This window comes from Macaca nemestrina, chromosome 8 (assembly GCF_043159975.1).
Source record: "Macaca nemestrina isolate mMacNem1 chromosome 8, mMacNem.hap1, whole genome shotgun sequence".
Taxonomy (NCBI): domain Eukaryota; kingdom Metazoa; phylum Chordata; class Mammalia; order Primates; family Cercopithecidae; genus Macaca; species Macaca nemestrina.
The window spans coordinates 146,701,967-146,809,403 of record NC_092132.1 but is presented as its reverse complement, the minus strand read 5'-3'; the positions used below and the strand labels follow the sequence as shown (position 1 = coordinate 146,809,403).

Here is a 107,437-nt window from a genome sequence, read left to right as displayed (position 1 = left end):
TGAATGAAGGAGGACGACAACTTGGGGTCAAGAGACTGAGGCTGGAACATGTAAGAGCCCACTGGCCTTTTAAAGGACCTAAGCAAAGAAACTTCCCTTTTGGAATCTGGGAAAAGCATAAACGTTCCAGACTTTGATTTGTCGCCCTTTGATAAAATCTCCAGAAACTTTGGTAAAATGTTCTGTTTGTACTGCATAGGTCTCGTACAAAAGTGTGAGGGAGTTTGAGGGAACTTGTGGTCAGGGGAGGGTCACTGTGGTCCACTGCAACCCTCCCGTGTGCTCCTGGAAAGAGGGCATCACCTTTTACATGGAGGTGACCACAGCAGAAAACCGTGACCCACACAGCAGAGCCTCGGCTCTGGGGGATGCTCAGTGCTCACAACACATAGGAGGACCCAGAAACACTTTGTTCAGGAAGAACAACTCTGTGCTTCCAGCAATGGTTCTGAGCTCTGGACGCAGAAGCAGCACAGTGAGGTAGCTTAATAAAAACAGTAAAGATCTGCCCCAGACAAGGAAGTCAGGTCACTGTAGGAGGTGCCTTAGCACAATATTTAATTTTCAAAAGCGGCCAAGATGGGACCGAGAGCCACAAGATTAGAGGAAGATGACTCCTTAAGGATGAGGACACTCATCTGGCTTAGAGACACAACCCGGCCTGTAGCTGGTACCGTCTGCACCTCAGGCTTCTCCCTGTAACAACTCAGTGACAACAGCAAACTCAGATGTGAAGCTTTTCCAGTTCCTTTGGTTTTGCTCACCTATGACATGCACCACACCTAGCATCAGACATTGCAGCTGAATATTCAGTCCTGTGAGTCACCGTGACTCTCTGCCATCAGCTGGTCAGGCAGACGTGAGTTCCAGGAAGCCCGAGGCTGGCACATCCCCCTGCCGGGAACAGACCCAGTCCCTGTCCTGTCCTGCGGTGTGAATGTGCATTCCTGGTGCTGAGACTGTCCGGCCACCTTTACTCCTAGTCATGCTAGAGTCTGCCAGGCTTTCCTCACCTGGAGGAGGACACATGAGTCTTGTGGGAGGAACTGTATAGACGGACACCCAGCTTTAGAGGAAGGAGGATGGGGAAGCACAATGATGCCAAAATCCTGCCTTCCAAGACTTCTTCAGCTGTAGCAACTTTCCCCACTTCCAGGCACTACCACACGCCTGGTCAATCCTACAGAGAGGCTGAGAGTCTCTTTGTCACCTGGTCCCCCCATTGATGTCCCTCTACCCGGCCTTGCAGCTGATGATTCTCTCCATGGGCTCCCCCACCCAGAATCCAGGCGCTGAGTCAACTGGGAAGCAGGAAGGGAGGACAGAGTCCCTTTGATTCTCCCCACATTCTGGTGGGGCTAATCTGTCACTGTTCCGGGTGCCAGCCACTAGGCTAGTCCTTAACTTCCTTCCTTCATTTCTTCCTTCCTTCCTCCCACTATCATTCCTCCCTCCCTTTCCTCCTTCTTTCCACAAACATAGGCATCCAGCTAAATATTCAGGAAAACAAATGGTGCACAGGTCACAGGCCCTGGGTGGCACAGGGGTCTGCCGTAGAGGACAGCAGACACAGGAGTCTGCCGTAGAGGACAGCAGACACAGGAGGCAGTTGCATGGTGACAGACTCCAGCTCCAGGTGGGTCCGGCAGTGGAGGAGTCACAGGAGGGGCAGCTAGCCACACTCAGTCCTGAGCGTTAGCTTCCCAGGAAAGTGTAGCCAGAGCTGCCACCTAAAGGGTGCATAGGGGAAAATGTGAGCAACGCCCCAGGTGTAGGAACCAGAGGGGGTGCAAAACTGGAAAATAAAAAAAGCATGTGAGTTCAGGAATTTAAAATACCTTGGGGCTGGAAGTGGTGGCTTAACACCTAAAAAAAACTAGCAGTGTGCAATGGTGCATGCCTGTGGTCCCAGGTATTTGGGAGGCTAAGGTGGGAGGATCACTTGAGCCCAGGAGGTGGAGGCTGCAATGAGCTGTAATAGTGCCACTGCACTCCAGCCTGGGCAACAGAGTGAGACCCTGTTTCAAAAAACAATGGCAACAAAAACAATACTTTGGGCTGGTTGGAGGTGAACAAGGTAGCGTTTCTGGCTGGAGAGTTTAGCAGGGGCTTCTGTACAAGGGGTCTTGGGGACCCTATCGGGAAGTTTGGGGCTAACCAGGAGGACAGCGAGCAGCTTGTGATGAGGTTTAGGCAGTCAGTGTGGGAGTCAGACTAGGCTTCAGGACAGTCAGCCTGATACCCAGGGAGGCCTGGGAGCACCAGGCCCAGCGCCAGGGAGGCCCCTCAGCTCCTTTCTCTCTGGTGCTCATCGCCCCTTTACGGGCCACCTGGCTTTGGTTTTGATGTCTTCGTCTTCCTTTTAGACCAAAACCGGTTGCTGGATCCATGCCCAGGGCCTGGGACCTGGCTTTGCTCTCTGCCAGCCTCCCCCCGGCTTTGCTCTCTGCCGGCCTCCCCGTGCTTTCTCCCCGAGCCTTTCCCACTTGCCATTTTCAGCTTCCACGCTGTACCCAGGATCCCAGCGTAGGAAGGAAGCCAGCTCGCTCTGCTACATCGAGTTTTTGCATCTCTCTTGATTTTCTGCACCGTGCAGACCCACTCGGGGACTGGGGGAGCCTACTGTAGTGAGGGGTCTCATGCCTGACCCTTCTCTCTCCCTGCAGCCCTGCATTGGAGTCCTGGAACATGAGAAGCTGCCAATTCAAGGCCTGACAGCAGGCTTAAGCCAGTGTCTAGAGGCATGGAACTGTGCCTCCAGTTCCATTATTTTTTGAGTAGGAAATATGAACAATGAATTCAAACTTCTCCTTGGAAGTTCAGATGGCAGGAGGAGAGGCCTGCTGTGCTAACATGGATCAAAGGGATGGAGACTTTCGAGTGTAAAATCATTCACCAGCTTCTCCCGATACCCACTGCTTGCACAGACACAAATCTCCCTCCGTCCAGGACCATCTTGCCAGGCTCCTGTCTGCTTCCTTTCTCCCGAGACAGGGCAGCGGTCCCTTATCTCTTAATCTTGAGGTGAGCTCTGAAATACCTTGAGATGGCTTCCCAGAGCAGCATGGAGCAAAGCCCACACGTCGTTTTCCACCTTGCCCAGATCCAGTAATACACACATTTGGCAGAAACCCCAAACTCCTTTCACACATTCCCACCAAAGCGAGAATAGGAGACTCCGCTCCTTTCTTCCACTTTACCAGCTGTGTGCCCTTGGGCAAGTTTCTTAACTTGGGTGAGTTTCCATTTCTTCATGTCCAAGTAATAATAACCACTTCACCGCAGATCAAGTGTACAACATGAAAAGCAATTCTTAATGCTTGGTCTTCTGTTCACCTTGTTGTGACCACAGTGGTTGTCGCAAGCACTATTTATTAAGAGAAGGAGAGCTAGAAGTGACATTGTGGGTGAACAGCATGTCTCCTATATTTGATGGCATAGGAACCATGTGGCATAAGGGAAAGTGCACCAGGTTGGGTGCCCATCTGGGTCCACCGTTGACTTGCTCTGTGCAGACATGCCTCTTGAACCTTAAAATAGACATAGTAAAAGTCGGCTGGCTCCTGGCTATGTGGCTCTGGGTAAGTGACTTCACATCTCTGAGCCTTAGGTATCTCATCTGCAGTGTAGGCATATTCATGCCACTCCATAGATGACCATGATCAAGGCATGGTCAGTGCTTGGCATAGAAGCTGGAGTGGAGAAAGCATTCAGTAAGCTCCAAGGAGCTGGGAGAGGTGGTGTTGCTAGGTTTACCTGCAGGAGGGCCCCTGGGAGTTTAGCAGCAGAGTTCTTCTATACCTGTATGCTGGACAGATCTGGTCTGAGCTCTGCATCTGCCTAGGCCTTGTCTATGCTGGTGCTTGTGTCCCGTCCCAGGGGCCTCCCTCTGGGTAACCACGGTGACCATGAAGCCCTTGCTTGCCTGTCTATGGGGTGGGCTACTCCTTTGTGTGCATTCTCAGATTTAGGCAGAACAGGCACATGTTTCCCTGCAGGTGAGAACTATGACTAAGCTTCCAGTGGAGTCACCTGCAGAACAACCTGCAGTGATCTCACGCACACGTGGCATCCCACGGGGAGGAATCCTGGAAACAGCTTGAACCTCTGGCATCCCGCCATCCCGAGGACCATCAGGATTTTAGAGACGCTGTTTATGGTCTTCTGAGTGTGGCGGACCCTTGCTTCTCCCCAGAGTGAGGGAGGAAGCAGAGGACCTTGGGTGAATTTCTTTTAGAATTTTGGGTGAATTTCTTAATGTTCAGGTGTCCTTGGCTGAGAAATGGTAGACTAGGTTCATTCCAAGCAGATGACATTATTTGTGTGCATAGAGGGGGATGCGGAAGGCAATTCCAAAAGAGGAATTTTAGTATTCTGAGCTATTGCAGTGTTATTGTTAAAGCACATACATAGCCTATGGTCCTGCAAGAGTAGTATTTTGAAAGGTTTCCTTGTTTTGTTAAAAATCCGTCTTACCTCTTTATTGTTGCAGTATCTTAGCAGAGAGCCATTTTCAGGTGGTCGATAATCAGCCCGGGAGAGCTACGCTGCCCGTCTCTGCCTCATGTGAGGAAATAAAGGGGCTTGGAGGAGTTTCGGTGGGATGGACCTGCTCATCTCCCCCAGCACAGAATTGTGATGTGGGTGGGATTTGGTGGTAATAAATCACCTTCAGAGATGGGTGGCAGGACAAGCGCCTCACCTTTCTGTGACAATTATTCGCATTCAAGGGTTCCAAGAGGTGGCGGGACAGGCCTGACTGCCTTGATCTGAAGAGCCCAGACCAACTCTAAAATGTTTAGACATTGAGTTTATGTGGGAGATTGGCTCATGCATGGGTGGTTTAAAACTCCATTCTGGGCCGGGTGCGGTGGGTGACGCCTGTAATCCCAGCACTTTGGGAGGCCAAGGAGGGTGGATCACCTGAAGTCAGGAGTTCAAGACCAGCTGGCCAACATGGCAAAACCCTGTCTCTACTAAAAACATAAAAATTAGCCAGGGGAAGTGGTGCACACCTATAATTCCAGCTACTTGGGAAGCTGAGGCAGGAGTATTGCTTGAACCTGGGAGGTGGAGGTTGTGGTGAGCTGAGATCACACCATTGCACTCCAGCCTGGGTGACAGAGTGAGACTCAGTCTCAAAAAAAAAAAAAAAAAAAAAATCCATTCTGGCTATAATTGTATAGTGAGACACTATGTGTACATGATACATGTATCTGCATGTGTGTAGTTTAGTCACTAAATTACTCCACCTGTGTGATGTTAAAATGCAATGTGCACTCTTTCCAGCTTGACAACAATCTCAAATCACATTTGCTGTATCTTATTTGAATCAAGAAGATCCAATTATTAGTTAATAAAATGAATCACCTGTATAGTCCCAATACTGTATGGTTCACAAGGAATTTTATGTATCCTTTGTTTTCAAAATCAAAGAGCACATGTGTGTTCAAATTACCAAGGAAGGGCCAAAGCTCAGTGAGGTCAAGGACGGCAGACATAGGACAAGGATGCAGGCATTTTTATTCCTAGTTCAGGGCTTTTTCCAGGACGCCATGAGGCCCATCGGGGGATGGCTTTGTTTAATGACATCCTGGGTCCCTTTTCTGTCTGTGATTCCATGAGGGAGGGACAGAGGGTGCACACGTCACGCTGTCAGAGGCAGATGCTCAGTGTGGAGGCTCAGGGGCCAGGGGCTCTTCACTTCTCCAGACCCCACATGTCCAGCCTGCCTGTTAGTTCTGCCGCCTCCCATGGTGTAAGTGTTAAGCCCCTGAAAATGAAGGGGCTACAAGTTCTGTTGTGAGACCCTGTAATAAAGTAATAAAGGAGAGTTAATAAAGGCTTTGCCCCACCTTCTGACCGGATTTTTAGAGACGAGTACCCCAATGGGAGGGGGAATGGCTGGAAGAGAAAAGGAAGAAGGTGGTGAAACCAGGGGGCTTGTGAGAGATAAGACAGGGATGTGGGCTTCAGGCTGTGAATAGGATGTGGCCACAGCCACAGTGGGATTTCCCAACATCCCCTGGTGAAACCTGCCCCAGCGCTTGGGACAGTAGTGGCGCACTGAAGAAGACCCTTGTTTGAGGCTTAGATTACTTCCCTCATTCCTTCCTCTATTTCATATTTATTGTTCTTCACTGGTTACTAAAGGTGTAAATAGGATGGTTTATGAGTACCAGGCCCTGTCCTTGAGGAGCTCAAGGTCTATTGGGAGGACTATAAATACGTAAGTAAATTATGGCAACAGAGTGACAAGACCCTATGATAGGGTGCACCAAAGTGTCTGAGGGGCACAGACGTAGGGCAATTGATAATGCCAGGCAGGAAGGTGGGGACAGGGCCAGCAAGGCTTCAGAGTGGGGTTGAAATTCAAGCCGATTTGAGTCTGAGGAGGGAACAGCTTTGTCATTCTGGGTTACTGTGTTATCTCAGGAAGCCGATTCCTTAGCGATACAGTGGAGATGATCATACTTATCTCAGAAGAAACAGCTATGTGGAAAGTATGAGGACTTGCCAAGAAAAACATCCTGGGCCCCCACTGGACCAGGCCTGGTCCTTCTGCCCCTGTCTGCTGGCTGGAACTCCAGCCCACCACCAGGCACCCTCCTTTCCCTTCCTGGGGTTGGCAGAGGGTTCACGTACCTCTGAGTGCCAGCCAGAGAAGCAACTTGCAATGTCCTGGGTCTCCCAGCACCTGTTCCCAGTTTCCCCTGACCACAGGCTGAAGGTGTTTTAGCAAAGACAAGGCAGGTGAATCCTCAAGTTGAAAACAGATCTGGACTGAGGGCAGAATGGGGTGGACACAATCACTACTTTTGTTTGTCCTCCCACTGAGGATCATACTCCGGTCTCTCACATGGATGCGGGGGAAGCCAGTCCAGGGAGCACAGCGGAGAGGCAGCCCAGGCTTAGTCAGAGCCACCGACTGTGGGCGAGGCTCCCGCTCTTCAGGGAGCTGGCTTCTGGCCTCTGAGGCCGATCCGCCTGGGCCACCCTGCGGTCACAACTCCAGAAGACAGGAGGCAGGAAGAGGACGGCTCTACTCTCCTTATCCACAGGGTTGTCTGTGCTGCTGACCTGTCCCTGTTCCCAAATAAGAGCAGATGCACGACAATACCTCAATAAATATCCCTGCAGATTCAGTCTGAACTTAATTCATTTCCACACACCTGGCGTGAATGGTACCCCGGGCAGGGCAGAGACAAATGAGGCACTGTAATCAGTGCCACGACATTCAGGCCAGAAGCGTTGGTAACCTGGGTCCCCTGGCTGTCCCCTGCGGTGACCCGAGCTGCTCCTGTCCTTAGCCCAGTGCCCACCTTCAGAACAGGTGGTCAAAAAAAAATCCCATCTGCAGGCTCTGGAGGGGCAGCGCGCCCCCGCGTGGTAGGTATTGGTATTACCGGGATGCCTGCCTGGCCCAGGCCTTTCAGGCTTTGAAAAAGAGCGTTTTGGGGACTCTGTCTTAGAGCCACGCCAGCACTTTTTAGGACTGAGTTCAATCCTGTACAGACGGGGACAGGATGCTATGGAGATCTGCCCAATATCCCAGAGGAGCGGAACAAGAATGTGAGCCCCAGTTTTGGGGGCTCACTTCGTCTCTGGGCTGATCCAGTCAGATTCATTCTCAGGCCTCACAGAGACACTTTACATTGAAAAAAAGAAAAAGAAAAAACAGTCAAAAAGTAAACAAAAATTAAAAAGGGAACAGAGCAACTCTGGAGCTCGACACTGAGGACTCCAGGAGCCTGCGCCGCCTTCCCTCCCCTCCCCCCCTCCCCTCCCCTCCCCTCCGCTCCCCTCCCCTCCCCTCCTCCCCTCCCCTCCCCTCCTCCCCTCCCCTCCTCCCCTCCCCTCCTCCCCTCCCCTCCCCTCCCCTCCCCTCCCCTTCCCTTCCCTTCCCTTCCCTCCCCTCCTCCCCTCCCCTCCCCTCCCCTCCCTTCCCCTTCCCTTCCCTTCCCTTCTTGCCTTCCCTTCATGTTTACTTCCCGGAAGCCTTAGCAAACACTCCCAGGCAGCCTGTTTTGTGCTGGGCAATGCCATAGGTACCAGTTTTTTGCCATTCCTGACAGGTGGACACACACTTCCTTTGGAGAAGTTTTACTTAAGAAGGAGATAACATTTTCCACAATTTAGATCAGCCCAGGCCCAGGGTCCACCTTAAAAATATTCAATAATACAGCCCAGGGCCCATGCGAGTGCCCTGCTGGCCGGCCCTGGACTCTGCGGAGGACTCCCTGGGGGTTCTCACCTGTACCACCCTGGCAGGGAGGAACGGGGTTCCCATCCTCCCCACCTCACCTGGTGGAGACCCCGTAGGTCCTTGGGTGAGGCTTTGCTTCCACACCCACAGGCTGCTGTGCTCTGATGGGGTCTGAGATTGAGCCCACCTCCTTCATTTCATTTCTGAGGAAGATGAGGCCAAGAGAAGGGGCTGCTGTCTAACAGCACCTGCCCAGAAGTCCCATCCTCATGGAACCAGGCTCCAGCCCCCCAGTGCCCCTTCATGCTATTTTGTGTTTCTGGTACACAGATCTGCTGGTGTGGGTTGGTGGCACTCCTGCCTGAGAATGTGTCTGCCTGTTCTGAGGCATGGACGTTTGCTGCGTTTCACTCTGAGTCAAGGCTAATAGGGGCCAATGCCCTTCAGGAAGTCATTCCCTTCAGGGATGGAACAATGGCTCTTCCCTCTAGAGGCATGACAGAGGGCCCTGCAGAGGTGCCTGTGCCTAAGAGAGACTTACTGTGTGCACTTCCAGGGGTCTGTCTGATTGTATTTAGAAAAGAGGAAAAGCAAGAGTGAGTTTAGAAGAGGCTGCGAGAGGCCAAAGGCATGATGCCAAATATTCATTGCAACCTGAGCTGGGAATTGAGACTGGGCCCCAAAGTGTACATTCTAGGGGGCTCTTTGGAGCAGCTCGGCTCATTCAGAAGCACACTGGACTCAGGCAGCAACACAAACAGGGACACAGAGCATCTTCCCAAGCCCCCTGTCAGTCAGGAGAAAGCTTGTCATGTGGTCTCTACCCCTCAGCACGTTTGTTTTTATTATGTTTTGCATTCCTTACCTGTAATTAGTATGCACTACTCTTGGAATTAGTATTCAACAAATTCAAGCAGGATCCAGAGAAAGGCAAAAGGCAGCTAAGCATTCAGGAATCTCCATGAGCAGGGGCCCTGCCTTGCTCCAATTGCACAGAAATATGTTTTTTAGAAGGAACATAGAAGAATGAATGCTGGCTGATAGGCATACCGAGAATGCCATTTATGAATTGCTAGCCTGGGGGAAATGTGCTTCACCTGATGATTTTCATTTTTCTTTCATTCCTAAAATGGACCTGCTTGCACCTCATTATACACACTATCAGCTTGTCGTATTCATCAATTGAAATAGCCTAAGAGTAAATGCTGGAAAACAATACTATCCTACCAAAATGTGACCTATTGGTGTTATTGCTTGAGGAGGCATAAAGGGAAAAGGGATAAGGTGCTTTACCATCTGGGTGAATAAGCAGAAGTCTAGTGCTGGGTGTGGCAAGAAAGATGTCATCAGATGGAAAACAGAGCAGCAGATTGGTTGCACTTACGTCCCTCTGAAAATCAGTTTGGAGCTTGGTTTCTAGTCTATTCCTATCTCCAGGTAATTAAGAGATATTCCCTTGACTAGGAAAGGAAAGTGGAATATCACGAAATTCTGAGACCCCTTTGAAAAGGCAGTACATGGAGAAGTAAGGAAGTTAAAAAAATTATTTTATCAGCTCTTCACCTTTGGTGCTAAATTCATTCAACAAATATTTATTGAACACCTACTACAAGCCACACATTCCTTTAAGCCCTTGGGATACTTCAAGATCCCTGCCTTCCAGGAGCTTATATTTTAGATTCCAGATCTGCCATCGGTCTTTGGCTTCTCTTTTCCTTCTTCATCTCTATTTGATACGCAACACCTATTCCAGGGGTCAGAGCAAATGTCACGCTTTTTCTCACCAGAATGGCAGAAAAAAAAGTCTGCAGGTCCCTTGCTGCATAAGGCAGATGGTATTTCTAATTCCCGGTGGAACATCCCCTATGGATACAACAGAAGAGAGTTGACATTTAACTCATATAGTGCAGAGAATAGCAGATGACCCCAGCCCACAGCCAAGGGTTGCTATATTCTGACAATGCTGAGTACTTTTGGAAAAGTCCCAATTTAACCGAACTTTGGCTTCTTAGCTTTAAACCAGGAACGATAATTTATATCTGACATGTTGCCAGGAGGATGATAGGGTGTGTCGTATGCGTGCTCACCTGGCCCATCTGGGCCCTAAAAAGCCCATGCAGCTCTTAAATCAGGGTCCTCGAGCCTCCTGGGGAGAGATGTGCACTAGAAGGAAGCAAAGGGAGTTTTGGAAAACGGAAGTAGTCCAGAATGGGACAGGTCTTGGTCTCTAAGGAAATTAGAAGTATTAACCCATTCTCAGCTTATGGCCCAATTTTTAGTTTTATGTCCTACAGTGAAAAGGAGGAAATAAAACCTGTCTCCTCACCAGGACCTGTGGGCTTGTAAGTCACGAATGACCACCTGAATTTTGTTATAACAACAGGACATTGTGCAAGAGATGGTTGGAAGAAAGATCTTACTTATGTCAGATCTGCAAATGCCACGTGCAATGACTTTAAACAGCAGCAGCAGCAGCAGCAGCAACAACAACAACAACAACACAGTGTTGGTCTTGCGTGATTATGAAAACACTCTTGCACAACATCCAACCTCCAAACGGGGTCTAATCTCTGATTCTGTATCATTGCAGCCCTGTCACAGCTTGGAGGAGACAGCAAAGTGAAGAAGGTGGGGGGTCCATCTTTAGTCAAAACAGAAGAGCCCCCAGACTGGAAGCGTGGAGACCTGGATTCTGGTCTTATGTCTTCCAATATCTCATTATGTCTCCCTAGACAACTCATTTAACTGGTTACACTTCAGCTTGCCCATCTGTAAAATGAGTCATATGAGCAAGCAGGGGGACTATTAAAAGTTTGAAGACCTACTATGCCCATAATTATTCATTGCACAGTGGTAAATTAACACTTTCTCTGGACTTTGGTTTTCTTTTTGTAGAATATGCGGCTGCTATGGATGATCTCTGATTCCCTTCCAGCTCTGATATTTGTATGACTGTAACTTCCTTCTGAAAACTTTTCTCAGACTGCAGTGAGTGCTTCTCACTTGTATCACAGCAAACATACCCATTTGTCTTGTGTCAAGATCCTTGTAACACTTATTTAGCTTTTAAAAAACCTTCACAGGGGAGATCAAAATTGTCCAAGGCTGAGCCCCACTATGGCCCACCTGCACCCACTAACCACATACAGACACACCTCCACACTGTCCACACAGACACACACATAAATGGAATTCCTGCGTGACCTTCCCCAGGGCCAACCAGGAGACATTTACCTGAGTTTGTTTGGACCAAACAGAAGAGAACAGCAAATAGAAAAAAGACCTTCATGTTTTAAGGTCCGTTGAACCTCCCTGCCCTCCCGTGAAGGAGAGCAAATATGATGAATGACGGAATGAAATGGAGCGGAGAAGGCATAAAGTGGGACATTTATAGGTTTTTGGGAATACTGATCAGTATGAGCGTATTTATCTGCTCTACTGAGTAAGGCTGTGGGCAGAAGGTAACTGACTACTCTTCCCTTTCTGCCTAAAAATAGACTGGCTTCCTGATATTCAGAGAAGCAGGGATCAACCAAGAATTCCATATACGGATGTTGAAGAGGAAAGTGAACCAACGTTGAGGTGTGGCTACTGAGTGCCAAGCGCTGTGCTAGATGCTAGAGACATGGTTGTGTAAAGATATATTTTCTGCCTTCAGAAAGCTGCGATGTCCGCCACAGTTGAGCCGATAAATAGTTTATTTCCCAGCAACATGACTCCCACCTACCAACAGAAACATAGGCCCATGTGCATCAGGAGACATGTGCATGAACGTTCACTGTAGCACAGTTCCTTGCAGCCAAGAGAATGCAACCAAATAGTGTATTATGACAACAATAAAACACATAATGTATTTCCACACCACAACAAGAATAGAAAAACAAGAAGATGCGTACAACAACATGAATGCACCTCACAAACGCTATGCTGAAAGAAAAAACAAACCAGAGACAATGTACCACATTATTCCAAAAATTTGGCAAAATTCATCGATTTGTGAAAAGCCAGGACGTTGTCTACTCTGGGGGAAGACGACAGGGTCTTCTCTCATTTGATGAAGTTATCCCCTGTTGGAGGTGACAGTCTAGTGAGGAATGCAGAGAGCCCCCGGGGGCTGCAGGGCTGTGCCATCCTGGGCTGGATGCCGGGGGTTGTGAAAACAGAGTCTGCAAGGACACGATTTTTTGTGTGGGTTTGTATAATATGTGGTATTAAAACACACAGTTGATGAAGCTGCGCATTTTGCCCCTATTTGATTTTAGTCCCAGGGTCACTTAGATTTATTTTCTTTAAAATTCTCTTAAGCATAAGGGGAAAGTGAAAAGGGTGTCGTCTATCTCCCTGGGCTTCATAACAATTGCTATTAGCTTCTTATTAATCCTTCCAGAGGTGTCCCACATATATGGAAGCAGAGATGAATCCATACCCCATTTTTATGTAGGCGATAACAGACTCTAGATATTATTCTGGCCTTGCCTATATTAATATCTTGCAGAGCTTTGTTATTCTTCAGAGCATCTTCCTCATATTTCTGCAAGCTGCCTTCTGCCTTCGTTAACCTGTCTACAACAACCATATCTCACCATGAGTCTTACCTAGACATGGATTTCGAAAAAGAGACATCAAGCAGTGGCCTTGGACTTTCTGCATGGGTGAACAGTGCGAGCATGCCAAAGAGGCAGAGGCTCGGTGTTCATTTTGAACTTTCCATCTCTGGAGAGATTAAGCAGGACAGCGTGCCTTGGCAGGGACTGTGTGATTCACAGACCTTTCTGTACCTTGCAAAAGCACCTTTGAAGTTAGGACTTTAGGGGAAATTGGGCACTCCAAGCTGCTTTTGACCCTCTGCCAAAAAAAAAAAAAAAAAAAGGTTACCTTAAATGTTAGCCATGTACTAAGTAATTGTAAAATAGTTATGAATATTTGTGAGGGTCCAACTCAGTACATTAAAAAATTGATTAAAATGTGAAATTCTTTCTCTGTGGAGCATTTGTTCTGAAGACATCTCTGAAATCTCTCATTAAAAAAAAAAGAAAAGAAAAGAAAAGAAAAACAGTTTCATTTGCCCCTTACGGAAATTGGCTTCCACACCAAAATGATACCCTAACTTCAAGGACCCCAAGGAATAATGATAATTCTGAATGTATCCTGTGCACGGACAAAGTGGCTGCACGATACATGAATAATTGTTTGATAAAAACACTGAGTGTGTATATTCAAAAATTTGAGGCATTTTTTAAAAGTCACTAAGATGACTTATAGATAAAACAATAAAATGCATATTTTATACTTTATATTCATTCTTTCTATTTATACTACACCTTATTTGGGAAGGATCTAAGGTAAAGCTGGATGGCATATTTTTTCTAGCAGTACAGTCACTAATCAAATCATTGTGAAATTATAGTTTAAAAAATTTCTGTATAGTTTGGAAACAATAGACTATGTTGGAAAATAAACTCATTTGAGGGAGAAATAAATTAATAGTGTCAAATTTTATCACATACCTTCTCCTCCAGACTTGAATCCATTTTCAAATCACAGATCCAGAAAGCAATCCCCAAGGAACTATTTCGTGGATAATTCTGAATAATAAGGCATATCATTTCAAAGAAATCAAAATAGAAAATCAACCTTATTGGCTAATTTTGTTAATATCTGGTCATAGGCTCATAGGTTCATCTAACTGCAGAGTCGAAAGGAAATAGAGTTCAATTTGTCTCTACATACAAGATAATTATTCTGATGTGCATCATACTCAGGAATGGAAAAGAAGAGTGTAAGGAGAAGAGAGGAAAAATACATCTGGGTTTGCAAACATTTGAAAGTAGAAAAAATGCTTTTGTATTTTAAAAAATCTTGATACAATTCAACAACAAAAAGGCAAACAACACATTTAAAAATGGACAAAGGACTTAAATAGATTTTTCCAAAGAAGAAATTCAAATGGCCAGCAAGCACACGAAAGATGCTCAATGTCATTAGTCATTAGAAAAATGCAAATCAAAACCATAATGAGCTATCACTTCAGATCTACTAGGATGGTCATAAAAAAAAAAAAAATAAAACTTCAGAAGCAGTGGCTCACACCTGTAATCCCAGCACTTTGAGAGGCCAAGGCGGGTGGATCACAAGGTCAGGAGTTCCAGACCAGCATAGCCAATATGGTGAAACCCTGTCTCTACTAAAAATACAAAAATTAGCGAGGCAATTAGCCGGGCGTGATGGTGGGCACCTGTAGTCCCAGCTATTCGGGAGACTGAGGCAGGAGAATCGCTTGAACCCCGGAGGCAGAAGTTGCAGTGCGCTGAGATGGCGCCACTGCACTCTAGCCTGGGCGACAGAGCGAGATTCTGTCTGAAAACGAAACAAAACAAAACAAAATTTCCGAAAACAGCAAGTGTTGGTGAGGATGTGGAGCAATTGTGACCTTCATATGTTGCTGGTGGGAATGTACAGTGGTGCAGCTGCTGTGGAAGTCTGGCATTTCCTCAGGAAGTGAAACAACAGGAGTTCCAAATATGGCATAGCAGTTCGACTCCTAGGCGTATACATACAAGCAGTGAGAATAGGTGTTCAAACCACAACTTGTACATGAGTGTAGTGTTCATAGTAGAATTAGTCACAACTGTCAATGGTGGAAGCAATGCAAATGTGCATCAGTTGATGAATGCATAAGCAAAGTGTGGCACATCCATACAATGCAATATTTTTCGGTCACAAAAGGAAAAGAAGTACTGCCACATTCTCCTATATGGAGGAACATTGAAAATCTCAGATTAAGTAAAATAAGCTAGGCACAAAATACCACATATTGTATAATTTCATATATGTGAAATGTGTACAGCTGGCAAATCCAGTGGCTGCTTACTGGTGTCTCCTTTCAGGATGATAAAAAAGCTAGCTGGGGGTTCTCCCCACTTGTTTATCCTCATGGACAATGCTAATGTTACTCCTCTTGCTCCAGAGATTTTTTTTTTTTTTTTTTTTTTTTTTTTTTTTGTCTTTCAAGAAAGAGGCAGGGTTTGTGTTAATGAATTTAATCTCTCTTTATGAAGGCAGACTAACTTTCCATTTTGGTCTTATTATTTGTTTCCATTTTGGTCTTACCAACTAAGGGAGATTCCCTGGGTGCAGAAGGTCATTTTCCATGACCCAGAGAGGTAAGAATAAGCCAAGTGAGAGCAGGTCAACCCTGCAGGGTTGCAGTGACCACCACACGTAGGGACAGTAAGCAAAGACTAGAAGTGACCATTATTTATGTCATGCGAGGTGCAATGGGGTAGAATTGACTGAACCTGCCCACCTGTCCCTTGCCCCGCAGACCTCAGGCATTGAGGAGAAGACAGGCTTTCTGATGACAGGGACGCTCTGGGCAATGGATGAGTCAGAAGGATCAAATCCCAGGGAAAGCTACTGGGGTGCAGGGGAGGGAAAGACACTGGGCGGAAGGTGGGCGTACAGATCTGAATACAAGGCAGTCAGGTGTGCTGCAGTGGGTTCTGAGACAGCCTCCAGCAAGCTCCTAAGGACCTCTTCCCACTGCGGTACAGCTGGTGGCCATAAAACGTCAGCAGGGCTCCGGGGCCTGTACTAAAAAGCTGCCGTGAGAAGAACAAAGAATGCATAACTAATGGAATTGCTGACTCAGGACTGACCTTGAGAACCCATTATATTTATTCAGTTGTCTCCAAGCAGGATGGCAAATTATTTTTTTAATGACTGTAATTTTTATTTATTTTTATTTTATTTTACTTTAAATTCTGGGATACATGTGCAGAACGTGCAAGTTTGTTACATAGATATGCACGTGCCATGGTGGTTTGCTGCATCTATCAACCTGTCATCTATGTTCTAATCCCCGCATGCATTAGGTATTTATCCTAATGCTCTCCCTCCCCTTGTTCCCAACCCAGCACTGCAAATATTATAATACCAAAGAATGAGAGGAAAATAAAATCAGTTTCTACCTGTTTTTTATGAATCCCAGATAGGCTCCAAAATCTCTCTGGGTAACATGCTTTAATGTCATATCATCTTTTAAAAATTTTTTAATTTATTTTTTACTCACCACTATACAAACAAGGAGTCTTATCATCTTACTGCCCAGGAAGTGCTTTCTTCTGTTAAATCTGTGAGTTTCTGGGTGCAACTTGAGTCTACAACAGAATGTCTTTGCCTATAATTAAGGGATATATTTGTAAATACATATATATTTATTTTTAGGCACATTAATTTTGTTCTTACAAATGTATATTTAAATTTTAGGAGTAATTCAATAACTTGATGGTATTTTTAAAGGTATAAATGTCTAAAAGTCGCCAACAATTTTAAGATTAGAAACTTTATTGTTTTTGAACATACTTCTTACAGTTAATTTTATATTGAATATGTGAATATTGGTATCATAATTTTTAGGACAGATACGTATTTTGAAAATGTTATGAATTTTCATGGTTTTTCACTGTGTTATATTTATGATACCTAAGGAATATGTAATATCTCTGAGTAGATGTATTATAGTTTGCTGATACAGTGCTCTATTTGGAATATTTTAGAGTTTTTTAGGTTTCTCATTTTTTTTTATTTCCTAGGATAATTTCTGAGCAGAATAACTGAAACAATGGGAATAAGTATTTTATGTCTTACATATATATTAAGATTGCTTTACGAAGAGGTTATTTAAATTACCACTGCTTCTGGTTTTGTATGTAAGTACTAGTTTCACATACCTTCATTATTGCCAGGTGTCAGCCCTATGTGAGTGTGCCCGTATGTAAGTTGATTAAGGAACAGCTTTGTTCAGAAAAGAAGCCTGGAAAGGTGGCATTCTTTAAAGGGCTCTGTGTGCCTTGCTTTTTCCTATGCTGAGCCCCGGGATCCTGATTGTTACCCAGATACTTGTATTTAGGTTGGTGCAAAACTAATTGCGGTTTTTGACCATTATTTTCAATGGCAAAAACTGCAATTAGTTTTGTAGCAACCTCATAAATAACAATATTTGCAGGAATTTTTAATTTATGGGATTTAAAGAAAGCTGCAAAGAGAATAATGAGCTCAAAGTTTTGTGATATGCAGTTTATTATTAATTAACTTGAGTTTAAAGTAATTACCACTGATGAAGATTTTACGGACAGGTTAGGCAAATATCATTATTTCTTCCCTATGTATTTATTAAAGATATCCATGAAACTTCTTTTAAGTAGAGATACTCTACAGAAAATTTTAAGACAAACAGCAGATTCTACCCACATTGATTCTTTGCCACCTCTCAAGCCTACCCTACCAAAGTAATCCTCCACAGCTGGTCTGCTTGAGCAAGTAGATGTTAGCAGTCAGTGTAAAACTAGCAGAAGTGAAATCAGCACTTTTAAAAACTGGAAGAGACTTAACTGAACTGGAATATGTGCTATGTCAATGGAAAAATGCAGTTTTAAAAAAATCAATGTGTATTCCTAATGAGATTTGAGAAACTATGGTCAGCAAAATGAGAATTAGGTCCCATGAGAAAGCCACACGTTGAGAAAGGAAAAGACTATTTGCAAATGTAAGACTCTTTAACAATAAATAAAAATCTAATAACTGAACCTCAAAATCCAAAAATAGTAAAAAAAATAGAAGGGCTCTACAGGAAGAGAAACTGATATAAAAATAAATATCTGCAAAGTAGAGAACAAAAGGGAAAAACATGAAAATTATGGTTGAAAGATAATGAGAGGATATTTCAAGGATAACTGGGGTTTAAACAGGAGGCATTCCAGAGAAAAGGAAGATAATTGATGGAGGAAATAATATGTAAGGTTAGATATAAAAGGAGCACATATACATGGATAAGAATAAAGTAGTAACCGGGCCGGGCACAGTGGTTCACGCCTGTAATCCCAGCATTTTGGGAGGCTGAGGTGGGCGGATCACCTGAGGTCAGGAGTTCAAGACCCGCCTGCAACATAGAGAAACCCCATCTCTACTAGAAATACAAAATTAGCTGGGTGTGGTGGTGCACACCTGTAATCCCAGCCACTTAGGTAGGCTGAGGCAGGAGAATTGCTTGAACCCAGGAGGCGGAGGTTGCGGTGAGCTGAAATAGTGCCATTGCACTCCAGCCTGGGCAATAAGAGTGAAACTCCATCCAAAAATAAAAAATAAATAAAAAATAAATAAAGTGTAACCCAATAAATTATTAAATTTTACAGAAGAGAAAAAATGATCAATAAAGAAATGAAAAAATGCTCAACTACACAGTAATCAAGGGTGTGCCAGACTGACATCTGCAAGATGGTGGAATCAGAGGCTCCAGCCTTTCCTTCCTTCCACAGATACACCAAAGAAATAGCAACACACAGATCAGTTCTTTCTGAGAGAAAGCCAAAGACTAGTTGAAAGACTACTACACATCAAGCAACTGAGAAAATATTCATGTGAAAAGAGGTGGGAAGAGCTGAGGCACACTCCCAGCACAATCCCTATCCCAGGCATAGCACCTTACAATCAACCGGTAAGGAAGTCCCAACTCCTAGCTTCTCCCTGAAGAGTGAAGGCTTTGGACCACACATACAGTACCCTGACCTTTATGCTTCCCACCCAGGGATTTGGCTCCTAAATCGCCCAGCCTGGGGTTGATAGATCTGGCATCTGCAGGTCTCCCTAAACCACAGATGCCAAAGAGATGGTTGGACACAGATTTGCAAGCACTTTTGGCAGCTGTCTCCCTGGGCTCGGGCCAGAGCAGGCAGGCAAATGCCCACCTCCCGGTTTCTACCGGCAAGGGCTTTATCTACCCATTTTCCCATCTGCTGCCTGAGGGTTGACTTTTGGGTCTGCATCTGGGAGCCAAAGGGGCAGGGTAAACAGTAGACCTGTGGGAGCCTGAACAGAGATATAGATAGGCACTGTGCCTGCTCTTCCCCACTAGCTCCAGCAAAAAATCCAGGTCTCCAACTTCTCCCTAGAAGGAGAATACATCAAGCATAGTTTTATAGCTGCCATCTGGGGGACTGGCTCCTAAATCACTTATCTCTGGAAGTGAATGTGAGGCAGGAGAATTGCAGAGGAAACTGGAAGTTGGATAAAGGGCAGAATGAATAAAAGCAGAAACAGAAGCAAGGTGAAGGGGTGGGTGAGCAAGAAGCAATATAAGAGGCAGAAGTGAAGCAGCCAAAACAAAAAGTAAGATAAAGAAGAGAGCAAAGACCCCATGGCCAGCAAGATCCAGACCAAACCAGGAAGTGGCAGCTCTTCAGAGACAGGCATGCGCATTAAAGAGAAAAAGTATCCTTAACAGGACCCCGTATGATAATCAGCTCATTAAAGCGCATGCATATGGATTGCATATCATGCATGTACTTAAAATTATAGGCTGGAGACAACACACAAGCCCGCAGAGGCTAAAGTAACTAAGCAACACACCTATCAATCAAAAGGCAAACACTGCCTAAAGATAAGGCAGCCTTGGGAACAGAAGGAAAAAAAACACAAAAAAAGACCCAAGTACACCGAAGTCATGCTGATCCCATTTGGCAGAAGTCAGCCCACTCTCCCCTCTCCGGGAGTGTAATACTGGGCTTCACACACTTTTGCTTCTTGCTTTGCTCTTTGAGTATCACATCCAGTTCTTTGTTCAGGACACCAAAAGCCTGGAAATGCACAGCACCATCGGTTCATAGATGGGGCTCTGCGTTTTGTGTCTTCTAAGGCCACGAAAAACAAACGGGTAGTTTTAAAGGAGCACAAGAGGACTTCCAGTGGGTATTCTTCCAGCTTTAGCACAAAGAGAACAGGCCGTAACTCCCAGCTCCCAGTCTCTCCCCAGAAGGCATTTGCCTGCACGCTCTCAGCCGCTGCTAGAGAACAGGGCTTTGAACCGGCCTGCGCGTAGTTGCTGATGGGGCTGACGGAGAATGGGTTTGACCACACACCTAACATCCTGACTACATTCCACAGTACTTAGAACAGAATGGACTCCATTGCACAGAACCTAGAATAGAAGTAGGTATTCAAAAAATAGTTTTTAAAATAAAAGAACAAATTATTTGAATTCTTTCCAATGAAAGTTTATTATATCCACATTTACTAGCACAAATTGACAACTTGTGTGATTTTGAAAATTCTGTTTGTGTCAAGCTATATCATCTTCTTTAAGATCACGGGTAGCATTTTTGCCATTTATTTTGCCACAATAAAATACTTGAACTGTCTGGCACAAGTGGCAATACTTCCGCTCCCCGCTGCTCAGGCACTTCCGCAAAAAACCTGCACCTGATTGGACAACGTGGCCCAGGAGAACCGGTAAGTGGCAGAGCTTTGTTTCTATACCAGCGACATCGGTTTTAATGTAAACAGCACGCGTCTTTCTTTTTCGAACAGTAGCCTACTTGCGTTTCCAGATAATTACAGTATTCTTGACAGAAGCCTTCACTTCTCTTGCAGTCGACAATTCTTAAATCTGATTCAACTTCTGCATTAAAAAAAAAAAAAAATCCAACATTAGCTTCTTAAGACCATCTCCAGAATCAAACTGTGGTCATTACAGCCCTGAGGGACAGGGCGGGGTGGCATGGATATGAAACAGCTGTCCATAGTTAATAGCTTCAAGTTCCAAACTAAAACATCAGCTCCAGATGTATAGCTCTTCCCTGCTAAATCTCCTCTAACCAAAGGAAGGAATAATCCTGTCTCATAGGAATACCGTTAGACTAAATAACACATGCCTACTATTGCACCTGTTTATATTTGTTGTGCAACAATTGAGTTTTCTTTTTCCCTTCCCTTGGGAGGAGATCCAGATGAATGAGTCCTTTGGAACTGAGGGCCAATTAGAAAGGGATGGGAGGTTAGGTAGGATACTGCAGGTGTCAATATTAGCAGGACATTATTTGCTGGATGTCACAGCAATTTGCCGACACACTCCTGTCTTTCTTACTCTTGCTCACTGAGCTGCTAACCTAGTTCTCCCTGTCTTACGATCAGCAATGAGCTTGGGATTAAAGAAGCATCTTGGAAACTACAGGCTCCTCCAGGCCCTTCTGGATTTGTAGCTGGTCCTGTCCAGGGGTTTGGGGGTTGACCAGAAGCCTGGCCCTTCTGGAAGAGTCCAGATGGGTGGCTGTGGACTCAATTGCCCCTTGAAATTTCCTGCTACTTCCTCGCCTAAGTAGACTGATAATACAGTCTATTCTCTGCCCCCATCCTCGGGAAGCATTTTCCAGACTGCAATGGACACCTGGCACTTAGCAGGTATTCAGTAACTTCCTGTAGGGTGGAACGACCTCCAAAGCTAACGGCATGGGGTTGCAACCTGGCAGGAAGCCACGTTTCCACCAGCGTCTCCTCTGGCTCCTGTTCTTGGAGGAAGTCAGCAATTAGACGTGGCCTCAGATAATTTGCCTTTTGGACCCTCAAAACTTCCATGTTCCACGAGGCCCTCAGTGATCCAGCCCCAGGGGAAGCTGTGAGACCCCAGGGCCTCCCTGACAGGCAGGGCAGCCCAACGCACCCACACCATGTCTTCCTCAAACAATGACTGCTCACCCACCTGACCAGCACAGACACCTTCCCATCTATTTTTTCCCTTTACATCTCCCCAGTGGATGCACTTGTTTCCCGTGTTGGTCCCCGACTCACCTGGGTAATAGGGGATGCGCCGTATTATGGGGGCCCGTTTCACTGGGTGGCGTAGCAGCTGAGACCCGTTTGTGCCTTGCCCAGTGGCTCCTTCCCGGAGTTCTCTGAGAGCCTCGGTGGCTGAGTGGTTAACATGTCTGGCTTGGGACAATCCTGTGCAAGTGGAAACACATGGCTGAGGATGCTCTGAGGCCTCCTCCTGGAAGACCCGTCAGCATGAGGTACCTACGCTCTACCAGGTGAGTGAGTGTGGGTGACTGGGTGGGGGAGTTGGGAGGGATGCTAGTATTCCATGTGTGTGCACATTTGTGCACATGTGTTGTATGCGCCTGTGTGTAGAGAGAGAAGGTGAATGATGTGTAAGAAATGTATGCCATGAACAGTGAGTCTGAGCACCTCAAAGCCAGTGCAGCCAGAGAATGTATTTCAAGCGTCACTAATGCAGCTGTTAAGATTCCCTAAAATTAATATTCTTCTCTGTAAGGGAAAGGGGAATGTTAAAAGGATAAGAAAATGGAGTCGGGGTGGGACCCTCTCCCCTGGGAAGCAAGTGCCATCAGCCAATTCAGAGTGCCATTGATGAACCCAGTTCAGAGACCCGAAGCTCCACCAGGAATGTGTGCTCCCAGGACTGCATCTCTCCCTGCCCAGCCTGAACTCCCATACCCCAGATGACCATTGCAGAGAGATTCTAGCACCCATGCCTGGGTCACCTTTCCATTTTACCTGGAAACAGCAGAGCCACAAGGAGAAGGCTGGTGAAGAACGGGAGCAATCGTTGCCTCATGTCTGCCAAGAGGACTGCAAGCCAGAAAGCACCCCGGGTGGGTGGGCAGGCAGCGGGGCTCCTTTGATGGAGTGGAGCTGTGTGTGTGGGCCCGGAGCGTGGGAAGAGCGGTGCCCCAGAATGACTTATCATTCTCAAAGGACAATGTGGACGTGCTACTATCCCACTGCTGGTGGAACAAACACTTGAGTCACGTATTTCAGGAAGTAATTAATATGCCTGAATGCCTTGGATGGGTTTGGTGAATAAGGAAGAACAGAGAGAGAGTAATGAAGAACAGAGAGAGAGTAAGGAAGAACAGAGAGAGAGTAACAGAAAGATTAAGGCATGGAGGGGCAGAACAAACATGAATTAACATAAAATTGCCAGTGTTCTCAAATGCTTCTCAAAAGCCCCCTGATGTTCATGAGAACAGGGACATAAATAAACTGCCATGTTGATTCTATCCTGTCTGCCAAACGTTTTTATTTTAGTATTAAAAATCATGCATAAGACATACAACAAAACCAGTAGGACCTGGTTTTACAAACTCTCCCTTCCTGAAGTTATACAGAGAGTTCCAAGGCTGCTCAAAATGTTATTTTCTTGTTCTTCTCCTCCCTGAGTCTGTCTCCCGTTTCTTGGTCCCCTCCACTTCTCCTTCCTCGCTTTGGACCCCCTTCCTTTCTATTTTAACTTAAATTTGAGTTGTCTTGATTTTTTTCTCCCCTTTCCATTCTCTTTACCCCCAGACACCTCCTGTTGATGTCACTGGGTCCAATTCAATTCTTTAAAAAAAAATCTGTGTTTGAGCCTTGGTTTTCTCCTCTTGTAATATCCAAGCAGAGGGCTTGTCTTCCCTTCTCCTTCATCTCTTTAAACATTTTAACCAAGTGTGTGTTTCTTATTTGGCTGCATGAGCTCAGACATACATGTAACCCAGACAGGCTGCTCTGGACTTAACTAAAGGGATGAAGGCTTTGGTTGAAGAGTTTTGTATTCACCTAATATCCAATATAACATCAGCGATATCTGGAAAAGGTAGTACTTTTCTCATATGTCTCATTTGCATGTGCATTTTAATCCAGACAGAGAAAACAACTTAGGTCATTTGTGTAAATAAAAATACTTATTCTCTACCTGGAGAAAGCTGGAAGCAAATGGAGAAAGAGGCAGCAATGACAATAGAGACCTGGGCATCCAGGGAAGCACCAACGAAGGACAGAAGGTTTGCAGCTGCGGACAAGTGCGCACAGCAGCTGCCCTGGCAGCACAATGCGGAGGCCACTATCTTTTGGGTCTCAGGACAGATTCTCCACTGCAAAGCACGAGGTGCTGGTCAGGGAGAGCAGGAGCATCATTCACATCCTTTCACTTTAAGGAATTAGGAAGTCTTCCAATTCCAGGAGCACAAGGGGACATTGCGGAGACCGGGGACAACTGGCCCATGATAAGTTTCTTTAATCACTTACTGCATCAAATTCTGACAATTGGATGTTGGAAGAACATAGATGGTCAAGAAACGAGGTAGACAGCTGCTGCTACCTCAACCCTAAACAAAGATTTATTCGCTCATCTATGTACTCTGGGTATTTTTTATACTCTAGTTCAATAGCAATTTCTTACAGTTGTATTTGTAATTATTTAAACTTGGAATGTGGATCTTTTATAAAAGTGATCGAAATTTTGGAGTATATTGGTAATTTATTTCTACATATTTTTATCTTCTCTATAAAAGGAAAGGAAAAAAAAGAGCCTAGTCCACTATTCAGATATTAATAGTAATGAATCATTAATCAAAATCATGACTTAAAATATAACAGCATTTGAGTAATTACCACCCAGGTAATGGAATCTTCTTCTAAGTCATTAAAATTATTTGATCTGATTTAAATGAAGAAACTGAGCCAAAAATAGTTAGATCTCACTTCCTTTGTCTAGGTCTTGAGATAAAATAAGCTCCCTCTCCCATGTTTCTAAAAAGAACAATTTTAAAAAGAGCAGCAGGGGAAAACCTACTTCTGCTCTTTGACAGGCAAAAGCTGGTGAAATTGTAACAATGGTAATTAATGTTACATCTCTCCTAACACAACAGTGCTCTCAGCTCCTGTCCTCTTCTGCCATATTTCTGTGTCCTAAAAAAATCTTTGAATAATTCTCCTGCTAAAAGCCACATCCATCCTGAGGGGGAGGATGGCAGAACCCATTATAGAGTATTCTAATAATTGTTTCAAGATTTTTTCCAGTCAATTCAAATAATAAATAGTATTCTTTTTTTTTTTTTTTTTTTTGAGATGGGGTCTCATTCTGTTGCCCAGGCTGGAGTGCAGTGGCGTGATCTCGGCTCACTGCAACCTCCGCCTCCTGGGTTCAAGTTACTCTCCTGCCTCAGCCTCCTGAGTAGCTGGGGCTACAGGTGCCTGCCACCGCGCCCAGCTAATTTTTGTATTTTTAGTAGAGATCCGGGTTTCACCATGTTGGCCAGGCTGGTCTTGAACTCATGACTTCAAGTGATCCTCCCGCCTCTGACTCCCAAAGTGCTGGGATTACAGGCGTGAGCCACCCCACCGGGCTGAGGTTGCCAATTCTGACAAAACAATCGTAACATTTTAGAACTGAAAACTGTCTGAGATACCTAACCAATATTTTAAGAGGAGGAAATGGGGGATGAGTGAAAAAGCAATGTGTCTATATGTGTGAATTAAAGACTAACGATCTGGAGCAGGCTATGCACTGCAGACACTATTAACAGAATGGAGTCCACATAAATAAACAAAGGTGTGCTCAAGGTTAAAGGGAAAGGCAGCAAATTTGTTTGGGGAAGAGCAGGAGTTCATGGTGGTCACAGACATAAGAAGAAATGTAGTTTTTCACTGGAATGGTATCTTTTCTCCATGATGCTTTTATTTTTTTGTGTGTAATTTCTCACAACTGGAAAGCATTTCAGCCCCTTCCCAGTCCTCAGAGGTTGACAATTTTTTCTCTCGGATTCAGGCACAAAGGCAGCTCTGCCACTCACCATGTGTCTGCCTTTGACTTTGTCATGTTGGGAAGACTCAGGACCCCACCTTCTTTTACCCACAGGGCCCTCTGTGCCTATGAAACTGAGGTGGTCCCAGCAGTCCTTGTGGACGTATCACAATCTAAAATTCAGGAATAAGAAAATCTACATAGGAATCTCTGCTTCACTCATCTGTGAGACTCCTCCAGGCTAATTTTCTTTGGGTCATGTGGTAATGCAAGAGAAGGTTGATTCTATAGCAACTTCTGAGCACAAACTTGGCTGCAATATGTTTCCCCTTTTCATAGTCATATTTCCCAGGATTTAATGGGATGTCTCTTGGGAGGCAAGAAAGAGAATGTGCCACTGTTGAAAATCTTAACTACTGAATGTTGAAAATTTCAAGTTCTGCACTTTTGGATATTTTAATAAGGACCTGGCTGGTGGATTTGCTCACCCAGAGATTTTCTCTGTCAGTCTCTGTCTCTCTCTCAACTTCAAATAATAAAAAATGCATAAATTATAAAGTGAAAAATATCCAAACAATCCTTTCTTCTGTAGATTTTCATTAGGCACATTTCAAAGGGTTACTGATCATTCATTGTGAACTACAGACTTCAGATCTGTATCCATCCTTTGGAGATAGAAGATAAGTAGCGATGTTATTGGGTTTCTGGTTGTGTTTGTGGTGCATCAAGTCCAAATTATTAAATATTTCCTGCCAATTCTGGAAACAATAAAATAGAACAATCTATCTTTGTCCTTTCACTGTAAAGCCCTGAAATTAAAGTAGTGTGACTTTGTGATGTCCTTAAGTGCTGAGGATAGTAGTTCATTAATACGACTATGTGAATTACACTTGGGGGTGGGAGGGGGCGCTGTTTCAGAATCCAGCCTCTTTAGAAAGCAAAACAACAGGACACCAGGACGGCAAGCCAAACCCAGGGCTCTTCAGAGAAGACCACGATACAAGTCATCAATGACAATGAGATAGCCTTGCTTTCTGCTTGTTATTGTCTCTCTGGCCACCACGGCTGGTGGCGCTGATTAAAGTCTGTAGAAGTCCCTTGCTTTGCTCTATATTTACACTGGGAAGTGCAAGATGGCCTCTCTTGGCAAGGCATCAAATTAAATTCTAAAAGGAGGCAAAAAATAATTTTAGCACAGGGTCAGCAGTTGGGTCTGTGTTTGTAAGTGTTGTTGGGCAAAATGGCCATATGGCAGGAGGGGAAATCAAGGTACAAGTCAGATAAGTCACCTTCCCAAGGTGACCTGCTGAGCAGTAGAGCTGGGATTCCAGGCTTTGTGTATTTGCACATGTCATGCTGTGCTGCCTCTGAATTGCACTTGAGATGTGGTGTCTAGGCCTGGTCTTGCATAATATCCTGGCCAATGTTAGGAAAACACTAGTCCCTCTGAACCGTGGTAACAATGCCTAAAAGGTGAGGATGATGACACTTACCATGCCTAATTCAAGAGTTTATGGTGAGGATCAAAGGAGATTATGTGTTAGAAGTATTTTATAAAATATGAAATATGAGAATAATGAAAAGGGTCTAAAACAATATAAGAATAAAATAAATGTCACATTGTCTTATAGCGTGTTCTGTATGTTGCATTTGGAATGTGGCATCCTTAGTGGTGGTTCAGTAGTTTCTTCTTTTCCTGTAATTGCAGTGATGAGATCTAGGGGCTTGCCCAGATATACACTCAATTTTCAGCACAATATTTTATAGATGGAATAGAAGCACACATCACCATCTATGCAAGAGGCCTTGGAGGTAAACAACCTGAGGCAGTATGTGGACCTTCCCGGATCCAGATTCTAATAGAGCAATTCTTAAAAAGGCACTTATGACATGCTCAGGGTCATTTGAATACAGATTGACTATTAAATTGTATTAAGGAACAAGTGTTGATTTTTTTCCCGGGGTGATAATAGTGTTGGGGTTCTATTTTACAAAATGAGTTGTTTCCCCCCTGAGTTGCACCTTCTGAAGTATTTTCAAAAGGGCATCTTTGAAATAATTTATTTTTATTTGAGATAATCTAGGAGAGGGTCTTATTCAGGAATGAAATAAGACTAACCACATGTTGAGGCCGAGAGATGGCTATGCGAAGGACCATTACACGGTTTTGGCAGAAAGGGCACAATCCAGCCTCAGTTTCCACCCTGAAAAGGTGAGGATGATGCCGCTTACCATGACTAGCAGCTCATACATGGCAGTATGTCCTTCTATTAGGAAGCCCAGGGTAGCAGGTTGTCTTTCTGGCTTATTTTAATTGCTGTTGACATTCCTTGGCTAGATCCCTGTCTCCCTATGTGTTTGCAAAATGGTGACACTCTTCATTTGTTAGCTGAACTACTTTTGAGGAGAGAAGCTTTTGACTACCTTAAAATTTGGTTTGGACAAGAAAGGCAGGCAGGCCAAATGTTCATCAGTCCCGTTTCTTTACCAGTTTTCAGGATCAAGAATCCACAGCTCAGCGCAGGGCTGCTCTCTGCTGCCCTCTGCTGCATGGGACTCTCCACAGACACCCACTTGATGAATCCCTTAAGTTCCAGTGGGTTTCCAAGCTTGTCATCACACGTCACTTCTTTTGTTTTTCTCCTCAGAGGTCTATGTTTTGAAATACAGTGTATTCTAAACAAGGCACACTTAACAACGATTTACTTTCCATTTTAATTAACAAAAGACATATACAACTTCTGAGCAAAACTTTTGATCAGAAAAGAAAACCAGCATTATCAGAATAAAAAGGATGTTTTTCTTCAGTTTATAGCTGATTAGGTAGACATATTTTTGGTTCAACTTATGCAGTGTTGAAACTCATGATTAACCTCCATTACTATTCTCCATTATCACAACCAGAGGGGCTTTCCAGGCTGTATTCTTCTTCAATCTCCTATATTGGCTTTGCATTGAGTGGAAGCTCAGCAAACCTTGTTTGATAACTGAATCTGTGGTTGCAATGGGGATGCCCTTGCTGCAAGGCCACAGGAAGGAAAGCCACTGAGGTCCTGCTTCCAGCGACTCTAGGGACCAGCACTACTGCGTTTCAGGGTTTTGTACGATTCAGTAAGCTCTCATCCCATTTTCTCAAACAGCATGCATAGGAGTTGGGACATCTTCCAATTTTGTATTCTTGGCTTCGACATTTGTTCCGGCAGCGGGCAGTCCCATAACCACATATTCTGTCCAATTCAAATTCACTTCTCACTAGATAACAGGATATGGCACTGTGATTAATTGCGCACTGGCACCAAAAGGCAAGGCTTTGGCAGAAGGTGTTTTCGGAGGGGGATAGAGAATGTTAGTGCATGGTGGTGGAGGTTTTCCTGCACCCCCATCCTCCTCCACTTTTCTACACGATCGACTTGACCCTCTGATTCCCAATGTATTTGAAAATACACATCAGTCCATGCCACACCTATTTTCAAAATCCCTACAACAGTTTACTATTGTTTTTTGATTAAATCTCACCAAGCCTCTTACTGGGTCTCCAAAGCAATCATGATCTGATCTTGGGCCACTTTTTCAAACTCATGCTATTCCACTGTGGCCCTCACTCTGTCCATGATACCCTCGCCAGCCTCCCTTCTGTTCCGTGTGAGCTAACTCTTTGCTATCCTAGTACCTTCACGTGCACTGTCCCCTCTGCCTGGAAGGTTTTTCTTCCCATACGTGGATTCTTTGAACTTTTATATCTCAACCTTAAGATCCCAATATTGGGCATATCTTTCTCTGTCTTTTCATGTATTTAAATGCCCCAAAACTATTTTTCTCCCTATGTATTTGTTAGTCTTTTATATTACTTATCACAAGTTGTAGCTATATATCTATGTATCTATATATATAGAGAGAGATAGATACATATATAGAGAGGGAAAGAGAGAGATACATACATACCTAAATATAGATATAGATATGTGTATATGTATGTATATTTTATTATTTGATATTCCCAATGGAACTACGACCTCCCGACAATGAGTCCCATGTTTATTTATGTTGCTTACCATTGTGTAACTGGTACCGGGAACATAGCCTGTTTTCAGTAAGGACCTGGTGAGTGAATGATTGGATAGACTAGACAGGAGGAAACTAGAGTGGATGCAAGTAGAGTGGAGGAAACTAGAAAGCAGCAGAATCCGGATTGTTTGGCCCTTGGCCCAGAGCAGTTTTCAGGAGACATGGATTTAGTTTCTCAGTCTCAGGGTGTGCTCTCTGAGGCTAAAAGCAGCTTTGTAAAGCTCATTATCTCACATGCCACACTGATAGGATCTCACAGAGATATCAGGAAAAGCCAGAAGCAAGGCTGATGGTAGGGAGGACAGTGTAAGGTGGACGGAGAGAGCCTCGCTGGAGAGGGCTTTGCATGAGGTTCTCTAGCAAACTCAGCAGGAGCCAGGCTTGGGGGAGGGTGTCAGAGGAACCCTGGGGAGAGGAGAGTCAGAACTGCAAGTGGACCTCTTTGTAGAAGTCGGGGCCCGAGGGCCCTAATTTCACTTGAGCCCTGAGTCCTTCTCCCCTGTTGCATCTGTTCATTTTCCACAAAGCAGCGGGGCAGGAGAACTGAAACGGGCTGCTAATCCTCACACCAGGGTTTTATGTCTTTCCCTCGTTCCAGTAAAGAGAAGCCTCCTGTTTCTGATGCTTAGGTGTCAAGATTCTTTGTCCAGGATGTGGGTGAGGACTAAAAGGAAGTTCGACCAATTCTTGTGTTTGATAGGATATTGAACGGGTTTATATTTGGAATGGCCCCACAGTGGGTGACGAGGAAAGACTGTTTTGCTGTAACCTTCATTCAAAAGCAAGCCCTTGTGGTCACAGTACAAGGCAATGAAGAAAGGAGTGAGGTGGGCTGCGATGTGTATCATGCTGAGCGAGTGTGGAGGTTGGGCAGCAGATATGTGCCTTCTGACCTATCTGTGGCAGGCCACTTTACAACCTGTAGTTATAGGAGGAAAAGAAGGACAACATGCTTGCTCAGGGAAAACAAAGCTTAGCATTAAGGGAGAAGAAGAATAGACTAGGAAGAGAATACAACCTTTAAAATGTTAGACTGTCAGTTTCAAGCGAGCCCTCACAGGCCATCTATTCAGAGATGGGAATTAAGGCTCAGAGAAGAAAAGTGACTAAACTGAGGTCACACAGCAACTTATATGTCAAAGCTGGAACAAAAACCCAGTTGGTGTGTCTTATAGTCTGAGTAAACAGAATGCGAAAGGGAGAATACAGTCCATACACTGAGGCTGAAAAATAAATACATCCTAAGCAATAAATACATTCCAGGGTAGTCTACACTACACTAGTTTCTTTCTTGCATAAGCAATTTTCCTTCTCTGCTCTATAGATCCAGAAACTCCTAGACAGGTCTCAGATCTTAGTTAATGTAGAAGTTTATTTTGTCAAGGTTGAGAGCACACCTGTGACACAACCTCAGGAGGTCCTGAGGACATGTGCCCAAGGTGGTTTTGATATAGTTTGCTTGCTTTTATACATTTTAGGGAGACATAATACATCAACCAATACATGTAAGATTTAATTTTTTTTTTTTTTTTTGAGACAGAGTCTCGCTCTGTCTTCCAGGGTAAAGTGCAATGGCATGATCTCAGCTCACCGCAACCTCCACCTCTCGGATTCAAGCGATTCTCCTGCCTCAGCCTCCCAAGTAGCTGGAATTACAGACATGCGCCACCATACCCAGCTAATTTTTGTATTTTTAGTAGAGACAGGGTTTCACTGTGTTGGCCAGGCCAGTCTCGAACTCCTGACCTTAAGAGATCCGCAGACCTCAGCCTCACGAAATGCTGAGATTATAGGCATGAGCCACTACACCTGGCTGATTTACATTGGTTTGGTCCAGAAAGGTGGGAATTCAAAGTGGGGGGTGGTTAGGGGGGCCTGCAGCGGTACAGTGGGAGGGTGTGGCAGGGGGCATTCCAGGCTATAGGTAAATTTAAACATTTTCTGGTTGACGATTGAGTTTGTCTAAAGACCTGGGATCAATAGACAGGAATGTTTGGGTTGCGACAAGAGATTGTGTTGTGGAGACCAAAGTTGTATCATGCAGTTGAAGCTTTTAGCTAGCAGGCTTCAGAGAGAACAGGCTATAAAATGTTTCTTATCAAACTTAAAGTCTGTGTTGATGTTCATGCTGGAAAGTATCATGAGGCATGTCTGACCCCCACTTCCTTTCATGGCCTGAACCAGATTAAATTTAACCAGATTAAATTAACCAGATAAAATTTTAAGAGCCCTGGCTGAGGAGGGAGTCCATTTGGATGGTTGGGAAGTGGGGTTAGAATTTTATTTTTGGTTTACAGCCCCCATCCCCAGTCCTTGTGGGTATCTGAGGGGTTGACAGTGTGTGACAGCCAAACTTACCCAAAGTAGGGGTGGCAGGAGAGGAGGCGGGCAGCGCATGTCATTCAACCTCACCCACTTCTGCCACTTCCCTCCCAAATCCTCTTCCTGCTAAGGGTCTTTCTCAGAATTAGACTACAGAGACCAGTCTGACCCAGTCCTCAGCAGTTAAGTGCAGGTAATGGCAGCCAGCTCTGTGGTGCATTCTTGGGGATCTGGAGGGATCTCTGACCCAGGCTTTCCATCCCAAGATGTTCTTTGTCTTGGGATCACAGGTTGAAGAAAACCTGTTCTTTGATAAATTGCTACCATATTTTGACAGACCTGGAACATGCTCATAGCAGAATTTCACAGAAGTGTCTTTGGGAAATGACACGGGAAGAAAGAACAAGGAAGAGTTAACCTAAACAGGTACCCTCTGAAAAAAATCATTAACCCATCTGAATCACAGCAGAGGCACAGCCTGGAAGGGGAAAAAGATGGGTGCTGAGTGTCTGTCAAAGCCCCACAAAATTGACTGAGCAGCTTGGAAGAGAAGATCCGATGGCCTTTATGAGTCAAAACAATTGGTTTCGTCCCAGCACTGCTAGTCTTATTAAGCAACTCTAAAAATCTTATTTTCTCTCACTGTACTATACAGAATATTGCTCAGCTTGTAAAAGAAACTGAGCAACATTTTGAGACTCTGTCTCAAAAGAAAAAAAAAAAAGAATGTTGCTCAGCTTGTAAGATTAGATTATGTGCTCTCTCATATCCATTCCAAATAGATAAGAAATATATGCTTCTAGGGACATAGAATAACGTAGGAGTCAGAAGATTTCTGACCTCTTAGTCTAACTTTAAAATTTGCTTAGCAGAGTTCAAAGGCACCTGCTATTTGTGTTGTCAGTAATTTATATTCTTGCCTACTAAAATCACTGCATTCCCTTTAATCCTAATCATCTGACTTCATATGAAAAGTTGCAAAATTTAGGAGGATGAGTAGGCATCCATTCTGTGCAGAGTAAAGCTGTTCAGAAGGAAGAGGATGGGGGAAGGCATCTTATTCTACAAAATCAACAATGAATAATTACCTCTGACCTGCAATGGAACAAGCATGGCTAGTAAGTCCTCATTGCTGAGGACTCCATGAGGAATTGTTACCGTGTGTGGCCAGGGGGCCAATGACATCCAGGACTCCTGATCCCTACGTTTCTTTTTTCCTCCTTGAGCTAGTAAGCCTTGTGGCTGTAAGGTGCATACAAGGACTGCCACGTACTGCATTTTACTAATGGACCCAATGAAAACAAAGAGAAAAGGGCTGGGATTGAATAAGGTTATTCCATCCTTCAGGATTTATTTTCTAAATCAAATGTTTTTCTTCTCCACCTGTCATCCCCAGCAACTGTATACATTTCCAGCTGAGAGTCTCTTTTTACCTGGAAGATCTTGATAGAATAGAAGAGAAATGGCTAACAGCAGCACAAGTCTCTGCATAATGCTGGGGCCGCTGGCAAGAAGCAGACGGAAGTTGGAGGGAATCACCCCAGGCAGGAGCGGGGCAGGTGTATTTATGGGCAGAGGCTGTACCTGCTCCTGATTACTGAGGCTTATCAAAAGGCAGCGTTCCTTGGTGAACACTCACCAAGGCACAGTGTGTGTGTTTGGCGGGGGCGCGGGGTGTTGGGGCTACAGAAATGTCAGCAGGGCAGTGTTGAGGGTGGGGAGACAGGATTAGCATAGGTCAAGTCCAAGTCACTTCACTTGCTTCCTTGAATCATTTCTGAAGCAAGAATTGGATTAGATGATTTCTAAGATACCTTCCAGCCTTGACATCCCTCGATTCTGGTGAGACGACTTTCTCTTCCGTTTCAGTAAGTTTCAGTCAGGAGATTCTTGTTAAAACGGTGGTGTGGGTGATGGAATCGAAGTCCATCACCCCCAAGACCTCTCCGAAGTAAACATTCAAAGAAACATACAATGTCAAGGAGAAGAATGGCATGGAGCATGGGGAGGCCATAAATGCGTAAGGGTCCCAGCACATTTCTGTGATAGAAAGCGTGTAGGATGAGGATGACAAGTGACAACAAGGAATACTTGATGGTGGGCATTGTCCAAGGGTGGGATGTGTAACCACAGAGCATCAGGCTGACTTAGGGCTTGGGTGAAAAGGAGGACAAGAGTGAGAAGAGAGGTTAAAAGGAGACGATTTATAGGAATGCTGTGTTTCTAACAATGGCTCCAAATACAACATAACCTTCCTCTTTAACCTTCCAGAGAGCATATGCCCTGCCCTCAACCCCGGGTATATGCTCCCTGGATTTAACCCCAACCCCACCCCAGGCAAAATATAATTCTTAAAAGAAAATAAAACGTTTTAGAGAAAGCAAAAATATCCAATCTTGGAAGCTGACATTCTTGAATAAGCTCTCCTCATTCTAGAGCACAGATTAAGCAAAACCTGACAGACATACGTTGCTTGTACATCCTAAGCAAAATCTAGCAGTCAGTGTGTCTTCCCCAGAGTTCTCACTTAGGGGAGAATGTGATAGAAAACCAGGTCTCCTTACAGGGTGATAGAATAGAATAGAAGATCAGAAATCACAAACTGTGCCAGTTTGGGTGCTCCATGAAGCATATATCAACAGGAATTAGAAAGGAAATAAATTTACTGGGAAATGCCTGTGAAAAATAAAGGTGGGCCAGGTGCAGTGCCTCATACCTGTAAATCCCAGCACTCTGGGAGGCTGAGCGAGGGAGGAGGATCATTTGAGCTCAGGGGTTTGAGTCCATCATGGACAGCATAGACAGACCCCATCTCTACACAACAAGAAAATTAGCCAGGGATGGTGGTGTGTCCCTGTAGTCCCAGCTATTCGGGAGGCTGAGGCAGGAGGGTCTCTTGAGCCCAGAAGTTCGAGGTTGCAGTAAGCTATGATGGCACTACTGCACTCCAGTGTATGCAATAGAGCAAAACCCTGTCTCTGAAAAAAAAATAAAATAAAAATTCAAAATGAAAAGATGGAGCGGGGAGGGAGTAAGATTGAGTAGGGAAAATCTTCAGAAGGTGATGTCAGTTAACACCTGTGAAAAGGTTTGGAGTCGGGGGAGCCTCAGACTGCAGTGCAGAAAATTTCAGCATTGCCAGTGGGGAACCCCAGTGCAAGACTGTCCTACACCAGCAGACATGGCCCAGCTCTAGTCCACAGTGTGCTCATTCACTGACTGGAAGCAGTCAGGGCGAGAGTGGTAGCCATGGGAATCCTGCCGCAGGTTACATATATGCAGCAGGTGGAGGCCGTCGGATACTCTCCCTACAGCAGACACACAGCAAGCACAAACGTGCAGGAGCCATGGGACCCTCCTAGCCTGCCACATGTTAGGCTTTAGTAATTTTTGATGTTGGGCCTCAAGGGGAAAAAATCAGCTAATATTCAAGGTCATCTATGTGACCAGGATTCTGAAGAAAATTAAAAAATTCTGATGATAATAAATATTCAGTAGCTCTCCAAAAAAAAAAAAAAAAAAAAGGAATTCATATACAGGGACTGAATAACCAAACTTCAAAAGAAATCCTATATCTTCTTAGGAGAAAAAAAAAAAGCTTTTTTGCTGAGTCCGTATAAAGTATTTCAGAGTTCTGGTTTCGGTAACTACAAGTAAAAAGACTGAAAGTCACTACTTTAATTCTTAAAAAAAGAAAAAAGAAAGCCAAATAAAAGGAGAAATCAATGACTTTTCTTGAACCCACTAGGCCACTGAGGTCTCAGGGCAAACCCATCGCCTGGAAATCTGGAGTCACAGCTGAGATGAGCTAACCCGGAATGGAAGCTCTGAAACCATAAACTAGCAGGGACACATACGGTAACTTTGACAACTTGCTGGAGGCTGAACGTGGACATTTAGGAGAGTGAAAAACTACTAGAGACCATGGTCAAAGCTCTCCCTTCTCAACCCCTGCTATCCTGGGTTTTAAATCCAGGAAGCCCCCAAGGTTATCATGGTGAAGAGCCAGAATGGAAGCCCTGGTTGCTCTGAAAGACGTGAAGAGTGATATTGTGAAACACGTCCAGAGGATTCCCCATAACAAAAGCCTCCTCCTCTGCAGGAAAAACGGTTTTACTAGAGCCGTATCCCACCTGGAAGGGAAGACGTTTCCCTACTCCAGCCCCATCTGACCTTCCTGTCTCACTTGAGGGATGGGGGTAGCTAAGAAGTTCTTGTGAGCCGGGCATGGGGACTCACGCTTGTAACCCCAGCACTTTGGGTGGCCGAGGGGGGCGGATCACAAGGTCAGAAGTTCAAGACCAGCCTGCCCAATATGGTGAATCCCCATCTCCACTAAAAAAAATTAAAAATCAGCCAGATGTGGTGGTATGCGCCTGTAGTCCCAGCTACTTGGGAGGCTGAGGCAGAAGAATCATGAATCCAGGAGGAGGAGGTTGCAGTGAGCCTAGATCCTGCCACTATACTCCAGCCTGGTGATAGAGATTAAAAAAAAAAAAAAAAAAAAAGTTCTCTTGGCAGTCACAGTGCAGGAACACAGGCCCAGGTAAAGATGAGATTTACTTATAAGACTATAGAATGCTTCCTTTTCCCCTGCCTCTTTTTTGTTTGTCCCTTGCAGCTGTCTGAGACATAAGATCCTTAATATCATCCTCAGGTTAGTTCCATTCAGCCATCGCCTCCATTTGCAGGCTGGACCAGGTCCCAGTATCATGTGGATAAATTGACAAAGATCAGGAAGTCATGGATTATATGCTTAAATGAAGATTCTAAATTCCTCAGCAAATTCCTGGTGGTTTTCCTTTGAGTTGGAGAAGTCTTTCACGATTTCCGTCAGTTCGGATTTTGACCAAGACATAAAGGTAATTAAAGAAGGCAGACACAGTTGATCTGAGGACCTAACTTTAGAAGGCATTTTCCTAACTTTCTTCTCATCTTCAGAGTAGAAAGGCAGCTGAGTGAAGAGGTTGGTGGAATCAGAGTAATTAGGCAGAGGAAGAAGAGAGAGAGGAGGAAAAGAAGGAGTATTCAGAGTTGAGTGAGTCCATGTACAATTTTTTTATCATCACTGATTAAGTGCTTAAGCTTTTAATTTGCCTTTTGCAAAGAGTCTTTAAGAAAGGCAAGTTTTGATTTGCTTAGTCTTTTAGAAGCCTCTGCATGCCAATTAAAAACATATGTCATTTTTTTCTGAGGCATTTAAGATCACTTCTCTTTCAATGTAGCTTATAGATGAATAACTGTTTAGGTTAAAATTTCTTCACTGTGACCACCGTAATTCTAAGTTGTCATTAGGAAAGTTTACACATTTATTTAGAAAAACACAGCTTCTGGGTTCACAATTTTTATACATGAACGTAGCTAGAGTCCCAGATGGAGAGGTTCCAGACTACTTGGATAAGGACGAACTCATGATTCTTTGTCTTCCCCAAACCCTACCTTCTTAAGACCTTCTGTTGAACCTAGTTGAGCTTCTGTTGGATCCAGACACAGAGAGAAAGCAGTGAGTATAATGGGCTCAGCTGGTAACTCCATCTGGTTACTCATTGTCCCAGGAACCACCATCAGGGCTTCCTTGGGTCCCTCTTCTGACAATAGAACTGTTAAAAAATAAACTTAGGCACACAAACATCTTAAAGTTTTCTTTTGAGCAGGTATCAATTTAAGAATAGGGCAGGCTCCAAGTCACAAGTCTTCTGGGGCTCAGGCAAAGAGGCATGAGGAAAAAAAAGGCTTTTATAGGGTGAAAATAGAAGAACAGCAAATAAAACATTTAATTGGTTAAAGTGGAGTAAAAGCCTTATTCGAATCATTCCAGTTGACAGTCCCTTGTCAGAGGTTAGTTGGTGGTTTCCGATTGGTTAAAGTTTTATTTTACTATTCTAACTAAGTTGGGTTTTAGTTTGTTTATGTAGAAACCAAGCGCACTGAAGCTCCCTCAGTCTCAATGCCTCTCATTTAATTATTTTAACAAGAGAAATATTCTGTGTTCATATATTGGAGAATTTAACGTTAAGGTGTCAATTATTTACAACTTGATCTATAGATTAAATATAATCCCAATCAAACTTTTAGCAAGATATGTTGTCGATATTTCCAGACTGATTCAAAAGATCTAGGATCGTCAGTACAATACTGAAAAGAACAAGGTTGGTAGGTTGGTGGATGATACGGTTTGGTTGTGTCCCTACCCAAATCTCATCTTGGATTGTTGCCCTCATAATCCCTACGAGTCATAGGAGGGACCTGGTGGGAGGTAATTGAATCATTAGGGTGGGTTTTTTTCTGTGCTGTTGTCATGATAATGAGGAAGTCTCACAAGATCTGATGGTTTTATAAAGGGCAATTCCCCTGCACACGCTGTCTTGCCTGTCACCATGTAAGACATACCTTGCTCCTCCTTTGCCTTTTGCCATGATCGTGAGGCCTTCCCAGCTGTGTGGAACTCTGAGTCCATTAAACTTCTTTTTCTCTATAAATTACCCCATCTCAGATATTTCTTTATAGCAGTGTGAAAATGGATGAATACACTGAACTTACACTATGTTATATCAAGACTCACTATAAAACTGCAATGATGAAGGCAGTGTGGGAGGGGTGAAGCAATAAATAAATAGATCAAAGAGATCAATAGAACAGAATGGATAGCTCAGAAAAGACCAAAGCAGCTGCTGTCTATCAAAGAAGCAAAGGTAATGTAATGGAGGAAGAACAGTCTTCTCAACAAATGATGCTTGAACAATTAGATTTCCCTATGCAAAAGAGAAGGAGAGGGAAAGAGGAGAAGAGGAAGTGATGAAGTGGGGGAAGAGAGAGAGAGAGGGAGGGGGGAGAAAGAGAGAGAGAGAGAGAGAGAGAGATGCCCTACGATGGGGGAGTGATTAAACAAACTGTGGTTCATCCATATCCTGGAATACTGCCCAGCAATGAGAAGGAAAGAGCTATTGACACATGCAGCAACCTGGATGAATCCTCAGAAAGTGATGCTGACTGAAAAAAATCAATCTAATACATTCCATTTATATGGTATTCCTAAAAGGATAAAATTGTAGAAATGGAGAACAAATCACTTATACAAGGGTTAAGAAGGAGGTGGAGGTGTGAGGGAAGGCAGAGTGGCTCTGAAAGAGTAACATGAGAAGTCCTCCTGATAATGGAAATGTTGTGCATCAGTGTCAAAATCCTGGTTGTGATATTGCACTATGGTTTTACAAAGATGTTACTGTTGAGGAAAATAGAGTAAAAGATCTGGGTACCTTTCTGTATTATTCTTATTTTTTCGGAACTATATAGGAATCTACAATTATCTCAAAATACAAAGTGTAACTAAAACATCCTTTCCATAAAAGGGTTATTGATTATAATAGAATTAAATCTATCGACTTTGAAAAATTAAAGGGGAGGTAAGGCAAGATTTCTGAGCCAGCAGGAAACCAAAACTAACTCTTAAGCATTGGAAACATGACAGGAAATTCTTACTCAAACTGAGTAATTGTCTCAGTCCATTCATGCTGTTATAATAAGATCTCTTATACCGGGTGATTTGTAAACAATAGAAATTTATTACTTAGTTTTAGGGGCTGGAAGACCCCTAAAAGATTTGTTATATCCTGAGGACCCAGTTTCTGCTTCCAAGATAGCATCTGGTTGCTCAGCCTTCACGTGGCTGAAGAGACAAACTCTGTGTCCTCCCATGGTGGAAGGAGCAAGGCAGCTTCTTTCAACCTCTTTTATAAGGGTGCTAATTCCATTCATGAGGGTAGGGCCCTCCAGGCCTCTCAAAGGCCTCACCTCTTAATCACCACAGTGGGAATTAGGCTTCAGCATTAATTTTGGAAGAACACATTCCCACCGTAACAGTAATTTTGAGGCTTAGAATCAGAAGGTAAATTGTCAGCCAGTTCCTAGGAAAATAGTAGGTAGTGATTTGGGGAAGAGGATCTAAATCACTGGAGTTACTGAGAATCATAGAGGTATTTACAACCCCCCTGCCTGTCAGTAAATTTTATCTCAGATTTACGTGGAGAGAACAAGTCTACAGGAAATATTTAATCAGTCCCAATTAAAGACATGGAGTCATGACGATTAATTTAGACAGGTGAGTGTGTGACACATAAAAGTCCTTGATAAATGGACTGCCTATCCATCAATTTGTCGTTCATGTAGCTATTCATGTAAATGTGTGCTCATCTATGTGGGCATATGGCACGATGGTAAAAAATTTTTTAAAGTGTGCTCATTACCTATTCATCTTCTTTCTACCTCACTTTCTCCCTTTTTTTTCCTTTACTTTTGTTTACTTCTTTCATCTCAATAGGTTAGTAAGGCCCAACTGGCTGAGTACAGGCTAGAGATTTGTTGATTTCTAGTCTCTTCTAGTCCTCTTTTAAGGAAAATATCATATGGCTTTGGGAAAATTTCTTTATCCCAGAATGATAGAAAAACAAACCAGGATGGAGGGAGCATCAAGGTCAGGCAGTGTTGTTCTTCTTTCTAAATGAAACACTTGACAAACCGAGCAAAGACAGTCATTTATATTTATTAAAGTGTCTGCTTACAGTAGAGGCAAGAGTAAAATGAAGCTAGGTTATGTGTGCGTCTCTGGAAACCTAAATCTTCTGCATCAGTCTGTAGTGTTCCCACATGTCTGGATGGTCCGACAGCATTTCAGAGACTTCTGGCAGAAAGAAGTAAGTTCTTCATTTTTCTCACAACTGTTCTTGCATGTCCCTCTAAGTTTGTCGCATTTGTCATCAAAAAATGCATTCTTGGCTACACGAGGGAAGGAGCCATTTGGATTAATTCCCTTTTCAGACCCGCGTGTTTACCAGATACAGTTGTATGACTAGTTGGTGAAGATTTTTTCACAAGCTGTCCTAGTGCCATATTCTACCGGTCGATGAGATGGTAGGGGACCTGATTTTTATCTGATATTTCAGTCTTGTAGTCACACAGGGTAAAATACTAGAAAGAATACATTTGTCTTTCAGCATTTGAGACCAAGCTGTGTAGGAGCTTTGGGAAACCTAAGCTATGGTTCTAGGATCGAAATCTGTTGGGGATAATTATCAACTGGTTCCCATAAACACTCGCAGAGGTGGCTCCTTTTCCCAGTGCACTCTTAGAGGCTGCTACCTGGTGAGAGTAGAGCAGGAGCTGAGACTGAGGAGATAGCTCCAGACCAGAGCAAAGGAAGGGATAAAGATACAAAAAGAAAATGAGTTTACTGTGCTAGATAGAAACTTGCTTGGAAGGCTCAGCCTGATTTCTCCTCCATATTCCACCAAAGCATCGACTGTGAAAAACTTGTCCTTTAGAGAAGGAGGGTGCAGCATGTTCGGAATGCTTTTCTAAGATTTTCTCTGTTCAGTTTGCATAGAATTCCAGTTCCCACCTTAGGGCTTTATCAGTAGCAGTCTCAAGAGCAACCTGCTTCAAGTTAAGGACAGACAGCACGTCTTACCAGGATCAACATTTTAGAGTTGCCCAATTTGTGTATACATAATGAAGGCATCAGATGTACAGAGATTGCATTTAATGTCTATACTATAATGTACATATATTTAATGTCAACATATAAAGGTGCCTAATTCACATCTACGTAAAACTTACAGCCAGATGGATGAGTGCCAGCATTATCCAGGATGAGCACATCAGTTCCTAAGTGAAAATACTCCACTATTTCAAAGCTCGATGAACTCTCGCTCTCACTGCCAGGGGTCTATGTTCTCTCTGCCTTACTGTAAGGCAGATACTAATATACTATACTATAGACTACAGTGTGGCATTCAGATAAAATCTTTTGGTTTAGTATAGTATTATAGTATAGCTTAATATATACTATAAAAATACTAGTATTATAGCATATACTAGTATAAAAGTGTATACTATAGTATTATACTAGTATATATACTATACTATATACTAGTATATAATACTACTAGTAATAATATACTAGTATAATATAGTATCTGGCCGGGTGCAGTGGCTCACACTTGTAATCCCAGCACTTTGGGAGACTGAGGCGGGTGGATCACAAGGTCAGGAGTTTGAGACCAGCCTGACCAACATGGTGAAATCCCATCTCTACTAAAATTACAAAAAATTAGCCGGGCATGGTGGCACGTGCCTGTAATCCCAGCTACTCAGGAGGCTGAGGCAGGAGAATTGCGTGAACCTGGGAGGCAGAGGTTGCAGTGCAGTGAGCCAAGATTGTGCCACTGCACTCCAGCCCAGGCAACAGAGTCTCAAAAAAAAATATATATATATATATATAGAGAGAGAGAGAGAGTATATATACTAGTATAATACTATATAGTATATAATACTAGTATAATATTATACTATAATATAATATTACATTATACTATATTATACTATACTATACTATAATAATATTATAGTATAATACCATATTATAATACTAGTAAATAATTATAGTATATACTATGCTATACTATAATACTATACTAAACCAAAAAGATTTTCTCTAAATTCGATTATAGTATAGTATTATACTATCGTATATCTAATAGATAATTATTAGGTTATCTAATAATTATATAACAAGTGTTATGTAATGGTAGATATAAGAATCTATAATTATATAATAATTATAGTAAATAATTATCTATAATTTTATAATTATAGTATTATCTAATAGATAATTTTATAGTTTTAAACATCTTTTTTTGACTAATTATATAATAAGTATGAGTGATCTGAAAAAGATACCTCTGGCCAGTTTCCAACGTGCACATCAAAGCCAGTGGCCTGAATACAGCATAGGTCACTGTGGGTCCTATATCCTCGTGTCCTGACACAGAATCTCCTCTCACAGGCTTGTCACAAAACAGACCAGAGCTATGAGCAGCTGATGTGAAAAGTTGAGCATTACACATGGGATCGTATATCACTGGCATCTGGCACAAACTGGGACTTACTGTGGGCTCTGAGAATCCCTTTCTTTAGGTCTCTGGAGGCTCACATGAGCCTAGTCTTACGCCTTCATTTTGGAGAGGATACAATTGGAGCCATTGGAGATTCTCGGGAGCAGGAGAAAGTGAAGAGAGTTTTGATATGGGAAGGGCGTCTTTAATGCCTCTTACTGTGGCAAGAGAGTTGGGCTCCTGCCCTGGCTTTGTTTTGGTTATCTATATGACTCTGAGAAGCAGCCCATCTGAGGCACAATTTCTGCATCTGTAATAAAATTTGTAAAATGGACCTTCAAACCCAAAAAGATTTTCTCTAACTGCCATTAAATTAGAGGTAGGATAGAGTTTTCCTTAAAGGCACTGGCATTGGAAGACTAGATGCATTTTATGTGAAACTCTCATCACAGTACGTGGCTTGATGATATGTGATTAAGAAATGGCAGTCCAAGTTATGCTGCTTTACCTGTTGCCATGACTGGCATGCATGCATAGGTGTCTCTAAGCTCAGATCTTTACCTCTCTCTCCTCCTTACCTGTCTCAATCTCTACCATAACTATATTTTAAAAGGTTCATAGACTGCTATCCTTGTTTTTAATTTTTTTTCAATTTTTGTTTTTGTTAGTGAGCATGAGACTGGATGCCAAAAGACATGTTTCCTGGCCTTCCTTTACTCTTTCAAACCTGTGACAGCCCCTCCTAGATAAGAATGTAAAATGCAAAGGAATTACAGAAGAGGCGTTGGGGGATATCACCTCTTGTAGTAGATGGGTTGATCACACCCAGGCGTTCACTGAAGGGGACCCTCTCTCTGGGACACCGCCTCCGATCACCTTCCCTGTAAAGATGCCCATTTTACCTGGGGTCAGAAAGAAGAGCACAACAAAGAGAAAGAGGAAAGTCCTCATGTCTGGGAGCGTCTTGAGAGATCAGCGCCGTGTTCATGAGGAAAGAGCAGCAAACATCCGCATTTATACATTTCTCCAGACCAAGTAACATCTTGATCAGTGAGGCTTATCAGAAACGAGAAGATTTTCATGCTCTGCTGCGCAGAGCCCAGCCAACCTCAGTGGGTGTCACTCAGTCTACAGCTCATCATTTTTTCTGATTCTGGAAAGTTTTCAAGAAGGAAAGTGGGGATGAAGGGAGGACAGAGTAAGGCAGACACAGAAAAAGTAAAAAAATCTGGAGTCCAGCAGTTTGATTTCTAATCCTGGCTGTGCTTCTGAACAGCTTTTGGTTTACTCATATGTAAAATGAGAGTAATTATACAATATCTCAATGCTTCAGTTAAGAGCTGATGAACCATAGTGAGGTGGAATCTGAATTCCAGATTCAGTCTTTTTCAGCTTTGCAAACTTGGCAAAGGGCTTGAACTAAGCATATATTTGTTAAAAAGTTTGAATCTTGCTGTATGCTGCACGCTTTTTGTGCTGGGTCCTGCCATGCTGCCCACCTGTATAATGGCGCCGTTGGCATAGCAAGGGGCTGGTAACCATCATGCCTTGCCCTAGACACTCAGGGCTTAGACACTCAACTCCAGTCCTTTGCATATTCACAGCCAGGCCACTGTGGGGTGGATGGTTGCTGGAAGAGGATAGTAAGGGGGAGGCCAGGTGGGGCCCAGGGTGCCAAAAGTGAGGGACGAGTGGCTAAGAATACTCCCAGGAAGGTGAAAAGGGAAAGGTAGTCTGGAGTGCACATAAGCCATGCTTCCAAAGTCCCAGAGCATGCTCCACAGTCCCATCAGACTTATTTACAATGCATATATTCAAAGGTAAAGTTCTTAAGACTTTCAAAACAGTGACTGCAGAGCATTAAACCCCAAGTTAAGGCAGAGAGCTGTGACTGCACTGGGCATTTACCTAGGAGGTTGGTCCTGATGCAGGCTATACAAAATGCCTAAAAGCTGAACGCCCGGAGAGTCGGCCCTAGCCCCTATGTATCCAGGCATTAGCTTGGATTCTGAATCTGAATTGTTTGCAAGTCACAGCAGCAACATAAAAATGAGTGCCTTCCTGCATAGGTCAGAAAAGGTTCATGGTGAATTAATGAACTTGAAAAAGTGTTTACAGAAAACTTAGGTTCAAGGCTGAATAGAGAGAAATGTGCAGGTAGTACTAGTGATAGTAGCCAGGAACTCTGCTAAGTACTCTATATACCTTATCTCAGCAAGCCTCTTAAATGCTCTGTGACTAAGTACCATAATTATATATTCATTTTAAGGGTTAGGAAACTTGAGGTTCATCAAATTAAGCAACCTATCCAAGGTCATATACTTTGTAAGTCGTATACTTTGTAGTCTATATTTAAAATTTTTTCTACTTTACATTACAGAAATGAAGAACAGAACATCACGTAAATATAGGCAACAGGGTAGGAATAAGCAGAACTTATTTGAGGGGAAGATGGTATAAATCTTGCTTTTCATTCCACTTTTTTTGTGTGTTTTTTTGGTGTTTGTTGTTGTTGTTGTTGTTTTGAAACAGGATCTCGCTCCGTTGCCCAGACTGGAGTGCAGTGGCATGCTTATGGCTCACTGCAGCCTTAAACTGCTGGCTCAGGCGATCCTCCCACATCAGCCTCCCAAGTAGCTGTGACTCCAGGTACATACCACTGTGCCTAGCAAATTAAAAACATTTATTTATTTATTTATTTATTTATTTATTTATTTTTGTGGAGACAAGGTCTCACTGTGTTGCTCTGGCCGGTCTCAGAACTCCTGGTCTCAAGCAATCCACCTGCCTTAGCTTCCCCAAAAGCTATGATAATAGACATAAGCCACACATCTGGGCCAATACCCATTTCCTTAATGAATTTAAAATATGCAGTAATTATGGCTTTGGTGTGTGAAGTGGTATCTTACAGGAAAGGGGACTCAGAACTAACTGGACAAAATGATTGCTGCCCCTCCTTTTCTCCCTGTGATACTTGTAGACAATAAAAATGAAAGCTAGAAAAGTGAGAGTTCACATTTACTGAGTTCTTACATGGTACCAGGCCTCCTTCTAAGCATTCCACATGTTCAAAACACTTCTGCGTTATAATCATACTAGATTCTTACAAAACCTTGAGAGGCAAGCAGAATTTGTGAGTGGGTTCTTATCTTCTCCCAGAAAACAGAAGCTGGAAGAGATGAAAGGAGTCACTAGCTTCCAGCCCCTGCATTAGTATGGCAGAAACTAGCATGGCCTCTGCTCTTTCAACCTCTAGCCTGGTGTTCTTTCCACTACACCAGTTAGGCTACCCAAAATAAAAGGCTTTCTGGATGCCAAGGGTTGTTATCCATGGTATCATCCCTTGATCCTGGGAAATGGAGCATATAATTGTGCTTTTATTGATTCGCTTCACTGATCAAGAGCATCTCCCCATTACTTTTAAATAAAAATGAGCCTCTCGTTTGGGTCTTCTCAAGGAAATCCCAATCTCTATTCTGAAGAGTCTTCCCTAAAAGATGGCCCTGATCAGGAAGACATTTTATTTTGTATTTGCCGTGTTCTTCATTTTGGTTCAACAGCCATCAGGTAAATAAAAATGGATGGGATTTCGATTGGGCAGATTATAAAGCCTGATGATTCTTCGATGTTTGACCTTAATGGTCAAGCTCTCATGGTGCCTGTCATGGGAATTTCTTAGACCTACAGTGACATTTTCTAAGAGCAAACTGCATATAGTATATGTTTTTTGTGATTTGTTTTTGCTGGTTACCTGAATGCTGGCCTTGAGAAATAGAATAAAGATTGCAACTCTGTGATCTACTGCCTCCTGATATACCATGTCACACGTGGAGTTGGGAATGTTTTATACAGTGTTAATTCCTGTGTTGATTTTAATCTTCAAAATGTATTTTGTTTTGAATTTAGGGTGCCAGGCAGGACTTGAGTTTTCTGAACCATTTCCATCAGGTAAGTTAAAGATCTTCTATATAATTATTTTTTCTCTTAGGAACTCTGGCTCTGTTGGCTCTCTCTGATGTCTGGAGACAAAGAGGGGACAGAGATAGTGGTGGAAACAGAATTGTCTGAAAAACCAGTTCACTAACTTGTCTTCTTCTCTTTTTCTTGTTCCAAGGATAATATTTGGATATTTTTGATTTCATAGAAAAATATCTTTGTGACTGGACTGTAATTTGGCCATAGAGATTTGGACTCAGTGGCTTTTCCCACTAGCTGTTGGTGTTCACTAAACCAAGTTCTTAGATTTAGTCTTGTACCAGCCAATTAGCACTGCTCTGTGAACATGCCTGCCCATCTCTTGCAAGCTCTGCTTCTAAGTCTGGTAATAATATATGTCACAAATGCATGAGGTTAGTTGACGGAAGCTCAAATTAAAGAGTGAGGTTGCTTCAATGAAAACTCAGCACCATTGCAGAAAAGCTATTCATAACGAATAGACCCCAGATCTTTTCTTCTTCTTTGAAGTCATCTTACACAGAAAGAAAGCACATTGTAAACAAAACTAAAAGAAATATTGTAGACAAAGTTGAAAAGGTTTTAGACAGAATTTCAAAGTGAGAAATATTAAGGTTGCTACTAGTACTTGAGTGTTTGCTCTGTACTAGGCATCCTGTTAAAAACTTTTCACGGAGTTTGTCATGTAATCCTCAAAACACTCCTATGTGGTAGGTATTATTATAACAAAAATATTTGCATATAATATTCCATTTGATCCCTAAACTGATTTAAAAATGTAGTCAGGTGCTTCTCGAATGGCCACTGGACAAATGAGAATGTGGACCTTAAGAACCTGGCGATTACTAGGCCCAAACAAGAGTTGAACCTAAGTTTCTTAACTTCATCTTCGAGGATCTTTTCAAAACCACAATATACCCCTCCCATTTTTGTCTAGCAAACTTCACAGTCATATCAGGTATGTATTTTTATAGTTCTGTAATACGTGTGTCTCTTTGTCTGCCTGTGGTTTACTTTTGATCCCTGCAAGATGACAAACACTTGGAGAGTAGGAATTGTGATGATCTGTTGCTTAAAAATTAACTCTCCCCAACTCCCTACTGCAAAAGGCAGGAGCTCTTTTTGAAAACTCTGGGCTCGTTCTTGAAAATATTCCTTGTAATCATACACACGAACTCTCCCTTTTTTTGGTGGTGTTTCACATGTTCCCCATTTCTAGACATTTCCTGGAAAGCTCCCTCAGCAGCTGTTTCTTGGCACAGGGAGGTTTGCTGTCTGTGAGTCGTGCAAGCTCGGTCGGGGAAAATGCAGGAAGGAGTGCTTGGAGAATGAGAGACCCGATGGAAGCTGCAGGCTGAACTTCCTCTGCTGCAGACCGAGGATGTGACAAACCAGACCAGCACACTTATGGCCGTAGAAGCAGGCCTGGATATTCAAAGAAGTTCAAGAGAAGTTATGTGGTTTATCCAAATCACACAGTGAGTGAGTCTCAGAATCAGTCTCATTTCTTTCTCTCTTTGTTTTATTATTTTTTTTATTGCTTATTTTTAAAAGATGACTTTTTTATTATTTTTTTTTTTTGAGATAGAGTCTCACTCTGTCACCCAGGCTGGAGTGCAGTGGCTCGATCTTGGCTCACTGCAACCTCTACCTCCCGGGTTCAAGCGATTCTCCTGCTTCAGCCTCCCAAGTAGCTGGGACTACAGGCTTATGCTGCCATGCCCTGCTAATTTTTCTATTTTTACTAGAGACGGGGTTTCACCATGTTGGCAAGGCTGGTCTCGATCTCCTGACCTTAGGTCATCTGCCCGCCTTGGCTTCCCAAAGTGCTGGGATTATAGGCATAAGCCACCACACTGGGCGAGATGACCTTTTAAAAAAACGTGTACCTAGTATCTGCTCAGTCAGATACCACTACTATATATTTGTAGAGTACCTTATAATTTATGAAATATTTTCCATACTTCTCTCATATGACTCATGATTACCTTACGAGGTAGGTTTTATTACTCCTTTTTATATTTGAAAATATTGAGGCTCAAGAGGCTGTCAGTTCTTCAGAGCCACATTTAGGATCCAGTAACTGGTGTGCACATTGCTGTCTTGTTCTGTGTATCCATCTGTATGTACTAACTATGTTAATGGAGTAATAACTCTATCAAATACATTATTTTTATATTCACATTGTTTCTTGGTTTGCCTAAATACTGTCATTCATTGATTCTAGTACTTATGGTGTATGTACCTGTGAAAGAAAATGATTAGAGATTAACTTAAAATGTTCAACACAGAACATACATAAATGGTTGACTGTATAACTTTTGCCTTGTGAAATAAAATCCAGCTTCACAAAATAAAGGTCAAAATTACCAGCCCTATGACCAGTGACTTGAACTTGGTTACTTAGTTTTAACGTATGAGACTAAACAATGTTTTGTTTAACATTTGGGCCTATTATTTGTCTCTTTGTGCTCAAATCTGTTCCTTGTTTTTTTCTGCGTTGCTGAGTAAAATGGGAACTGTTAAATGCAAACGACATTTTCTAGGCTTCCTGACTTCTGGCTGGTTTTGGTCAATGTAAGTGTCTCCTAGGAGAATGGGAGACTGAAGAAGGGAGGGCAGTGTGTATCTCTCCCCGACCCCCTCTCTTCTCCAGCAGCGGCTCTTCCCGCTCAGCCAAGCCCCTGCTTTTCTGCCTTCTGCTCTCACTTGGCAGTCCCACCGCAAGTTTAGCTTCTGCCAGCCAGTGCTCCTCCCAGGCTCACACAAATCCTTCCGTTTCTCCTCAAACCTTAGGGCAGTGGGAGATTTCAGCTGTGACTATCAGTAAGTTTGCCTCATTGCTCCCGCTTTGCATTGTCATCTTTTCCAACACTTTATCCGTACGTATTAAATTCTTTCTTTGGAACTATCCATTGGGGGAAACCTTTTAATGCTTGATTGATTCAATTTTTAGATTCATTCTATTTACATATGAACCACTGTTCTCCAAAAGAGATTTGAAACACAGCCCTCAAGAAGCCTAGAGTGTTTCCTACATTTATACAAGAATTACCCCAGGGCAGTGGGAAGTAGGGTATTTGGTCTTAAGAGTCCAGTTCACAGTAATTATCTGCTCGCAGATGCTCCTCCTCCCCAGGTCTCCACAGTGCAAATGCAGCTGCTAGCTTACAGAACACCAGGAAACTGGAATACTACTTAACTGCATTGCTTTATCGTAAAAAAATGCTCTGGAACCTAGTTGAAGTTTCTTCTAATGAAAGATTCATGTGAGTGTCTCAAAGTCATACAACGTGGTAGACCAGTAGCTGTGCCCTGATAATGACCTCATGTAGCATCCAGATGGCAGCTTCAGGGGACACTTCCCACAGGTGCTCACCTAGTCACAAATTATCCCCTTTTGTGGCAGGCCAGGTCTACTAATCCAAGCCTCCATAACAACTGTTTTAGTACTCACTAAGTGGTTAAGTTAAATATTAAAAGCTTAAAAAGCCAGTGCCCTCATATAAAGGCTGGAATGTAACAAAATCCCACCAAGAGTTTTGCTTAGGCCTTTCCTGGGCCTTAAAGCATGACAAAATAACGAAGGAGTTCTTAATAGGACTCGTTTAGGATTAAACAAGTTTGTGGGAGGTCTGAAGAACTCCCTAAACATCAGTGATTTAGCAGGAGACAAGATAAGGGTAATAACCCCAGCACCTGGACCCATTTTGATTAAGTACATTTACTGAGGCTCTAGAGGAAGGTGTTCGGAACTCAGACCTTAGTTATAGATTAAAAGAAGTTAATGACTTATGTCTTTAGATGAATGCACACTTACACATAGACATATAGTTTAGAAGGTATATAAGCTCTGGAAAACTTTGTAATTTTAAGTTGGTCTGGTGATAATTTCCAGGCCTTCTCCCTGTAACTGGTTGCAGAAATAAAAGCTCTCTTCCTCCCCAGTTTATTTGCATCTCGTTATTGGGCTGTGAGAAATAGCAGCCCGACCCTCAGTTTGGTCCAGGAACACTTTTTCTTTACACTTTAGATTCATGGAAACAAAGAAGCTGAAAGTAAAAGGATGGAAAGAGATTTGCTATACAAACAATAACCAAAAGAGAGCTGTAGTGGCTATACTAATAGTGCACAAAACAAACTTCAAGACACAATTGGTACTAAAGATGAAGAAGGGCATTTTATAATGTTAATGACTTAACCCATCAAGATAATATAACAAGTATAAACACATGCCCCTAAGAACAGAGTGCCAAAATACATGAAGGGAAAATGGACAGAATTGAAGAGAGAAATAGAGAATTCAACAGTAATAGCAGTAGACTTTAATATACCACTTTTAATAATAGACAAAACAACTAGAAAAAAGATTAGCAAGGAAATATAAGATTTGAGCAGCACTGTAAAACAATTAGACCTCAAATTCATCTGTGGAACACTGTACCAGTTACAGCAAAATACACATTCTTCTTCTGTTCACATGAAATATCCTTTAGAATAAATTGTATGTTAGATTTAAAAACAAGCTCCCTCAATACATTTAAAAGGATAGGAATCATACAAAGTATGTTCTCTGAACACAATGGGATAATAGAAAGAAATTTGGGAAAGTCACAACTACGTGGAAATTAAACAACACAAGTGTAAAAAAATGATGGGTCAAAGCAGAAAACATAAGGAAACATAGAAAATATTTTAAAGGGAATCCCCAAAACACTTTAAAATACACAACACAACAACTTACCAAAACTCTGAGATACAGCTAAAACAATGCTTAAAGGGAAATTTATAGTTGCAAATGCGTATATTTATAAAGAAGATAGATTTAAAATCAGATAGATTTAAAATTCCATCTTGAGATGGAAGATGGAATTATTTTCCATCTCAAGAAAATTAAGGAAGAGCCAACTAAACCCAAAGCAAGCAGAAGGAAGAAAATAATAAATATTAGAGTGAAAATAAATGACATAGAAACTAAGAAAACAATAGAACAAATCAACAAAAAAAAATTCATTTTTTGAAATGATCAACAAAATTGACAAGCCTCTAACTAGACTGACTAAGAAAAAAAGAGAATACTCATATTACCAAAATCATGAATGAAAGAGAATTTTTACAAATGATCTTAGGAAAATTTTTTTAAAAGTATTATAAAGGAATACTGTAAACAATTGTATGGCAACAATTTTGATAACCTAGATGAATAAATGCCTAGAAATGCATACATATCAAACCTAATTCAAGAAGATATAGAAAGTCTAAAATGAACCAATAACAAATAAAGTACATGAACTGATAATAATAACACTAACAAAACTCCCACATAGTAAAACCCAGGACCAAATGACTTCACTGGTACATTGTGAAGATGTTATTCCATTTTCTCCTGCCTCGATTTTTTTTTTTTTTTTCAGACAGGGTCTCACTCTGATGCTCAGTGCAGTGGCATGATCTCGGCTCACTGCATTCTCTGCCTCTGGAGCTCAAATGATCCTCCCACCTCAGCCTCCTGAGGTGACAGATCACAGGTGCCTGCCACCATGTCCAGTTAATTTTTGTATGTTTTGTAGAGATGGGGTCTCATTATTTTGCCCAGACTAGTCACAAACTAAACTCCTGGCTCAAGTGATCTGCCCACCTTGGCCTCTCAAAGTGCTGGGATTACAGGTGTGAATCACCACACCTGGCCTGGCTTGCGTATTTTTTGATGAGAAGTTTGCTGCAGTTATTCTGTCATCTTTCTACCGGCAGGAGGCATATATGCCTTCTCTGTTGACAAAGTAGAGAATGTTTTTTGTTTTTGTTTTTTAATGTGCTCCCTTCTCCTAGTTCTCCTAGCTTTAATATTTTGTTTTGCATTTTTTAGATTGTTTATTGCACCAGTGCTGTACAAACAAGTGTTGTTCTTCCTCTGGTTTCTTAATTAAGAAATTAAGACTTTCTTTTCCATATAAGAGAAAGATTCTTGCAAGCTTTCGTTCTTTCTCACAGTGGCTGCTCTTCCCCTCACCCAACTTACATCATGAAATACTCTGATCTTTTCTGTAAGCACCCACTGAGTCTATGGAGAAGACATTAGACGTTGGTGTGAATTTCTCTTTTGTCTGTGACTCCAGAAGTTTATATTGTTTCTCTAGTTTATACTTGCTCTTAGCAATTCTTTACAGACTTTACTTGAAATCTTTTAAATCATATTCTGGGGGTAATCCGCTTCAGTGAGCAAGCGCTCATGTTCTTCATTTTTTGGAGGTTCCTGTCTTTTCTTATATTTGTAGGTAGGTGGCTGACTTGTGACCTTAGCTTTCCAATGAGTTCAAGAAACGGAATATTTGCAGTTTGCCATGTGTTTTTCTGTGTATTTGTTTTGTGTGGGATGATTTTCTTTACATATTTCTACACCTTAAGCAGAAGCCATTCTTCTTTTAATAACATATTTAATTTCTTTAAGAGATATAGAAATACTTATATTTTCTGCTAATTCTTGTGTCAATTTTGGTAAGTTAAATTTTTGAGAGAATTTTTCCATTTTATGTAAGTTGTGAAATGTTTTGGCATATACATGTTGACAAAATTTTTATATTATTTTAACGTTTCTTGGATCTGTAGTGACAACTTCTTTTTCATTTATTCTGTATAATTGGGCTTACATTGTTCCCTTTTCTAAGGTTCTTTTTTTTTTTTTTTTTTTTTTTTTTTGAGACGGAGTCTCGCTCTGTCGCCCAGGCTGGAGTGCAGTGGCGCAATCTCGGCTCACTGCAAGCTCCGCCTCCCGGGTTCACGCCATTCTCCTGCCTCAGCCTCCCGAGTAGCTGGGACTACAGGCGCCCGCCCCTGCGCCCGGCTAATTTTTTCTATTTTTAGTAAAGATGGGGTTTCACCATGGTCTCGATCTCCTGACCTTGTGATCCGCCCACCTCGGCCTCCCAAAGTGCTGGGATTACAGGCGTGAGCCACCACGCCCGGCCCCTTTTCTAAGGTTCTTAGAGCATAATTTTAAGTCATAGATTTAAACATTTCTTCTTTTCTACAATAAGTATTTGGATACAAATTTCTTTCAAAGTCATTGTTTTGTTGTGTTCCACAAAATTTGATATATAGAAATGATTTCCAATTATTCTTATTGTTCATTCTTTGATGCATACACAATCTAGAATTATGTTGCTTTATTTCCACATATTTGGAAATATCCTAAATAGCTTATTTTATAGATTTCCAGTTTAATCACCTTGTGGTGAGAAATATACTCTGAAGAATATAAGTGTTTTTAAACACATCAATATTTGTTTTATGGCCTAGCATATGGTTTATATGTATGAATGTATCATATATACTTGAAAAAATGTGTATTTTTCAGTTATCTTATGACGTGTTCTATAAATATCAATTTAGTCGATGGAATGGTGGTATTGTTCAGATCATGTATGACTTTGCTAATTTTTCCCTGTGTTCTATCAGTTGCTGACAGACTGGTGTAAAAACGTTCTCCTCAAAAAAAAGCAGGGGTTGCAATACTAGTCTCTGATAAAACAGACTTTAAACCATCAAAGATCAAAAGAGACAAAGAAGGCCATTACATAATGGTAAAGGGATCAATTCAACAGGAAGAGCTAACTATCCTAAATATATATGCACCCAATACAGGAGCACCCAGATTCATAAAGCAAGTCCTTAGAGACTTACAAAGAGACATAGACTCCCATACAATAATAATGGGAGACTTTAACACTCCACTGTCAACCTTAGACAGATCAACGAGACAGAAAGTTAACAAGGATATCCAGGAATTGAACTCATCTCTGCAGCAAGCAGACCTAATAGACATCTATAGAACTCTCCACCCCAAATCAACAGAATATACATTCTTCTCAGCACCACATCGCACTTACTCCAAAATTGACCACATAATTGGAAGTAAAGCACTCCTCAGCAAATGTACAAGAACAGAGATTATAACAAACTGTCTCTCAGACCACAGTGCAATCAAACTAGAACTCAGGACTAAGAAACTCAGTCAAAACCGCTCAACTACATGGAAACTGAACAACCTGCTCCTGAATGACTACTGGGTACATAACGAAATGAAGGCAGAAATAAAGATGTTCTTTGAAACCAATGAGAACAAAGATACAACATACCAGAATCTCTGGGACACATTTAAAGCAGTGTGTAGAGGGAAATTTATAGCACTAAATGCCCACAAGAGAAAGCAGGAAAGATCTAAAATTGACACTCTAACATCGCAATTAAAAGAACTAGAGAAGCAAGAGCAAACACATTCGAAAGATAGCAGAAGGCAAGAAATAACTAAGATCAGAGCAGAACTGAAGGAGATAGAGACACAAAAAACCCTCCAAAAAATCAATGAATCCAGGAGTTGGTTTTTTGAAAAGATCAACAAAATTGACAGACTGCTAGCAAGACTAATAAAGAAGAAAAGAGAGAAGAATCAAATTGACGCAATTAAAAATGACAAAGGGGATATCACCACCGACCCCACAGAAATACAAACTACCATCAGAGAATACTATAAACACCTCTTCGCAAATAAACTGGAAAATCTAGAAGAAATGGATAATTTCCTGGACACTTACACTCTTCCAAGACTAAACCAGGAAGAAGTTGAATCCCTGAATAGACCAATAGCAGGCTCTGAAATTGAGGCAATAATTAATAGCCTACCAACCAAAAAAAGTCCAGGACCAGATGGATTCACAGCCGAATTCTACCAGAGGTACAAGGAGGAGCTGGTACCATTCCTTCTGAAACTATTCCAATCAATAGAAAAAGAGGGAATGCTCCCTAACTCATTTTATGAGGCCAACATCATCCTGATACCAAAGCCTGGCAGAGACACAACAAAAAAAGAGAATTTTAGACCAATATCCCTGATGAACATCGATGCAAAAATCCTCAATAAAATACTGGCAAACCGGATTCAGCAACACATCAAAAAGCTTATCCACCATGATCAAGTAGGCTTCATCCCTGGGATGCAAGGCTGGTTCAACATTCGCAAATCAATAAACATAATCCAGCATATAAACAGAACCAAAGACAAGAACCACATGATTATCTCAATAGATGCAGAAAAGGCTTTTGACAAAATTCAACAGCCCTTCATGCTAAAAACGCTCAAGAAATTCGGTGTTGATGGAACGTACCTCAAAATAATAAGAGCTATTTATGACAAACCCACAGCCAATATCATCCTGAATGGGCAAAAACTGGAAAAATTCCCTTTGAAAACTGGCACAAGACAGGGATGCCCTCTCTCACCACTCCTATTCAACATAGTGTTGGAAGTTCTGGCTAGGGCAATCAGGCAAGAGAAAGAAATCAAGGGTATTCAGTAAGGAAAAGAAGAAGTCAAATTGTCCCTGTTTGCAGATGACATGATTGTATATTTAGAAAACCCCATTGTCTCAGCCCAAAATCTCCTTAAGCTGATAAGCAACTTCAGCAAAGTCTCAGGATACAAAATTAATGTGCAAAAATCACAAGCATTCTTATACACCAGTAACAGACAAAGAGAGAGCCAAATCATGAATGAACTTCCATTCACAATTGCTTCAAAGAGAATAAAATACCTAGGAATCCAACTTACAAGGGATGTAAAGGACCTCTTCAAGGAGAACTACAAATCACTGCTCAGTGAAATAAAAGAGGACACAAACAAATGGAAGAACATACCATGCTCATGGATAGGAAGAATCAATATCGTGAAAATGGCCATACTGCCCAAAGTTATTTATAGATTCAATGCCATCCCCATCAAGCTACCAATGAGTTTCTTCACAGAATTGGAAAAAACTGCTTTAAAGTTCATATGGAACCAAAAAAGAGCCCGCATCTCCAAGACAATCCTAAGTCAAAAGAACAAAGCTGGAGGCATCATGCTACCTGACTTCAAACTATACTACAAGGCTACAGTAACCAAAACAGCATGGTACTGGTACCAAAACAGAGATATAGACCTATGGAACAGAACAGAGTCCTCAGAAATAATACCACACATCTACAGCCATCTGATCTTTGACAAACGTGAGAGAAACAAGAAATGGGGAAAGGATTCCCTATTTAATAAATGGTGCTGGGAAAATTGGCTAGCCATAAGTAGAAAGCTGAAACTGGATCCTTTCCTTACTCCTTATATGAAAATTAATTCAAGATGGATTAGAGACTTAAATGTTAGACCTAATACCATAAAAATCCTAGAAGAAAACCATTCAGGACATAGGCATGGGCAAAGACTTCATGTCTAAAACACCAAAAGCAACGGCAGCAAAAGCCAAAATTGACAAATGGGATCTAATTAAACTAAAGAGCTTCTGCACAGCAAAAGAAACTACCATCAGAGTAAACAGGCAACCTACAGAATGGGAGAAAATGTTTGCAATCTACTCATCTGACAAAGGGCTAATTTCCAGAACCTACAAAGAACTCCAACAAATTTACAAGAAAAAAACAAACAACCCCATCAAAAAGTGGGCAAAGGATATGAACAGACATTTCGCAAAAGAAGACATTCATACAGCCAACAGACACATGAAAAAATGCTCATCATCACTGGCCATCAGAGAAATGCAAATCAAAACCACAGTGAGATACCATCTCACGCCAGTTAGAATGGCAATCATTAAAAAGTCAGGAAATAACAGCTGCTGGAGAGGATGTGGAGAAATAGGAACACTTTTACACTGTTGGTGGGATTGTAAACTAGTTCAACCATTATGGAAAACAGTATGGCGATTCCTCAAGGATCTAGAACTAGATGTACCATATGACCCAGCCATCCCATTACTGGGTATATACCCAAAGGATTATAATTCATGCTGCTATAAAGACACATGCACACGTATGTTTATTGCGGCACTATTCACAAGAGCAAAGACTTGGAATCAACCCAAATGTCCATCAGTGACAGATTGGATTAAGAAAATGTGGCACATATACACCATGGAATACTATGCAGCCATAAAAAAGGATGAGTTTGTGTCCTTTGTAGGGACATGGATGCAGCTGGAAACCATCATTCTTAGCAAACTATCACAAGAACAGAAAACCAAACACCGCATGTTCTCACTCATAGGTGGGAACTGAACAATGAGATCACTTGGACTCGGGAAGGGGAACATCACACACCGGGGCCTATCATGGGGAGTGGGGAGGGAGGAGGGATTGCATTGGGAGTTATACCTGATGTAAATGACGAGTTGATGGGTGCAGCACACCAACATGGTACAAGTATACATATGTAACAAACCTGCACGTTATGCACATGTACCCTAGAACTCAAAGTATAATAAAAAAAAAAAAAGTTCTCCTATAAATATAGAAATGTCTATTTCTCCCTTTAATTAAATCAAATCATATAAAAACATATTAACGGTTTTTATGTATTTTTGATGGTTAACCCTTTTCTCCTTAAGCAACAGCACTCCACGCAATAGAGTGTCAAAACAAAACAAAACAAAACAAAAACAAAACAAAAACTTGCCCATGTACTCCTGAACTTAAAATTAAAGGTTTTTGTTTGTTTAATTTTTTTTAAGAATAGGTTTTACGTAAAATCATGTACTAGGAAAAGGATGGTGGCTATGTATCTTATTGACATGGTAATACTTGAGATAAGACTTGAAGGAAAAATGAGAGAAGTCTAAACAAAGACACAGAATAGAATATTCCAGGCAGAAAGGCAGGGTTCTCTGCGTTTCTCTCCCATAAATGTGATTTAGATAAAATCTGATCCATCAGCCCACGCTTGAATCAGTGGAGCATGGAAAATAGTTATGCTCCCAACGAACATTACAAAGCAAAGTTGACTTCCAGCCCCTTCAGGGCAGTAGAACATATTTTAATCAATGCCCCTTGATAAAAGAGCTTGATTCCAGCTACTGCACTTCCTTCATCAGCTCTCCCCTGATGCCTGGAGCCATGAAAATATTTTTCTTTATTTTTGCTGCTCTCATTCTTCTTGCTCAAATTTTCCAAGGTAAGAGGGAAATTCTTTTAGAGGTAGAGATGATAGTCTGCTCAGGATGTCTTTTGAGAAGAAAGCTTAACTTTTACAAAGTTGAAGGTTCCAAGGCAAACCAGTCACTGAAAATCTTTTCCTGAGCTCAGACACAAAACAACGGGAGCACATTGACCGGGACGTCTCCAACCTTAACAGTATCTGGTCAACTTCCCTCAACAGCTCTGCTAAGGAATTCAGACTTCTTTGTACTTTTAGATCTCTTTCCTCCTTTTATAATCTGCAACACAGGTTCAGCACTTTTTTTTTTTTGAGATGGAATCTCACTCTGTGGCCCAGGCTGGAGTGCAGTGGCGCGATCTCGGCTCACTGCAAGCTTCGCCTCCCGGGTTCAGGCCATTCTCCTGCCTCAGCCTCCCGAGTACCTGGGACTACACACACCCGCCACCACGTCCGGCTAATTTTTTTTGTATTTTTAGTAGAGGCGGGGTTTCACCGTGTTAGCCAGGATGGTCTCGATCTCCTGACCTCACGATCCGCCCCTCCTCTGCCTCCCAGAGCCCTGGGATTACAGGCATGAGCCACACGCCGGGCCAGGTTCAGCCTATTCCAAAGTGAAAAAAAAAAAAAAAATCTCCAAGGCATGCCAAACATATTTGTTAAGTTAGGGAAGTACAGCCTTTGTAGTCTAAATTAAACCGAAGTTGTGTTACTAGATCCTCAGACAGCTAATTTTTTTTCAGGTCTGAGTCGTGGGTCCAAATATCTTATCCATAAATTATTTTAGACTTTTTGGCTTTCACACACTGGTTGAAAATTACACTATTAAAACCACTAAACTAACATCTTGCTTACTAATCTCTTAAGTCTTTGCATCTTTGAGATTCTCTGCTTGATACAACCACGACTGTGTTCCTAAGAAATGCTTATGTCCATACCTCCTCAACTATCCTTCGTTCCTTCTGTTGTGAAGCTTTTCCTATTAGAGGTTCTCCATGCATCACGAAGCCCCCTGTCTTCTCCTTCATGGCTCCTGAATTTCTACATTTCTTTAATATACATTCTGTCCTCAGTAGTCCTAGGAAACCAATAGATATTGAATGTGTGCTAACCACTTACAAGAAATCGTTCTGTCCACTACGATAAAGGTAGGTAAAATAAAAAGGTAAAAATATAATTAAAGCATAGACATTGACCTTAATTTGCTTGAAGTTATTAGTCTATTCTTTCTGTGTTGTTCAAAAAGACATTGCCTGTAGTGGTAAATAAGCTTTCAATACATTTAACATGAGTATATCAATGAGACAGGAAAATACACAAATAACTTTAATATGAAACAGTTTTCACAAGTGCCGTAAAAGATGCAAAGTATAAAGAGAAGCCATAGATGTGGAAACTTGGTTCTAACTAGGAAATACAGAAAGGTTTCCTGGTAGTACTGTACTTCTGTAGTACAAATGCTACAGAAGTAGTATTTGTATTGCACATTTGGAAATAGACAAGACTAGAACTAAAGAAAAGAGCCAAAGAACAATTTCCCCATGAAAGTTTCAGTGACTCCATTATTTCAGTGACCTCCTTGACCCCATGAAAGTTTCAGTGACTCCATGAAAGTCTCAGTTGTAAAATCAGTTCCTTATTTTCTGCCCTCAGCATCTTTTCATAAATGTCAGACAATGCTCCGGGATAGATAAACTCCTTTTAAATTGTCTTCCCCACCCACTTTAATCAGTACTCCAATTTATTCAGATCGGTCTATAGATGTGGAGGCATAATAGCTCCCTGTCCACAAAACTCATCTCAGATGTATTTGCATTACAATAATAAGCATAGTTTGGGCACAAATTAGAACCACTACCATCACCATAATCACATAGAATCTCAGAGTTAGAAGTGAATTTAATGGTCAATATAAAAGGCAATAAACATAGGCTGTTAGGCCAAACTGTATGAGTTTGGATCTCAGTGCTAATGTTTATAAGCTGTATGTACCCTCTGTTTTACTTTCCATTCTATAAATGATAATAATAATAGCATTGTTTTGAAGATGAATAAAATTGTTATGCTAATTAGAAACTAACTTGTTATAATCAAGAATCTTAATAATAGAGTGACTGAAGAAAGACAAAACCTTATTTCTCTTTCATGTAAAAGTCCAAAAATAGCTAAGTTGGCTAGGTGAAGGTAGAGGGTTCTCTTTCACCGAGTTTTGTTGTGATTTGGGCTGAAGGTCAACCCTGCCATCCTAAACAGTTGACTGTTTTATTTGGTTCCAAGGATGTTCTAACAGGCAGGGTTAGAAAATATAGAACATGATTAAGATTACATAGAAGCAGTTCACATCATTCCACTCCTTTTTCATTTTTCCAGATTTGTTCATGTGGACATATAGAAATAGAAAGCTAGGAGCTGATGTGATTAGCTAAATATTCATGTGTCCAGAGAAACTCAGAGGTTCTATGACTAAAAGTCTGAAGGTAAAAATAACTGCTTTGGGACAGTTTAACAATCTTTCTATATAACTGCTTGGGCAGTGGCAGGCACATACTCTATGCTATGTTAGAGTTTACCATTGTTTAACTGTCATTTGTTCTTCTACTTATTTTTTTGTTCTCTGCCATGATGCAGTATTCAACACCCTATACATGATTATATATATGTGTGTGTGTGTGTGTGTGTCTGTGTGTGTGTGTGTGTCAATTGATTGTCCAGATGCCTGATAAATTTCAGTGATCTATAGCTCACAGTATCCCAAGTTCAACTTTGGACTATTTAAACATTTCTCCTTAATTGGAGCAGAAATCTAAGTCCCTGAAATTTCTTTCCATTAGTCTTTGCCTTAACTTGGCACTAACAAAATATATTCCACATGATAATATTTCAGATATATGGCAGCTAATATGTACTGTTCTTCCCCCAAAGTTGTTTTTTCCAGGAATAAACGTTACTCCTTTTGAGAATAACTGCTACTTCTTCCACTATTTTTTCCTAAGAATGTATCTTACCAATTAAAAAAGTTCCTGTTTTGACATATTTTTTTTCTCTTCAACCTAATCTCTGTTATGAATGAATACACATTGCCTATGTCCCTCCAAATTTGCTTGCCAGAACTAAATACATGATTCCATTGGTATTCTTTGCACAGTAAATTGAGAAGGACTAGCATCATGTTGTTTATCTTTCTACCTAAAACTGTGAGACTCCAAAACCATACGCCAGGGCATATGATCTACTATTGGTCTGCCTGTAATGTAACAGAACAATCTTTAACTTTTGCTGTAAATCAGAGACTATTTGGAGACACGAAAAAAAAATCTGTTGATAAGGATGGTTCATTGGAATTAGAAAGTGCTTTGTCACCTTCCTTGGAAGAAACATTCTGTTTCTGTACAAGCTAGATATGATTTTGACATATGAAAATCTTTTCTGTTTTTTTCCAATTAGCTATTTAATAAGGACATTGATTATATTGTACCAGGGGTGTGAGCTCAGACATGACTATTCAGATAACATTTGATTTTTCTAATTTCTAGGTTTATAGTCTGTGTCTCTAGGAGTTATGGTAATGAGGAAGTCTGAATTTGGCCTGGGCAATGTAATTTTATCTTATAGTTACTAATTAATAGATAACTAAAGACAAATTGCTTTCTTTACTTAGCCAGGACAGCAATTCATAGAGCACTAATTTGTAAGAGAATGGAAGGTCACTGTGAAGCTGAATGTCTTACCTTTGAAGTAAAGATTGGGGGCTGTAGAGCTGAATTAACACCATATTGCTGCAAAAAGAGAAAGAAAGATTAAAAACTAAGCACCAGCTGCAAGAATGAAAGAGGTGAAGATTCTCTGGCTGCGATATCAGTGGGACAAATCTCTCTGCACCGTCTCTCTTTGATCTGCAAAGTTTGGATTATCTGAAACCATGTCAGTCCAGCTTCCAATGCTATAAGGAGATACCCTTCCTAGGCTGTGAACTTCTTCCAGGCAGACACTATATCTTGTTGACCTCTGCACTGTCAATTCCTGACACAGGGCCTATTCATGATTTTTTTCACTTTATAAAAAAGTGAGCCATTGAATAAATAGATAAAACAGATGGAATGGAATGGTTGGACTGGCACTCAGGTGAATTGAGTTCTAAAGTTATAGCTCTGGCTTTAAACAGTTGTAGGACACTGGGCCCTCTGTGCCAAGATTCTGATATCTATAATGTGAGCAGATTGAACCTCTCAGTAAAGGGAATACCTGCCAGATGCTAATTGTGGCTGCTTCAGCAGTATCACTGTCATGTACTCCTTTCTCTCTTTTATAGGTAGGAATTGTTTAGAGTCTTGTTCATTTACCTGTTAGATCTAAAACATCAAGTTTTAGAATGAAATGCACCCATATCAAAATTCAAGTTGACTGCAAGTGGAGCAATATCTTCATTCTGGCCATTTGCAGTGAGAATGGATCAAATCATGGGTTTCTGAAGCAGTAAGTTCCCTAAAGGTCATCGAATTCAATGCCCTTATTACAAATGAGGAGAGTGAGACTCAGGAAGGTTATGCAGTTACTGACTTAGTCACATTTCTATTCCAACTTTGGGCTTTCTGGACTTGCCTGCTTAGCATGTCCACAAAATAGCATGCTGGAGGGTAACAGAACAACAAAAGGCAATCCTAAAGATGGAACGTTTCTCAGCGTGTTCAGGTGAACAGTTAAATGGAGGAAGAAATGGAAACAAACTGAAAAAAAAAAATAGAAAGAAAAAATAAAAAGACACTTTCTAAAATCTCTGTTGTGATCCTGCAATCCCTGCCCTTTCAGATGATAACAATGATAACAATGGCAAACCGAGGCTTGCCTTTTCCCTAATTTGCCAACATTTGGAGTCCCAGCTTTCGAGGAGAGGAAAGCATATATCACAGACTATTTCATCATAGAAGTCTTATAGCACATCCTCCCAGAACAGAAGCAGCAAAATCCCTCTGCGCTGCTCCAGAAAATTCTCTTCTCTATTCAATTAAGCTGGCTTCTTATAGAGATGCAAATAAAAGAGAAAAAATATCTGGAATAAGACAATGTGTAAAATGTTTTAAAATAAGAAATAAAATGTATTTTTGAAAGATCTTCTGGTATTGCCACTCGTCTTCATGGTGCTAATTTTATTATTCTTAAAACTATGCTGGAGGAAATTATGTAAAGTTATCTGTTTCAATCAGAGGATTTTTCTGTTTCTGCATTTTCCCTAGAAATTCCTTATCCATTGTCTCACATAAAACTAACTGCCTTTGAGAATCTAAGTGTGTTTAGGCTTTCTCATTTCTTCTTTTTTTCTTTTTCCTCTTCTTTCTCTGTCAATGTCAAATGACTTGAAATACAGCATACATTTCCTGTCTCCAGTGTTTTCATACCCTATTTCCTTCTCAACCTATAGAAATGTCTTAAAGCCAGGCATGGAGGCTCATGCCTGCAATTTCAGCACATTGGGAGGCCAAGACAGGAGGATCCTTTGAGCTCAGAAGTTCAAGACCAGCCTGGACAACAGAGGGAGACCCCATCTCTACAAAAAATTTTAAAAATTTAAGCTGCGTACAGTGGCTCATGCCTGTAATCTCAGCACTTTGTGGGGCCGAGGTGGGCAAATCATGAGATCAGGAGCTCGAGCCCAGCTTGGCCAACCTAGTGAAACCCTGTCTCTACTAAAAATATAAAAATTAGCCAGACATGGTGGCACACATCTGTAATCCCAGCTACTCGGGAGCCTGAGGCAGGAGAATCACTTGAACCCCGGAGGCAGAGGTTGCAGTGAGCCAAGATCATGCCATTCTACTCCAGCCTGGGTGACAAAAGCAAAACTCCGCCTCAAAAAAAAAAAAAAAAAATAGCCAGGTGCAGTCCCGATTGATTGGGGGTTGAGCCCTGGAAGTTGAGACTGCAGTGAGTCAGTGCACTCCAGCCTGGATGACAGAGTGAGACCCTGTTTCAAAAGAAGAGGAGGAGGAGAAGGAGGAGGAGGAAGGAGAAGGAGAAGGAGAAGGAGAAGAAGAAGAAGAAGAAGAAGAAGAAGAAGAAGAAGAAGAAGAAGAAGAAGAAGAAGAAGAAGAAGAAGAAGAAGAAGGAGGAGGAGGAGGAGGAGGAGGAGGAGGAGGAGGAGGAGGAGGAGGAGAAGCAGCAGCAGCAGTGGAGGAGGAAGGAGGGAGGGGGAGGAGAGGGGGAGGAGAAGGAGAAGGTGAAGGAGAAGATTATTTTAGCTGTCATCATACTAATGGAATTTCTCTTTATAAAGCTACCAGGCACCTCCTTAGTCACTTAATAGTAGCTGTTCTCTTAATAAATTACCAGGGTTGACTCCAGTGACCTATGGACAGTATTCATCTTTCAGGCCTTTTCTGAAACATTTTACAAGGTGATCTATCTCCTGCACCTTAATTTCTCTCTCTTCTGCCTGTGAGAATGTTTGTCTGCTGGACATTTCTCTTTGTCTTCTCCACACATTCTCAGTCTTCTTTGCTGACTCTTGCTAATATTCTCTTGGCTGGGATTGCTTTAACCTATGTTTCATTCTCTTCTTATTAAATGTGTTATCTCTAAACAATCTCCTCCATTCCATTGGTTCCCACTCTTTATGTACTAATGACATGGTGTTACTTCTTTTATGACTTCTTTGCTCTGTGTTGCTGTGCTGAGACTCTGAAAACTACATTTGTCATAATTCTTGGCCAGTTAGCACCTTTAATGAAAGGTATTAGCAGGAGAGTGGAAAACAAAACGAGGAGTGAAGGCATCTGTTCCTATGCTGTTTTTGTCAGCAGCATTCCAATGGCACCAGATGGTTGGCTCCACGCTTCAGGCTTTATATTCTTTCCACTTTTTCAGCAGCCCCACAAGTGTGCTAGAAAAGGACCAGCAGCATCTTAGCTCTACCTCCTTGGTTGTAAGAGGACCAGCTGAGCTACAATCTGCTTTTCTATGTACCTTGTCTATCCACGCACCTGTTGGACCATGTCTCCTCCTCAGAAGTCTGAACACTGGCTATCAAGTGCCTCTGCCTCATTTGCCTGCACATCAGTCATTGAGCATTGCTCCCTTAAAATTTTAAGCATGACTTATGTGGTGTACCCCACTAAGAGACCTGGGCACCTGGTACTGTGTCCCCGCCTTATAGGTTCAAGCTCTAGCTACGTACAAGTAAGAGAATTTTGAGCAGTAGCGCCCAAGAGTACCTTTACTCCTTTGTTCCTATGTTTACAAGTGATATCTCTTTTGTGTGGTTATCTCCGTGCCTTTTCAACCTTCCATTACTTATATATCCAATTTAAGTTTATTGAGCTACTCTAAGTGGATTTCTGATAGGCACTTCAAAGGTAATGTCTTTATTGCAATTTATTGGTTTGTTTTCAAATCTGGTCTTCATTTAATATTCTAAACCTTAGAAAATATTGTTATCATTTACTTGACATTCAGGTTAAAAGTAGAGGTTTACTCAAGAATGCTTACTTTTCTGAATCAGTCACACAATTTACTCATGACATTAATCTGCATAAATTGCTCATTAATCCTTGTAAATCTTAATGCAATTATCTCCTTCCCTCTTCCTCCTTACTGTTGTTGTTCCAGATCACTGCCTTATTATCTTCAGCCTCTACTCTTACTCTGTCAAACTTGGTGTTAACAAATTCATCCTCACTACCAATTATCTAAAATTTACTTATAATTTGTGGATTGAACTTTGCATGAAGTAAAGGAAGAGTTTTACTTTTTCATGATGTAGGAGCACACACATGAGCACACACACACACACGAACTGACAAACCATAAAAGTTAGTGTAAGATTTGTATTCAGATGTCTATGAATCCTTAGAACACTCAAATATTAGAACTAGAAGTAGCCTTAGAGATCACTTAAGTCCCAGTTTCCAGAACTATATTGATTAATTATAATCAGTGTAACAAGCCTAGAATACTTACAATTAGAGCTCTATGCCCCACTCTAACACTTTCAAATTGGGATCTCTTAAGCTAAGAATCTAAATTTGTAAAATGACTTTTCCAATTAAGTCTCCTGCACAGTGACATTTTAGACCTGTTGATCACTGAACACAGAAGCATCCGAGATCCATTGATCTCTGTCCCACACCCCCAGTTAGTTGCAGAAATAGATCTAGGCTCAAATCCAGGATTTCTGCCTTCATGTCCAGTGGCATATCACTGTGTTGCACTTTTCATTTGTAAATGAGATATGGAGAGGGCATGACCAAGTGGTTCACCTTGCTCAACCCCAGGAACAGAAGCTCAGATTTTATTGGGTAGACAGACACATGTACAGCAAATGAATATTCCATGTGTTAAGTTCTATAGCCTGATCCAAGATGTGTGTGAGTTTAGAACATGTGCGGTTAGACTAATTATGACTGGAGTCATTGAAGTCAAGAGAGGTGTCACAGACAAAATGCCCTGTGACCATTTAAACCAACTGGTTTATCAACTTAGCGTAAATCACTTTAACTGAAACTGAAGGAGTGTTGTTGCTGAACTTCCTTTGTTGGCAATATGTTTGTAGTTTATGTTCCCATTTGACAATAATTTCCATTCAAAATTGCTCACTTTCATTCTTCTGGGGAACTGAACCGAATATGTTAAGGACTCTCTGTTCTCTTATGAAAGCCATTCTGCTCATATGGTGCACTTCTGTCCCTGGTTGTCTATATTGAGGTACAGAAAGGTCTTTTTTATCCAAACAAAGACATTCCACTGGCCCAGGTGAGCTGCTGACCAAAATGAAGCCACCTATCTCCTGTCTCTATGGACACCTTCACCTGTGAGGACTATTATCATTCTCATTTGCCACTTAATTTTTTCCCTATTTCACTTTTTTTTTTTTTTTGAAACAAGTCTCACTAGGTGGCAAAACCATCTGTGGAAGCCTTGACAAGTTTAATGAAACTGAGACCTTGAGGGAATCCACTGGGCAAAATCTCCAGTATCTATATATGGAGAAGGGGCTGTATGAGAAACCATGAAAACTGATGACAGAGAGAACTGTAGTTGTCTAACCTGTGCATGAGCCCTTCCAACTGTCTGAACTGCAGAGCAGGCCGGGTAAAGGCTGACTAAGATGAACTGCAGTAAGAGGTGCTTCAGGTGTCGGGATCCACCTCTGCTTCATCACTGAAACTGAACAGGATCTGAGTGGTAGAAAATGGGGCACTTTCCTGATTTTCCTTTTTTTTTTTTTTGACACAGAGTCATTCTGTTGCCCAGTCTGGAGTGCAGTGGCACCATCATAGCTAGGATTACAGGCACATGCCACCATGCCTGGCTAAATTTTTTTATTTTAGTAGAGATGAGTTGTCACTATATTGCTTAGGCTGATCTCAGACTCCTGAGTTCAAGCAATCCTCTTTAGTGATTTTAAGAAACTTACGAGAGAGCTATGACAAAGCTCTGTGGACCCAAGGCAAAGAGTGTAACAGGGGTTGACTTGTAAGGATCACCATCAATCTTAGAAACCTAACCCATAGTCCTCCAATACTGCTGTTCTTCTGGGCTTGACTCTGTTCCTAGGACTTTATTCCACTCCTTGACTGTACGTGTTTTTTTGTTTTTGTTTGGTTTTGTTTTTTTGGCCAACCCTTGGTCTTTTCAAATAGAACTTACAGAGATCAAAACTCTGACTCTGAAACTGAGTGTACTGCTTCACATTCGAGGTAGGAAGAGGAACTACAGGTATGAAGTCTTCTGCACAGACAGGCTTTAGAGCAGCTCTGAATCAGACTCCCTACCTTTGTCCAAGGAAATGCATGTGCATTAGGATCAGATCCCCTCTGAGGAGGTAGGGCTGGTTATGCCCAGAAAGTGATGTGGACACAGGTTGCCTTATAGACACTGCATTGCATTTTAGATGGACCACTTTTCATCAGGCCTTCTTAGTGACCCAATCAAACAGCCTTCCTACAACCATTGTGCTTTGGTAGGTTGTAGTTTCTTCTGAAAAAGCTAAGGAAATTTTCTAAGGTAGGACAGGAAAATCTTGTTTTAGATTGTAATAATAAATCATAATTTAAAAAATTATGCTTCAATGCATTGTCATTTTTTTCACTCGGCTTTTATCAGATCCATTTTCTAGGCAAGGAATCAGAGACTCAGAGACACAGTGAGCAGATCGTAATTTACCCAGACATTCATTGAGAGGGCTTAGTTTCTCATAATGGGCTTCCAAATGTAGACAATGTATGTCCCATGTAGACCCGAGACGAATCCATTCACTCTATTTGAAGACTCCTCAAACTCATATTTTGTAGAAACCAAAAAACAAAATACTTGGTAGAGAAGGTGGATTAGTGTCTGAATGGTACATACAGGCAGAGCTACATTACTTGGCTCCTATGTGAAGAGAGAGGGAACTGCAGAAAAACTAAATGGGAGGGCTCATATATATGAATTTCTTCAGTTGAAATTGTACACAGTCCTGGCTCCTTAATCTGTGTCCACTTCCCAGCAGGTATGGGAGGTATGAGCTGAGCTCAGGAGAAACAAACTTAGCTCTGGAAATCTGGAGAAGCAGTGGGCAGGGCTGATCCCCCAAGTACCCTGATGAATCCCAGTGTTCTTTCTGCTCACTTACCTAAGGGAAGTTATTCAAATTTTAAATCCATTTTGAATCAAAATATTTATATATGTATATTTTTTAAAAACTTAAAATTGAAAGAAACTGGTATTAGTTATGGGAAAACCAGAAGGGTACCCTCATTTGGAAATAATCTTTGAGAAATCTTTGCAGAATGAACAGTTGGGATTTTGATCTTTCCAAAATCCAGCTAGCATGCACTTAAGAAAAAGGAAAATCAGGACATTTAGAAAATGAAATGTTAACTTATATATTTCACTTTAACATTTATTAAGGATATTAATGAGGCAATTGAAAATTGAAAATGCAGTTTGGCTATTTTAAAAAATCTTCTTGTGTGAGAGTAGACTTCCCTTGGTAAATGTCCACGGAAATATTGAACATTTAATTTTTCTTTACTTCTAAACAAAACCATGTATTTCCTAGAAGGTACGCATTTTGCATGCCTCAATATCCATAGTTGTCACAAAATACTCAGAAACAGAAAACAAAGCATTAAACTATCCCATATTTTAAATTAAAAATATTTTTAAAAATAACTGACAACACTGAAATATGTGAAATTACAATATATTCTGAAATGATTACCTAAGAAAATTAGGGGATGTCATCCACGTTTGTCTCAAAGGAATTCAGATTTATGATTCATCTTAAGAAATGCGAAAAAGAACACATTAAATATAAAGATGGATAAAGGAATTTATGAATATACACAGTAAATATTGTTCTAAAGCAATGATTCGGGCCTCCTGGACCCAGCGCAGGTCCTGGCCCAAGAAGTCCCTGGAACAGAGCCCCTGCTTTTGTCCCTGCCTCCTGGGTGAATGAGGAATAGAAAAGGAACCTACATTCCTCATCCTTGGTGTGAATTTGCATGCTCCCCACAGACCAAGTGTGGCAATTCAGTTGTAGTTCTGACAGTAAATGGCCCGTTCTCACTGGGCTGGTGGGGGTCCTGGTCCAGCCACCTCCAGCCAGGTGCCCCTGGGTCGCGAAGGCGCCACACCTGCTCCACTCAAGACGTGCAGCTCCACCCACTCACGCTAGAGAGGAAGAACTTCTGCCATAAACTTTTGTTGTTATTGTTTTGTTTGGTTTGGTTTGAGACAGGGTCTGGTTCTGTTGCTCCGCCTGGAATGCAGTGGCCCCATCACGGCTCGCTGCAGCCTCGACCTCCTGGGCTCAAGTGATTCTCATGCTTCAGCCTCCGGAGGAGCTGGGACCACAGGCACCCACCACCACACCTGGCTAAGTTTTCATATTTTTGTAGAAACAAGGTCTCGCTCTGTTGCCCAGGCTGGTCTCGAACTCCGCCCACCTCAGCCTCCCAAAGTGCTGGGATTCTAGGTGAGAGCCACTGCACCCAGACTCCTAAACAGTTTTTAATTTGTCCAGAAGGAACCGGATCATCAACCTATGTAAGTGGTCTGACTACCCTGACCATAAAGTATCAGAAACATTCAACTTGCAGCAAGTGGAAGCAGCCCAGCCCCACTGCACATAAAACACTCGTGTGGTGGCAAACACGGAGACCAAGGCTGCACTGGCCGGAAGTGGGGACAGATCCGGATACGCCCTGGGGACACAGCAGGGAACCTCAGGCCCGGACCACACTGGTTCTGCCCTCTTTCTGGCCCACTACCCCATCCTGAGACCGCAGGTTCCGGCGGACCTGGATGCAGATTTTCCGGACGAAAGGCCTCTTTCCTGGAGCGGACTTCGATATTTTCTGTTCACAACTCCGTGTCGCCGCCCTCCACACCTAGGATCTGGCGTCGGGCGTCACTGCCGACGTCACAATCCCCGCACCTACTTGTCTCAGCCGCGGAAGCTCTACGTAGCTGTCAGGCGCTGGGAGGTTGGTGCCCCGCCATGTTTTTCTGCCTTTTGTCTTTTCACCTTCTCCCTTCCCCACCCAGTGCCCCGTCTAAGTCCCCACTCGGAAGTGGATTCTCACCCCTCGCGGCCCTTTGTGGGCAATGCCAGGAGGAGGAAGACCGCAACCTCCCGCTGGCTTTGGGATATCTTAGACATCAGTAGTCTCCTAAGGCCCTCCACGCTGTCCGCACCCCTCCTTCATCCTCGCGTCTCTTGGGACCCTGTCCTGCTGCCCTCTGTCCTCTCCTTAGTCGCAGACTCGGAGAGGCCCCTGAACCCCCTCGGCTTGGACGTCACCGGCCACCGTCCTGTGACACCCTGTGATCTTCTGTCCCAAATCTCATTCCACTGACTGTGCCTGTCAGGGTGTGCTTAAGATTTTTGGTGTCCCAATGTAAAGTGTGCTCTTATTGGCAAAGGGAACTCTTCATTCTGTTCTTGTGAATGTAGATGTGAAGCCAGGGGATAAGGAGAAAAGAGAGGCCAAAAGAGAATCAGAGAGCCAGGGAGCCAGGGAGAGTGAGGTTGAAAAAGAAGGTAAAATTGACTACTGGGAAGCTGTCTCTGATGGATTTTGAAAAGCAGTGATAATGAAAGATTTCTAGAAGCTTTGTAGAAGGTGTTGAAAAAATAGTGAAAGTTTTGTGGGCAAGAAGTAGTGGGATAGACGACATAGACAAAGAGAATCAGGAGAGAGGTGGAGGACAGAATAGAAAGGGGATTCTGACCAACCATAGCAGGGAGGAGTAAAGGAAAGATAGATCCCTAATTCATTAGGGTTTTTTTAAAAAAATGCCTTAATTATATACTCTTTTAATTTTGTTTCAAATTCAGATGATGAGGCCTTCTCAGTTTTTCAGTCTTTATTTTATTTTGGGAATATCTTTTAGTACTTAGTAAAAGGATTTTATGCTATTTCAATGTGTTCTTGGAAAGGATCTTGTTTTTTTTTATATTAACAGTGAAAACCTAGTTTAATCAGTAAGTCTGTTCTTCTACTGTTTCCATTATTTCCTTACATGGCCTTTTAACTGGGTCTGTAAAATACAATTTTCTGTGAAGTGTATGTTCCCTTGACCTCTCTCTGTAAAATTTTCAAGGATGGGATGAAGTAACCAGGAATTTTGTTCTAACAGAGCCATTCTGTTCCTGATTACTAAATTGCTCAGAGCTATTTCAATCCAATAATTAGGTATCCTTAATTTCATAGTTTTGATAATTAATGAGTTGTTCTGGAAAAAAGGAATTAAATGCTTGAAATCAGATTATTGTGATTAAAATCATGAGAAAGAAGTTGCTCAAAAGTATGAAATATGGCATAGAATCTTTAGGGGAAGGAGAAGGACAAACCTTATCACAGTTTGTCACAGCGCATAATTCTAGTGAAGCTAGTGGTGATTCTCTACTGGCCTCTACAGTAGGTTCTCTACTGGTTCTCTACAGTACTCTCTACTAGCCTCTCCTACTGACCTTGCCTGCCCCAAGACCCAAGTACAGAATGTCAAGACAGTTTGATGGGGGGAGAGTCAAGACTTTTTAAACTAAGTACAGAACAAAAGTATCTCTCCAATTAGGAGGGGACACTTGGTGCTGTAAAGTGAGCTTGGAGAATGACAAGAAACATGCTGTTTGTGAGTTAAGGATCCAGAAATGGGAGAGAGACTGGGAAGTTCAACAAGAAACATGAAAATCTCTGCCCATCCTCACCTGGTGACCCTGTGCTTAGCAGCTACAAGAAGAGAATATGGGGACTGTTTTCAAGGAAAGGTCAGTCTAGCTCACATACTCCACTGTTACTATGTAATGTGTGGGTTTCAGTAGGATAGAAGAGTTTTCCACAGGCAGTGGCAGAAAACTCCACCTGTTTGTCTTCATTAGAAGGTTATTGCCCCTGAATCATTGATGTTTTGGTTGATGGGAGAGCACTATCTTATCTACATGTTAAATTCCTCCCCATGAGCATGGTTGTGGCAAAGGAAGGGGTTATGTTCATGTCAAGCCCTGGAAGTCACATTCTCATTACTCAAGGTGATTTCCCAAGATGGATCTTGCCAGAGAAAAACAGAGAGAAAACTTAGAGAAGGATCAAGGAGTCAGGAACGGCTCTTAAAAAAAAAAAAAAGAAGAGGTTGTATTTTTAATTGATGGTGCTGCCTTCCCATTTCTGAAATGCTGTTTTTAGGATGTGCTAATGTCTTATTTAAATACCCTACCTAACACATTTGCTAGCACTCTCTAGTGGCCTTTCCTAAGCCCCTTCCCATCTATAATCAGATTCTGTCTCACCATGAATGAGCAACATGAAAATTGTGAAGTGACTTTATTTATAGGGTCATCATGGGAAGGGCTTCTTGCTCAGACATGTATGGGAAATGAGGAGTATGTTCCTTACTATCAGTGAGGTTGGGCAGCTGGCATTTTTTAGTGCACACAGCTACATGCACTGTCAGGTACCTGTAGACCAGGATTAGAGAAACTGCATGTACAAGTAATATATTAATGTTCAGTAATAGTTGGATAATCCTGGAAAAGAAGATTGATAAAGTGAAACTTGCTCTACTTGATTTTTTTTTGTTGTTATGAATTTGAAATGTAACAAAGTGAATCAGTGTGTATCAAGCCTGAAAGTATTAATGATTTGGAATAGAAAAGAGAAGTCTGAAGCTGACACCACTAAAAAATTAAAATGACATTTTGTCAACACGAAAGAAAGTGTTATATTCTGTAATTGCTTTTAAAAAAATGAGACTAACCTAAACATCTAACAGTAGGAATTTATTAAATTATTCACAACAGACCCATCCCAAGGAGACCTTACTTTTCAAGGAATTTTAAAGAATGCTTTAGTGGTTATTCCAGTGTACCAATGAAATCACTGAATTGTCTGGAAAGGCTTGAGGGTTCCTATGCTTTGGGCAAGTTGGAGTTTGCTGGGTCAAGAGATGGTACATTCATATTTTGATAATTTTGGGAAATATCTTCCCACCGCCTCCAAAACTTCAAATACATTCTGACCCACCAGCAACCTGTGAGATTCTCCTCCTATTTTAACTTGATCCCACATACTTTAATCTTTTTTTGCAGAAATGGAAAAATGGTAACTCTTTGTATTTATTTCCATGTGATTGATTACTAATGGCAGACAATACATTTTATTAATATTTTATTTTTAGACATGTACATGTAAATTTATTTTCTACTTGACTCCTCTCATTATATTTTTAGATAGTTTTAATTATGCATGTGTATAAATATATATGCACTTTGTGTGTTTTTGTTATAATTTTTCTGCAGTGAAACATACAACTTTCCTTGATGCCCCCGGTTGTTTTTTGTCCTCCTCTGGAAAGTCTACCCTATTTATTTATTATAAAATACTATGTTCATTTCATCCCTGATATTATATTGTTTAAAGTTGTTTGTTGTAGATGTTCAGTTTGATTTATTTTTATTTTTCAAATAATTTAGATGCAGATCTAATTTGACAAATCTCTACCTTGTATTTCTTTTCACAGTTATTTTGGCTTTGTCCTTACTGAAAATCAAAATTGATATTTAGACCTTTTTAATTTTTTTTATTTTACTTTAAGTTCTGGGATACCTGTGCAGAATGTGCAGGTTTGTTACATAGGTATGCATGTGCAATGCTGTTTTGCTGCACCTATCAATCTGTCATCTAGGTTTTAAGCCCTGCATGCATTAGGTATTTGTCCTAATGCTCTCCCTCCCCTTATCCCGAATCTCGACAGGCCCTTGTGTGTGATGTTTCCTTCCCTGTGTCCATGTGTTCTCACTGTTCTTTCCCTGTGTCCATGTGTCCCACTTATGAGGGAGAACATGTGATGTTTAGTTTTCTGTTCCTGTGTTTGCTGAGAATGATGGCTTCAAAATTCCTTCATGCCCCTGCAAAGGACATGAACTCATATTTTTATGGCTGCATAGTATTCTGTAGTATATATGTGCCACATTTTCTTTATCCAGTCTATCATTGATGGGCATTCGGGCTGGTTCCAAGTCTTTGCTATTGTAAATAGTGCTGTAATAAACATATGTGTGCATGTGTCTTTATAGTAGAATGATTATAATTGTTTAGGTATATACCCAGTAGTGGGATTGCTGGGTCAAGTGGTATTTCTGGTTCTAGATCCTTGAGGAATCACCACACTGTCTTCCTCTATGGTTGAACTAATTTACACTCCCACCAACAGTGTAAAAGTGTTCCTATTTCTCTGCATCCTTGCCAGCATCTGTTGTTTCCTGACTTTTTAATAATCACCATTCTAACTGGCATCAGATGGTATCTCATTGTCGTTTTGATTTGCATTTCTCTAATGAGCCATGATGACAAGCTTTTTTTCATATGTTTGGTGGCCGCATAAATGTCTTCTTTTGAGAAGTGTCTGTTCACATCTTTCACCCACTTTTTGATGTTTTTTTTTTTTTTTTTTTTTTTTTGTAAATTTGTTTAAGTTCCTTGTAGATTCTGGATGTTAGACTTTTGTCAGATGGGTAGCTTGCAAAATTTTTCTCCTGTTCTGTACATTGCCTGTTCATTCTGATGATAGTTTCTTTTGCTGTGCAGAAAGTCTTTAGTTTCATTAGATACCATTTGTCAATTTTGGCTTTTGTTGCAATTGCTTTTGGTGTTTTAGTTATGAAGTCTTTGCCCATTCCTATGTCCTGAGTGGTATTGCCTAGGTTTTCATCTGGAGGGACAACCAAATATCTTATGTTCTCACTTATATGTGGAAGCTAAGCTATGAGGATGCAAAGGCATAATAAGAATGGTAAAATGGACTTTGAGGACTCCGGGGAAAGGGTGGGTGGGTAGTGAGGGATGAAAGACTACACATTGTGCAGGGAACACACCACACCAAAATCTCAAAAATCACCACTGAAGAACTTATCTATGTAACCAAACACTACTTGTTCACAAAAATCTATTGAAATAAATAAAAATAAAGAGGCACTCAACAATCCCCCAGAAATCTGCATATAGCTTTTGACTCCCCCAAAACTTCCCTAATAGTCTACTGTTGACTGGAAGCCTTAGTGATAATATAAAGCCATTTAATACATATTTTTATGTTATATATACTATATACTCTATTCTTACAATGAAGTAAGCTAGAAAATAAAATAGAAAGTAGGACAGGGGATACTAGAGGCAGGGCAGGGTAGTGGGAGTAGGGCAGAAAGGAAAAAAAATTGTTAAAGGATATAAAACTATAGCCAGATAAGAGGTATTAAGTTCCAATGCTTTATAGCAGTGTAGGATGACTTAGTACTTTTTGCTCATCAGGTCTGATTAACATGATGTAACTAACGTGGTGGACCAATGTGATGTTCTGTGGACTTTCTAGGGGATCCAAGTCCATCCAGACTATATTGAGGCAGAGAACTGGAGTGTTAACATAGCTCTGGGGAAAGACCATGATTTTGTCTGTTATTAATATTTGTCCTTTGTAAATGGAGACTGCTTCTAATCCTCATTCTTGACAGATATTGAAAAGAACACATTCACTAGATGAGTAGCTGCACATCTTACATCAGAGACTGTGCTACTCTGCTCTGGTAATATACTACTACTAGCATAGCTGTGAAATTGAGGCTGCCACTTAAAAAAATTCAAAAAACTATAAAAACAAAACACAAATAAATAAAATAATGACTAATTACAACAATGACCATTATTACATTAATGGTATTAATTATGCTATTGATAATGATTAGAAAACCCCAAGGGGCTTAGAAATTATAGTACAGTCTTCCCTAACTGAATAAGGCATCTATAACAGGCCTAATGGACTAGACTGGAGCCCAAGCCCTAGGTGTGCACAAGGAAATATGTCACAAGAGGCAAAAAAGAACAGGAGGGAAAAGAGAATCAGCTTGGAGAAGGGCGATGGGAGAATGCGAGAATTTCTGCATAAACACCTAGCAGAGAGGTCAATGGGTGCTGGTAGAGGGATTCTGGTCTGAGACCTGTCTGCAGAATGACACCTATCGGATTTAAGGACTTCAGCCAGCTGCCTGACAGGCTGGTATTAATACAAGCAAAGTTTTGGGTGTATTGATAAGTTTTTAGATTCAACTCCAAGGCAAGATCTGGGAGATAAATAATTGATCAAAGAAATAATTTATCAAAATTAAAATCTTCTACTCTGCCAAAGGCACTGCCCAGATCATGAGAAGAGAAGCCACATACTATAGGAAAATCAATTGCAAAAGGCATATCTGATAAATGACTGTTACTCAAAATATACAAAGAATTCCAAAGATTGAGCAATAAGAAATCAATGACCTGATTTAAAAATGTGCAAAATACCTGAAAGGATACCTCACCACAGTAAATATACAGATTGCAATAAGCATAAGATGGGATACTCAATATTATATATTATCAAGTAATTGAAAATTAAAACAACAATGAGATACCTCTACATTAAAGTGGTGTGGTGGAAGCCTAAAACATTGACAACATCAAATGCTGGCTAGGATGTATAACAAAAGGAACTCTCATTTATTGCAGTTGGGAATGCAAAATGATATGGCTACTTTGGAAAACAGTTTGGCAGTTTCTTTCTTTCCTTTTTTTTTTTTTTTTTGAACAGTCTTGCTCTGTTGTCCAGGCTGTGACGTGATCTCGGCTCACTGCAACCTGTCTCCCGGGTTCAAATGATTCTCCTGCCTCAGCCTCAGCCTCCTGAGTAGCTGGGATTACAGTTGCCTGCCACCACCCCACTAATTTTTTGTATTTTTAGTAGAGACAGTTCACCATGTTGCCAGGCTGGTCTCAAACTCCTGACCTCAAGTGATCCACCAGCCTCAGTCTCCCAAAGTACTGGGATTACAGGCGTGAGCCACTGTGTCTGGCTGGCAGTTTCTTTACAAGCTAAACAGGATGGGCACCAGGCCTCATGCCTATAATCCCAACACTTTGGAAGGCCAAATTGCTTGAGGCCAGGAGTTTGAGACTGCAGTGAGCTATGATTGCACCACTGCACTACAGCCTGGGCAACAGAGTGAGACCTTGTCTCTATTAAAAACAAACAGATAAAAAACCTAAACATACCATATAATCCAGCAATTGCACTTTTTTGTGTTTACCCAAATAAACTGCACTGGAGAAACATGCACATAAATATTTGTACCAGCCTTATTCATAATTGTGAATACATGTAATGCACAAAGATTTTCTTCAGTAGGTGAAAGGATAAAGTCTGCTATATCCAAATAATGGGATATTACTTAGCATTATAAAGGTGAGCTATTGGCCAGGCACAGTGGCTCATGCCTGTAATCTCAGCACTTTTGGAGACTGAGGTGGGAGGATTGCTTGAGCTCAGGCACTTGAGACCAGCCTGGGTGGCAAAGTGAGACCTCATCTCTACTAGAAATCAAAAACATTAGCCGGGTATGGTGGCATGGTCTTGTAGCTCCAGCTACTCAGGAGACTGAAGTGGGAGAATCACTTGAGCCTGGGAGGTCAAGGTTGCAGTTAGCCTTGATCATGCCACCGAACTCCAGATTCCAGCCTGGGCAACAGAGTGAGACCTTGTTGGTATAAAAAAAAAAAAAAAGTTGTTAACCCTTGAGAAGACATGGAAGAACAATAATACATATTATTAAGAAAAAGAAGCCAATCTGAAAGGGCTACATACTGTGTGATTGCAACTATGTGACATGATGGAAAAGACAAAACTATGGAGGCAGTACAAAGATCAGCAGCTACCAGGTGTTAGGGTTAAGGGAGTGAATAGGCAGAGCATAGAGGGTTTTGGGCCATTTAAACTGTTATTTGTGAACAATACTACTAAAAACATGTCACGCTTTACCTGAAGTTTCAGTTTTGACAGTTTCAGTCACCTGTAGTCAACCACAGTCTAAAAATTTTAGGTAAAAAGAATTCCAGAAATAGTTTCAAAGTTTTAATTTGTGGGCTGTTCTGTACCATGATGGTGAAATTGCTGTCTGAACTATTGACATCATTGTGGCAGTATGATCCAGTGTCACCTGAAGCAGACGATCCTCCTTCTGACATTTTGTTAGAAGGTCAGTAGTAGTGTAATACTATGTCATAATTCCTGTGTCCCTTCTGACATTTTGTTAGGTCACTAGTAGTGTAATATTATGTCACAATGCCTGTGTCATTCATCTCACTTCATATGAACACATAGGTATTTTAGCATCTCACATCATACAAGAAGAAGGGTGAGTACAGTACAATTTTTTTTTTTCGAGATGGAGTCTCACTCTGTCACCCAGGCTGGAGTGCAGTGGTGTGATCTCAGCTCACTGCAACCTCTGCCTCCCCAGTTCAAGCAAAACTCCTGCCTCAGCCTCCCTAGTAGCTGGGATTACAGGTGTGTGCCACCACACCTGGTTAATTTTTGTATTTTTAGTAGAGATGGGGCTTCACCATGTTGGCCAGGCTGGTCTCGAACTCCCGACCTCAGGTGATCCCCCCACTTCGGCCTCCCAGAGTGCTGGGATTACAGGCTTGAGTCACCATGCCCAGCCCAGTACAAAATATTTTGAGATACACACACAACACACATACAGAGAGACCACATTCACAAAATTTTATTACAGTGTAATGTTATAATTGTTCTGTTATGAATAAAAATTCCCTCAAGTACTTACCAGGTCCCAAACATTAAAAAGGCAAGAAAGTCAAGTTTTTCTTGAGGTTGCAGTCACCACACAAAGGAGCCCAGAGATTCTTTCACCAAAAAAATTGCTGTTTGGGTAGAGATCTTCCCTTACATACTGATGATAACCTCATTAAACACACAATTCAAAAGAAACACTCTAATTACGTCAGATGGGAATCAATGTAAATCTAATCAAGACATGCCTTTTACAAAATATTTCCCCAATAATTAGGTAAATCACGTAGATATAATTGCAGAAAAAATACATTATGCCATTTGTTTTTTGAAACTATTCTTAGAGTAGTTTTAGGTTTATAGAAAAATTGAAAAGAAGATGCAGAGTTTTCTCATATAACCCCTGACCCCACAAATTGATCATCTCTTCCATTATCAACATCCCCCAACAGAGTGGTACATTTGTTATAATTGATAAACCTACACTGACACATCTTAATCACCCTAAGTCTATAGTTTACATTAGAGTTCACTCTTAGTGTTGTACATTCCATGAGTTTTGACAACGTATGTAGTGGTGTTTCCTTATCCACAGAGGATATATTCCAAGACCCAGTGGATGCCTGAAACTATGAATAGTACTGAATATATATATTCTCTTTTTCCTATAAATACAGACCTATGATAAAGTTTAATTCATAAATTAGGCACAGTAAAAGACTAACAACTCCTGACCTCAAGTGGTCCCATGCCTTGGTCTCTCAAAGTGCTGAGATTACAGGTGTGAGCCACTGCTCCTGGCCAACTATGTGTTTTCATACTGTTGAGATTAAGTTTCTCGTATATTCCAGATATTAGCCCCTTGTTGGATGAATAGTTTGCAAATATATTCCTCCATTCCACAGGTTGTCTCTTCACTCTGGTGACTTTTTCCTTTGCTGTGCAGAAGCTTTTTAATTTAATTTGTCTAGTTTTTAGAAAATTGTTTTAGTTTTGTTTTTGTTGCCTGTGCGTTTGAGGTCTTAGCCCTAAAATTTTTGCCTAGCTCAATGTCCTGAAGGTTTTGTTCTCTGTTTTATTTTTATAGTTTTACAGTTTCAGGTCCTACATTTATGTTTTAATCCCTCTTGATTTGATTTTTGCATATGGTGAAAGTTAGGCATTTTTTATGCATATGGATGTCAGATTTTCCCAGCACAATTTATTGAAGAGAGTTACCTTTCCCCTGTGGTATTCTTGACATCTTTGTTGAAAATCAGTTGACTGTAAATATATAAATACATGAATTTATCTCTGAGTTCATTACTCTGTTTCATTGGTCTGTGTAGCTGTTTTTATACCACTACTATGCTGTTTTGGTTATTACAGTTTTGTGATATATTTTGAAGCCAGGTAATATGATGCCTCCAGCTTTGTACTTTTTGCTTGGGATGGCTTTGACAATGTGTACTCTTTTTTTATTCTATATAAATTCTATAATTAATTGTCTGTTTCTGTGAAAAATGACATTGGTACTTTGATAGAGATTATGTTGATTCTGTAGGTTGCTTTAGGCATTATGGTAATTTTAATGATATTAATGCTTCTGATCCACAAATGTGGTATGTCTTTCCATTTGTTTATGTCTTATTAATTGTGTCTCATTTGTTTGTGTTTCTTCCATTTGTTTCCATTTGTTTGTGTTTATTTCATCAGTGTATTGTTGTTTTCCTTGTAGAGATCTTTCATCTTCTTGGTTAAATGTATTTCTAGGTATTTTGTTATTTTTTGTAACTATTGTAAATGGTATTGTCTTTTTATTTTTTTTATCAGCTAGTTAATTATTGGTGTATGAAAACACTGATGATTTTTCTAGGTTGATTAATATCCTACCACTTGACTGTTTATCAGATCTAAGAGAATTTTGATGAAGTCTTTAGGCTTTTCAAGGTATAAGATTATATCATCTGCAAAAAGGGACAATTTGACTTCCTCCTTTTAAATTTTGTTGCTATTTTTTTTTCTTGCTGTATTGCTCTGGCTGGGACTTCAAGCATTACAGTGAAGAGAAGCATTGAAAATGGACACCTGTGTCTTGTCCCTTATCTTAGACAAAAAGCTTTCAACTTTTTACCTTTGAACGATGTTAGCTATGAGTTTGTCGTATATGGTCTTTATTGGGTTTCGGTAGCTACCTTCTGTATTTAATCTAAGAGTTTTCATTATAAAGGTGTGTTGAATTTTATCAAATGCTTTTTTCTCATCTATTGAGACATGTTTTTAACCTTTTATTTTGTTAAGGTGGTAGATCACATTTGTAGATTTGCATATGTTGAACCATCCTTGCATTCTTGGGATAAATTTCTCTTGATTATGGTGAAAGACTTTTGAAAGATGTTATATTCAGTTCACTCATATTTCATTGAGGACTTTTGCATCAATGTTCACCAGGAATTTTGGCATGCATTTTTTTCTTATAGTGTCCTTGTCTGGCTTCGGTATCAGGGTAATACTGGCCTTGTAAAATTAGATTGGAAGTATTTTCTTCATTTCAATTTTTTGGAAGAGTTTGAGAAAAATTCATACTAGTTATCTTTAAATGTGTTAGAGTTCACCTGTGAAGCCATTTGGTCCTGTGGTTTTCTCTGATGAGAGATTTTTACTTAATATTTCAATCTTCTTACTAATTACTGGTCTATTCAGATTTTTTATTTAGTTGTGCTTCAGTCTTGGTAGTTTGCATGTGTCTAGAAACGTATCCATTTGGTTGTATGTGTCTAGAACATTTTCATTTATAGATTAATTTGTTGGTGTATAACTTTTCATAGAAATTTCCTATAATCATTTGTATTTCTGTGGTATCTGCTGTAATATCTTCTCTTGCATTTTTCATTTTATTTATATGAGCCTTCTTTTTGTTCTAGCCTGGTTAACGGTTTGTATATTTGGTTTACATTTTCTAAAAAACAGCTCTTAGTTTTATGAATTTCTTTCTAGTCTTTCTCTAATTTTTATTTTATTTATTTCTCCTCCAATTTTTTTCCCTCTGCTAACTTTGGGCTTAGTTTTTTTCTTTTTCTTTTTTTAGGTCCTTGAGGTGAAACATTAGATTGTTTATTTAAGATCTATCTTCTTTTTGATACAGGCATTTATTGGTATATTTTTTTCTTTTATTTTATTTCAATAGTTTTTCAGGGAACAGGTGTTTTTTGGTTACATGGATATGTTCTTTAGTGGTGATTTTGGAGATTTTGGTGCACCTGTCACCTGAGCAGTGTACACTGTACTCAATGTTTGTCTTTTATCCCTCACTACTCTCTCAGCCTTCCCCATGAGTCCTCAAAGTCCACTGTATCATTCTTATACCTTTGGGTCCTCATAGCTTAGCTCCTTCTTCCAAGTGAGAACATACGATATTTGATTTCCCATTCCTGAGTTACTTCACTTAGAATAATGGTCTCCAGCTCCATCCAAGTTGCTGGAAATGCCATTATTTCATTTGTTTTTAATGGCTGAGCAGTATTCCATGGTGTATATATACCACATTTTCTTTATCCACTTGTTGGTTGATGGTCATTTAGGCTGGTTCTGTATTTTTGCAGTTGCAAATTGTGCAGCTAAAAACATGCATATGCAAGTGTCTTTTTCATATAATGACTTCTTTTGTTTTTAATAGAATGGTAGTTCTACTTTTTGTTCTTTAAGGAATCACCATACATTTTATACAGTTTTCTACAATGGTTGTACCAATTAACATTTTCACCAGCAGTGTATTTTCCCTTTTCACCTCATTCATGCAAACATTTATTATTTTTTGATTTTATAATTATGGCCATTTTTGCGGGAGTAAGATGGCATCTCATTGTGGTTTTGATGTGGATTTCCATGATAATTAGTGATGTCAAGCATTTTTCCATATGCTTGTTGGGTATTTTTATATTATCTTCTGAGAATTGTCTATTCATGTCCTTTGCCTACTTTTTTATGGGATTACTTGTATTTTTTCTTGCTGATTTGTATGAGTTCCTTATAGATTCTGGATATTAGTCCTTCATCAGATGCATACTTTGCAAAGATTTCTGGCCTTAAGTAATCCTTCTTCCTTGGACTCCCAAAATGCTGGTATTACAGCCATGAGCCATCATGCTTGGCCTATGTGACCTTACTATCAAAGTGTGCTTCTTTTAGGCAGCATATAGTTGGGAATTGTTTTTCATTTCAAACCACTCATGTTTTTTGAAAGGAAAATTTAATTCATTTACATTTAAGGTAATTATTGATAGTTAAGGACTTACTACTGCAATTTTGTAATTTATTTTCTGGTTGTTTTGTAGGAGGGTTTTTGTTCCTTCCTTTCTTGTCTTTTTTTGTGTTTTGATGATGTTCTGTCGTGGTATACTTTGACTCTTATGTAACAGGCTATTTTAAGCTGATGACAACTTAGTGTTAATTACATGCAAAACTTTTGCACTTTTCACTTTCCCTGTCACCATTTGTGGTATTGATGTCTAAATTTACATTTCCTTTTGTAATTTGTATCCCTTAAGAATTTATTATATCTAGATTTTAAACTAGTTTTTTTCACACTCATAGTGCATATAAATTGCTTTAACATCACTTGTATGATTAGAGTATTCTGAATATGAATATATATTGCTTATATCATGTTATTTTACCTTCATATATTTTATATCATTAATTTCCAGGTTTTTGTTTCAGCTTAAACTCGCTTTAGCAATTTTGGTAACACAGGCCTAGTGATGATTACCTACCTTAACTGTTATCTGTCTGGGAAAAGTATTTCTCTCTCATTTCTGAAGAGCATCTTTGCTGAGTATTCTTGATTGGACTTTTTTTTTCAGCATTTTTGAATATATTGTTCAACCTTTCTGGTCTGCTTTGTTTCTGCTGAGAAATCTTCTCAAAGCCATAACCAGACTCGCTTGAATGTTATATGTTTCTTATGTCTTACTGCTTTCAGAATCCTTTTGTTTTGATTCTTGATCATTTGATTGTGATATATCTTGGTGAACTCCTTTTGGATGACTGGATATTTGTAACTTTTCTGTACCTGGATGTTGTTGTCTTTCCCCAGATTTGGGAAATTTTAAGCCATTTTTATTTATATTTGCTTTTGGGGATTTTTTCCCTCTATCTTCTCCTTTTGGAACTACTATTATGTCAAGGTAAATTTTTTTTGTCGTGTCCCATAATTCCCATAGGACTTCTTTATTATTTTTCATTCTTGCCTTTTTTGTTATTGTGACTGGATTATTTTAGATGTCTTCTCTTCATGCTTGCTGATTATTCTGTCTAGATTGACCTTCACTGTTCAGTGTAGTCTAGAATTCTTGATGAGCCAACTAGCAGAAACTCTAGACAGTGAGACCTTGCTGTTAGTTTCTCCAGCTGATAACTATTCTGTGAGATCAAGTGGAACTGCTGGCTGTTTTCTATGATCTGTTGATACCAATAGCAGGAATCTGTGGTCAGGTGAAACTGCTCTCTGTGCTCTGTAATCTCCTCTGATTGGGCAGGGTTACAGGCTGCCTTCCATGGCTAGGCTGTATCATTCTTTAGATCTGTAGTTGAACAGGGAGATATACTTGGTTCTGAATTTAAGTGAGGTTTCTGAGCTTCCTGCTGAGACACTCGGCATGGGCAGGGCTAGAGGTTCTGCTTCTCAGATACGTATGAATGCAGGCTTACTTCTCAGCCTGGGGAAGCCTTTAGCAGCACACTGAGGCATTTTGAAGTCACTACTAGGTCAATGGGGTTTAGCAGGGCTACATACTTCTATCCAAACCTATTCATTCATTTGAATTTTCTCCCAACCTTCTTACTTTTGCCCCTGGGTGAGGAGGACAGTCCTCTGTGTGTTTGTCTTAGTGTGCTCTGCATGGCTCCATCATTTGGCCTGAGGATCACAATGAGGCTAAGGTCTGAAGTTTCATGACAAGTTGGTCTGGAAATTGTACAAGACTATGGTCTCATGTTTTCTTTCCTGTCCTCAGCTTTGCCTTCTTAGTGCTGGGGCTGTCTGTGAAAATCCGGAAGTGGACTCCTTGCATCACAGTCATTGAAAATGCAGCCACAGGTGAGTATGAAATGTCTCTTTTTACTTAAGTTACACACATATTTTCAGAAAATGTGTGGGTCTTCTTCCATTGTCATGCATGTTCTAAGTGCAATCAACAGGTATTAGGGATCAGAGCTTTTGTCATACTTCCCCAAGACTCTAGGATGAGTATCCTTGGTCAGGAACTCATCAATAATTAATCTTCTTCCATAAGTATATAAATGTATTTTAGCCTCCATTAAAAATGTGCATTTAAATAAGAGTTGATAAATTTTATTTATTTCATGAAACCCATGATCTAACTGTGAAATAGTGGACACATTAACAGTGTTATTGGCTGTAATGGGTTTAGGATTGTGATGAATGCAGGTCATAGAGATGATTGAAGAACACTCATTTGCACTTGAAATGTTATAGTCCAAAAGGGAGCCAGGTATTTTCCCATGTGAGTTTAATGAATCTAGTGTGACAGGTCCTGGGTGAGCGCTGTGCAGTGTTAAGAGGCACATAAAAAGGTTTTAGACCAGAGAAAGCATGAGGTATAATTTAATTTTTCTCTTTTAAATTTCTTAAATTTTTGATTAAATGTATTTGTAATTTTGAACTGTTTAAAGACAATACCTAAAATTCTCTTCATCGTCCTTGTCTCTAATCACACCACTTTCCTCTATGTAATTATCTTGTTCTCAAATTTGATAATTGAAAGCAATGCATAGGTATATTTTTTAAATTGAGTCTATAGATTCATGAGAAGGAGTGTAATTGGTGGAATAAAATTTAAGCCCTGTGGAAATTTTTGCAGAAATATAGACCATAAGCTAATAAAGAAATTTGTTTAAACCTTGAGCAAATAGACAAGATGAAGTTCAAAGAAATAAATTGATAACTGGTGCTTGAAATTTTCAGGGAAAGTTCAGATTAGAAAGCCTCATACCTCAAGAATGATCAGGCTAATACTGCCCTTTGGAACAGCAGTCTTAGAGGTTCCTGGTTTGTTCTGCTGCATTGTCTTTAAGCCTTTTTATGTGCATTTGAGTCAGGTAGAGTTGAGGGAGACATGCCCACAGATCCTAATTTCTGTAAAAAACTCATTGAGTTCTGAAAAATGCTTATGATTGTTTCAAGTCTGTCTGTATTTTTAATGAATAATAGACTAATGTTTTGTATTTAATGTTTATTTTCTAAGTAAAAAAAAAAAAAAAAAAACACTTCCTACATAGGTTTTTTTCTTCCAACACACATAGTAAGTTATTAAATCAATTGATAAATGAGGAACCTATGGTTCATTTAGCAGAGTAATTTAACCATAAGTATAGTTACAAAGCAACAAATCATAAGTATTATTTGCCTTGTGATTATTCTGTAAGTTACTTGAAATTGATGGGAAAGGAGTTGCAGTTATGAATTTTCAAGTGAAAATTTTATAATTACTTTTTGGAAGTCAAAATTACCAGTTTGTTGAACAATTTACAAGTTATATTATGCTACAACTCATGTTATATACCTTTACAATAAACTTTTATGAATTTAGATCATTTGTCTCTGAGAATGTATTTAAAAGGTAAAGATGCTAGCTCAGTACCGAGAATGAACTGGCTGGAGCTCAAATTGTGCTTTGATATTTCCATAGACCTAGTTACTTCCTCTTCTTCAGTGCTGTCATCTCAACTGTCCTCCTCTGGACTTTGGCAAAGATTAATTTGTTTAAATCTGAATGTCTGATATTTTAGGAATCGTTGACATTTGAAGACATAGCTGTAGACTTCACCCAGGAAGAAGGGGCCTTGCTAAACACATCACAGAAGAAGCTGTACAAAGATGTGATGCTGGAAATTACCAGTCATCTGGTCAGCACTGGTGAGTCCGCCTACATTTATGTATGTCTCTTTATATATGTGTGTATTCATTCAGCAAGAATCTAAAACATCTTTGGCCATGCACCTTCAATCTCTGCCATGATTCTTTCATAGCCCTTATAATTACATGAAATTTTAATTTAATTAATTAATATATTTTAATACAAGGTCTCATTCTGTTCCCCCAGGCTGGAATGTAATGATATAATCTTGGGTCACTACAGCGACCCTTTTACCTCAGCCTCCTGAGTAGCTGGGATTACAGGCACATCCCACACTCCATTGACTAAATTATTTTATTTTCTATAGCGATAAGGTCTCACTGTGTTGCCTAGGCTTGTCTCAAACTCCTGAGCTCAAGGGATCCTCCTTCCTTGGCCTCCCAAATTCCTGGGATTACAGACATAAGCCACTGTGCTTGGTCTGAAAGAATTATTTTTCTTTCCATTTTACTTACTTACCTATGATTTTTCACCCTGCTACAATATAATCTTGAACATGATTTTCTGTACTTTTTGCTACTTAATCTCCATTGGAGGAGATCTGGAAAGTTCATGAATATTTTTGAGTGCATAAATAAGTAATAAATAGTTTACATAACTTCTATGTAACGCTTCTGTTCTAGCCACTATTCTAAGGCTTGAAACCAGATGAATGAAACCAATGGGCATATTCTTATACATATAGAACATACGTCTTTTGTGAAACTTTATGATTATGTGCTTCTGTCTGAAAATATTTACCCCACTTTGGAGACATTTGTTTCTCTCATTTAGGTAAGACCAATGCTTCTGCATTCTGTCCTCAAACTTGGGCATAGGCATCAGCATCTGTAGTTCCTCACTGTTTTGGGGCACACAACCTGAATTTTTAAAATCTCATGACAGACCTTTCTTTCTTCAAGGTGTTGTTAACTTGGCTAAACTTTATTTCGGCTATTCCTTTGTTGTAGCCTGGCCTACACTTGGTGAAAATGCATGCTTATTAGCACATAATTTAAAATCTGTATGCCTTTTTACCATGAACAGGGTATCCACTCCACAAATTAGGTGTGATTTTCCAACCAGAGCAAGGAAAGGAGCTATGGAAAGAAAGAACATTTTTCCAAGACCTGAGAACAAGTAAGCAGCAAAAACCTGTGCTTCAATGAGGAGGTGCCTGATCAGTGATTTTTTGAAATATCAAAAATTTTGAAGATCTTAAGTGAGTGATATTTTCTAAAATAAAGATGAAGAAAGTGGCACAAAATCACTCAGATGTCATTACTGGCATACATCAACTGTTAGTAATGTGTCCTACTACCATTATCTTAGTTTAGAATAAAGGATATTTATGCTCTTGAAGTTAAACTTTCACATAGTGATTCTTGTCCTGATACACCGTTTTGAAAATTTTCCATTTATCTCATCTCCATTTTACTTTATTCATATTATAGTTTTTCTAATTGTCAGTTCTTTATAAATGTATCTTTACTATTTAGAGTATTCCATTCTTTGACACATTAGCTCAATTTATGTATATATTTTTAAAACACACTAAATGAGCCTTGGTTATTTTCAACATTTTTAATCCCTTAATATCACTCTAACATATATTTTCTCAATTATTTTAGGTGGAGAAAGTGCACTTGAAAGCCAAATGACATCCACGCATCATGTCAGCAGGAGAGGCACAACTGTCATCATCCTAATGGGTAGGTATCATGTGTATGAATACTGGTTATGCAAATTAGAGATGTAGGAATAGGATAAGTTAGTAACTGAGAACAACCACCTGATTGCAATTAATATATTATTAACAGTTCTGAGCAAAATGTTTGGACAGTTTAAATTTAGTGAAGAAATTAATCTTAGCTTAAAATCTTAGCTTAAAACCTGAGATCTTTAAAAATGAAACAAAAACATATGAGAAAAATTGTTTATGCCCTATTTTTTGAAAAACAATCTCTTCACAATTGATCTGATTATTCTATGATTGAAATTCTAGAGAATGCAAAGAAAAAATATTTGTATGTGCTGAGAAGTAATACTTTATGTGTATTCAATTTACAATGAAAACATTTTAACTGGATGATTAACTAGATTTCATATGTAAATAAAATAATGTATGGATGTATGTGTACAAAGCATTGATAGTCTTTTTTGTCCTTCCCAAAATCAGAAATCTCATTCTTAAGAGGATCTTCTTGAATTTCATGGTTTGGCAGAAGATTTCACTAATAACTCAGTAGTGACTCTTCAATATTTGTTAACTCACACACAAAAGTAATCCTATGCCAGCAAGCAATGTGAAAAATCCTTTAGTGACCAGTCAAGCATCAGTCAACATAAACAAATTCATACTGGAGGTAAATCATATGAGTGTCTTCTATGTAGGAAATTCTTCAGTAATTGCTCTAACTGTAGACAATATGAAAGAATTCACAGTGGAGAGAAACCATATGAATGCCACGTATGTGGGAAAGCTTTCATTTAGTGTTCTCATCTTGGACAACATGAAATAATTCACAGTGGAGAGAAACCATATGAATGCCACGTATTTGGGGAAGCCTTCCTCCAGTGTTCTCATCTTAGACAATATGAAAGAATTCACAGTGGAGAGAAACCATATGAATGTCACATATATGGAAAATCCTTCAGTCAAAGAGTTGTCCTTAGAGAACATGAGAGAGCTCACACTGGAGAGAAACCATATGAATGCCACATATGTGGGAAAGCCCTTCATCAATATTCTCACTTTAGAAGGCATGAGAAAAGTCACAGGAGAGAGAAACCATATAAATGCCATTATTGTGGGAAATTTTTTACTGAAAGCTCTGGCCTTAGATGACATAAGAGACCTCACACTTCAGAGAAACCGTATGAATGTTGTGCATGTGAGAAAGCCTTCGGTCAATGTTCTTACCCTAGACAACATCAGAAAACTCACACTGGAGAGAAACAATATAAATGTCATTTTTGTGGGAAATCCTTCATTGAAAGTTCTGTGCTTAAACAACAAGAGAGGATTCACACTGGAGAGAAACCATATGAGTGAAATATATGTGGGGAAACCTTTATTCAAACATCTATTATTAAGCGACATGAGAGAACTCACACTGGAGAGAAACCATATGAATGTCATTTATGTGGGAAAGCCTTCAGTCAAAGTTATGTTCTTAGAATGCATGAGAAAACTCACACTGGAGGGCAGTGATAAAAATGTCTTCTGTCTCAAGTCCTTCAGTCACCATTCCTCCCTTAGACAACACGATGGAACTGTACACCAGAGAGACAATTAGAAATGTCTTTAGGAAATATTTGGACCATGGATGACAAAGCATTAGAAATGTAATTAATGTGGGACTAGGTATGGTGGCTTATGCTTGTAATCCCAGCACTTTAGGAGGATGATGCAGGAAGATCACTTGAGATCAGGAGTTTGAGATCAACCTAGACAATGTAGCAAGACCCAGTTTATAAATATTTACAAAAATAGCCAGGTTTGATGGCATGTACCTGTAGTCTGAAGTACTCAGGAGTCTGGGGCATGAGAATTGCTATAACCCAGGAATTTCAGGCTGCAGTGAGTTATGATTGCACCAGTGCACTGTAGCCTGGGTGACAGAGTGAGTCCCTATCTCTAAAAAACATTAATGTGGAAGATAATTCAGCCATAGTTTTAATATGTAAACACACTAGCCAACTACACAATAAAAAAAGCAATCGATTAGGAAAACTCCTCACTCATTACTCAGTTGAGCTAAAATATTTATATGGAAAATAATCCATATGTATGATATCCGTGTACCAAAGCTTTTACTAAGTGGTCTGATCACAAATGACAATGAGAGAATAAAAACAATGAATGTAAGTCTTTAGCAACCAATCAAAACGTTAAATGCAATAGAGGACTCGTGCAGAGGAATATTCCTAATTCTATAATCACTGTGAAAGTGCCTTTATTCATAATCTATTGTTAAGCAACATGGCACGACCCCTATATTTAGAATAACTTTAAACAAACATTTGGCAGGCACCAACCTTGATGTACACAAGAAAACTCATTGAAGGAATAACCTGTTAAACAGTAAGTGAGGAAGTCTTTTATATGATGAGAAACCTCTGATGAACACCAAATATTTTACAATGGAGAAGTTATTAGTGAAAACAATGAGAAATTCTTTATTTGTGGAGTTACAGTTATGGCAATGTGAAAATCCACACTACCAATACTGTCTCAGTGTCAAGAATGAGGGAAAGTTGAATAATATTTATTTTTAGTTAATCTTAAAGTTCTGAAACCTTCTATTAGATTTCATACCAGACAACTGACATTAGGAAAAACAATGAAAAAAAAATCCATGTTAGGTATGTCCCTCTCCTGCTCCCGTGTGTGTGTGTGTGTGTGTGTGTGTGTGTGTGTGTAAAACACTAAAACATTTTGTACACCACATACTTTGTACCTTGGTTATGTAGAGGTGGTATCTAGGGTATATTCATATATTCAAACTCATCAAGATATATAGAAAGATTAAATGTGTTCAATTTTTGTACACCTGTTACATCACAATAAAGGTTAAAAAATAAAATTGACTTTGGAATAAAACTCATAATGAATAAAATTAACACAATTCAGCAAATCAGAACTTTTAGAATGATGAAAAATTTCATAAATTTTTCACTGATAATGAAAAATAATTATGACATTTGAGAATGAGGTGATCTGAGAATGTTGAATGCAGAATTAAAATGAACTACTTTAAGCTTTCCAATAGACTAATACAAGTCTTTATAGAGGAAAACCTTTTGCTGAAAATTCTAATCAATGAAGTTCTAGTTTAATTTATGCAATTTTAAACATATAAACTTGTATTTTCTCTCCTTGGTATGGGAGAAGAGATTTATCCCTGTACTCTGAGTCTCCCTGTTTTCCAACAGACCTCATTGCTTTCCATACAGCTTAGCTTCACTCATTCTAACTTCTCACAAAATCCAGCTGTGTCTATTTCAAGGAGCCCACTCCTGTGATAACTGACTTCACTTGCACAATAACTTCTTTAATCCACTTATGAGGGCAGATTCCTCTTGACATAATTACCTCTTAAATGTTCCACCTCTTACTGTCATCACAATGACAAATACATTTTAACATGAGTTTCTAAGGGGACACTTAAGCCACAAAGCACAATTCTTTGCTACAAGTAAACATTGTTGTAGAACATAGACAGGCCTAGGAGAAGGTCTAAGAGACTCACTCAAGTTTGGCCAAGCAAATAATATTTGTCACTTGTCATTTCATTGTCTGTGTTTCCTCAGGGGCAGTGTCTGTGAATTTTCTTTTCCTTTTGAGAATACTTTTCATTTGTGTTCCCTGAATGCTTCATATACTTTTTTGAATATTGGATATTTTGAATTATTATAAATGGGGTTTATCTGGAAAAATACCCCTACTCTCCTAGGAATTGTTGTTGCTGATTTTTGTGGGTTGTACTCATTTATTTAGTAATTCACTGTGTGTTTGTTGTTGGGAAAGTTAAAACAACAGAATACTTTTTTTTTCCTCAGCAGTTTCTTCATTAAGTATTATCCTAGTTTTTTAAAAATATATTTTATAATTTAAAAAACTTGATTCTGATTGTTTCTGACATCTCGATCATTGCTTTAGTTGAGCAAAATGGTTTTGAGGTTCCTTACAGTAACATTTTTGGTGACATCATTCCCCTCAGTATAATTTTGCATACAGCCATTTCAAAGGTGATATTATTATGTTTCCAACCCCCTTACAGTTTATGACTATTTACTATGATAATATATACTTTGATCTAAAAAGTCAAACATTTTCCATTTCTTTTTTATTTTCAAATTTGAAATACCTATGTATATATCAACATTGTTTAAAGTTATTTATTTTTCTTTGTTTTCAGCAAGAGGATAGGACTTCTAATTAGCACGAATCTAATAAAATATTTTATGTGAGATCTTTTGATTTTTCCACATTGTTCAAAATACACCACAGTGATTGGAAGCGTAAAAATTTGTCATCTGTTAGTAGGGAGATGCTTTTGATTTCAGCATAGTGTGTTACTTTATTATTTATGTTTACCATATTTAGCATATAACATAATGTATATGTGTTATATGCACAAACTATGATGCATATAGTTAATCTGATAAGTATTGTTAATTTGTTTAGGATATACCCTGATTGCATTTTACTTGATGCCCATTAATTATTCTTGAGCATTTATAAGGTGTTTTTGAGAAAAGACATGAGGATATTCCATCTCCTCATTGATTTCAGAAAAATTGGGTGTCACTGCACAATATTTTTACAGCATATTATATTTGAATTCAAAGAAGACATTTTGCATATTAAGTAAAATTTTAAGCTTAGCAAAGAAATGTTTGCATAATCATGGGGAGCAGGAAGGGTAATGGCCTCTGTCCTTTTCTATACCTGCCATGATTGCTCCATTTGCGTGTCTCAGGTTACATGTGCACTTAAGTCACTGTCACCTTTTTACAGTCTATTAAAAATATCCTAACCTATATTCAGTTTTTTCCATTTACATCAACACAGTTAATAAATATTCTACTTTATGGCATACTTTATAAGCTTATACATTTGTTCATGATTATCTACTTCTGTGCAACCAAAAAGTATAAAATATATTTTACTTTGTTTATTTTTCATGGCATTTCAGGTTCAACATGATTTTCCCAGTCAAATGCACAACACCATTTAAATATTATTGATAGCACATGGATACCTTTTTTATCATTAGCTATATTATTATCTATATTGACATCAAGCCCCACAAGGTCAACTTAATGTATAGATGTCCTTAGCATTGGGTTTAAACACTTTGTACCACTCTGAGTGGTGTTTTTTTTTTTTTTTTTCAGAAAACAGGAAGATCTAAAATTACTCATTCCATTTTTAAACGTATTTGTCATTCTCTGAAAAAAAATCACCTATGAAACTATCAGTTTGAATATATTTTAAAACTGTTTTTGGTTGAACGCGGTGGCTCGTGCCTGTAATCTTAGCACTTTGGGAGGCCGAGGCTGCTGGATTGCCTGAGCTCAGGAGTTCAAGACCAGCCTGAGCAACAGGGCTGAAACCTCGTCTGTACTAAAATACAAAAATATTAGCTGGGCATGGTGGTGTGTACCTATAGTCCCAGCTACCCAGGAGGCTGAAGCAGGAGAATTCCTTGAACCCAGGAGGCAGAGGTTGAATTGAGCCAAGATTGCACCACTGCACTCCAGCCTGGACAACAGAGTGAGATTCTGTCTCCAAAAAAAACCCCAAAAAACAAAAAACTGTTTTTAAGTAAATATTATCATAAACATCAAAGACAAGAACTCTGGAGAAAGTAAGGCAGTCACCGAGTCAACTCACCATTACAGTTATTTATTAAGTAGTCTTTTGAAAATGTTCAGCCAAGATGTGATAAAGAATCTCTAAATTCTGAATGTTGTCCCTGATTCAGGGAGACCAGCTTTTGTAGAGTGGACACATGGACTCAACCATACCAGAACAACAACAACAAATTTTATATGCATATATATATGTATCTCACAAGTGTATGTAAATGGATTATTTTATTTAAAATATGCAATATAGGCAACTATTTGAAAGCATATTATTTGTAATATTCACTAGTTCATGTGATAAATACATCTGTTTAAAAAATGAAAAAAGACAAGTAAACAATGTGAACTATAACTAATTAATAGGACTAATTACTCATATATGTGTTAGAAATATATAACTAGTTATTATTATACTTTAAGTTCTAGGGTACATATGAACAACGTGTAGGTTTGTTACATATGTATACGTGTGCCATATTGGGGTGCTGCACCCATTAACTCGTCATTTACATTAGGTATATCTCCTAATACTATCCCTCCCCCTCCACCCACCCCACAACAGGCCCCGGTATGTGATGTTCCCCTTCCTGTGTCCAGCTGTTCTCATTGTTCAATTTCCACCTGTGAGTGAGAACATGCGGTGTTTGGTTTTCTGTCCTTGCGATAGTTGGCTGAGAATGATGGTTTCCAGCTTCATCCATTTCACTACAAAGGACATGAACTCATCCTTTTTTATGGCTGCACAGTATTCCATGGTGTATATGTGCCACATTTTCTTAATCCAGTCTATCATTGATGGGCATTTGGGTTGGTTCCAAGTCTTTGCTATTGTGCATAGTGCCACAATAAACATACGTTTGCATGTGTCTTTATAGCAGCATGATTTATAATCCTTTGGGTATATACCCAGTAATGGGATGGCTGGGTCAAATGGTATTTCTAGTTCTAGATCCTTGAGGAATCGCCACACTGTCTTCCATAATGGTTGAACTAGTTTACAGTCCCACCAACAGTGTAAAAGTGTTCCTATTTCTCCACATCCTCTCCAGCACCTGTTGTTTCCTGACTTTTTAATGATCGCCATTCTAACTGGCATGAGATGGTATCTCACTGTGGTTTTGATTTGCATTTCTCTGATGGCCAGTGATGATGAGCATTTTTTCATGTGTCTGTTGGCTGCATAAATGTCTTTTGAGAAGTGTCTGTTCATATCCTTCGCCCAATTTTTGATGGGGTTGTTTGGTTTTTTCTTGTAAATTTGTTTAAGTTCTTTATAGATTCTGGGTATTAGCCCTTTGTCAGATGGGTAGATGCAAAAATTTTCTCCCATTCTGTAGGTTGCCTGTTCACTCTGATGGTAGTTTGTTTTGATGTACAGAAGATCTTTAGTTTAATTAGATCCCATTTGTCAGTTTTGGCTTTTGTTGTCATTGCTTTTGGTGTTTTAGACATGAAGTCCTTGCCCACGCCTATGTCCTGAATGGTATTGCCTAGGTTTTCTTGTAGGGTTTTTATGGTTTTAGGTCTAACATTTGAGTCTCTAATCCATTTTGAATTAATTTTTGTATAAGGTGTAAGGAAGGGATCCAGTTTCAGCTTTCTACTTATGGTTAGCCAGCCCCATTTATTAAATAGGGAAGCCTTTCCCCGTTTCTTGTTTTTGTCAGGTTTGTCAAAGATGAGATGGTTTTAGATGTGTGGTATTATTTCTGAGGGCTCTGTTCTGTTCCATTGATCTATATCTCTGTTTTGGTACCAGTACCATGCTGTTTTGGTTACTGTAGCCTTGTAGTATAGTTTGAAGTCAGGTAGCATGATGCCTCCAGCTTTGTTCTTTTGACTTAGGATTGTCTTGGCAATGCGGGCTTTTTTTTTGGTTCCATATGAACTTTAATGTTTTCCAGTTCTGTGAAGAAAGTCATTGGTAGCTTGATGGGGATGGCATTGAATCTATAAATTACCTTGGGCAGTATGGTCATTTTCACGATGTTGATTCTTCCTATCCATGAGAATGGAATGTTCTTCCATTTGTTTGTGTCCTCTTTTATTTCATTGAGCAGTGGTTTGTAGTACTCCTTGAAGAGGTCCTTCACATTCCTTGTAAGTTGGATTCCTAGGTATCTTATTCTCTTTGAAGCAATTGTGAATGGGACTTCACTCATGATTTGACTCTCTGTTTGTCTGTTATTGGTGTATAGGAATGCTTGTGATTTTTGCACATCGATTTTGTATCCTGAGACTTTGCTGAAGTTGCTTATCAGCTTAAGGAGATTTTGGGCTGAGACGATGGGGTTTTCTAAATGTACAATCATGTCATCTGCAATCAGGGACAAAAATATAATTATGTTTTAATACACATTTTTATTTTATAACAATTATATTTAGAATAATTAGCAGAAAATTTGTGAACATTATGCAAAGACTTCCCATAAACTCCATACTCTGTTTTCCGTTTCATTACTATTATACATTACTGTGACATATTTGTCAAAATTTATGTACAAATATTGATTTATTACTGTGAACTAAAATTCAATTTTTACTCAGATTGCACTGGGTTAACCTTCACTGTTCCAGAATTTCATTCATCATGTTACATCACATTTAATCTCATGACTCTTCATGCTTTTCTTGACTGTGACATTTTCTCAGACTTTTCTTGTTTTTGATGAACTCTATAGTTTTGAGGTTTTCCAGTCAAGTTCATCTGATATCTTTTTAATTAGGGAGTTTGCATTTTTAAGAGGAAAATCACAGAGATAAATTAATTTCCTCAGTTCACCTGAAAGCGTACATGCGCTCAAGATGACTTATAACTATTGATATGAACAAAAAATGACTGCCTGATGTAGTGTTAGTGATATTTCTCCACTGTGAATTTAGTCATTTTCTCCTGTCTGTATTGACTCTATTCTTCAAAAGAAAATCACTATGTGCAGCTCAAAGATAAGGAACTGGAACTTGTGATTCATCTCCTTGATGGCTGAGTACTTAAAGCAATTATTTGGAATTTTTCTGCATGAGAAATTGTTATTTTTTCCTATTCATTTTGTGTTCAATAATTTATTCATCTAAGTATCAACTCATGTATATTTCTTTTGGAGATTAAGTTATAATCAAATTCCAGTTTGTTTGCTTAAAATATTCTAACATCAGCCATTGGTAGGTCTGTTTTTTTGTGCCTGCTTTCCTTTTTTCAGAATCCCATCTTAGTTTTTTGTTTGTTTTTGCACTACATCCTTTTTGAAAATTTAGATTCTGCAGGATGTTTTTGTGCATTTTTTGCACCAGTTCTAATATCAGCTATTTCTCCAAAGAGCCCTGTTTCATTCTCTTAGATACTGGTATTAAAAAAAAACAGATTATGGAATTAAATTGCACATTGCTGTTTCCCAGCTCTCTAAATTGATCATGTAAGAGAATATATGTATGTGGAGTAAGTTCAGTATATGAATCTAACTACAGACATTTGCTTAATAGTAATATCTGCATGTGTACTACGCTAAACATCAGTTCATCGTGGTGCATCCAGCTCTAATTCATTACTACCCACACTATTCTAGTCTTTTTTTAATTGCCTATCTGTACTTTAACTTTATTTATCTGTAAATTCCCAAAGGCAGTGAGATATCTGGGCCATACTATCTGCCATGCTTTTTTATGATTTGCTCAATTCCAGTGTACATATATAGTGGTTTCAGAATTATTAACTAGTATTCCCGTAGGAAAGAACTTTATCAAACAGAGCATACTATTTGTTCCTTTTTCTTCTGGTTTTAAAGATTTCACTCATTCCAAAGACATTTTGACCAATCCCTTTCCCATCAACCACCTGCAGTCTGTTGGTTCCATATTTTTTAACAAAATTAATGTTTTGGTAACATCTTCATTCCATCCTTGGATCTCCTTACCTCCAAAACATTTTCAAGCTTGTATTTATTAAGACTCACTATTGTACTGTGAATTGTGTGGGATTTGACAAATGAAGAGTACCAGGTATCTATAATTAAAGTATCACATCAAATATTTTGCTTATTCAATCTCCTCTTCCTCCCATAGTCCTGTAGAAACCACTGTTCTGTTTGTCACTTTAATAGTTTTGATTATTCCTTAATCAAAGGAATAATCAAAGGTTTGTCCCCAGTGAGTTCTCTCCACTGAGTTTTCCTTCAGTCAATGTTCTGCCATTAGACATGAGAAAAGTAACAATGGAAAGAAACTTTAAGGATGTTGTCTATGGGTTACATCCTTCAGTCGATGTACTATCCTTATACTAGGGAGAAAATTAGTATCATCTGAAAATATTCTGCCCTTAGATGACATGATACTATAAATGGAATGAATGTGAAGAGACGTTGGCCATCTATTTAACAACTAAACACACCAGAGGGCTCACACATTGAATAAACATGGTAACCAATATAGAAAATAATTCCGTTATCCTTATTCCTCAGTCTACATGAGTGAATTTATATAGAAGAGAAGCTATATGTATGCCATCTACATAGCAAAGACTTATCTGAATATAAATCACATGAGAATGAAAACTGTCAATATAATAAGTATTTTGCAAAAGCCCTAGCTTAAAACACACAGGATTTGCAGGGTAGAGAATTCTTAGCTCTGTAAGGAATTTGGGACTCCAATCGAGAGAAACCTTGGTCTCTATTCACTGTGAACCAACATTCAGCCGGGTGCCACCCTTTGTATGTTAAAAAATAAATCAGTAAAAAATACCTTCTTGAGAAGGAAATAGGAAAGGAAAGTCTTCACAAGGACAACCGATCATCTTGTGGATTACCAAATACTGCAGATTTCAGGTCAGAACACTGAGTCGTGGAGAACAAAAAAAGAAAACTAACATACAATTGGGCAAATAATTCATAATTTAGAGAATGTGTCTATTCATTAAAATGTGAAATGTATAATAGTTATATGACCTGGGAATTTTGAATACAAAATTATGTAAACAACTTTATTATTTTTAATAGAAAAATACTTGCAAATATTGAAACATTAAAACCTGTTGCTGAAAAACCTAATAGTTGTTAAAGTTGTAGTTTTGTTTATGCAGGTCTGGCACATAGATTTGCATAAGCTATCCTTGGCATGTGAATAGAGATTTCAACCTTCTGTTCCCATTTCCCCATCTTCAACAGCCTTTTTTCTTTCCACAGCCAAACTCCCTTCATTCCAACTTCCACCAAAACCACTTATCTGGATCCCTCCCTGGAGTTGACACAACACGGATCTTCAGCCCCACGTGCCAGGTTTCTCGGTGATCCATTACACAGATTGAGCAGGGGAAATGGGGGCAGTATCAAAAACACCCAGTATAAACCATTGAATTACTCCAGCCCTTGTCTCTGCCCATGAACAACTCCCTGGGGCCAGAGAATTAGGCATCCCTGCTCGTCTTTCCCTCAGAAAGCCCTTGGGACATTCTCCTTGAAGCTCCCCTAAATGGGAGTAGAAGTTCATCTCCTGACATTCCACGTTTTATTCATGTGAGTCCTGAGTTATGACACAGAGGACACAGTTGTGCTCCCCTTACTGTGGCCTAGCAGGTAAAGCACCTTAACCTCTCAGCCACCATGCAAACCCTTCTGCAATGTACTTTTCTGCAAGCAAAATAAAAGTTCTGACCAAATAGGCATCCTCTGATTTGACTCTAGAACTTGGAAATGCATTGGCTTTCAGCAAACTTCAGTATTGAATGTAAACTTCAAGGAGAAATGGTCCCAGGAAATAAATTGGGATGACATTGAGCTTTTAGCAAACTGCGAAATCCTGAAACCATGGACCTTAATGAAGTCAATTAAATGGGCTAATTCATGGGTGAAAGTGCTACATCATAAAACTAAATATTCTCCACACGTGATTCTACAGTGAAGCCAGGGTTTATGTCAAGTACTGTGTGAGGATGAGGAGACACCAAGCCTGTGGCAATCTGCTTGGCAGGCAATCTGGTCCAGGCAGGGCCCACATTATTGTTCACAGTTTAACCTATTTAATTAAATACATAATTTTCCCCCAAATCGTATATGACATAAGCTGTAGTCCTGAGCCACATTAAGATGTACTATTTATGCGGTAAAATTGTATGGGATTTGACAAATGCATAGCGGCAGGTTTCCAGCATTAAACTATCACAGCACCCTTCTATTATTCAAGCTCCTCTTCCATCCACATACAGGGAATCAATCGCCTTTTGTATATGGTCCTTTGACGTTGCTTCTTTATTTCAATTATCTTCCATCAAAGCAAGTGATACCGTGCTCTATTTTCATTTGATCTTCCAAAAGAAACACACTGAATAATCTAAACCAGAATTTCAGCCATTCGGAGACTTAGGCCCACCGCTAAGCAGTAAAGGCCAAGCCACCTGCGCTGCAACACCACGACCGGCAGAAGGCTCGGGAACACGCCTTCCGCCCTGCGGGGCGCATGCGCTTTCTGCCTGCCGAGAGGGGGCTGGGTCTCCAGGAAGTACCTCAGCTTCCTTTCCTCTGGTCAGGGAGGAGGCGCCGCCCTGGCTTTGGGGCAACTTAGGCAATGTCCATTGTGAGGAAAACTTCCTGTCCGCAGTCCTAACTGCTGAGAAGGGAGATTCCCTGGACAGTCTCCTGGATATTTTTCTGAAACAGCAATAAAGACTTCATTTTCTGGGCTGTTGCCACATGTTTTATTCTGTACTTCGTTGGGATATTTTAACATAATTTTACAAATGTATAAATTTGGAGTTGGGGAGGGCTTTCTGATAAATAGAAGCAGGCTGTAACATGTCCTCCATGTGACCTCATTCAGGATTGATTGTGAGAAGAAACAAGAAGAATTTTGAGGAAAATCTACAGAATACAGGGACCCTGCAGAGGAAGGAGTCTGGCCAGGTCAGGGCCACAGTCTCAGTGCAGCCCATGGTGTGTCCGGAATTGGTGGGTTCTTGGTCTTGCTGACTTCAAGAATAAAGCTGGGACCCTCGCAGTGTTACAGTTCTTAAAGACGGTGTGTAGGGAGTTTGTTCCTTCTTCCCGGTGGGTTCGTGGTCTTACTGGCTTCAGGAGTGAAGTTGCGAACCCTTGTGGTGAGTGTTACAGCTTTTAAAGGCAGCATGGACCCAAGAGTGAGCAGCAGCAAGATTTATTGCAAAGAGTAAAAGAATAAAGCTTCCACTGTGCCGAAGGGGACCCCAGCAGGTTGCTACTGTTGGCTGGGACAGCCTGCTTTTATTCCCTTATGGGACCCCACCTACATCCTGCTGATTGGTCTATTTTACAGAGAGCTGATTGTTCCATTTTACAGAGAGCTGATTGGTCCATTTTGACAGAGTGCTGATTGGTGTGTTTACAATCCTTGACCTAGACACGGAGTAACAGAGTGCTAGACAGAAAAGTTCTCCAAGTCCTCACTAGGTTAGCTAGATACAGAATACCAATTGGTGTATTTACAAACCCTGAGCTAGACACAGAGTGCTGATTGGTGCGTTTACACTCCTTGAGCTAGACACAGAGTGCTGATTGGTGCGTTTACAATCCTTGAGCTAGAGGCAGAGTGCTAGATGGAAAAGTTCTCTAAATCCCCACTAGGTTAGCTAGACACAGAGTTAGCTAGATGCAGAGTACTAATTGGTGTATTTACAAACCTTGAGCTAGACACAGTACTGATTGGTGTATTTACAAACCCTGAGCTAGACACAGAGTGGTGATTGGTGCGTTTACCATTCCTTAGCTAGACATAAAAGTTCCCCAAGTCCCCACCAGACTCAGGAACCCAGCTGGCCTCACCCAGGGGATCCCCTCACTGGGGCTGCAGGCGGAGGGGCTGCAGGCGGAGTTGCCTGCCAGTCCCGAGCCCCGCCTGCACTCCTCAGCCCTTGGGCGGTGGATAGGACTGGGCATCACGGAGCAGGGGGCGGCGGCCGTTGGGGAGGCTTGGGCCGCTTGGGAGCCCATGGCGGAGCGGAGGGGGCTTGAGCATGGCGGGCTGCAGGTCCTGAGCCCTGCCCCGCGGGGAGGCAGCTGAGGCCTGGCGAGAATTTGAGTGCAGCGCCAGGAGTGCTGGGGGACCCTGCTCAACCTCGGCAGCTGATGGCCAGGGTGCTAAGCCCTTCATTGCCCTGGGCCGCCGGCGCCCGCTGACCGTCAGAGTGTGGGGCCCGCCGAGCCCACGCTGGCGTCTGCCGTAACTCGCGCTGCACCGCTTTCTTCCCCTTTGCTGTTTCCCATCATCACCCGCTGTCTTCAACAGCAGAGGGTCCCAGATGCTGCAGGAACGGGGAGAACTGCAGGGAGTTCAAACAAAACATTCACATTTAACTTCACACACACTATCCCTTAGAATTTCTCTTCTTATTTAACTACATGAATCCAACCACACTCAATCGAATCCCTGACTGCTCCATGTGAGAGTTCTGCTTCCAGCATGACGTGGCCTGAAAATTCATCTGAAGACAGCTGCTCACTCCCAGGACTAACACTGCCCCTTGAATGCTGATGTCCTTGCAGTCGTTGGTCTGATGCCACGATAAATAATTCCTAAGGCTGGTGCTCTATTTCTGCTCTGAGACTCTCCCCTTCTTCTCCAAGCTGTGCCCCATTCCTTGTCTTAGTCCAGGCTCCCAGACCAATGCTTTTGAATAAATATTGACGTGATTGAATGAAGTAGTGGTGTCTCCTGTGCTTGTGTCCAACTGAGACATTCTCCTGCTCTCATTCATCACGTTTCCATTCACATTTGCCTTTGTTTAGTTTTGTTTTCCATTGTTTGGGTTTATTATTCATGTACCTATGAAATAACTGCCACATTTCTGAGAGTTTTCTTGGCAAATTTGGGGCTTTTCCTGTGCTCCTCCTTCCAAGTCCCCCATGAGGTCACTATTTGCACCTCTGGGCCCTGGGAATGGTCTGACTCAGCAAGTGTTTGGACAGAGCTTGGCTCTGTTGGTTGGGATGGGCACCTGTGCTTGCTCACAGCTGCTCCCAGGCTCTCCCTGTCTAGGAAATCCGGCAGTCTCCTTGAGGGCCCAGCACCTCTTTGTTGGCCTGCATGTCCCAGCCTGTACCTCCATGGCCAGCTAGAGCTACCACCACCTTTTTCTGGTCAACCTGGGAGCCCAGGCCTGGGTCCTGGAGGCAGGGGAGATAGGGGAATACTGTCCTGGCCTCCCTGAGCCCAACCGCAATAGGCGCGGAGTGCTCATGACCCCGGGGGAGTGGAGGGCGTTTGCCCTTGACTTGCCTGAGCCTCTAAAACCTCACATGTCCCCTGGAGGTGGGTGCAGCTTCCTCCTACTCGGACCTTGCTGTCCTGGGAAGGGCGTCCTTGGTCCCCCGAGCCCTCAAAGCGTTTTCTCTTCCACTGAGGTTTCAGGAACTCTCTTTCCCCTCTGGGAAGGAGGACAGGCGCCCTTTCAGGTTTGATTCTCCTCAGAGTTTTGCATCTCGGTTGGGGCGGAGGCCGCCTTCATCCACATGAGAGGCCCAGCCAGGGTGTCCTCAGCAGTCTGTGCACCCGGGTAGGTTCCGAGTCTGGGCGCTGGAGAAGCCGCTTTGTCTGCAAGTCCGGAGATGGCCGTCCCAGCGCAGGCGGGGCTGTTCTGCAGCCCTCAGGGCGTCAGGATCCCCCTGGGGACGGAAAGTCCCACTGGGCCGGGACCGTCTTTGGCGCCGCCCTCCCAGAGCCCCACTAATGCGGGGGGGCCCGGACTCTTTCATGAGAGGTGGCAGCAAGGGCCAGGCAGGGCCCGGGCTCCAGGGCAAGGGAGCGCCTGGCCTGGGTAGGACTGGGTCCCATCCAGAAACTGGGATTCTAGGGCTCTGGTGCAGGTGAATCTGGGGCAGGCTCAGCACCAAGTCCCTCTTCTTCCACCTCAAGGACTCACCCAGGCGCTGGCGGGAGCTCCAGGTTCAGCAGCTCCTCCTCCTCCTCCTCCTGCTCCTCCACTTCCACTCCTCCCCTCCCTTCCCCCTCCTCTCTCCGTTCCCCTCCCCCTTCTCCTCCTTCTCCAGGTGTTTTCACCTCCCTTATTTCTCTGAGGCCAGAAATGGCGCCGTCCTTCACATCGGTGCATTTCTACCCCGATCCCCATTACCTTGTAGAGCAAAGTAGTCAAACTCTGCAATATATTGAAGAGATTTAATTCTGAGCTAAATATGACTGACCATGGCCTGTGACACAGCCCTCAGGAGGTCCTCAAAACATACGCCCAAGGTAGTAGGGGCACATCTTGGTTTTCTTCTGGCCAATTGGTCTCCATAGGTATAACATCCTGACGAGGGTATAAATCAAGTGCGAGAAATACCTGGTCTTCTGTATCCAAATTGTTATAGGACTTGTTAACAGTAGACACATCTATTTTCCACACCACTTGTATTGCACTGTATACTGGTATATATTTGGGAGAGAAAACGATGTTCTTTAAAGAAGTCATATGATTCTACAGTCACATTTTGTCGTCCCTTCCAACAGAAATGGCCCTTTCCCATATAACAAATGTTATGTCCTGTGGGAGTGAATATTAGGAGCTAAGTTTGGGGAAAATTAGGGCTGTAATTGGAACGAGGGCATAACCATTCCCCTTTTCTGTTTTCGCAATCTGAAAGGGAGATGGGATGTCATGTGTTACCATGAGCTAAAATAGTCCGCCTATTTCCCCAGGGGAGTATTTCTGTATTGTTTTCCATGCCTGCCAGTTGAACCACAGAGTACCTTTGAGCCTCATTTAACTTTGGTGCCTATGCTCTGAGAATACAATGTTTGAGGTCACATTTACCATCCGAAAATTTCCATATGTTTGGGGACCTTGTATTTTCCACAGCTGTTTGGATTGTGCCTCAGCACTGATGATTGTAGGCCATCGCTTCAGAGCTGCCTTAGATTCTGTTTCTAATAAAATAGACATGAGCCCCTGTTGGGTTACAGAACGTGCTCATTCCCACCTTTGGGTTTGAGAGTATGTTTTTATGGTTTCTTTGGTTTCTCCTATCCATTTGATGAGGGTGCATTATTTTTTTAAAACAGCTTTCCATCCTTTTCCGTCTTCCTGGAATAACATAGCTTCTATGTGGGCTATTTTTGACAGAAAACTTTTCTCTAAGAACTGCCTCTCTTCATTAGCTATGAACTCAGCTTACACCAATATACCTAGCCCAGCTCCAACTTTTCCAGTGAGGTCACGTTTTAATTTCTGGGTGGCAAATTTTGGTGGATTCATCAGGATTGCTGTTGCCATTGTATACTACTGGCATTAGTACAATTTGAAACTATCTTTGCAATTTATACCTGGTAGTATTATACCCAAGAGGCTTTGTCATAAGGCATCTTTATCCTATCAGTAAATATTTACTTTTAAATCTATGAGAAGCAGAAAATTATTTGTGGTTGGGTGGATGCAAAAGTGACACACTATATAGTCTAGAAGGAAATGTCCCTTATATTGCCAGCTGTACCATCTTTGTACCCCTCCTTGATTTGGAGAGTTTGACTTTGACCTAAGTTAGCTCTTAAAATCTCATGTGTCCACCTCTTCCAAGACAGTCCCTGAGCCTAGAGAGAGGGTGCTTGTATAGTATTAGCAGCAGAAGATTCACAGTAAAATACAGATCTGGACCCAGTGGGATGCCAGATGAGGGGGATTCACATCTCTGGTCTTCAGAATACCATAATTTTGATTTCCTTTGGAAGTAAAACAAGGAGAGGTAAATAACATCTATAGTATCACAATCAAAAGAGTACTTGTGTGTCAGAACAGAAAAAGGAACCTACTTCATTAGGGAACCAGCTAAAAATATGAAGAAAAATTATGATCTGGTATTCTCCAGAGGATTATTGTAACAAAGAAATAATGATTAAATTTGCACTTAAAGAGAGTTAGGACTGAAATCTAGTATTAAGCCTTAAGCTTTTCCTTTGAAACAATTTTTCTATCTGCACTTTTTTTCCTACTAAAGAGAGATTATAGTAAGATCAGTTTGTGTGCAAAGTAAGTTTTAGTCTTATCATGGTTGACTTGATTATTTGCGTAAAATGTAGCAAGAAGTGATTGGCCATATAGACTCATTTTAAGTTGGCTTTGCTGGAACCTTACCTAAAAATATATCACTTTAGTTCAAGTCTTGGTAAAATAATCAGTGTCTCTAATTGTTTTAAAAACTCTTATTGAAACGTATGCAAACAACTATATTGTCATAAAATTAGGATCTGAATTTTGGAGAATTCAGAAAGATAAATTTTCTTACAAAAGCAAACTTCATCAAAATAACTTAAAAGAAAAAGATTGTCTGGACCCTCCTTTAACAA

General features: G+C 40.7%; 6 protein-coding genes and 1 long non-coding RNA gene across 13 annotated transcripts; 3 read left to right on the top strand and 4 right to left on the bottom strand.

Annotated features, from left to right (window-relative positions):
• Positions 1–9,880: 9,880 nt before the first annotated feature.
• LOC105499847 (sperm-associated antigen 11B) lies at positions 9,881–22,810 on the bottom strand. Its single transcript, XM_011772655.2, is given in 4 exon segments — positions 9,881–10,006; positions 10,008–10,069; positions 21,827–21,979; positions 22,553–22,810. Coding segments are annotated over 4 exon segments (534 nt in total). The 5' UTR covers positions 22,746–22,810.
• A 5,537-nt stretch (positions 22,811–28,347) lies between these two features.
• On the bottom strand, positions 28,348–33,489 carry LOC105499848 (beta-defensin 104A). Its single transcript, XM_011772659.2, has 2 exons — positions 33,383–33,489; positions 28,348–28,814 (listed from the first exon to the last, which is right to left on the bottom strand). The coding sequence occupies exons 1-2, from the start codon at positions 33,438–33,440 to the stop codon at positions 28,654–28,656; spliced, it is 219 nt and encodes a 72-aa protein (XP_011770961.1). The 5' UTR covers positions 33,441–33,489; the 3' UTR covers positions 28,348–28,653.
• Positions 33,490–40,472: 6,983 nt separating this feature from the next.
• Positions 40,473–41,284, bottom strand: LOC105499849 (uncharacterized). Its single transcript, XM_071067445.1, has 2 exons — positions 41,177–41,284; positions 40,473–40,764 (listed from the first exon to the last, which is right to left on the bottom strand). Exons 1-2 carry the CDS (start codon positions 41,282–41,284, stop codon positions 40,573–40,575), a joined length of 300 nt encoding a protein of 99 aa, XP_070923546.1. The 3' UTR covers positions 40,473–40,572.
• Positions 41,285–45,288: 4,004 nt separating this feature from the next.
• On the bottom strand, positions 45,289–71,171 carry LOC105499851 (uncharacterized). Its single transcript, XR_011607277.1, has 5 exons — positions 71,048–71,171; positions 69,964–70,024; positions 62,495–62,542; positions 59,705–59,844; positions 45,289–45,503 (listed from the first exon to the last, which is right to left on the bottom strand). It is a non-coding gene; the product is annotated as an uncharacterized lncRNA (long non-coding RNA).
• Positions 45,526–49,368, top strand: LOC105499850 (beta-defensin 105A). Its single transcript, XM_011772662.3, has 3 exons — positions 45,526–46,405; positions 46,745–46,790; positions 48,059–49,368. Exons 1-3 carry the CDS (start codon positions 46,336–46,338, stop codon positions 48,177–48,179), a joined length of 237 nt encoding a protein of 78 aa, XP_011770964.1. The 5' UTR covers positions 45,526–46,335; the 3' UTR covers positions 48,180–49,368.
• On the top strand, positions 58,627–62,768 carry LOC112423334 (beta-defensin 107A). Its single transcript, XM_024787068.2, has 2 exons — positions 58,627–58,784; positions 62,425–62,768. The coding sequence occupies exons 1-2, from the start codon at positions 58,715–58,717 to the stop codon at positions 62,565–62,567; spliced, it is 213 nt and encodes a 70-aa protein (XP_024642836.1). The 5' UTR covers positions 58,627–58,714; the 3' UTR covers positions 62,568–62,768.
• Positions 71,115–102,078, top strand: LOC105499852 (putative zinc finger protein 705G). Of its 7 annotated transcripts, none has more exons than XR_011607276.1 (8): positions 71,654–71,790; positions 72,828–73,020; positions 85,859–85,941; positions 87,654–87,780; positions 88,808–88,900; positions 89,392–89,472; positions 89,940–90,126; positions 100,318–100,814. XR_011607276.1 is itself a non-coding variant. In XM_071068660.1 (8 exons), the coding sequence occupies exons 3-7, from the start codon at positions 85,930–85,932 to the stop codon at positions 100,377–100,379; spliced, it is 375 nt and encodes a 124-aa protein (XP_070924761.1). In that variant the 5' UTR covers positions 71,654–71,790; positions 72,828–73,020; positions 85,859–85,929; the 3' UTR covers positions 100,380–100,410; positions 101,948–102,078. The 7 variants fall into 7 exon arrangements, 6 of the variants coding, with proteins under 6 accessions (XP_011770967.2, XP_011770966.2, XP_070924761.1 ...); XM_071068660.1 differs by lacking the exon at positions 89,940–90,126 and adding an exon at positions 101,948–102,078 and having other exon boundaries at positions 100,318–100,410; XM_011772665.2 differs by lacking the exons at positions 71,654–71,790; positions 89,940–90,126 and adding an exon at positions 71,115–71,233.
• Positions 102,079–107,437: the final 5,359 nt, after the last annotated feature.

What these genes read in the sequence shown, in the direction of transcription:
- LOC105499848 (XM_011772659.2), bottom strand. Translation starts at nt 33,440, where the DNA reads ATGCAGAGACTTGTGCTGCTGTTAGCCATTTCTCTTCTATTCTATCAA. An exon ending in ATTCTATCAAGATCTTCCAG is followed by an intron (nt 28,815 to 33,382) that starts GTAAAAAGAGAC and finishes CCTGTTATCTAG; the next exon opens with TGAGAAGTGAATTTGAATTG.
- LOC105499849 (XM_071067445.1), bottom strand. Translation starts at nt 41,284, where the DNA reads ATGCTGCACCCTCCTTCTCTAAAGGACAAGTTTTTCACAGTCGATGCT. An exon ending in GCAAGTTTCTATCTAGCACA is followed by an intron (nt 40,765 to 41,176) that starts GTAAACTCATTT and finishes TAAACACGCGGG; the next exon opens with TCTGAAAAGGGAATTAATCC.
- LOC105499850 (XM_011772662.3), top strand. Translation starts at nt 46,336, where the DNA reads ATGGCCCTGATCAGGAAGACATTTTATTTTGTATTTGCCGTGTTCTTC. An exon ending in TTTGGTTCAACAGCCATCAG is followed by an intron (nt 46,406 to 46,744) that starts GTAAATAAAAAT and finishes TTTTGAATTTAG; the next exon opens with GGTGCCAGGCAGGACTTGAG. An exon ending in GAACCATTTCCATCAGGTAA is followed by an intron (nt 46,791 to 48,058) that starts GTTAAAGATCTT and finishes TGGCACAGGGAG; the next exon opens with GTTTGCTGTCTGTGAGTCGT.
- LOC112423334 (XM_024787068.2), top strand. Translation starts at nt 58,715, where the DNA reads ATGCCTGGAGCCATGAAAATATTTTTCTTTATTTTTGCTGCTCTCATT. An exon ending in TCTTGCTCAAATTTTCCAAG is followed by an intron (nt 58,785 to 62,424) that starts GTAAGAGGGAAA and finishes TTCTTTACTTAG; the next exon opens with CCAGGACAGCAATTCATAGA.
- LOC105499852 (XM_071068660.1), top strand. An exon ending in TTTCCAAGACCTGAGAACAA is followed by an intron (nt 88,901 to 89,391) that starts GTAAGCAGCAAA and finishes CAATTATTTTAG; the next exon opens with GTGGAGAAAGTGCACTTGAA. An exon ending in AACTGTCATCATCCTAATGG is followed by an intron (nt 89,473 to 100,317) that starts GTAGGTATCATG and finishes TTCTTTCCACAG; the next exon opens with CCAAACTCCCTTCATTCCAA.